At 40.5% G+C, this 120,629-nt stretch overlaps 1 protein-coding gene across 5 annotated transcripts; it reads right to left on the bottom strand.

Moving 5' to 3' along the window:
• Nucleotides 1-22,236: 22,236 nt before the first annotated feature.
• Nucleotides 22,237-102,397, bottom strand: LOC125878820 (insulin-like growth factor 2 mRNA-binding protein 1). Of its 5 annotated transcripts, XM_049560230.1 has the most exons (16): nt 102,063-102,397; nt 100,864-100,924; nt 47,900-47,948; nt 45,215-45,266; nt 42,116-42,179; nt 34,148-34,438; nt 32,149-32,283; nt 31,882-32,004; nt 31,386-31,521; nt 31,173-31,291; nt 30,108-30,231; nt 29,733-29,807; nt 29,457-29,588; nt 29,168-29,281; nt 22,947-23,004; nt 22,237-22,585 (listed from the first exon to the last, which is right to left on the bottom strand). In XM_049560230.1, exons 1-16 carry the CDS (start codon nt 102,235-102,237, stop codon nt 22,551-22,553), a joined length of 1,743 nt encoding a protein of 580 aa, XP_049416187.1. In that variant the 5' UTR covers nt 102,238-102,397; the 3' UTR covers nt 22,237-22,550. The 5 variants fall into 5 exon arrangements, with proteins under 5 accessions (XP_049416187.1, XP_049416185.1, XP_049416184.1 ...); XM_049560228.1 differs by having other exon boundaries at nt 22,237-23,004; nt 30,108-30,215; nt 31,157-31,291; XM_049560227.1 differs by having other exon boundaries at nt 22,237-23,004; nt 30,108-30,224; nt 31,169-31,291.
• Nucleotides 102,398-120,629: the final 18,232 nt, after the last annotated feature.

The following is a 120,629-nucleotide window of genomic DNA, read 5'->3' as shown; positions in this document are numbered from 1 at the left end:
AAGCAGACTGTGAGCTGTAAGGAGATGAACTCCAGAGGCCTGTACTAAGAAGCAGGATTTAAAGTTAGTGAGGTAACTTTGGGGTTAACTCTGGGTTTTCAGTGCTATGAAGTTGGTTCTCTTTTTACCGGGATAAATCACCATTCAGAGTAGTATGATAATCATCCAACTAAACAGCAAAAAATACTCTGTACTAATGTCACATAGGCCCATAGCTCACTGCACATAATTTAAGTCTTGAATGACGATGAATTTTTGGATAGTATTTTCGATTTTTCATTTTTAAGATTGTCGTTTACATCCCACACTTTTGCCTTTTTTCCTGTCTCGTAGTCGGTATCACTGAGCTATGGGCCTATGTAACATTAGTGATGAAGAGGAAACTAGTTTAAATATGTCACATTAAACACTTTAAAGTGATGCCAGACAGTTTCTGCTGGGGGTGAAAAAGTAGCTCATGACTAATGAGGTCAATCTGACTGAAATGTGGCATTTATAATAACGGGAGCCAATTAACAGTTTGTGAATTATTTTACAAATAAAATATTATCTGTTTTATCCTAGTTCTCATCACATAGTAGGTGTCTCATTATTTTGAGCTGCAGTGATGAATCAGAGTGTAAAAGTAGTAGCAGTATCATTGCAGACTGTACATAATTTCAAATAGTGCTGAAATCACGTGTTTAGTGTTTTAACTGATCTCTCCATTTGGGAGAAGCTCTGTTTTAAAGCCAGTGGAAATAGAGCCCTGAAACAATGAAATGATTCTACTGCCTTGTAACAGCATATAGGCTCCTCTTTTTTACTTGTCACTCCGGACTTTCCTTCATGTAAACTTTTTTCTTCAGTGATCTGATTGGTCAGAGGTCAAGATGTTGATAGACTGTGATCCGATACCCTGAAGTTAACCTGCTCCAGAGCAAGTTAGCTGTTCAGCATAAGTTGCCACAGTGATTTATTCCGATAAATAGAAAACCAGCTTCTCAGTACTGAAAACCCAGAGTTTACCTTGCTAACTCCAAATTCTGCTTTGTAGTACAGGCCTTAGGTTATTTCATTATTACAGGGCTCTGTTTCCACAGGTTTTAAAACAGAACTTAACAAGCAGAGGGATCATTTACGACACTTAACACATGATTTTAGCAGTATTTTAACTGATGAGTTTATTTTAGTCTGCAGTGATAGTGTTCTTATTTTACACTCTGAATCCATCATTGCAGCCCAGAATAACATGAGACACCTGTGTGACGAGGACTAGGAAAAAAAGATGAAAAAAAATCCACACACTGTTAACAGCCTCCCGTTATAATAAATGTAACATTTGGGTCAGATAGACCTCATCAGTCAGTAGGCTACTTTTCCACCCTTTATTTGGGTAGCAATAACAGTCTGCCATCAAGTGTTATATGTGACAAGGTCATCATCATCCATCTAAATAGCAAAAAATACTCTATATTAATAGAGTAGTTGTTACGACCCGGCTCAAGTGGCCATAACAAAAGAGAGACACACCATGATGAACGGTTAACGAAAGATATTTTATTGGAAGCAAATCAAACCAAATTAGACCAAATTAGCAAATAACTAAATAAGAATAACATATGGAGTGTGAATGTCAGTGATATCAGTACTATGTGTGAGTAATAAATGATGGGTGTGGGAGAATGTGTATGTGTAAGTGTTGGAGAGTGCGTCAAAGCAAAGAAACTAAAACATTACCAAACCAGACCAGAGTGGTTGCCTGTAGGAAGAAGCAGAGGGTGAGTGAATGAGTGGCCACAGCTTTTATCAGCTTCAGTGCACTGGGCCCAGGTGCACTGAGTTGCAATCAAGGCAGCTTGGAAGAGACAGGCCTGAGACACTCACAGCAGACACACCCCTAGATGACACAGGGATCATCACACCCTCCCCCTTAAGACGGGGGCCCAGAAGGGATCCCCGAACTTCCACAAGACAGTTACCAATGCTAACAGGTGCTAACTGCTAACAGGTACACACAAAAAAACAAAACAGAAAAACACAACAACAAGGCTGCACACTGGCAGTCAAGATGCGGGTCAAAGACAACACTACTCCATCGGAGCACGTGAAAGGGCATCCGCCACAACATTATCCTTGCCCTTAATATGCCTGATGTCCAACCCATACAACTGAAGGAATAAGGTCCACCTCATCAACCACCGGTTCGGACACTTTAGTGAACAAAGAAATGTGAGGGGGTTGTGGTCAGTATAGACCACCACTGGGCTACCTCCAGAACCAACGTACACCTCAAAATGTTGGAGTGCCCAAATTAAGGCCAATGCTTCTTTCTCGATTGTTGAATAGTTCAGCTGGTGCACATTGAACTTCTTTGAAAAGTAGCAAACTGGCCTATCAACCCCCTCCCATTCCTGCAGCAGAACTGCACCCGCCCCAACATGACTGGCGTCAACCTCTAGTTTGAATGGCTTGTCCAGGCGCGGCGCAGCCAGAACCGGAGCAGAGCACAACAGAGTTTTTACATTATCAAACACCATCTGACACAGGGAAGACCACACATACTTAGTATTCCCCTTCAGCAAATCTGTCAAAGGCGTGACCACAGTCGAAAAGTTTTTGCAGAAGGCCCGGTAGTAACCTACCAGACCTAGGAACTGCATGAGTTCCTTTTTAGTGACGGGCACGGGATACTGCATGACAGCCTGAACTTTTGCGTCCACCGGACGAACTTGCCCTTGTCTGACCACCCGGCCGAGGTACGTCACGGTCGCCCTGGCAAACTCACTTAGCCAAGTTGACCGTGAGCTGCGCCTCAGCCAAGCGACCAAACAGAGCACCAATGCACTTGATATGGTCATCCCATGTGTCACTGAACACAACAACGTCATCAAGATAAACAGCACAACCATCAAGACCTGCCACCACCAGGTTCATCAGGCGCTGAAAGGTTGCTGGTGCATTGCGAAGACCAAAGCTCATCACAATATACTCATACAGACCAAAGGGTGTCACAAATGCTGAAATTTCCTGTGCGCGTGCCGTCAAAGGAACCCGCCAGTACCCCTTTAATAAGTCGAACTTACTGACAAATTTAGCTGAGCCCACCAAATCTATGCAATCCTCCATCCGTGGCAACGGACAGGAGTCCGCCTTGGTGACCTTATTAACCTTACGGTAGTCATTGCAAAACCGTGGAGACCCGTCAGATTTACTGACGAGCAGACTAGGCGACGCCCAACTGGAGGATGATGGAACTGCAATGTGATTGTCAAGCATATACTTTACCTCTGACTCCATTACCTTACGCTTGTCTGCTGGACAACGATAAAATCGCTGTTTAATTGGAGGAGTGTCGCCAACATCAACGTCATGTTCAATGATGTTTGTCCGTGATGGTACATCACCAAACAAAACCAAGTACCTCCTTACCAACTCATACAACTCAGCTCTTTGTGAAACAGTTAAATGACCCAACAATCCATCCAAATGACCCAATGACTCAGAATTCTTCAGCCTACCACACATCACAGAGTCATCTGGTGCTTTAGCGTCCCTTTCACCTTCCAACCCTGCCTCCGGGACATCAGGATCTGGAAGCACAGAATCAACCATCAATGTGGGACTAACATTCCCTCCCTGAGCTAAGGGATCACGAGCATAGTAGGGTTTAAGCAAATTGGCATGACATAGTTGGGATGACTTTCTCCGATTGGGAGTAGCAATCAAGTAATTTTGGTCTGACACTTGCCTCTCTACAGTATAGGGGCCAGCAAACTTTGCCTGAAACCTGATCCCCTGGGTTGAACTCACGGTGCTCCGTACGACGGTCATACAATTTCTTCATATTAGCCTGAGCACCCTCCAAATTTTTCCTCGCCACCTCCACAGCCATATACAGGCGGTGACGAAACCCATTGACATAATCAACCAAGTTTTTAGGTGGCTCACTATTCACCAACCCGTCCTGCAGTATGGCTAATGGACCACGAACAGTATGTCCAAATACTAAGTCGTTGGGGCTAAAACCCATGTTCTCCTGCACGACTTCCCTGGCCGCTAACATGAGCCATGGCAGTCCCTCCTCCCAGTCCCTCCCCATCTCCATACCATATGCACGCAACATGGACTTAAGCGTCTGATGGAATCGTTCCAGTGCCCCCTGGCTCTGTGCGTGGTATGCTGATGCCAGATTATGCTTCACCCCCAGCTGCTGCAGGATCTGCTTGAACATATGGGAGGTAAAGTCAAGCCCTGGTCACTTTGAATAACACGTGGAATACCAAAAGTGGAGATGAATTGGGTCAGAGCCCGGACTATGGACTTCACCGAAATAGAGCGCAGGGGAAATGCTGCAGGATATCTTGTAGTCTGGCACATAACAGTTAGCATATACACACAGCCTGACCTAGATGGAGGCAGGTCCCCTACACAGTCTATAATCAAATGCTCAAAAGGTTGGCTAACCGCTGGGATAGGACTGAGGGGCACAGGTTGTTAAACCTGGCTCGGTTTACCAGTGAGCTGGCATATGTGGCATGATTTAACATATTTGGAGACATCACGCTTTAACCGAGGCCGAAAGAAATAGCGCAAGACACGGTCATAAGTTTTCTTTACCCCCAGATGTCCGCAACTATCATGCGCTGTTTGTAACACCAAATCACGAAAGCCACTTGGCACCACCACCTGAAAAATTGCCTTACAAACCAAGTCACCATCACAGGGCACCCACTTACGCACCAGCAGGTCTTCCTGAACGAAGTAACCCTGGGCTACATCCCTAATTTTGCCAGCTGGCAACACCTCATCCCACAAGGCAGACAAAGATGAATCAGACTTCTGACCCTTAACCCAATCCTCCTTTGAAGCAGACAGAGGAAGGTCAGGCAGCAACATCATATCAGGCACCACAACTTTACCACAATCCGGGACAGGCGGGTCAGGAGCAGACAGTTCATGGCTCTGTGCACGCGTCACAGCGCAGGCTGGAAAAACCTCAGGAAATCCAAGACCACCCTCATCCAGCACCCCAGATGATAATGGCTTGGACACAACCACAGGTGGCGGCACATTGGCCCACACGGCACCACCAGCTAGGTTGTTGCCCAAAATCATAACCACACCATCAAGTGGCAACGCGGGGCGCACGCCCACAGGAAAAGTGCCCTGCACCAGCTCGCAATCCAGCACCAATGTATGACGCGGCACTGGAATCAAGCCCATCTCCATCCCCTTCATCAATACAAAGTCCCCTGTCTCTGATTCAGGTGAAAAAGGCAACACCGACTCCAAAATAAATGAGTGCCTAGCACCCGTGTCACGCAGTAGCTTGATTGGAACACGCATATCACTACCAACCAATGACACAACAGCGTCAGCAATAAAGGGCTCAAAACCAGACCCAGTAACTGAATCCATACCAACTGATACCTTATCTGACACTGCAACTGAGCCTACACTCGGTTCCACACACACTGGCTTGTTAACTGAAACTGTAGAATAAAGCATAGCTGGAGCATGGTACTTTAACTTAGACTTCAACAGTGGACACCGATCCTTCCAATGACCCTCCCCCCGGCAGTAGTGACAGACCCTGGCCCCATCAAGTTGCCCTGTCGATGTGGACTTACGTGAGGGACCAGACACTGGAAAATTAGCACGACCATAGGACTTAACACTGCTGTCATCTGCATCTTTCCGACCCCCTACAGGGCGCCCGTCTGTAAAACTGCCTTTATGTGTTAGTACAAAATCGTCAGCCAACTCAGCAGCCTTCAGTGCGGTGGATGGCCTCTGTTCATTTACATAAGCAGCAACACGCTGGGGGATAGCATTCTTGAATTGCTCCATCACCATCAGCTCACACAAACCATCAAAATCATCAACCTTTGCAGCTGAGCACCAACGGTGAAAATGGGACGCCAAATCACGGACAAACTCAACATTCATTTGTTTATCGTCTTTCACCCAATTTCGAAACTTCTGGCGATAGGCTTCTGGGACCAGCTCATATGCTTTTAACACAGCAGACTTCACGATTTCATAATCCAAATCATCCTGTGCACAAATGGCTGAATAAGCTTCCTGAGCTCTCCCAGTAAGGACACACTGAAGCATCAGCACCCTGTCTGAATCCGGCCAATTCTTTGTATCCGCAACACGTTCAAAGAGAGTAAAAAAAGTATCAGGATCTTGCTCATTAAACTTCGGCACCAAACGCATGTTAGCCATGACATCAGTACCATTCGGCGCAGAAGCCAAGGATCCAGATCCCTCTAATCCAGACACCCCTGAAGAAAGCTTGCCCTCCCTGATAAGCTGCAACCTGGTCTGCTCCAACTCTATCTTCATTCTCTCAGTACCTTGCCGCAACCTCTCCAACTCAAGCTGCTTCTCTAACTCAAACTTCCTCTCCTTCTCCCTATTCTCCAACCTCAACTGCTCCTGCTGAAGTTGCATGGCCAATAACTCTCTGTTGCTCAAAAGACAAACCTGCCTGCACACCTGCCGGTACAGACCCCTGTGCAGCTACTGACTCCGCCTCAGCTGCACCAAGCTCACTCTTCTGCAATATGCCCTGATCAAACAGATATGACAACACTGTCTCTTTAATGTCATCCTTCCTTTTTGACCCTGCAACCACCACTCCATAATGTTCAGCTATGTTCAGTAACTGCTCCTTCGTACAGCCCTGCAAAAATATTTCCGTAGGCACATCAAAAAAGCCAGCTAAGGAAGCCATAATTCACAACCCACCAATCAGAAAGTAAAGAGTTAACTGACGGACACACAGTGGGGCAAACTTCATCACCTGCCAGAGAATTTTCCCCCTAACTGCCTAACCTAAAACTCATCTATACTCACCCCTAGTCTTCATGCGGATTGTGGTGGGTACTTAGGCACTGAAGCCCAACGGACCTGTAGAGTGACCTGCATGCAGGCAACCCCCCAAAGTCACGCGGATGTGCCCCCGAGACAGCTGTCGCTGACACTAACCACGACACCACAACACTATGAAAAAAATAAACAGACGAAACCCAAAGGGGAACGCCACTAAACCTACCAGGGAAACCTCTGCACTGTGTATCAAGACAGCAACACTCACTTACTGAATGGCAGTCAACACTCCGACACCAGGACGGACACCAATGCTTCCTGCAAAACAAAACACATGATGCATCTCCCAAAACCAGAGCAAACAAAAGCCAAAACAGCTCTGGAGACAAACATGCAGCTCAAAACCAACATACAGCTGCATCAAATCAGCTAATTAGCTGCACCAACACACCATGAGCCCACCTCTGCCTAGGCACAAAAAAACAAACGTTTAACAAACTAAACTCAATAGACGAGCCCCCATTAGTTACGACCCGGCTCAAGTGGCCATAACAAAAGAGAGACACACCATGATGAACGGTAATGAAAGATATTTTATTGGAAGCAAATCAAACCAAATTAGACCAAATTAGCAAATAACTAAATAAGAATAACATATGGAGTGTGAATGTCAGTGATATCAGTACTATGTGTGAGTAATAAATGATTGGTGTGGGAGAGTGTGTATGTGTAAGTGTTGGAGAGTGCGTCAAAGCAAAGAAACTAAAACATTACCAAACCAGACCAGAGTGGTTGCCTGTAGGAAGAAGCAGAGGGTGAGTGAATGAGTGGCCACAGCTTTTATCAGCTTCAGTGCACCGGGCCCAGGTGCACTGAGTTGCAATCAAGGCAGCTTGGAAGAGACAGGCCTGAGACACTCACAGCAGACACACCCCTAGATGACACAGGGATCATCACAGTAGTTTTCACATATAGCCTAGTGATACCTACACGTAATGTAAGACTCGGCCAACGGTGACTGTTTGGATAGTATTTTCAATATTTCTACACTTCCATTATGAGATTACAGAGTATTGTTTATATCCCACGCCACTGACATTTTACTGTCTTGTAGTTGCAGACACTTTCGGCACCATTTCATATCATATGAAGAAGTCTCCTTCATTCATGGTTCTGATGATGTTGCTCATAATTAACACCCCTGTCTCATGCACATGAACGCACTCATAGCTGGATAGGAAAACCCAGGGTTGACTGTTGATAACCAGCTCTGTAGTTACGCTTATCTAGATGGCCAATTTTATGGTTAGTCAAACCAGAGAACAAAAGATATCCTGGGTAAGTTGAACTGGCTTTGTAGTATAGGCCACAGTTGTTACGTGTTATCTCTTAGGCTTTGACATTCATTGACATATCTTGCTGCATCTACGGCACAGTCTTATAAATAGAAGTGCTAAGTCGAACTATATAAGGTTCTTCGGCTTGTCCTCATAGGAGAACCCTTTTTTGGTGCCTGGTAACACCTTTTGTAAAGGTTCCACCTGGAACCCATTCGGAGGGTTCCATCTAGAACCCAACATAAAGGGTTATACCTAGAACCATCTATGAAAGGTTCCACCCAAAACCCCCCATGAGAGGTTCCACAAAGAACCCTTATTGGGGATTCCATCCAGAACCTTTTCACCTTCTAAGGGTTTTATGTGAAACCCACCTAGGGTGTTCCAAGGAGAACCTTTTTATATTTCAAGGGTTTCATTTTGAACCCACACAGGGGGTTCCACCAAGAACCTTTTTATATTTCAAGGGTTTCATCTACACAATCCAGGCACATCAGGCCGTCCTCAGCAGGTGAATTCATGGTGACATGGTAGAGGGGGAAGAGAAAAGAATACAGTTAGTACCATCAATCAAAGGTATACTTACCACAGTTTATGAAGCAGTAAGCCATCTACAAACAGTAAAGTGATGCATGGTCCAATGAGAGCAATCAGTGTATGGACACATAATGATAACAGTGGAACAGACTGAATAAGCCTGTCCTCCAACTCCAATACTAAGAGCCACCAGTGGCACACAATTAGCTTCAGTTTGATGATACAATTCAAAGTGTTTCAGGTATCTCTTTTGTGTTCTGGTTTTAACAGGACAATGCCGACATTGATAATTCATTCCAATCTCTCACCAGAAAATGTGTTTGAATAATCGCCCAAACCCTCTTGTTAAAGCCAGTGACAAACTTCATTCTTTGTCCAAGCCATGTAACTCATTTTTACAAGAAAAAAAAATAACAAGAAACAAAGGATTGCATTTAAATAGTCCACCTTTTACCATAAAAGCCTTTAGCTAGAGTCAAGATGTTGAAATAAGATATTAGATTCAGCGTACCTTGATTCTCTGAAGTTGCTGTTCTTCTGTCACATCCACCTTCTGGTTGCACACAATAATGTGTGAACAGCAATCACTATTGATATGTCACACCTGATTTTTAGGTAGGGGCAGATCATGTGGTGCAATCTGTAGGGAAACCAGTGTCAGATGCAGTATGCCAGAAGTACCAGGATGTTCTACTACATCTGGTTATATTTCGCAGTATGCATGTCAGCATGCTTCTTTGGCCATTCTGACCCACAATACTTTGCGCAGTGGAAGTTACGTCGCACTGACTGAGCTGCGTGTACAACCAACGCCCACACTTCCTTTCATACATGGTTTATTTAATTTGAGATACTAAGACACTACATATTAGGACTGCAATGATCTGATTATATACTGTCACATATCATACAGTTTTTAAAAGTCAAATACATATTAAGTAATGTAGTAAGAATGCGCAAGTATATTACACTACAAATAAAAGTAATGTGAATGTAAGGCTGCTTCACGTGCAGACAGAATATAGTGCCAGCTGCTGCATAGCTGTAAATATATTTAACAACAAATATCTGCCAGCAACAGAGAGCTGTGTGTGAAGGGGGTTAATATGCCTACTGGTGACTAGTTCAATAGACAGGTCACTAATAATAGGCTTGGAACTGTTTACGTGAACACGTCAGTTTATTAGAAGCAACAACATACATTACGGCATAACAGAGCTCTCCGGCACCTCCGACGGTATGCATGACTCTGGCGAGCTTGACGAGAGGAGATTTGCTGCATCTCCGAAGTACAACAAAACAAAATATTCAAATGTGGCGCTACGGACGGCGGCGAAAGTGAGCAAGAGGGTCGGAGTTCAGGGAGCGATGTGATGGCGGATGTAGTGTGTCCCAATAGTATGCATAATGCATGCATACTGCATACTACACTACATACTTTTCAAGGGCAGCTGCAGTACATACTAAAAGTATATAGTAGAAGTATGCGATTTGGAATGCAGGCCAGCTCTGAGCTCCCACATACTAACCCAGCAGTGCAGCCAGCTCCCAGGCACCACACACCAAATCCCAGCCTTTCCCCTGGGAGACCAGGGTTCAATTCCTGGCATCAACACCCCTCCACACTGTAGCCTTCTGTTCCCCCGGCCCTCACACCATCCATAATAAAGGAATAGTTGATAAGGAGGGTCAACTGCCCACTCTCCAAAAAGAAAATACATTTAGGGCATTTTTTGGGCTCATGAGCTCCTCACTCCAGATGTTGAAGTTACAATGGTTAAATCAGGGCGACCCGGTAGTCGAATGGTTAGGTCGCATACCACATAGACACAAGTACTCTGAGCACTGAGTCCCCAGTTCCCCCAGACTACTTGCTGCATGTCATTCCCCTACTCTCTCTTCCCTACATTTCCCATCTCTCTTCACTTTCCCTGTGCAATAAAGGCATAAAATAATAATAATTAAAAAAAAAAAACAGTGGTCGAACAAAACTAACATTGTGACTCAGTAGTTAAGAGCACAGCAGTGCTATTTTGAAGATTGAGGGTTCAAGACATGATCTTCCCACCAGAGGGCACATCATTTAGCTACATTTCATATATGCAGTGTATTCTTAGCCACTCTTTATAAAAGCAACAGTTAAGTATTGTCTTCAACAGACAGATCCCTGTCAACTCAACCCTTGTCACTATGGTCTCTGCAGCCTACAACAGCTATGCACAGTGTATCTGACATTAGAGGGACTAACCAATTAACATATTGTCACGAAGCTGGGGTTTGTTATGACAAGAACTCAAGCAGAGAAATAATCTTGGTTTTTATGTCAAACCCTGTGCCCCATACATCACACATGTACAAGAGAGTTGCTGTTGATCAGCAACAGAACACATCATCTCTAAGGTACAGACTGAATGGAGTTTGTAACTGTGCACATAACTGGCAGTAAGCTACTAGAACATCGTAGTTAGTGTGAAGAACAGTAACACTAATAACTGTGTACCAGATAATATCTATGTTGATTTAGAACACAATTTACTTGAACTTATGTCTATAACACAGTCTCAAAGCATGCTGGGAAAACTCCACCCACCTACCCCCAACACACTACAATAGTGTTTGTTCAATAACAGTACGCAATTAAAGGGAAATTTCGGTTTATTTCAACCTGTCTCCTATCGTCCTAAATTTGTTTCAAGTAACTAGTGACATAAAAATAATAGTTAGCATGTTAGCCGTTAGCCTAGATACAGCCAGGGCGCATAGTAGCGTCAGACCTGTTAAAACGTAAGTGAACGGGCATCCTTTCAAGTGCAAAGTTAGTCCACTAAACAAGCTTTTTCTCCACAAAGACCGCCTCATATCGTTAGGATAAATGTCAGAGAACATATAGAAAACGACATGTAAACGTGTTGTCTTACCTTACCGGTGTGGTGCCATGTTTGTTTACCATTTAGCTCTGCTTTCCAAAAAGCAGAGGTAAATGGTTTTCTTTTTTTATATATATATAATTTGGTTGGGTTGGATTGTGTGAGGTTTTGCAGAGGCCTTGTGTTGTTAGAGGAGTTGAGCCTCAGGACCAGAGGGCTGAGAGGACTCCTTTCTATGTTCCCCTCTTGGCAAGGGAGAGCTTTGCATGGAAGGAGTTGGGTGGCTAGGGGGGGGGGCATCCCCTTCACATGCTCTGTGTGTGTGTGTGTGTGTGTGTGTGTGTGTGTGTGTGTGTGTGTGTGTGCGTGTGTGTCAACTGTGACACACAGAGACCTCATGTCTGGAGTGACTTTTTATGTTACTAACTTCCTGTAAGCGGTGAACTATAAAGGCAGACTATTTAAGGACACAACATCTAGTGGATTTTTTTTTTAACATAACATACCTACACCAAATGGTAGAGGTAGTTCAATCAGGTTTTAGTAAGTAAGTTCAACACACTTTTCATTAAGATATAGTGACTAAAAATATGCTCAACTAAATGGCTGAGCAGAATGTGAAGGGATCAAAGCGCCAATAGTTTGTGAATTTTCTATAAAGCACACACAGAGACCACAAGGAGGCAAATGGGTCCATTTTCTCATCTTTTAATAACACATTCATATCTATGCTCTGTTTTGTTTACAAGGAGTTTAAAACAAGTGTTGATAAGGACTAAAGGAATCAGGCAGGCAGAGGGTGAAAGTCCATATACTGTAAAGACCAATGGCGCCAACTGGTGGATGGAGGAAGACCTCACACTTCTCACGCTGCATATCCACGGGTCATGGCTGCACTATCAGAGTACTGATTTTCTGTTTGGAGGCTGAGCCCAGATCAGATTAGGCTTGTTGAATCAAACTTGGTGCAGCATGAGAAGGACAGAAATACAGATACAGGGCCTACCTCCTTCCACCTGCAGCTACACAGTCAGCTAAAACAACAGGTCCTTTAGTTTTTTCAAATGACTCATTAGAAGTGAAAATAGATCATCAGTCAGTGAAGAAGGTCCTTGCAGGGTGCTCTAACTTATGTAGGCTTTTCACAGAGAGAAAGGAAATGCTAAATGCACCCAAACACAAGAGATACAATCTGCTGTCAAAAAAAAAAAAAAACAAGAAAAATTAGAAGTCAACTAAGATGAGACAGAAAGAATATTTTGAAGTTAAAAGAGTGTAAGTTTGACCAAATGAACAAAAGAAAATGCAAATTGGATAATGAAACAAAACAAAACAAAACAAAACAAAACAAAAAACATTACGTTGGGGTTTTAAAGGGAAATTTCGGTTTATTTCAACCTGTCTCCTATTGTCCTAAATTTGTTTCAAGTCACTAGTGACATAAAAATAATAGTTAGCATGTTAGCCGTTAGCCTAGATACAGCCAGGGCGCAAAGTAGCATCAGACCTGTTAAAACGTAAGTGAACGGGCATACTTCAAGTGCAAAGTTAGTCCACTAAACAAGCTTTTTTTCCACCAAAACCGCCTCATATCGTTAGGATAAATGTCAGAGAACATATAGAAAATGACATGTAAACATGTTGTCTTACCTTATCGGTGTGGTGCCATGTTTGTTTACCATCTAGCTCTGCTTTCCAAAGCACGGCAGAAATATCGCGAGAACAAGCAGCGATCTCATACCGTGTCTGAAATCTCGCGAGAACAAGCAGCAACAGCTGGAAGGCAGAACCAGACAGTAGCCTGAAAAGTTCATTCATTTATTTTATGAAAGATTTATAGAATAATGGCTGACTTTTTGCCAGACTTTGATTTTGTGGAGGAGGAATTTGATTTTGCAGAGTTTGATGGCCGCCCTTATTTATTTGAGCCAGAATACACTGACAAAGAGCTTCATGAAACTGAAGAACGAAGGAGGAGAGAGAGAGATGCACAACAGGTAGAGGACGAGAGAGGAGGAATGGCTGCTGCAAGGCTGCATAGCTCTGGAGATTGGTGGTGTACCTGTGAATGCTGTGCCCCAGTGCCCACAGAAGAGGAATGCCTCTGTTGCAAGGAATGGGACCGGTTGCAGCCTTATTTTCAAGGTCTGGATGAGACACCTCCACCTGGAGTAGTATCCAGCTGGGCTTTATCTAGAGCTCGCAAGATATATTCCGACTGCGCATTGGAAAGCAGAGCTAGACGGTAAACAAACATGGCACCACACCGGTAAGGCAAGACAACACGTTTACATGTCATTTTCTATATGTTCTCTGACATTTATCCTAACGATATGAGGCGGTCTTTGTGGAAAAAAAGCTTGTTTAGTGGACTAACTTTGCACTTGAAAGGATGCCCGTTCACTTATGTTTTAACAGGTCTGATGCTACTATGCGCCCTGGCTGTATCTAGGCTAACGGCTAACGTGCTAACTATTATTTCTATGTCACTAGTGACTTGAAACAAATTTAGGACGATAGGAGACGGGTTGAAATAAACCGAAATTTCCCTTTAAATAAGAGAATTAAAACCAGGCGACAAGTTTTTGTCTCCTCAGAATATTCCATGTTATTATCTTTTGGAAAACAACTAAGGATTAAGAAAAAAAGAAAGAAAAGAATCTTTGGAAGAAGTAAAAGTTTTTTCCTTAATAGACTATCCACTACAGTATATGGAGATGCCGCTACCCAGTTATTTATTTACCTATACTTCTTTCAAGCAACTTTTTTTTTGTCCTTTCTCAAAACCAAAAAAATCACCATTTACCTATTTTTTTTTTCCCAAGAGGTAGATCAACGAAACAATTACATGGTTACAGGTGTCGTGCACCTTGATTCAGGAGGTGAAATCACATATAAGGGAAGTGGAGCAGCGGAGCTGAAGAAGAATCGTGGGTGATTTTAATAGTTGGTTGAAGATTAAAAAGAAACTGTGGCATTAAGTTCTGAGTCAAAGTGAGGTGACTGAATGAACAATTAAGTTGTAAATTAAACTTAACACCTCATTATGAGTGGGCCATTATGGACCATTCAAGTCACCTAATGGTCTACCAGAGATGTGAAGATAACCCCTGTCCCGACTGCCCACGCTACCCAACACCACAATGTGTCTGTATTGGGGTTTTTCTTTTTTTTTTCTTTTTCTTTTTTTTTTCTTTGTTTTTTTTTTTTTTTACATTTTTCCTTTTTGACTCATTTACTTTTACAGTCCCATCTCTAAGCTGGAGAAGTACAATTTCAAAAAACCAAAAAAATAAATTAAAGTTGAACAGTGAAAAGAATTTTTTGACTGTTACAAAGGCTGTCCGTCCTTTCTGTCTGCATGTCTGTCTGACTGACTGTTTACTCTTGTCTGTTTGACATAAAAGAAAAAAAAGAAACAATCTTCTAGCTGAGTTTGCTTATGTTTTGAGGTAGCGTTCCTAGTTATGTGTCAAGAGGTTTGTTTGTTTTGTCTTGGTAGCGTGTACCTCTGCTGGGTCTTGGTTTTGTTACAAATTTCTTGAGACTCCATGCCCGTCTCTGCTGAGGGAAGAGGTATATAACAAGAAGGAGTTTGCACTGCTTTATTGCAAACTCGCAAGAGCTCTGTCTGTCTGTTGTTTACCTTCCGTATGGGCTGAGCTAGCTACATGTTGTCAGGTCTACAAAGCAAAGCTGTACTTTGTTGCCACAAACAAGGAGCTGGCCGCATAGTTAACTCACAACTCTGAATCTTCAAGCTTCCAAACTTTATATAAAAGGACAACACCACTGAGATTTTCGGCCATTTACTGCATATGCTTTACAATAGTGGTGACCATTTTCTCAAGCAAGGCAAGGTTTTTCCACTTATTTCTTTTGTATTTCAGCCTGTAGGTGTTTAAATCTGCTCTTGTCTATATTTCTGTATGAACAATTGAACAAATGTGAAAAGGGTCACCCTTGGCGAGCCACCAGAGAGTTATTCCCCTTGGCTGTATGAAGCATTTTAGTGTCTTTCAGGTCATTGTTTTGGTATCATGGCCCACAGCTCATAGCATCACTTTCAGCCACAGGAGGCAGCAGTAAAACCCACTGTACACCACCTAAACATAACAGAGAAATTAGCAGCCAAGAGTCACATATTTTTCCAAAGCCCACTTTCCACCGCACAAAAAACGCAGCAAATCTGTTTTTTTTTTTTATGTAAAAGGTTACGATCGGCATTGATGGAAACACAACACCCAGGTGAATGCACTAATTTTAGCCTCTTAACCGGCCAGATGCAATAATGCACCACCACAATATATTGTTTATCTCCGCCCAAGTAGCACTCAAACATTGATCCAAAAAAGTCTGAACTAAGTTTGAAAGAGAGACTGAATAAGAGATTTATAAAAATATGTAACCACCATAAAGTTTTTGTTGACCTTCATGCTGCTTTCTACTGTTTACTGATCTGTTTATCAGCCTCTCAGTGACGTCAAAAGTGACACACCAAAAAACAAATAAACCTGCCAAAAAAAACCAACAATAACCCACACAGAAAGGCACACTCGTCTCCTGCAGAGCTGTGTACACAACTCTTCTCTACTGGCAATAAGAAAGGAGTCTATTGCCTATTTTTAGCAGGTTTTCCCATGTTTAAAAAACACATACACACTCTAATTATGGTTAGTAAAGGGTATAAGGAGTTTAGTGAAGATCAGAAATAAAACTAAAAGGCAGGTGGACAGACACATGACTCCAAATGAATGCTAATGCTGCTCTGTTGTGCTAGATGTGTAAAAAGGCAGCTGTTTTCTAATAAGTTTGCCACATCTTTTTGAAAGCTGATATTATGTCAGTGTCGTGTTTCCAGCTTGTGTTTCTTGCCTCAGAGTTACCCAAACAATCAGCTGTTGCAAGTTGCTTGAATTAGGAACACTTGCATTAGACTTTACAGATACTAATGATGTTTTTTGGTGAGAAACACTAAATGGAAACATAACAGCTCTACATGGTACCTTTAATTGTAAATTAGTTTGGTGATCTACACACAAGTGTTATATCAGCTAAGGCATGTTTTTGGAGAGGTGGCGATCCATCCATGTTCATTGTGAAGTAAGATCAAACTCAAGCTTTCCCTGTCAAAGTTGATTTCATATTATAGGGAAATGAAAGGAAACACATTGAGATTCACAAATCTAAATAATATGGTATGCTTGGACATATATTGCATCTTTTAGAATATGGTCAACGGTATTCCATAGCAATTTATAGTTACTGTAATAAAACTTGCACTGATGTGGTCCTTTACACAGTCTTGGATTAAGCTTGAATTTTAGTTTGTGGCAGCTGTAATGTGTGTTTGGCAGTGTTGCATCCCACACCACCAAATTCTGTTCCAGCTGAAACAATTTATTGTTCAACGTGCATAAAAAGGACAGAGGGTTCACTTTTGGGCCCAGAAATGATCCAGATGGTAAAAGCAGATGAAACGTAAATGAAACGAAATATTTCTGTCCCAGTCAGAATGCAGGCTTCATTTTGCATAAGCCATTCTTACTGCCACAGAGCACGAGTGGTAGGTAGCATGGTCTGTGTCTTACTTTCTTTTCATTTGTACAGACACAACAACAGTAACACGTATTGTCTCTACTGTCTCTACCGTACGTACAAAACAAGATTAGAGGAGTTCACTTCCAAGATGAGAAGTCACCTTTTGCATGTAGCCATCTCTACTCTGAAATAGTGTTGTCAGAAATATCCATTTAATGATTTCCTATCGTCATTCTGCTGTTCTCTGCTGTTAACTGATAAAAGAAATGTCCTTGTCATGTTATAGCCTTGTTATATTTGTCTTTTAATTCAAATATTAAATTGTAAGCTCTCAATGTCAGTTTTTCCCTGTGATATCACAAATGATATCACATAGTAATGTTTTTCAAGGTATCAAAGTTATTGTGACAACACTACTTTGAAATAGTACTTTAGTTAACTTAGACCTTTTCTCTGAGTCCAGTCATTCAAAATGGCTCTTTACTGTATTTTGGACTGAGCCCCTTTCCGTGTGTTTGGCACACTTACTGTCATGTACTGCGCTGCATATAAGTAGTTTGTCATATTTAGTAGCTGTTTTGTTAGAACTGTGCATTCAAATAAAAAAAGAACAAAACTTGATCAAATTCAACAACTTTCATTTTTCCAAAAAGAGAGTCAGTACATTAAAAGTAAAAAATATGTGGTTAAAGTAACAAAAAAATAATAATTGAAAGGTCTTGAACAGAAGTGAGCAAAACGAACATGATGCAGACCAGCGCAAAAGAGGGTGAGGGACCCTGACGTTCCCACCTGCTCCAAAAATGAAATGATTTTTTTTTAAATTTTTATGAAATGAAATAAAAACATCTCACTCTTCTCTTCAGAGGATGAAGAGAGTACTCAGTTGTTTTGTGAAAGGACAGAGGGGAAACAATAATAAAGGAAATGGCAAAATTGAGTTGGTGATGGGATTGGACACCTCATCCCAGACATTTTGACCACCTCCTACCTCCCTCCTCCCATTATTCCTTTTCCTCCTCCCTTTACTCTCCACCTTGACCTCTCAAGAATTGCATCAGGTGTTACAGGTGGTTCCCAGTTATCGTATTAATTGTTGACGTATTTTTATCGATTAGTGCAACAGTATGTCCCCAGATGTCACGTCCAAATAAAGCTTGCTGCTTAGTCAAAACTAAATTAAACAAAGAAAATCAAAGAAAAAAGAAATGATTCCTAACCTATTTGAAGAGCTGCAGGCTGAATAAAGAATCCCAAATTGCATGTCTTAGTGGTTGTGAACAGAGCTCTATGGTTTGGAAAGAGGTGGAAACTCCACAAAGACAACCATGTTGAACAGAGAAGTTACCACCTCTGGACAAAAATGGAAGCACAGACACGACAGAATAGACTTTTCCCTGTTCGATGGTGGTGGTGGTGGTGGTGGTGGTAATGGTGGGGTAGCCGCTGAAGATTGGCGGTGTATGTCGCCAAGGTCAGGTAAGACATTAAAAAGATTATAGTTATCTGGCAGTGTCCTTCAGTGACTTGGATCAAGATTTCCTCTCTCAACGGCTTTTCCCATTCTGATTTTTTATGCTTTTACTCCAAAAATACAAAAGTATCATGATCACCTTTTTATAACATCTTATGTACAGGTTTGAATCTATAACTGAGCTGTGTTAATATTGTTTTGAAACTCTCTTGCTTTTCTTTTTTTGCTCCCATTTTTTCAAAGGTTCTTGAATCTCTCTCCTCAGTCAGTTGGAACACAGACAGAGGGCCATAGGTTCTTGTCCTACCTTTTTCTGCTTTTTTTTTAAAGTTTCACCCAATCACATCCCCTGACAGAAATGAACATTTAAAACCAGTACACACACACACACACACACACACACACACACACACACACACACACACACACACACTTGCATTCGCTTCCACTTCCACATACACATGCACACAGACACACCAAGCACATATGTAGCCAACAGGGAGCATCTGAGGTGTCATGGTCAGTGCACAGGTAATATATATTCACATTCAGAAAAGTTAGAGCTAGTTCAGGTGTGTGTCTATGGCTAGTATATCTTCTTCTGCCTCTGTACTGTAGATGGACCACAACTGATCTGATCTGACAAGTTCCAAACCAGGTGCCTTAAAGGAATACTTCACCTACAAAATGACCATGTGTATATAATAACTCACTGTGTGTCACCTTGAATTTGTCAAGAAAACGTAATTCTTCCCACATGCCTCCACAGCGGACGAAGAATCAAAAGCACACGGTTCTGATTAACTGAAGTAAATGGGGCCACACAACAAAACTATATCAGAAAATCAGTTTAAAACCTCACACAACTTGTCTAGCATAATACAAGACTCATTCGTCCATGATCAGTACTACGCAAACCAGGCTGTTCTCCTACAAAATTAATGTATCCAAATTCATACATACATTCATATCCAAAATCATACATACATCCCACGCCTTTTGAAAGGCTGCGATCATGTGACCAATGTGCTGACTGGAGTAAATAGGTAAGTACCTCAGTCCTGAGTGGTCTTGTAAGGTGGTAGGTTGGGTTGGTGGATGGGTGAAGGTGGGCTTTCCCCTGGAGTCGTGTGTCCGGAACTGTGTTAACTTTGATTCATTCTAAGGTATGTCCTTGTCATGTTTCATTTTAAAAGTAACCACAGTAACTTTACTTGCGTAAACTTAACCTCATTAACTTTACTTTAATTACATAACTACATGTGAAGGATGCAACACCATTTATGGGGCGCTAATTTGTAGGATATTATACGAATTGTTGTGCATGCATTTTTTGTAGGATATCATATGAACCATTTTACTAGAATACGTTGCACAAACATGATTTTTCACTAAAATATTACAATTTAAAATCAGTACAAACAGTCTCATGCATGGCTGAGTAACATGCTCAAGCCGGTCAGGGCGTGCTACTCATAGGTGGAAGTGTTTTAAAATGTAACATTTTTAGTGAAAATGCATGTGTTTGTGAAGTACTGAGCATATGACTAGATAAATGACACATGGATTATATTGCACAAGTTGTGTGAGAGTTTGTAAACTGATGTTTGATAAAGTTTTGCTGTTGTTAATTGTGATCCCCAATGACTTCAAGTCATGAAGAATGTTTGCCTTTCTTGGATTCTTTGTAACTGTGGAGGGATGTGAGAAAACCTTTTTTTTTTTTTTTTCACGATTTCAACCTAACACACAGTGAGTTATCATTATGCAAATGGTCATTTTGCAGGTGTAGTTTTCTTTTCAAAGCTCACTCTCATGTGTCTTCTTTGTGGCTGAGAAACTTAATTTCCTCAGCACTTAAAGCCCTCCCACAATTTTTGATACTTCGTGATTATGTCATCACAATAAGGCAGGAGAGGGAGATCCTTCAGGACACAGGGCTGGCCAGTAGCAGTGATATTGGCCAGTCACAGCGACATTATGTGACCTGCAGAAGAATGATTAGTATCACCCCGTCTGATGACATTAGGTCAGTAAATCCAGCATCCAGTGGCTTGCCTGCTCACCGTGTGCACTGTAGGACCCCCTCACGAGTTAACACCTTTCCCCATTGGCCAATATTTTAGACAACAGCTGCTCCAATCACACTTCAGGACGACAGACAGCATGTTTCTCACCTAAAAAAGGCAAAATGGCACTTGACCCATTCCCCTCTAGAGCAGCAGTTTATCTCTCTCTGCCGTGAAAAAACACACTGTCATCCTGAGCTCATTCAACCATCATCAAAAACAAACAAAAAAAAAAACAGAAAAAAACAAGCAACAAGACAATACCTAATAAAAAAAAACCCAAAATACTTTTTTTCTTTAAAAAAATAAAAAATATTGAGGACTATCAGCTCTTTCATTTTCTTCTTATATAAAACACCAGCAAGCAAAAAAAAAGAGTTAGGAATACTGAGGTAACTTTACCCTGAGGTAGGTTTTTTCTTTTTCATCTCTTCTCTAATCTGTTCTAATCTTGGTGAGAGTGTCCAGGCATAGACCCCGCCCCTCATTATCATATGCAGGCAGGGTCTGGAGGCTCCACCCACAGGCCTTTGGCAGATTGGGAGAGAGAACAAGGAAGCTGCCCCACTTCAGTCAGATTTTACCTTCTCTAAGCTCAAGGCAAGGAGCTTTGGAAGACTTGGCGCTGGGACAAGGCCTGTCTTTCACATCCTTATATTGATACAAGCATTAAAGCATTCATTTGTTGTCCAAATGAATAAAGATGACTTCAATGCATGGATGGCCTTAAGGACCCCAGCTCCTCTGAGGAGAAAGCCATCCTGTCCAAGTCTGGTCTCAAGTATTCAGCGCTGAAAGAAGGCGATGAGCAGAAAGTCTCAGACACACTTTGTCTGTCTGTCATTACCAAACTTACTCATACAGGTGTAGCAAAACCTCACACCTGACTCACTGCCCTTAATACATTCCCCAGAGGGGCCGGGCTAACTCACATATCATATATATATAATATATATAAAATATGCCGTTTAAGGTGCGGGCCGCTAGCCAGCTAGCATAGCTGCTGGTTGCTTCTATCAAGTTGTTTCATAACGCATTCTCATGTGTGAGCTAAGCCGCTGCAATAGAACTGCAGGACCAGCTGCGGCCTCCGCTCCTCTTACTGTCTCTTGCTGTGCCTTCCGCCACACAGCTAAGTGGAAGAGCCTCAGTGCCTCCGCAGCCCCCAGCCTTGTTGTAGGCTACGTTATGCTACATATCATAGACAAGGGACTGGGAAATATACAGAAGACCCCTTTTAAAAAAGGCAAGGTGGCCAGACACAGCATTTCTTAACATTTACATGAAGATTATATATTTACAACCTCATCATTTCTCCTTTTTTCCTTTTTTTCTTCTAAATTCTCCCCTTTTCGGAGAGGTCTTTAAAGAGCAGTGTTAACATCTGCGGCCCCTCTTGTAGACTTTCATTGGCTCGGAGGTTAGGGGTGGGTGGGTTTAATGCAAGGTCTATCACCCAACCCTCCCTCCGCCACTGCAGCAGTTTCCCTGCTCCCTCTCCCAGCTCTGCCTCACTGCATTCTATCAATAATAGCTCTGAATAAAACATTTCTATACATATATCTCTATGTTTTTAAAAAACACCCTTAAAATATAGGACTGAGTGCTGATGGTGAGAGAGGTCTGTAGGGGGCGACAGAGGAACAAACGGGCCCCTGCTAGTGTGTCTCACGGAACAAAGACTTGTCTCTGCAGCACATGTGAACCCATGTGGACATGTGTAAACAACAGCGGTAAGGCTTCAACCTTACAAGGAGAGTAATGTCTTTGTGTTGTTTGAACCTGTCTGATGCAGGATGTGTTGAAGCTGCAGCAGATGAGGAGCTGGCTGCAGCCCTACCAAGGCACACTAGGAGGACACCGCCCCTCCCTCTTTCCATCCCTCCTTTCCTTCATCCCTCCATCCTCAGTCAGTCTTTCTTCTGGCCTGGCATCTGGTTTCTATTCTCAAGTTTTGTTTTATCTTTATCTTCTTTTTGTATTCATTTCATCTTTTGATTTATTCATCTTCTCTCTTTCTCCTTAAAGAATGATCTGGCTATTGGGCATACTCCCTCCCTCTTTACATCTCTCCCTGTTTATCGCTGGGTCCGTGTGTAGCTCTCCTGTATCCGTCTGTCCGTCTGTCTATCTGTCCATGCATGTGTCTGTCTGTCTGTCTGTCAGGTAGAGGCCCCACGGCATGTGAGGAGGGTGTGGGACCCTCACTTCCTGCGTGGCTGGTGGTCCTGAGTCAGACTCTGCGTAGGGCTGCCCATCTCTGTGAAGCCCTGGGGATTCGGGCCGGGGCCCATGCATATACCACCTTTCTGAGGCTGTCTGACCTGGGTCAGTATGTCCCGGATCTTCCTCTGAGCCAGCTGGAGAGCAGATGACAGATAAGAATGACAAATGACAAACTGGAAGCTGCACGAGTCAGGATCTTTGAGTAAAAATATGTTTTTTATCTACAGTGTTGATACCAAAGAAGTTAAGTTAAATGTAACTAAAAACAGAATGTAATAATTTGCAAATCGTTTTTGACCTATATTCAATTGAATACAGTACAAAGACAAGATATTTATTGTTCAAACTGATAAACTTTGTTGTTGTTTTTTTTTTCTAAATTCGATACCTGCAACATGTTTCAAAATAATTGGGACAGTGGTAACAATAGACTGGGAAAACTGTGGAATGTTCAAAAACACTTGGAACATTTCATAGGTAAACAGGTTAATTGGTAACAGCTGAGAGTATCATCATTAGGTATGCAAGGGGCATTCTCAAAAGGCTGTTGTTTACAAGCAAGGATGGTGTAAGTCATCACTTTGTGAGAAACTGCATGGACAAATAGTCTAAGTCCAGTTTAAGAACAACATTTCTTAACGTTTTTTCTCTTGCAAAGAACTTATGGATTTCACCATCTACAATTCATAATACCATCAAAAGATTCAGAGAATCCAGAGAAATGCACATAAAGGGCAAAACTGAAAACCAACACAGAATGCCTGTGACCTGTGACCCCTTAGGCTGCAGTACCTTAAAAATCAACATGACTGTGTAAAGGATATTACTACATGGGCTCTAGAACAATTTGGCAAAATATTATCAGTAAACACATTAATGTTCATTGCTGCATCTAAAAATGCAAGGTAAGACTCTAATATGCAAAGTGAAAGCCATATATCAACAACATCCAGAAACACTGCTGACTTCTCTTGGCCCAAGCTCATCTGAGACACAAAGTGGAAAGTGAGCTGTGGTCTGATGAGTCCACATGTTGAATTGTTTTTGAAAATCACGCATGTCCTGTCCTTTGGGCTAAAGACGTAAAGGACCATCCACATTGTACCAGCTCAAAGCCAGCATCTGTGATGGTATGGAGGTGTGTTAGTGCCCATGGCATCATGGGTAACTTGCACATCTGTGAAGGCACCATGAATGCTGAAAGGTAATACAGGTTTTGAAGCAACATATGCTACCATCCAGATGACATATTATTCAGGGACGTCCTGCTTAGAGTTAAAAAGAGTACACCAGTCTCCTTGCTTGACCCACCAACACCACAAATTGGCGACAAGGGTGAGTACTGCCTTTTGAAACATGGCGGAAAATCTTTCAACACTACATGCTAGTGATACCTGCTAGGGGAGGCGCATGGGCAGATGAAAGGTGACATGCTGTCTAATTACATTGCCTGGGGACAGTTGCTTTTCTATACTCCACTGGATCGAGGTCTGACATTTGATCATGCTATGGCAGGACTGGAGAAGCATTTTGTCCCTAAGACAAATGTGTTAGCATTCAGACGCACATTTAGACAGCGTCTTCAAAGGACTGGTGAAATTGTAACACAGTATGTGGCAGCTTTAAGAGCCTTAGCTATGCCATGTGGGTTTGGACAGATGGAAAGTGAGATGATAACAGATCAGCTAATTGCCACTGCTAATCTCTGCGTTGTGAGGAAAAAGTTAGTCCTAGAGGAAGACCTCACACTGGACAAGGCCCTTGCAATCGCATGTCAGGTGGGGCAACGGTCAAGAATGCTACACTGCTTTCTTCTACCAGCGTGGCCCCGACCACACCAGTACAGGCTGTTGGTGCTCCAAACAACCATGTTGGGGGAGAAAAAAGTGCTTATTTACTACACTATTTGATTTAGTATTATATTTTGGTTAGAGTGGGACCTCCCTAGTGCAGTGGTTAGAGCACTCGTCTTCAATGCGAAAGACTGCTGGGGTCTGTGTCAGCAAAGGCATGCGGTCGGAAGATGGGAGGTTCCAGACATAAAAGTCGATTCATTATGTTTTGGTAAGTAATTATTTACACGTAATGCACTGCCTGAGGAAACCAACATTATGATGTTTGAAAACAGCAGGAGGCATTTTACATTTTTCTGATCATTGTGCATTATTCTGCATCAAAGAGTACTAAATATAGCACTACCTATATGCCTTTAATTAAGAACTGTCACTTTATAAATATTGTGCTTTAAAGGGTATTATGGTTTTGATTACACTGTTATTGTTAGTACTGTTGCAATAAGATACCAACAGATGGTGAAGATAAGAGCCTTGAGACATAAGTTACCTGGTAATGTTATGTTAATGTAGGCAATGTTTACTCATGCTTGTGCTTGGTTTAGTTCTATTGAATCAGAGGAATTCAATTAGGTAACAGAGGAGATGTTGTGTTTGCAGGTCCATGTATTATAGTTGTTGTTATGCTACCTAACCACTAAGTGTCACTGTGAGACTGTGTATACTAGAGAGATACAGGCGCTGACAAGAGGGGTGGCTGAGGAATATGCAGGAAGAAAGGAAGAAGTACCGATATATGCCAGGAGTGTTCAGTGGTGCTAAAAATAAAGAGTTAAAAAGAATACGCCAGTCTCCTTACTTGACCCACTGACACCACAAAGTTGACCATCAACCTTTTGGATATAAATTACAAATGATCTTCTGATTGCTTCAGACAAAGGACTTGTCTCTGTACTTGTTTTATTAGATCTTAGTGTGGCGTTTGACACAATTAACCATCAAATTCTGCTACAGAGACTGGAACACTTAATGGGCCTAAAAGGTTCTGCACTAAGCTGGTTTAAATCTTATTTATCTGATCGTTTTCAGTTTGTTCACGTTCATAATGAATCATCCTTACGTACTAAAGTTTGTTTTGGAGTTCTGCAAGGTTCTGTGCTCAGACCAATCCTATTTACTCTATATATGCTTCCTTTCCATCATTAAAAATCTCTCTGTAAATTTCCATTGTTATGCGGAAGATACACAGTTGTATTTATTGATGAAGCCAGAAGAAAGTAATCAGTTAACTAAACTCCATAATTGCCTTAAAGACATAAAAACCTGGATGAGCTCCAATTTCCTGATGTTAAATTCAGACAAAACTGAAGTTATTGTTCTTGGCCCCAAACAACTCAGAGACTCTTTATCTGATGACATAGTTTCTCTAGATGGCATTGCTCTGGCCTCTAGCACTACCGTAATAAACTTTTGTTACCTCTAGGCTGGATTACTGTAACTCCCTATTATCAGGTAGCTCTAGTAAGTCTTTAAAAGCTCTCCAGCTAATTCAGAATGCAGCGGCACGTGTACTAACAGGAACTAAGAAACAAGATCATATTTCTCCTGTTTTAGCTTCTCTGCACTGGCTCCCTGTAAAATCCAGAATTGAATTTAAAATCCTACTGTTAACTTATAAAGCTCTAAATGGTCAGACTCCGTCATACCTTGGAGAGCTCATAGTGCCATATTAATCCACCAGAACACTGCGCTCTGAGAACGCAGGGTTACTCGTGATCCCTAAAGTCTCCAAAAGTAGATCAGGAGCCAGAGTCTTCAGCTATCAGGCGCCTCTCCTGTGGAATCATCTTCCTGTTGCGGTCCGGGAGGCAGACACCGTCTCCACATTTAAGACTAGACTTAAGACTTTCCTCTTTGATAAAGTTCATAGTTAGGGCTGGCTCAGGCTTGCCTTGTACCAGCCCCTAGTTAGGCTGACCTAGACCTAGTCTGGACCTCCTATAATACACTGGGCACCTTCTCTCCTTCTCTCTCTCTCTCTCTCTCTCTCTCTCTCTCTCTCTCTCTCTCTCTCTCTCTCTCTCTCTCTCTCTCTCTCTCTCTCTCTCTCTCTCTTTCATGTCCTGTTAGTGCATCTTGTTAACACGGCCGTACTGCATGTCACTAACTCGGCTTCTTCTCCGGAGCCTTTGTGCTCCACTGTCTCGCAGGTTAACTTATATCACAGCGGTGCCTGGACAGCGTGACGTGTGTGGTTGTGCTGCTGCCGTGGTCCTGCCTGATGCCTCCTGCTGCTGCTGCCATCATTAGTCATACATATACTGTTATTTTACACATATGATTATTGTCACATATGTATACTATCAGATATTAATATATACTTTCAACATATTGTACCACAGTAGCCAGAATTATAATTATAATATTATTACTTTAATTAATTGTAAGCTACTGTCATTACCGTCTGTCCTGCACCTCTCTCTCTCTCTCTCTCTGTCTCATTGTGTCATACGGATTACTGTTATTATTATGCTGATCTGTTCTGTACGACATCTATTGCATGTCTGTCTGTCCTGGAAGAGGGATCCCTCCTCAGTTGCTCTTCCTGAGGTTTCTACCGGTTTTTCCTCCATTAAAGGGTTTTTTTGGGGAGTTTTTCCTTATCCACTGTGAGGGTCCTAAAGACAGAGGGATGTCGTATGCTGTAAAGCCCTGTGAGGCAAATTGTGATTTGTGATATTGGGCTTTATAAATAAAATTGAATTGAATTGAATTGAATTGAATTGAATTGAATTGAACTGAAAATGCCATCACTTCATACTTTTATCCTATTAGACATTTTTGTGAAACTTTGTCATAATTAGTCTATGAATTCTTGAGTTTTGGCCAAAAACATATTTTGTGAGGTCACAGCAACCTTAACCTTTTGACAACCAAATTCAAATCAGTTTGTGCCAGATTTGAAGATATTCCCTGAAGGTGTTCCTTAGATATCGCATTCACAAGAATGAGACAGACACAAGGTCACCACCAAAATCAAATCAATGTATTGTTCAGTCCCAGCGGTTGTGCCAAGTTTGAAATAGTTCCCTCAAGATGTACTTATTTTACGTGTGTCTGATATCGCATTCATGAGAATGAGAACAACAGACAACCCAAAAAACATAATGCTTCTGGTCATTGCTGTTGCCAGCATGGAGGCATAAAAAGGAAATGAAGTGTTTGATGCTCTAAATTTCCTGAGGGTGCAACCCGAGACCTCCCTTTTCATAACATGTCATCCTCGGTGTTGTCTCAACTTTTTGGAACGTGTTGCAGGCATCACATTCAGAATGAGTCTATATTCACAACAAATAAATAAATAAATAAAGTTCATCAGTATGAACAATAAATATCTTGTCTTTGTAATGTATTCAATATTGATATTCATATGATATTCATATCAGTCAAAAAAGATTAACAAATAATTACATTCTGTTTTTATTCATATTTAACACAGCATTCCAACTTTTGGGGAATTGGGATTGCATACCAGCACCAAACTGTAGACAAAGATGGCAACTAGCTGGTGAACACACAACAACCCTCAAGAGGAGCTTAAGACAAAACCAGAACTAAAAGAAGAGTGATAACTGTATTTCTGTTTTTTCAGATGGCCATGAACAGGACTCCAGATGAATGCTAAAGTTGTTCTTTGTCTGTTGGATGTATAAATAAACTGCCATATGCCATATCAACATTACAAGGTGATAATATGCCAGTATTGTGTTTACAGCTAGTTACAAGAGACCAAAGAAAATCAATCAGTGCAAGTTTAAGTTTGAGGAAAGTCTGAGGAAGGTTGACAGAAAGATTATAAGTGAGGATCACTGAGCTACATAAAAATGCAATGATGCTCTATGCCTAATACTTGTGTGAAGAAGGATAAGCACCTTTACTAAGAATGGGGCCCACATTCAAGGTACAACATAAGTCAGTTTTGTAGACAAGGAAGTTAAGCCAACAAGTACTATAAAGTTGACAACCAAGCAAAGAAAAATAAATACAAGCTATCAGTGCTAGGAATTATTACAGATGAGCTTCATGCAGCTGGTGTAGTGAGCATATCCTGTTGGACAGTGAATTAATGAATAAAATGTCAGATTGTTCAGTTGTATTTTGTGTGAATTACTTTTACAGTGTTGTATTGGTGTGATATGTTCCAGTAACTGGCTGTTGTTTTAAATGTGCAACACGCCACTGATTAACCATTAACACTAATTAGATGGACACTGCCATTATGTCAAATGTCCACATATTTCTTTATGTTAATGCTAGCAGGAAGTGGTGAATAATGAATAATTTAACAATAACATGAATTCATAGGTTTGTTACTAATATATAGTTGTAACTTTTCAGAGGACATGAATGGTTTTCACCAAAAGTGTTACGAAAATTTAGTTCCACTTCTTTAATTGACTAAGTAATATGTAAAGCCTAATTAGGCAACAGAGTAATAGAGTACCTGGCTGGCATAAAAGTGTCCATTGATCTTAACGATGACCTGGTCATTTTCATCAGGGGTCTGTTCCCGGGGGACCACCACCTCTGCCGCTGTCAGGTTCTGCAGCTCATTCACCTGCACACACAAATGTTGCTTACTTTCTGCAGAACACTGTATGCTTGAGGGCAAAAGGTGGTGGTGTGTGGTGAGAGTCAAGTGTTAAACACACCCCAGTGGGCAGAATCGTTGCTGTGACAACCAGTGCATGCTATGCAAGAAGGGACTGAAGCATATCTTTCAGGTGGCTTACCGTCTTGCCTCCTTTGCCAATGACTCTTCCTGCAGCAGCAGCGGCCATCTTAATGTGAGTTTCCAGTTTGACTTCCTCTTTTGGCCCAAAGAAATTCTCCTCCTTCAGTTTGCCATAGATTCTTCCCTGAGCCTGGGGAAACCAAGAGGGCAATAATGTATTTGAACTATTTGAATATTGTTACTTTATAACTGCACTTTGCTATGTCCACAAAGATACTATGCAAAGTGAGTGGAATGAATTTCAGTCCACTGGCAATATCTTGTTAGTGTTTACCTTAAACTGAGCTTCAGGGGGTCCTGTTACAATCACCATCCTCATTTTTGAGTCTGGAGTTTCAGCTGGGGCAATCTGGAGGAGAGCAGAAATCAGGTTCAGTTTGACACAAAGTCATATGCTCTTTAAAAAAAAGTGTCATCTAGTGTCGCCTTCATGTCATCAGAAGAAGACAGAAGCTCAGGGCATAAAAATCCCAAAGCACTTCCTGCTGCTGCTGCTGCTGCTGCTGCTGTGAGCACAAAGTAATAATTTCGGGTGGCGTCAGATTTTAGCAGTTGGACAATAAGAGGATACTTAAATGAGAGTCCTTGTAAAAATGACTGTGATGTGTTTCCATGTTCAAAATGTAGCATGTCAGCTCATTTTACAGACCTTAATGGAGGCTCCAGCGAAGCGGCTCAGCTGTTTGATGTGCTGTCCTTTCTTTCCAATGATGGCTCCCACTGCCTGTGCTGGGATATACACATGGACTGTCTCTTGCTCTGGAGCCTGAACACACACAAAGCAAACATTTCATTACAACTTCTGATCTATTATGGAACTAATCTCTTGCTATTGGGACTTTAGTCAGTGTCCCCCTCCAGTCAAAAAAGTGTTTCACTATACTGACTGAGCTTCACTGTGCTGAATGATGACTGTGCAGAGTTTGTTTTACATTCATCTGAAGAGGGTACATTTCTCTGAGCTCACCTTAAATCTCAGTTTAACACACAGGATGTAGAACATCACAACTAGTCTGAAGCCAGTTACGGTCCGGTATGCAACTTAAGCAAGTGCCACATTGAAACCTGGAACCTACAGGTCACATACACTGAAAGTGGACTTTTCAGTGAATTAAGGCACATTTTGCTTCCAGCAGTTACACTTTTGAAATAAACAATATTTGCATATTAATGCATTCTGGATTTTCAATGAGGGGAAGAGGAGTAAATGTAATTTTAAGAATTTTTAATGAGGTAATTGAACTTTTTTGTGGAAACTAGAATGACTGCCACATGGTTGTATGTCTCCACGCAGCAGTCAAGTTGCATTTACAGTTTAGATCCATGTCTATGTAAACATGGATGCTTCACACACATCTCATAATTAGCATGGATGAATTTTTGAGTTGTGTTGTGCATACAGAAGTACATACAGACATATGTATGGATGGACAACCCGAAAACAAAAAGCCTCCAGCCACAGCTATCACCGCCGTGGAGGCATAAAAACATATCAGACACGTCTTAAAACATGTCTGGATGGGATCTTGAACAAAATGCAAAATTATTGGTCTCTAATCAAGAACTGAAAAGATTTCTTTTGCCCACTTTAGGATTTTCTTAGCCCACTACATCTTCAAATGAAGCAGACACACACAAAAGATCAGCAAGCATAAAGTCATGGAGTTTCAAAAGACAAAAGAAATGCATCAAAGAAGCAGGCATTCTCACCCCGAAGCAACCATAGGGGGCACCAGTGGACGCGTTTCCAGGTGGGGGTGGGGGCATGTTGGAGGAGGAGGGGAAGAGGCCCAGAGCCCCCAGGTTGAGCCCAGGGATCAGATGGGTCTGTTGCTGAAGCAAAGACTGCAGGTTAGAATCCACTCATGAGGGTGTGTGTGTGTGTATGTGGATGTGCGTGCGCACACGTGAATGCGTGCAGACTCACATTCATAGCAGCAATATCGTTCTCGTAGGCCTCTCTGAGCTTCTTGGTGACCTCCACCTCGGCCCGACAGCAGGCTTCGATTGAGCCTTTGACTGTGATAGTTCTCTCAGGATTGTACAGTGTCAAGTCCTGAAGACTGCACAGATTACAAGGGGAGATAATCAGTTGGTCAGTAAGTGATTGGCTGCTGTCAAGTGTCTTAAAGTATCTTAAAAGTGTGTTATGTTTGTATTGTATCATACCCTATACATATTTTTCCATATAGATGTATGCACAGCATATGTATATATATTCATATATTACCTGTATATATTTAAAATGACCTTCTTATCCACCAAAATGAGGTTGAATTATGTCTCTGAAACATTAAAAGTCAGCGTGTGTGTGTGTGTGTGTGTGTGTGTGTGTGTGTGTGTGTGTGTGTATGTGAGAGAGAGAGAGAGAGAGAGAGAGAGAGAGAGAGAGAGCGAGAGCGAGCGAGAGAGAGAAGTCTTACGGGGAGATGGTGATCTTGGTGTCTGTGTCCTGTTCGACTTTTTTCAGGTTGCGTCCTTCCTTCCCGATCAGGCGTCCAACAAAGTTGTTGTGAGCCAGAATCTTTAGAGGAACTTCATCAGCACTGCAACACAAACCACTGGTCACTCATCATTTTAATCTACAAACTAAATATCTTGCCTCTGCCATCACAGTAGATAGAGCCTTCCTCAGGGAAACTGCCCAGGATGATGTTGATAGACATGTTAGATTGTTGATCAACACATACGTCTTGGTGTCTTTTGCCTCCTGGTGCATTATGTCTAGGATCATGCGGCAGGCGGCTGAGCAGCCTTCAGGGGTTGAGTGGATGCTGATTGGCTTCTCAGCAGCACCTGCATTCTCCTTGCGGTGTACGTCAATCCTGTAGAGTCAGAGAGAGATTAGATTCACTTTATAACATAAGTCTCCATGTTGAGTACTCCATTAGTTCAGAACAGGAGTTTTTTTTTTTTTTTGTGAAATTACATGACAACAAACAGAGTGATACGGGACAAATAAAGTGCATAAACAAACAAGTGTGTGTGTGTGTGTGTGTGTGTGTGTGTGTGTGTGTCTGTCTGTCTGTCTGTCTGTCTGTGTGAGTGTTTGGATGAGAGACAGAGGGTATGATATTAATATTATAATGTAATATAAAATGATATAATAACGCTATCGTTAGGTCCACTATGGTATACTATTATACACAACATAACTTAATACGATATGCTATAATACTGTGTAGAGTAATATGATAATATGATATAATATAGCATAATAACACAATAACATATCACATTCTGATATAATATAACATGAGATAGAAGACAACAAAATAGAATACAGTATAATAATAATAATAATAATAAAGATATGGCAAAGAGGGGGTATGGCCAGACTGCGGTATTGGAGAGGTGAGTGAGAGGCCCCCCCATAAGGTCCAAAGCGGGACAGCCAGAATCCCCAGCAGGAGACAGGTGAAGCGGGAAGCGAGACAGGCGAAGCGGGGACAGGAGTTATCAGGTCAACAGAGTCTAACACTTCACTGTAATATACACGCTCATCTGCAAATCAAATGACTATAATCATTAGTTATAAAAGCAACAATGTTGCTTTAATTTGAGAAATGGATGTATGAGGACATTTTCACATAAATGCACCACATTCTTATTATTGTGTTTTTATTTACTACGTTGAACATTGTTTGTAAAAGAACTGGCCATGTGGTACATATTTGGGAATAATATTGAAGCAGTAATCCTCTTCTATATATATTGTTGCAGAGCAAGGCTTTTTGATATTGCTATAGATTCATTTTGCACATGCTTCTTCTGTGTAGCGCAGTGGATCAATGCAAGATGCAATCATTTTTGCTTACATTATTGAGCCTTCAGGGAGCTGCTGATAAATAATTTACTTGATGAAGGCAAAATGGCCAAATTAAATTTAATTAGCATTGTGAAAAATGGGTAACTGTTATGGGCTGAGCCATGAACAATCATGGATGCCAGGGTTGTTTTTGTGAAAAGCTGTGTGCTTCAGTAGTCTACTGTTAAAGTTATAAGCTCTTCTTTTTGTTTGCATGTATTTCTGCTGTTATTTGTTTCTTCCACAGAACAGAGTAAACTGAGACAAGGGCAGAAAGTAATATAATTTTTTGGTTGCAGATGGTGTGACCTTAAAGTCCATGTAGGAAAGAAGGTGTTCGGTGAGACCCAGGGCCCTGTATTCATCAAACTGCAGGGTGCAGCAGACAACATGCTCTCCTTACAATGTCATGCTTTTTTTGTAACAGTGAACATGCAGTTTTGCAACATTAATGTTTCTGTCAGAACTTATATCTGCAGTAATCAATACATCTTTGTAAAGTTCATGAGGCTCCACAGTGAGAGTGGATTAAACATTTTTTTTCTACTGAATGCATGCCACTATGTCAACTCAGTTATAAACAGGTAAAGCTCTTATATCTCATCAATTTATTATTTATTTACTCAAAATTATAGCCAAGCTGTAATATTTGACACATATGTTCATGTTGTTACTGTGTATTTCCTCCAAAGGACATAGACAGATCAAAAAGGTCATAGAACACAAGAGACATAAAGATCAGTGACCACAGGAAACAGAGGGTTTTCAACAGGATTCCAAGCAGCTGAGTCAAAAGACGCATTATTTATCTATAACACTCGACAGATTCTACTACAAGACTGAGTTGAACACATGTACACAGAGATAAAGTGAGCACTTACTTGCTCTGCGTCTGCTTGGTGATGTTGCGAATAGTGGCTCCTTCCTTGCCGATGATGGCTCCAACGTACTGTGTGGGTACCAGCAGTCTCAGAGGGATGTCAGGGTGCACAGGTTTGGAGGGTATTCCAGAGCTTGGGGACCCACTTCGAGGCCCACTCCTGGGCCCAAAACCACGCCGGCCATTATCAGGACCCCGCTGACCTCCCTCTAACTCGCAGGTCTCATCAGGGATGTAGGAGACACGCAGGGCATTGTTCTCAAACTGGTATCCATTCAGCTTCTGGATGGCTCTGAGAGGGACACAGCACATGAACACAGGGTCATGTACAGCACTTGATATATATTTTATTTAAACCACTGGAATAGTTTTGTGCTGCACTGTTATTGGATTTCAGCCCCAAAAGGGCAGATCCCTTATGAGTTTGTGTCAATTTGTTATTATTACTATTAGGACTCAAGTCCCAGAAGGATAGAACCCTACTGAGTTTGTGCAGCTTTATTATCATAATTAGGGTTCAAGCCAAGGAGCAGGATCATACTGAGCTTATGGCAGTTTCTTAGGGTTTAAGCCCCGAAGGGACAAAACCCTTTTGAGTTTATTACAGTTTATTTTTGTTATGATTATTAGGGTTCAGGCCCTGAGGTGGCAGAACCATGTTGACTTTGTGCCAGTTTATTAGGGGTGCCTGCTGTAGAACACAGGCACAACCTATGACTTCTCCTTATACCCCTTCCATACCAAAATTTTGCAGAGAAACTCGTCTTGCAGCGTTGCCAGCATATACACAAAAAATACATCAAAACATTTGTAAAATTCAGGAATGGTGTGCTATGACTTTTCTCAGAGATTCGTCCAGCAGTTTTTACAAAATTCGTAAAAAAAAAAAACTGCATAAAATTTCCCATTCACAGTGTTTGGAGATCGTCTAGAAATTGACGTAAAATCACTCCTCTTTGAGGCCACACCAAATTGCCATAACTTTATGTAGAAAAATGATTCGAACTTTAAACTCCTCATGAGACTCTCAACTTTATTGGAGCAAATCAGCATTTTGATATCTAGTATGGTTTTTAAGAAATCACAGTTTACATTTTCTGTTTTTTTCCCAGAGATTTTACAATGGGTGTCTATGGGAGAGACCTAGAGTCATGGCATCATCATTAGAGTGTGGAGGAGCTGGGAGATCTTCTTAAAAAATTCTGAACAAATTGCTCTCTGTGCCACAATTTTCTTTCTACATACACAATTTTACCTTGTAGGAAAATTTGTGCTGGTCACTCACACTTTCACCGGCTGCACAATTAATGGAAATGTGCAGATAAATGTGTATAATGTGTATATGTGTATATAAGACTAAGTGCCTGGCACACCATATCTGCGTTACATAGCAATGGTGACAGCGGAGTCCTGAGGGAACTATTTTTGTTGGCGGAAGACAAATAAAATGCTTAAATTATCTATTTTGTCCTCATTTTTCAACATTTCTTATTCAGCCTTGCTTATTTAACTGTTGAACTGTTGTATAAAAGCAATATCACACTCGAGCTCGTGATGTTATACTGTACTTGTATATCATCACAGCTGTGATTGTCTCGTGATTTCCTGCGGCCTTGTGCCTATGACCAAATCACAGCCATGACAATATACGAATATAACATCACGAGCTCGAGTGTGATATTGCTTAAATATGTTTTGTTCTATGCTGGTTTTGTTGCATGGGAACACCAGAAAGAGTAGCAACTACCTTAGTGGCAGCTAATGAGGATCCAAATAAAGAATAAAGGAAACTTTTAAAGGTCTTCTTCACAGCTTTTTATCAGTCAGTACTGGCTTGTACCCTAGAGTTGTCACTTGTAGCTTTATTCAGGGGTTCAAGCCCACAGGGCTGAAACTGTTTGAAAAATGTTTTTCTTCAGAAATGTTTTTGCAAATTCTTGTGGTTGATGGTGTGGTCCATGTGGTCCTGTGGTCTATGATGGTACATCATAGACACATGGAATTTTCACCAGTGATTGGAAGTTGTGTGCAAATGCTGCTTAACAAATGTGATGTCGACGGAGAGGGGCGCTATATTTAATGACCAAAAATTTAATTTGGAAAGGCTGCAGCCCTTACATTGTAAAATCAGATTGACTTGAAATATGACAGACAGGTGCAGCTCTATAAAAAAAAAGCCTCACGCACCAATAAGGTCCACCTGAGTGGATTTTCCACCATGTTAAACTTTTTAAAAATACCCTATGTCAGATTTGTACAAAATTTTCTGTGGATCATTATTAGATGAAGCTCAGCAAAAGTTAGAAAAAGCTTGTTGATATATTAATGTGTTTCGAAGACAATGAGCAATGAACTTTAGAAGGAGTGTGTCTCAGCATATAAATAACCCTGACTCCATATCTGTTGCATCACTCATTAGAGGACTTGTTGAGATGTCAACATAAGTAGCCTACTAGCAACTAGGGCTGGGCATTGCCACTGATTTCCTGAATCGATTCGATTTCGATTCACACGGTTCCGATTCGATTTCCGATTTGATTCGTTCTGATATCATTTGACTGGGGATATTTCAGTTACAATTCAAATTTTTGCTAGTATGTTAACGAGATTCTCAGAAAGGTAGCACTGTAAATCTTACAAGGAATTATTTTTTACAAAGAATAAATTCAAAACAGGAATAAAACTGAATATTTTATGACTAAATTTCTAAATTTTTCTAGAGCAGCAACAGTACTATCAAAACAGCAAAGTCACAATATAAACTCAGTATCTCACTGGAAACAAATCTAAAATGTCAATAAAATAAATCATATTCCTGACATCAAAGTACTGAGTGAAGTTTAGTAAGAATGAAGAATACAGACATCAGTCAGTATCAGTCCTCCTGTCCTCTCTGCTCCTCCCTCTGCTGCAAGGGAGAGTCACTGCCTGCGGGTCACATTACCATTTATAAGTTTTAAGATTTGTGACAAACTAAGCTTAACCTTTAACAGTTGCTGGTGTTTCAGCTCGTTAGTAACAATTTGCTATCAGCTGGAAAGCTCTCTGTGCTTGTTTATAACATAATATTAGTGGCAGTGGATGAGATACTACGGTCCGATATTGGGTCTCTCAAATTAAGATTGATTTGAATCGGATGGATCAATTATTTTAACCCAGCTTTACCAGCAACATACCCTTAAGGTTTTAATCAAATCAACCAATAGGGGGCACCACAAATGCAAAAAAAGAAAGAAATGAATCATCATCATGAAACTTGTAGAATGTCTCCAGATAAGTATCTGGAACATACCCTGAAAGTTTAATTCAAAATGCCTAATAGGGAACACAACAAATGCAAAAATGGGTGTGACATAACACAAACCATGAATCAATGACAGTTTGTCCAGTATCACCAAACTTCGATTATTTTTATTATTTGTTTTAAATTAAGCTACTGAAGCATGCCCCCAGAATGTTTCTGCAACTGATCAGGTAAACAGAGTTGCCAAACAGAGTGTGGCCCAGCACAGTTTTGGACATAAATAAATGAGCATCTGTCTGATGTTCATAAAACCTGTTAGTTATGTTTATACAGATTATGTGAACCGTCAAAGGTCATGATCCTTCATAGTTTTCAACCCCAAATGGTTTATGCTGGCTTGAACTCAAGAATCACTACAAGCGGCTATATTTATTATTATTTGTTGTCTTATGCCATGGCTCAAATTGATTTGAGCTGGAATGAGCTAGAAAAAATGAAACCTGGTCCAGTAACTGATGTTACCAGGCCAGGATGTGCAAATGCTTCCTAAAAAATATGACACTATTTGAAATCTGGCACATATATGCAGCTCAATATACTCTACAAAAAAGATTTTTTTTTCTTGCTAATTTGCATAATGTGAATAAAATAAAAAAAGAAGACTTTTTTACTCTATCAACACCGAATTTGGAATACAGCCTTGTTGGACTGAAAGACATGATTCCATTATAGATGAGCAAGACCAGATAAAAAACATGGCTGGGGGTGGGGCTTATGATTCAATTTGATGATTTGAGATCATCACTTCATCATTTTATTCTATTAGACATTTGTGTGGAATTTTGTCATAATTAGTGTAAGAATTCCTGAATTATGGCCAAAAACACGTGTTGTGAGGTCACAGTGACTTTGACCTTTGACCACCAAAACGTAATCAGTTCATTATTGAGTCAAAGTGGACATTTGTGCCAAATTTGAGAAAATTCCCTCAAGGTATTCCGGAGATATTGTATTCGCAAGAATGGGACAGACCAGGTCACATTGACCTTGACCATGACAGAGAGACAACCTGAAAACGTTATGCTATTGGCTATGGCCATCGGCGGAGTGGAGGCATAATAACCCACTACAGTCTCTTGTCTCTTGTGCGCATGCGTCCGCGCGTGCAGCCTGTTGCAGTCGCTCCTGCTCTTTTTTCTCAGTTTTCTTACTTTTTTGCTTTATTAAGTTTGGTATTTGTGCTTGCTTTTTGTGATTGTAATTTCCCTCTCAAAACATGCTGATTGAGAGAGTTGTAGTCGTTTTCCTCACCCTAGAATTACTTATTTCATTCGGACCCGGCACCATTGCGCAACAACTTCATGGCCGCATTGTTTACTCCAGAGATCAGCTGATCGCGCTGAGGCCGGCCGGCTTGGCGGCCGGAACATCGGAGATACCAGCTGAACTGTGGAGGAAAACACACAGAGGATGCAGGAGAGGAAGTAAACAGCGGCGGAAAAAAGCAGGGTTGAGACATATGGATAGGCTCTCTCTCTCTAGGCTCTCTCTTCTCCATAGGCTTATGGAGAAGAGAAGATATAAGCCGTGTCTCCCCTCTCTCATCATGACATTGCCGACAACAACGTCTCCATCAGCGGCTTCCAGACTGTTCGGGCCGACCGGGACCGCACTGAGAGTGGTAAGCGCAAAGGAGGGGGGCTTGCTGTTCTAGTAAATAACCGCTGGTGCAGTCCTGACCATATTTCCATTAAGGATCGTATCTGTTGCCCGGACATTGAACTGTTTGCTGTTGGACTCAGGCCGTATTATTTGCCCAGGGAGTTTTCACATGCAATTATTGTAACTGTTTACACCCCCTCCCCTCTGACGTCGGCATGTGACGTCATTCACTCCGCCATAGCCCGCCTGCAGACTAAACACCTGAGTGCCTTCATAGCTATCTCGGGTGACTTCAACCATGTCACCATGGCAACAACATTGCCCACATTCACACAGTATGTGAGCTGCCCTACCAGAGAGGAGAGGAGAGGACACTGGACTTGCTGTATGCAAACGCCAAAGATGCATACAGCTGCTCCCCCCTCCCCCCTCTGGGTAGGTCAGACCACAACCTGGTGCACCTCAACCCCTGCTATGTACCACTAGTCAAGAGCCAGCCTGCGACCATGAGGACAGTGAGGAGATGGTCGGAGGAGACTTATGAGACACTGCAGGGCTGTTTTGGTGTGACAGACTGGCAGGCACTCTGTGAGCCACATGGGGAGGACATCGACGGGCTCACAGAATGCATCACGGACTACATCAGTTTCTGTGTGGACTCCACTGTCCCAGCCAGGACTGTCCATTGTTACCCAAATAACAAACCGTGGGTAACAAACGACATCAAAGCCATCCTCAATGCAAAGAAGAGGGCCTTCAGAGCTGGTAACAGGGAGAAGGTGAGAACAATACAGGGGGAGCTGAAGATGAAGATCAGGGAGGCTAAGGAGAGGTACATGAGAGAGGTCTGGAGTGGAATGAGGACCATCACTGGCTTCAGGACCAACAACCACAGAGGAGCTGAAGGCAGCATGGACAGAGCCAATGAACTTAATCTGTTTTTTAACAGATTTGACACTGCTGGCCCTGCCCATCCCCCCCCGACTCTTCTGCTGTCTGTCTTGGTCAAACATCACCCACTCCACCCTCCTCCCCCACTCCTCCCTCTCAAACCTCAACACCCTCCTGCTTGACCCCCCCTCCTCCTCACACCTCCTCCTCCTGTGGTCACACTGACTGCTCTCTCCATCATGAGGACTACACCCCTCCCCCAGGTGTCGTCACCTCCACAGTGTGCTTCACTGCTGACCATGTGAGAAGACAGCTGATGAGACTCCACTCAAATAAGGCTGCAGGCCCTGATGGTGTCAGCCCCAGGGTGCTCAAAGCCTGTGCCCCCCAGCTATGTGGAGTACTTCAGCATGTCTTCAACATGAGCCTGAGTCTCCAGAGGGTCCCCTTGCTGTGGAAGACATCCTGCCTCGTTCCTGTGCCTAAGACGTCGCGTCCCAGTGGCTCCAAGGACTACAGACCCGTGGCATTGACCTCCCACATCATGAAGACCCTGGCGAGACTCGTCTTGGAGCAGCTCCGGCCCATGGTCAAGCCACTTTTGGACCCCCTCCAGTTCGCCTATCAGCCCCGACTTGGAGTTGAGGACGCCATCATCTACCTGCTCAACCGTGTCTACACCCATCTGGATAAGCCGGCGAGCACTGTGAGGGTCATGTTTTTTGACTTCTCTAATGCGTTCAACACCATACGTCTAGCTCTACTGGGTGACAAGCTGACAGCAATGCAGGTGGATGCCCCCCTGGTGTCCTGGATTGTAGACTACTTGACTGGCAGACCACAGTATGTGCGCTTGCAACGCTGTGTGTCAGACAGAGTGGTCAGCAATACTGGGGCCCCGCAGGGGACTGTCCTCTCTCCCTTCCTCTTCACCCTCTACACCACGGACTTCAGCTATCGCACTGAGACCTGCCATCTTCAGAAGTTTTCTGATGACTCTGCTATAGTTGGATGTATCACCAAGGGTGATGAGGATGAGTACAGGGCTGTTTTGGATAACTTTGTCACATGGTGTGAGCAGAACCATCTGCAGCTCAACGTGGCAAAGACAAAGGAACTGGCGGTGGATCTGAGGAGGACCAAGACACCGGTGACCCCTGTTTCCATCCAGGGGGTCAGTGTGGACATTGTAGAGGACTATAAGTACCTGGGGTACACATTGACAATAAACTGGACTGGGCTAAGAACACTAACGCTCTCTACAGGAAGGGCCAGAGCCGTCTCTATTTTCTGAGGCGACTGAGGTCCTTCAACATCTGCCGGACTATGCTCAGGATTTTCTATGAGTCTGTGGTGGCCAGTGCTATCCTCTATGCTGTTGTGTGCTGGGGCAGCAGGTTGAGGGTGGCGGATGCCAACAGACTCAACAAACTGATCCGCAAGGCCAGTGACGTCGTGGGAACGGAGTGTGACTCTCTGATGGTGGTGTCAGAGAGGAGGATGCTGTCTAAGCTACGAACTATCTTGGACAATGTCTCACACCCACTCCACCATGTGCTGGTCAGGCACAGGAGTACTTTCAGTGGGAGACTCATACCACCAAGATGTACCACTGAGCGCCACAGGAAATCATTCCTGCCTGTGGCCATCAAACTGTACAACTCCTCCCTCTGAGTGGCCCTGTGACTAATTCACCCACTGCAATAATTTAATCTAACTTGTGCAATAACCCCATTCACCCTGACTGTATATATTTTGTCTATGTAAATAATCTTGTTCAGTTTACAATATATATATGTATATATATATATTTATTTAAGTTTATGTTTGTTAATAATTCCTGTTTATTTAACTCTATATTTGTTAATACTATTGTTTAAATTTCTTATATTTTCACGTATCTTTCCTCTCTTGCAAGGAGCACCTGTAACATAAACAATTTCCCCTCGGGGATCAATAAAGTAGCCTATTTCTGATTCTGATTCTGATTCTGATACAGGAAGTTATTATTTAACAGTCTTGATACATAAATGACACTATAGTATTCTGTCAAATATTATGGAAGGACACAATTTTTAAATGGCACAAAGTGTATGCAAAAAAAAAAAAAGACTGAAAAAAATGGTAAAAAGAAAGAGGAGACAACAGGAGATTAAAAAGGGAGACACTTACTGCCTGGCATGTTCCCGGGATGCATATGTGACATTAACCACTGCTGTTTCACTGTCCGTGTTCACTGAAAGACAGAGGAAAAAAGGGACTCTTAAATACAGAATGTGTTGCTTGATTACTGGTACTTTGTCTACTTTTTCTTGCTCAACCAAAAGGCTTTTTCTTTTACTGCCCTTTTAAACATCTGAAACTTTTAACTGATTCGTAACTTAACAGAACTATTTTTTCTTGATCAGTAAACAGTTAACTTTGCCTCATTTCAGCTTCTATATTATGATCATCAGCTGCTGTTTTTTGTCAGTATTGATAGTAAACGGAATATTATTTGTTTATGTCGCCTTGGGCTTTAGAATATGAAAGGTATATATTCCACTATATTCTGGCATTTGATAGACCAAATTGATTAATTGAGAAAATAATCAGCAGATAAAGTGAAAATAAAAATAATTTTTAGTAGCTGTCCTAATCTTTTTTTTTGGTTTCCTTTCAAGTACATTTTGGCTCATAGAGAAAAACTGAGGTTAACGTACAGTGGGGGAAATAACTATTTAAGACGTCAACATTTCTTTCATTAAACATATTTCCAATGCAGCTATTCACATGAAATTTACACCAGAAATTGATATTAATTCAATACAACTATACAGACAAAGTGTGTGATATTGATCAGTCATGTGAAGTAATAATACTTTGTTAAAGTGTTTGAGTATTTTTTAGGAGTATCTGTACTGCACTGGAGTCACTTTTCCTCCACTACATGGGACAAATGATAAACAGATATTACATTGCATATCATTTATATGCAGATGATGATATCCAGCTCCATTTCTCATTCAAACCTACTGAGCCTTTCAGGTTATCTAGGCTCCTTGACTGCGTTAATACTATTTGGGACAGCTTAATTTTTTTTACAGCTCAATGCAGATAAGACTCATGTTCTGGTCTCCCTCATGCAAAGGCCTCTTTCCTCTGCTGCTCAGTCAAACCTGTGCACTTTAAAGGTAATATTTATAATAACATTATTGTATTGTAAAATGTACATTTGTGTATATATATATATATATATATATATATATATACATATATATATATATATTTGAGAAATAATAATGCACTGAGACCTGTTGTTTCACCTGCTGAACTGGAAATGAATATTCATGCCTTTATCGCATCTCGCACTGACTATTGTAATGAAGTTTTCTCCTCACTGACTATGTCTGCTCCTGATCATCTGCGAGCAATCCCGAATGCTGCTGCAAGGCTACTTACGAGGTCAAATAGACACTCTCATATTACCCCTATACTAAAATCTTTTCACTGGCTCCCTGTCTATAGGATCCAGCCCAAAATCCTCATTCTTACTGACAGAGCAGTACATGGTAAGGCTCCCTCTTATGCGGCCAAACTACTTCTTCCATATTCTTCAGCCCGCTCTCTTCGATCAAATATGCTAAATCTGTCGCTTGTCCCTTACACTCGCCATAAGACCCGGCCATAGCATCTAAATTTTTGAATGCTCTGCCCTCCCTTATGCTGACTCTGTGGTTTCTTTAAAAAGCCAGCTTAAGACGCACCTGTTTAGACAGTCATGTGGGTAACATGTATGCACCAGGTCTGTATTTTATTCCAATTTTGTGTATTATTGTTGTGTATTGTGAATTCTCTTTTTGTGAAAATAGTTTTGCTAGTTGTGCACTTTTAACTACATGCCTCACAAAGTCACTTTGTCTTATGTTTTTTTTCTTGTTGTATAATGCCCTTGTGAAGCACTTTGTGACCTATGTCAGTTAAATTTTACTTTACTTACTTACTTACTTACTTACTTAGGCTACTTACTTACTTACTTACTTAAGTGAAATTTTAATGAGTGACTTTAACTTCTACCAAACTCTTTCAGGTACTTACATCTACCACTGGTGTTGATTAATCATGGAGAGGGGTCAATTAATATTTGACTATTCTAGATAGCTAAGGGTTAATTCACTGCACAAGTTCAACCATGGCACAGGAGGAGCTGTAATAAGTCTCATCAGTTGATGTCTGAATGGGGATGACTAACGCTGAGTTGAAAACAGTCCACTAGTGAAAGTGTCTAGTTATGTCAAGTCACTAGGTAGTTTTACTTTATGTCACCTTGCCTCAATTGTAGAATCTTGCGTCTCATTGATTGCATTCACAACTGCCTGCTGGATTTACCTGACATATCGCTCATACCACCCTACCCAAGAACCCCCCCCCCGCATCTCCCAAGAATTGCATATTGAACCTAGGTAAGGCCATGCCCCCAATTATTAAATGCATTTTCATACAAATACTTTGTTCCTCTGTCATTCCACTTTATTGCACATAACAATGATGAGAGCAAAATGTTCCAAAACAATTTACACACACACACACACACACACACACACACACACACACACACACACACAGAAGGTTAGGTATGTTGTCTATCTAAGGAGGAGTATAAGAATGTTTGGTGAACTGTTCTGTGTTCTGCGCTGCTGTCTCATTGTTGCGGAATGTGAAGTTGTAATTTGTGTCTTTAATAAACCCGCCAAGGCTGTGAGATCAACCTCGAGTTATATGAGTCGTTTCTTCAACATCCCCTAGTGAATATGTCCTAAAAAGCTACAAAAGCTGCACAATCACATCCACTCTATTCTGTCTCTTATCAACTCATATCCTCAGAACAGTAGCCATCAGGTCTTTAAACTGTGACATTACTGCCAGGGTGAGTCCCTCTTAACGTCAGGGAATGCCACTGTAATTGCCACTGTAAACTCAACTCATCTCATCTCATCTCATCTCATCTCATCTCATCTCATCTCATCTCATCTCACCTCACCTCATCTCATCTCATCTCATCTCATCTCATCTCATCACCCTACTACCAGTTAAGGGCAGCAAAGTACCACATAAAATCGCAATACTACATGAATAGGAACACTTTAAGGTCTTGCTTGTGCTGTTCCTGCGCTTGAGTTAGGAGTTTCTATGTAAAACCGGCTATATAAGGCAGATGTCAGTAGCGTTCACAAATCGGAGCAAAGATCAAATATGCTTTAAGTTAATGACAGTACAGCTCAGAGGTCTTACCTTGTTCACAGTTCTCTACGGTTCCACACTGGGCCAACAGACCATCCAGCACCTGACACACACACACGCACGCACGCACGCACACACACGTGCACACACACACACACACACACACACACACACACACACACACACACACACACACACACAGAGGCAAAGAACCCAGTTAGTTCACATGGTCAGAATACACCTTAGCCTAATAAGACAGAGTTGGCATCGTAGTATAGTTCACTGTGTCCTAATTGAATCCATCTGGATACATACAAAACAAGGACCTACAAGACATGATCTAATTTAATCATGTAGATTTTTCATCATCATGACAGAGAGCAAAGATGAAACAAAAATAGTGAGCACTTTCTTACATGCAAAAACACTAAATTAAATGCATTAGGAAACTATAACTAACAGACCACTCAGGATTTCAAAGGCTGCTTATAGGTGCTGCTGTATGGACAGAGGGCATCACAGTGACAGTCAGTCCATCAGTTTATTCATTTGCCAAATGAAATTGTATGGGTACAATTTCAGTGAAATGTAATCCTGTCAGTATTAGTAAATATTTAATCCCAGCCCATGCACATTCGCTTAGTTAGTGATGTCGGCATCAGACACAGACGCCAAAAACTGATGCGATGCGATGTTGTGATATGCCGCCAGTCGGCTGTACGAACCTGTCATAGTGGTATGATAGGCCACATGATGGCATCAGTTTGAAACACTGCCAGTAATGATGAAATATAAGGAGCTGAAAAGATCTTATATGGCAGGTGGGAGGGGTGGTGGATGGCTGGGTGGATGCTGTTTGCTTCCATATGAATGTAGAGCTAAACCATGATATTTTTTTTTCTAAAACTAACCATGTGCTTTGTTGATGTCCTGGTCATTGTGGTATCCTGGAACGTCATCAGCAGACGCAGTAGGATACCTAGCGCGTAATATGTAGATGTCAAAGTCCAGTGAGAAAGTGGTGATATGTGATCTGCATGTGAATGCCGATATTAACTTTTCCCATTAAATATAAAACCCAGATGTAGTGGGTGTTAGGTTTTTATAATGCAGTGAGAAAGGGGCTTTGGAAACACATTGCACAGCCTGGCTGGAGATCGGCTGTTTCAACGGTGGAGATAACAGCACTACATTTGCAACATATCCTTATTCAGCTGTTCGTATGATATCCAGGGCTGCCAACTTTTCAAAAGGCCTTGGAGTGAGATTCAGCGGGGCTGACAATTTTGTCGTTTAGGCCTACACAATAATACCTGTTAATATCACAGACAATTGTGTTTTAATACTTCAATTTTCTTTTCTTTTCCAAATACGACAGGTAACCACAAAACCTTCATTAAACATAATGTGGCCTATTACACAGACATAAATTTATATTAAAAAATAAATGCTGTGTCGATATTAATGTAAATTTGTCTCTTGCATTTGTCATGAATCGTGTTTCTAATTTGCCTTGTTTTACATCATTTTAGTGTGGTGACTACCAAATGAACTCATAAGTGCAATTCCAATCACATAATTTCAATCACATAAACAAACAATTGCTCAGTTCTGCTAAATATGTCTATCAATGAGCATACGTTCAGTTAGCACCCAAAATTTATGACAGCGGAATTTTTCGCCTATCTACTGCTTGCTCTGCCCAGCTGCTTGAAAGGATGGCTGCTGCAGCAATAGGCTACTATTTCAATTTAGCTGCTAACATAAAGTACTAATTTAAAGTAGTAATTTAGCATTTTTGACATTTACAAAGCTCTCCAAATGCCTTGACATGCTCTCATAACACATATAAGAAACTAAACGTAAGGTTTAAGATTATTCTTTGGGGCTTTTTCACCTTTAATGGATAGGACAGAGTGAGGGAATGACGTGCAATAAATGGTTGCAAGTCAGAGTTGAACCCATGACCACGGCAGAGGGGCATCACTTTTTTTTTTTTCAAATATTTATTCTGACCAAAGAATATACAAACAAGACAGGGAGTAAAACAAGCGAGGCATCACCTCTGAAGGCTATATGGAGTGCCAACACTATCCACTACGCTACCATCACCCCTAAATGTAAAGATTAAAAGCCTAACTACTTCACAACACACATGCCAACATACCTGGAGGTGAGAAATGCAAGAGTTGAACCATTTCTTATTCCTCTTCTTACTACCAGAAGGGCATCATTTGAGGTAGTAGTAGCCTAGTTATGTAAGGTGGCGCCACACCGTAAAGGAGTGGAACGACAACCAGCATTTTTTTTTTTTTTTTTTTTTTTTTTTTTTGGCGTGAGAAATTGGAGGTGTGGGGTGAGACCATGTGAAACCAACCAATTGTGTGACTCTCACGAGAGTTGACAGCTATGTGATATCCAAAGAATAAGAGCTAAAGCAGAAATCTGCCTTGCTATGTTTTTGACTGGCGAGGGGTTCAAATGTCCTTGTCAAGGTTTAGCTAGTTTTGCTGAGCTTTGCTGACTGGCCAATAATAAGACACACATGCCAGCCTGAGGACTTGATTTTGAATCCTATACCCAAACAGCAAAAAACACTAATTTCACCAAATGTAAAGAGGAGATGTTGTGGTGGTGGGAATGTGATGTGGTGCCAGGCAGTGTGAAGTCCCAGTTACAGACTATTAATGATCCCAGCAAGAAAAATATTACAGGAAACATGAAATACAAACTAACCTCCCACTGCAGGTGAGGTGGAATATTTCTTATCTGCAGTTTCCTGGTCCTGTTGAGAGAACAAGAAAGAGACCATATTAGTGAGTTAAAGCATCGGCAAATAGAAAGAGAAGTATCTCCAACTTTAGATCTCTGAGATAAAAATAAGGCTTGTGATGTAAGGAATCAAGAAAAACAGCATATCAGCTCAGTGCACAAGAGAAGTACTGAGCTTGCATGGTCGGGGATGAGAGTAAGTGAGAGGAAAAATAGGCGAGAGACAGGAGGTGTCTTGAGAGGACAGTTTGTTTGATAAGAACACTTAATCAAAATGGTGTAGTAACACTCCGTCCATAAGCTGTGACTGGTTCAGCTGGAGAGCTTTCTAAACACAGGGAATTGAATAGAAGTCCAATCACATTTGACATGGTCATCTTCAACTGTTGCATCATACACATCCAGGTTGTGTGTCAAACTTGATTTTTTTTTTGTTGACATCATTAAAGGGGGGAACTGAAATGTTTATTTTTGGTGTAACTTTTCTCTGTCAGTCAGGAAATTCACATTCAGACAAAACTGAAGTTATTGTTCTTCGGCCCAAACACCTCAGAAACTCTATCTGAAGATATACAGTAGTTTCTCTAGATGGCGTTGCTCTGGCCTCTAGCACAACTGTAAGACACCTTGGAGTAACATTTGCCCAAAATTTGTCTTTTAACTCCCATATAAAACAAACTTCACAGACTGTGTTCTTTCATCTGTGTAATATTACAAAAATTAGGCCTATCCTGTCTCAAAAAGATGCAGAAAAATTGGTCCATGCATTTGTTACCTCAAGGCTGGAATACTGTTATTCCCTATTTTCAGGTTGTTCTAACAACTTTTTAAAAACTCTATAGCTGATCCATAATGTTGTGACACATGTACTAACAGGAACTAAGAAACGAGATCATATCTCTCCTGTTTTAGCTTCTCTGCACTGGCTCCCTGTAAAATCCAGAATTGAATTTAAAATCCTCCTGTTAACTTAAAAAGCTCTAAATGGTCAAGCTCCGTCATATCTTAGAGAGCTCATAGTGCCATATTATCCCACCAGAACACTGCGCTCTGAGAATGCAGGGTTACTCGTGATCCCTAAAGTCTCCAAAAGTAGATCAGGAGCCAGAGCCTTCAGCTATCAGGCTCCTCTCCTGTGGAATCATCTTCCTGTTTCAGTCCAGGAGGCAGGCACAGTCTCCACATTTAAAAATAGACTTAAGACTTTCCTCTTTCATAAAGATTACAGTATAGTAAGAACTGACTCAGGCTAGACTTGGTCTGGCCCCTAGTTAGGCTGATATAGGCCTAGTCTGCCAGGGTCCTCCTATGGCACACTGAGCCTCTTCTCTCCTTCCCCCAGTCAGATTCGGAAAAGTTGGTTCGTCTTCACTTGCTAACATTCACGTCCTATGCATGTCACTTACTCGGCTTCTTCTCCGGTGTCTTTGTGCTCCACTGTCTCGCGGGTTCCCTCCATTTGCAGCTACACATGGATAATATATATATATGTGTATATATATATATATATATATATATATATATGTGCTACCAAAATATTATTTATACTCTCTGTCTCTGTCTGTCTTAGTCTCTCTCTAACTCTCCCTCTCTTTTTGTATAATTTTGTCATATGGATTATTGTAAATTTATTATGTTGATCTGTTCTGTACACATGATATCTATTGCACGTCTATCCGTCCTGGAAGAGGGATCCCTCCTCAGTTGCTCTTCCTGAGGTTTCTACCATTTTTTCCCCGTTAAAGGTTTTTTTGGGGAGTTTTTCCTTATCCGCTGTGAGGGTCCAAAGGACGGAGGGATGTTGAATGCTGTAAAATCCTCTGAGGCAAAGTGTGATTTCTGATATTGAGCTTTATAAATAAAAAAAAATTAAATTGAACTGAAAATGATGCAAATGATGCATTCATCATTAATGCTCCAGAAAAGCAGCAATTAAAAGACACTTTCTTCCCAGAGTGGCACATCATACTTCCTCTATCTGTACAGTGTGTCCTGTGTGAGCTGCGGGTGTCAGTTGAAAGTGGGCACTTCAGCCTTTTTTTATTCATGTGAAAGCAGATGCTCCTTTCTAGTTTGTCTAAGGACAAAGGGACTGCAATAAAAACAGTTTTTATTGAGAGTAGACATTGTGGGCAAAAACAGGACACTTTACACATTGCACCTATCCTGGCATCTAGATTGACTTGAAATGAGTGCAACCCTTCAGTGATCAGGATTTCCAGCCAACACATATTTCATCACAAGGCATAAATGTCATAGCTAACCAGGTTTGGGGTTCTGCTTGCTTGCTGTAACCACTGTAATCATGTATGTGTGTATGTTTTCTTGGCTATATCTTGTCCTTCATCGCTTCACAGTTGCTTATGGGCGTCCTCAATATTGACCCTCCTTCCATTTAGCATTCAGTACTTTAGGAACACAAAGCAGGCCTTTGTCATTCTGTTACCTCCTTGGGGTTTGATTCTTGTAATCTTGAGAACTCCCATGTACGTATTGTTCAGTGGCAGGAGGATTTAATCAGTTGTGGTATATCTTTATTGGTCCCCTTCTGATAAGTTGTTGTGGAGGGATAAAACATTCTGAACTGCTCTATCTCTGAAGTACAAAACTAAGTTGTCTTACTGAAAATAGTGCATGTAAAGGAAACAATATTTTAATTTGTAACATGGCTCAGTCCCACAAAAGATCAGACCTAGGAATATGTGTCTCGGTGATTGGAACAGAGTTGAAACTAAATGATGCTCAGGATTCAGACTGTTACAAATCCTGAGCCCATCCCTACACAGGACAATTTTCTATCTGTTGCATTAGAGCTGCACCTTTGACCCTAGTCCTTCTTACTGAAGCTGCTATATTGAAATGTGAAAGAGTGCAGTCTTCCATCTTTACCACTCTTAATCCAATCCCACACCCCACCCAACTGAGCATCAATAGCCCTAATTCCCAACAACAACCAACCCCCATCTCCATCTCCCATACCAAACCCCACCCAAACCCCCAGGAGGCTCCAGCACAGATGAATAGTCTTTTGTGCATCTGAAATACCTGACATCCCCCACCAAAAAAAAAATAAAATAAAAATTAAAAATTGAAAAGTCCTTTGATCCTTGTTCAAAGCTTAGCTATAATCGCTTACTCCATCCCCCTGCCTGCCTAAAACACACCTGTTCTCCACATACTTCTACTCTGTACATCAAAACTTGCGGACACACACATGCTAAGTCCCACCTTCTCAACCGCATCAACTCCCCATTATCCTCTCCAGTGTCCCAGCATCCCTCCATCACACCCACACATACATCCCAACCCCCATCAAGCCCCCAACAGTGAACTTGTTTGACCCCTACCGCTGCCGCCTGCCAACTCACTGCCTATCCCATTGGCTGAAACCATGGCAACAGGTTAGGAATGGGTGGGCAAAGAAGCTGGATGGGTGGAAATATGGACAACAGAACAACATGCTTCACATTTTCTTACATGGTCATTCACTCATGTGTTTTCATTTGAAACATCTTTGACTTTTATCTACATGGTAGTGGCCTGTCCACCCTGTGTCAACCTGAGCAGGTTGTGCTCTAATGGACTCCATGTTCTAATGGTACATATACCTGAAAATGACAAACAGTGGAGCAGAAGTGAGTCATTATCAAAATTGCACCACTCAACAAGAAAGAAATGCAACATCCTCCTCCATGGCTTACTGTTGATATGCAAAGATCGAAACACTTTGCCAATAAAGCTTGAAAATGTCCAATGTAAAAACTGGAGCTGTTGAGGTTCCCTCAGCTGTGAAGGTATTAAATCCATGCTCAGCTCAAGCCTCCAGCAGAACAAAGGATTGAAGAGAAAGACGGGAAGAAGGAAAAGAGGCCAAGAAAATGAAAAGAGTGGTCCTCAATAAGCAAAGAAAGGCTTTGCCTCTAGGAGGGATCAAAGGCCAAGGGTTAGAGCACTTTAGATCAGACAGATGGGGCTGTGGGACTACAGCGAGGCATGCTTCTGTGTAGGGAGTTATCTTACGCTTTCATATACAAACAAAACTTCCAGTTAATGGCAAACAGTTTATATGTGTTCATAACATCTACCCCTACCCTACATGTAATCTTGTGCACTGTCAGGCAACACTAACTCCTCTACCTTATCATCTGCAGAATGATCCACACTTACAACCACAGCAACAGAGACATGGCGCTAACTGATAATTACACCTCTACTGCAAGACTAATTGCAGTTGCAGCAGCAACTGTAATACCCATTTCCACCAAAATGAAAGCATATATGTGTTGTTTTTTTTAAATCCCAGAAAACCCGCTAAAAATATGTGATAGATCCCTTTCACGAGCCAGTAGAGCAGAGCTGAGTACAGGGCTCTGCAGCAGATGAATATGCCTTTCTGTGTTTTTTGCTGGTGTGTCATGTTTGATGCACAGACAGGTTGGAAAACAGGTAAGTAAACAGTAGAAGGCAGCATGGAGGCCTGGGAAAGCATTACAGTGATTACAGTGTTTGAGCGGTGCTTAGGCTGAGGCAGGTGTTTTTTTTATGTGGTGTATCATTGCATCTTACAGGTAAAAGGACTAAAATTATCACATTCACCAAGATGTTGTGTTTCCATCCAGCCAATAAATACCTGTGACTACTACAGAGTAATTTGACTCGGATGTGAATGTCGACTGTAACCTTTCCCATTACATTAAAAAGCCAGATATTAGCATGTGTTAGGTTTTTTGTGCAACGGGCTGTGGTAAAGGAGTGAGCTTACCAATGCTGAGGGAGGGAAATAAATGGATTCCAAACAATATGATGTTTTTTTTGTGTTGTGTTGTATACCTAATCTTTCCAAGTTGCAAGCAACTCATTAAATCTCTCATTTAGTGTATAAGACAAAGTGGTACATACAGTGGAGTGGTTGAGGCAGTAGTAGGACTGCACAATTACGACCAAAATGATAATTATGATTATTTTGATAAATATTGAGATCACAACTATGTATACAATTAACTTTTTTTCACTTTTAAATAAGCAGCACTGCTTTTACTTCCATATTGTGCTACATTTCTGCTAATTGATAAATACATCAAAATGATACTTAAAATAAGGGGAGGAGAGTGGGATACCATGACCCACCCCCTCTTCCTAGGCAACTGTGCACATTTGTTGTCATGTGACGATAAATTCAGGAAGCACCCATCATTTCTATATGGCTGTGATGAAGAGAAGCAGATGGTATTGGTATAAGTACATATTTACACATACAATCAGTTTTTTGCTTTCAGCATGTCATGTTATGTCAAAGCTAATTCATCCAAGTCTATAAATGTGTATTATACGTGTTGGTGATCTGTCATTGTATATAACCATGTGAATCATTTAGCCAAAGATTAGCCAAGAATTGCTAAACTGGCCTTTTTTTTTTTTTTGCCAAAATGGCAGCTATGGGGAAAATTGAGCCAAATGCTGTAGGGTAAATTTAGCCAGTTCTCCAACTTAACCTACCACATGGCACTGAAGTTAAATACAGCCTCCAAGGTATAAAATGGTATTTCAATATTATATCACAAAATCACTTTGATTTATCATATGTTAAGAAAATAGAAAAGCTATCATACCAAGAACCTACACAAGAACCAATCTGGACTACAACTGTCCTTGTCCCAGTGTTGAGTGTCTGATCATTATGTGCATGTGAATGTGTGTGTGTAAATATAATATATATATATATATGTGTGTATATATATATATATATATATATATATATATATATATACATACATGTGTGTGTATGTATATATGCATGTGTATGTGTGTACATGTATATCATATCCTATCAAACTGAGTTAAAAGGTAGTCAAGAGCACCAACATCTAGGCATAATTACTGTGTGTTGAGTTGTATTAGCAATATATTATCAATGTATAATCAATATATTACCACTGTGTCATCAATGTGTCATCATCATATTATTACTGTGTGAATATAAAAGAAAAAGCCAAGCAAGATGCAAATATAATAGTAGAATGAAGCCCCTATAGTAAAAGCAAGCCAGGAGAAGGAGGGGCAGCTTCAAGCATAGAGAGACTAGGGCCCACTGGCAGGCTAAAAGACACCGTAGTACATATACGGCCTGGAAAACACACCTCACCCCGAGGACAGTCCAAGCACCAGCAACATACACACCAACTCAGACCTGGAGATACATGAAGGGAAGGGTTAAGATAAGGGCGATAAAGACAGAGAAAAACAACCCGCCCAACCAGTTTTAACTGGTTTGAGGGGGGTTTCCAGGGGCCTTTCAGGGGTCAAGTGACGTAGAAGTGATGTTGTGACTAATATGAATTAGAAAAAATAAGAGTAGTTCTACACATATGATTGGTTAAAAACTTGAGAAACTGAGAAAGAGAGAGAGAGAGAGAGAGAGAGACAGAGTATTAAGGTCAGTGCCCAGGCCTTTTGAGTTCAGTTCTTGGTCTGGACCAACAACTCAGATACGATGTCATCTCTGAATAAATAAACCTTCTTGCATTGGGCTTCTGATCAGCCTTCTGGTTTTTCATCAGAGTGCTCTGAACTTTCTTTGGTTTTATTGGAAGCAAGTTTTACTGAATTTTGACCAACATCACAGACCATTTTTTGGTTTGAGGGCAGCAAATTAATCCACAAGCCCAGTATACAAGCACAGGAGGGGAATCGATTTACTGAGTATGTCTGACTCCACTACAATAGGTGGCGATATGCCACCCTTTAATCGTGTTGGTTCTAGAACTTCTTCTGGTTGACCTGTTACATCACAGACCACATCTAAAACGCTGCCTTGTTTCTTTGCTTTACTCCAAAGACATGCTATCAGCTCCCATTAGAAATGTAAAGAAACAACATTCCTGCTCCCAACAACTGGAAAAAGGTTTTATCAGGGAGGGTGTGCAGGAAATTATAGGAGTTAGTAGGTCTGCAAAGGCTAACTTATTTCGTCTAGCTAAATATAGTAGAATGAGTTATATTATTTTAGGTAGAGATTTGTTCAAGAATTTTAAAGCATACTGCCATCCCTCCTTATTTTTTTTCCCTGCCAAACACTTGTTTTATTATATGTGACAAGATGCCTCATTTTTTTCAAATACATGGGCCAGACGTGGCCATCAAAGAGGCCTCGGGGGTCTGGCACCGTGTAGTTCCTCGGGATCTTGTTCATGAGTGAGGGTAGGATGGAGCAGGAGATTGACAGGCAGAATGGGGAGGCAGATTGGGGCGGCGGATTGGGGCGGCGGATTGGGGCGGCGTCAGCAGCGATGCAGGCGCTTAACTGGTCTGTTGTGGTGAATAGGGAGCTTAGCCAAAAAATGAAGCTCTCGATTTACCGGTCTCGATCTACGTTCCAACCCTCACCTATGGTCACGAGCTCTGGGTAGTGACCGAAAGAACGAGATCGCGAGTACAAGCAGCCGAGATGAGTTTCCTCCGCAGGGTGGCTGTGCTCAGCCTTAGGGATAGGTTGAGGAGCTCGGACATCTGGGAGGGACTCAGAGTAGAGCCGCTGCTCCTCCACATCAAGAGGAGCCAGTTGAGGTGGTTCGGGCATCTGATAAGGATGCCTTCCGGACGCCTCTCTTGGGAGCGGTTTCGGGCATGTCCAAACGGGAGGAAACCTCGGGGATGCCCCAGGACACACTGGAGGGACTACATCACCCGGCTGGCCTGGGAACGCCTCGGGGTTCCCGCGGAAGAGCTGATGGAAGTGGCTGGGGGAGGACTGTCTGGGCTTCTTTGCTGAGGCTGCTGCCCCCGCGACCCGGACCTGGATAAGCGGAGGACGACGACTACGAGTATTGTTTTTTTGCTACTCAAAACTAGATTGGCTGTCCACTTAATTCGCATGACTATCCTCATTTAACAGAAATTTTTACAGTCATTTCACCAAAGGTAATTGTTAAAAGATTCATAGTATTAAACATTATTTGGTTGGTTTGATGTTGTTTGAGTTCACTGTAAAGAAAGAAATAAGACTAAACAACAACAGCTGTTTGGGTGGCGAACCCTGCGCAGAGGTGGTTTCGAGCAGCTCAACCCGAGGCGCACTCAGTTTGGTAGTTTGGCAGACCGAGGTGCGCTGAGATGGGTGTGGTGAGCAGGGGGAGGTGTCGACAGATCCAGCTTGGAGCAGTGACAGTTTCGTGCCAAAAGGCTTCACCGAAGGTGCGCTAAAAGCTCGCCATCTGAAACCAGGTCTACTGTCAGTGCAGGGGGAGCACAGCAGGTGTAAACCGAAGTTTGGCTGACCGGCGGACAGTACGCACATGTCACCAAAACCTCACAGGCAGGTTTCCAGAATATCAGGCACATTAACAATGCCATAAATAGCCAAAAAAACACTATTCAATGCAACTATCTGCAATCAGCACATAAATGTATCTCTATATCGACTGTCCCGTCACATCTGATGTCAGATCAAAGGGGATTGGCACCGTTTGGCATGTTTGGCACGCGTAATGGAAACCCAACCTGATTTGATTAACACAGCTGCAAACTAATGAGTTCACATCCCTCTCAGCCAGCCACAAACAGCCACAGCATCAGATAGGGAGTATATATTCAGCATCTGTCATCTTAGAAAAGTCAAAAGAAAAGAAACAGAGTGAGACTGCGAGAGAGAAAGAGAGAGCGCGCGCATGCGCACAAGAGAAACGCAACATTGATTTACAGTTGTGGTGACCTCCTCCCAGGCTACCTTTGCATCATCAGCCCATGGAGGTCTGCTCGCTGTTCCGTATATTCGGACACTGCGAGCTTGGACCTCCCGGACCAAAACATCAGTTTCCTCCTGGGAGAAGTTTGGCCGTCTGACGCTGCTGCTCTCTTTTGCAATGGCGAATTGAGTAAACTCTCATTACGCCTTCGCGTGGCGCATTTAAGGGCGAGGAGAGGGGCTCATTTGATTGGTGTGATGTGTGTAAAACCCACTCCACGCCTTCTCTCCTCCCTCTTTCCGACTTGCGCCGGTAGGAGGGACGGAGGTGGGAAAGAGGAGATCCGCCTGGCCACACCCAGTTGGCGAAGCGCAGGTGCGCTGCGCCCCCGCCATGCCCGGTCTGCGAAACTGGAGCCCTTTATGTCTAACTGTTTAGATTAGTTTCCCAAAATTAGCAGCAGTACCTGCACACAGTGATTCAATCAGCAGCAAAGGGAGGTGGACAGAGGACAGGAGACAGTGGCTGATCTCTGTTTTCATTCTTACTAAACTTCACTCAATAGCCTGTATTGATTTATTTTATTAACATTTTAGAGTTGTTTCCACTGAGATATTATTAAGTTTATATAGTGACTTTGTTGTTGTAAACATTGGTGTTGCTGCTTTTATAAGCACAACACTAGTTTGAACGTCTCTAGAAAACCATGTGTGTATCACAGTATGGTTAGCAATGCTGGTCTTAAGATGATTACATGTGAGACAACAGAAACAAAGTATAAGATGAAAAGTCAGTGGGAAGTGTTCCCAGCAGTCTAGTGGGACAATGCACATAAACACAACACATATAATAACATACACAGTAACGTGGGCATAAAATGATTCAGCACCACATAGTTTAATATCATCCAAAGTCTTAGATCAAATAATATTATGATTTGTTTGAGGAACAATGTGTGTTGGCACTATCTTAGCACTCCTAGTGGGAATTTCCAATGCAAAAGGCATGTTTGATGGGTTTGACTGACACTGCTGTGGATTTATTTGCTGCCCTTGAACTAAAAATCGTGGTGTTGGTCAAAATTCAGTAAAACTTGCTTCCAATAAAATCAAAGAAAGCACTGACCTTAATACTCGGTCTCTCTCTCTCTCGCTCACTTTCTTAAGTTTTTTAACCAATCATATGTGTAGAATTACCCTCATTTTCAAGTCATATACGTCACAACATCACTTCTATGTCACTTGACCCCTGACAGACCCCTAAAACCAGTTAAAACCGGTTGGGGGGCCTTCCTTCTAAAAAGTGTCAGCCTCAGCAGTTTACATCTTCCATATCTTATCTCATCTCCCCTTTGATGTATCCCAATCATCCAAGTCTGAGTTGGTGTGTATGTTGCAGGTGCTTGGACTGGCCTCAGGGTGCGTGTATGTCCCAGGTGTTGCATGGTGTCTATTAGCCTGCAGTGGACCCTGGTGTCTGTTATCCAAGCTGCCCCTCCTTCTCCTGGCTAGCTTTTACTATAGGGGCTTCATTCTACTATTATATTTGGATCTTGCTTAGCTTTTTCTTTTAAAGTCACACAGTGATAACATATTGATGATACAGCAGTAATGTATTAATAACACAGTGTTACTATATTGATTATATATTGAAAATTTGACTCAACATACAGTGATTATGCATAGATTTTGGTGATCTTGACTATCTTTTAACTCAGTTTGATAGGATAAGATATACATGTATATATATGTATAGATAGATAGATAGATAGATAGATAGATAGATAGATAGATATTTATATTTATATTTATATTTATATTTATATTCAGTCTAACAGACATGAAGAAAAAAATCTGTCAGTGGACCAAGTTTTTTTTGCTTGTAATAAGAAAAAAAACCTTGCTCCACTGACAGATTTTTCTACTTATTTCAAGTGAAAATTTACTTGAAACAAGTGAAAATTGCCTAAAAACAAGTAACTTTTTAGGTGATGAGTCTTATTTTAAGTGTAATGAGATTTTTTTTTTACTAGAAATGAGACATTTTGACTAGAAATAAGACAAATATTCTTGGTAAGATTTTGAGTTTTTGCAGTGTACACAAGTATTCAGATCCACAGTTTCATGGCACCAAGCATTAGCTGCACAAAGGTCTCAAGCAACCTCACCAACAAACCACAGTGCCTTCCAGCCACACAGAACATCAGCATTACAGACACAATAAAACAAAGTGAAAGCACACTACAATGTTTAAGGTTGAAGGCAAACTTCCTCTGTGAATCACAGCACTTTCCCTGTCAGTCACAGTATAAAGGCTAAAAATCAAAGTGTAAAATTACCAATTTGTCTGGACTGTTTCTTGATACACTTTTTTTAAAATATAAAACAAGCAAGATAAAACACATCCATAAGTGAGCTTTCGAAATGTTACCTTTGAACAGAGCCAGGCTAGGTGTTTTCCCTGTTTCCAGTTTTAATGCTAAGCTAACCAGCTGCTGCCTGTAACCTTAGGCCGTGACACAGCAAGCCATCAGCAATGGTTGGCCATCAGTCAATGTTGGGTTGTTGGTGAGCATCTGTCGCCCTCGTTGGTGCGGTGTGTCCCGCACTGCTGGCCCTCATTTGCTTCTTTTTTGGCCAATTCAGCATGTTGGATTGGTGTCAGCAGAGGACAGCCCATCGGTGAATGAAAATCACTCTGATTGGCAGTTCAGCTCAGCCCACTGGCACTGGCACACAATAAATATGTCCTTATCTTTCAGCACTGGGTTGTGTTGTTGATATGCTAACTGGCTAAATTGTCTTGGTCATTATTTTGGTCTTACAATTTCCCTTTCGTTTGCTGGTGTAGAAAAGTTTTTCCTCTCATGTAGGCACAGAATGTATATGCTGGCTGGCTGTCAGCTGTGTCATCTGTCATCTTGCAATATGTGCTTGTGCAACTTTTTGGCTGAGACACAGCGACGTCAGACGATGCAACAGGGGGCCTTCATCACTGCTAGTTCTCTGAAGTTGATTTGGTGCGTCTGGGCCTTTAGACATTTTACCTTTGGACAGTGCTGGGCTAGCTGTTTCCCTGTTTCCAGTCTTAATACTAAGCTGCTGTCTGTAACCTCATATCAAATGGCTAGACATGAGAGCTGGATCAATCTTCTTTTCTAACTCTCCACAAGAAGGCAAATGTTTCCCAAAATATCCAACTGTTACTTTAAAACTGCCCTTTCAAGAAGCAGCAAAAGGATAATTATGTGACTGTAGGTTTTTTTTACTGCTCTGGCCTCATCTTCTACTGACAAGGTACATGAAACAAATATACAGACCCTGGTGTACAGTATAGCCATTACCTGCTACCATCACAAACCCCTCAAGATACAGCTTACTCTCAAATATCACCTAGTACAAAGCAATGATGGCTATGAGCTCAAAGAGCACAGAAGTGCAGGGGGTTAATATTCTATACGTGCTATCTAGCCAGCATAAAATCACAGATGAATTTTTTACTGCTAAAAGTTAGGAACAAGTGGGTTGAGGCAACCAAACACCATCATACCCTTGTTACCAGCCAAATTCCTATCATATAATCCAATTTACCTGTCATCCATGCCATCAGCTAAATACCATCATAGCTCTACCCACTGACCCTTCCAACAATCCTCACCATCATCACTGTGGTTTCTGGACTGCTGAGTTGGCCACTTCAGCAGGTACATTAGATACTGCATGAATGAATATTGGTGTAGTGAGGAGGGAGTCAGGTAAAAAAAAAAAAGAAAAACCTGTAGGATGCAAAGTCCTCCGTTTGATTCTACTATTATATCCACATACAGCAGTTTGTGTGTTATACACAATTTATTGGCTCATGATAATGTAGGATATGTACGTATTATGGTGCATTAGTTTTCGTAAGAAATTGTACAAACGATAAATAAGAGAATCCTACAGGTGATACATGTGCAAAGCATCAATCAAAAAGTCTGGTTCATTAAAAAGTCACATCCATCTGTTAAGAAGATGCATTACAGAAATGATACACCACAATACACCACCAAGAGGCACAGGGGGCTGATTGTACTCTTTTTATTAGGTGATTCTGCGCCCCCTCCAAATAGTCATAGCAGTTCAGGAAACATTTCCTCTTTGGGACGTTATGTAATATTTATGTGTAAACATGAAACCAAAGTGTCCAAAGTGTCATATTTGCTCAAGGATGCCAACTGTGTCCAACTGCATCTCATCTCTGTAGTTTTGATTCTTTTTTCTCTTTTGCCTCCTTCCTACACCTGTATGCATCTCTCCATTTTCCTTTTTCCATTCCTTCTTCCCCTCCTGTCCCTCTCCTAGAGTTTTTCCTCAAAGCCTTACCCTGGTGCTGAAGGCTAGAGAGAAAATTCCAATGGATGCAACGCTGTTTGAGAGCTTTAAATAGACAGCAATGACAGGAGAAGGAAGTATGGGGTGGAAGGAAGAGGAAAACAAGAGGAGGTGGTGGGATCAGGGATGAGGGAGAAGAGGAGGAGGAGACACTGCTTCCATGCTGGCTATACCGTGCAGAGCGCGTCACTCAGTGGAAGAGAGTGTGTACTGCCAGCTGTAAACATGTGGAAATGCAGGAGTGTGAAAAAGAATGATGAGGGAAAACAGCAAATGTATTTTTAAAGGGCAAGTTCACACTGAGTATGTCACTTATTGATGTCTGACAGCTGATGCCACAGTCAGTAGATGTCAAGAGTAGTGGTGACAGCACTTGCCACACAACCCCTCTCTTTCTTCTTCCATTTCCAGTCTGCCTCTTCTCTATCAACTATCCAATGTAACTGAAATGTGATAATGTAACAGAACTGACAATGGGCTCTCATTTTTCACCTCTGTGCAGCCCTTACAAACGGTACCATTCACTGCCACCTGGGCAAATCCCCAAACCACTTCTTTATTATTTTGTTGCTGTCCCCTCGTATAAAAGAAACATGTCTTGACTCTGCAGACTGTATCAAGTCGTGGATTGAGTGGACTGTGTGGACTGTGTGGAGTTTAGTCAGGCAGTCACTTAGTTTTGGTATTTGTTAGTTTGCCGAATGGGTTGGCACTGTTGTTTTCCCAACTACAAACACGCCTGCAGACTGCACAGCTTTATAGGGAACCTAGAAGTTAGGCTCCAGTGGTTACGTGCATCAGGCCTACTGGACCATGATCTCCCGCCTACACCTGGAGTTTGCCTTTTTCCCAGGATTGTTTCTGCAGTCTCATAGATGGATATGGGTTCCACTAAAGTGCCCTTGCAGAAAAGCAAAGGAATGCCAAACCTTGCTCTACCAGTGCTGACAACAGGACCACAGTCACAACAGTTGTGCCTACTGCCAGCAACTCTGCAGCATCTTGAGCTGAGTGTACAGATAGTATGTTTGTAGTTCCAGCAGCGTTGGCTTATATTGCTGAAGTTAGGTTACCTTGACAGCTAAACTAGGGTGCTGTTGTGTCATGTTATTGCAGAGTTTAAATCCATGTGTATGTCCAATGCCCAACCTTATCTAGCTGCCTTATCAGGTCAGTCGTTAGGCTGGTAATGTGATGTATATTGTATGATCTGCAACTGTGTAACTTTACCCAGTTTGGCAGATGAAAGAAGGAGTGATTTGCATGTTGCAGTGCAGCCTCTTGTCCTAACTGTTCAAAACTGTTTAATTTTGTTAGCTCTTATTTTTTTGATCAAGTTTAAAGGACAAGTGCACTTACACTGACCACTACATAAAATAAAATGAGAAATTGGAAAAGAGGAAAAGAATTTGGAAATTTGTTGAAATTAAATTAGGGACTGATCACAAGTGTATTGTTTCTGTGTGTTTTTACATCTACTGTTGTGTTAATTTGCAGCTATGCTTTTAATGAAACTGACATGTCATGACAGTCAAGCCCCCATCCCAAATTACACCCACTTTCATCTGGTCACCCTACCTGTCAAAGCTCTCCCTAACTGGCCCAGATTTAAGGAGGGTCCACTCATTCACTTGCTGCTATCTCATTGGTCCATTCAGTCCTATCTAAGGCGGAATCTAATAATGATGCCATCATTAGCATGAAGAAGAAGGATGTCATGAATATCCCTCCCTCAAGTTTTCTTCCACTATCCTATTATTAGCTACTGCAATATTAAGATGGATTAATAGAAACAAGCTGTAAATTGTTTAGTGCTTATACTAATTATTTATATTTATATTAAACAATAACAATGATTATCATTACAGTGAATTATAATAAAAAATCTAAAACAATGATAATGGTATTATTGATGTCCCCACTGCAGTCACATCAGGGGAATACACAGTGTTTCTTGCAGGAAAAATATTATGAAATATATAGGCTAATTTCTCTCTCTCTCTCTCTCTCTCTCTCTCTCTCTCTCTCTACACACACACACACACACACACACACACATATATATATATATATGTATTTCTCTGTCTCTCCCTGGAGAAAGAGGGAGAGAGAGAGAGAGAGAGAGATTTGGGACATAGGGTGGGCGACATGTTAATGAGAGAGGCCTCGGTCTGGAATTCATTTCTGGTGAAAGAGAGGAGGGGGTGCAGCAATACGGGTCAAAGTTTAGGCTCTGTTCTCCACTGTGACCCCGCCTCGACTCGTGCGGCAGGCCGCCCTCCATTTTGGGGCTGCCAGATCTCCATTTTGAGGAGGGGGAAGTGACTCAGCCTCGACCGTTATGTAATGGGAGTGACTTAAAAAAAAACATGGAAACATACCAGCTTCGAACTCACTGATCATTTTGTGACGTTATTACCGCGGGAAAAGCCGCAGGCTCTTGTAGGCTACGTCAAGAGAAACAGATCTGTCCGTTCATGTTAGTCTATCTGTCTGTCTGTCTGTCTAAATGTGGCACCGGACCCTCGCTGATAGGAAGCGGACTGTGACAATGAAAAGAACCTATGAATTGATGGGTTGTATATTTCCTGAATATGAAAGACTCCTGGCGAGGAGGTACTCAGCATCTTCACCAGCACCCCCATTCCTCTCCGCTGCTCGCCATTTTGTGATGCCTATAGCCATTTCATGTCCGGGGACATGAAACACAGGGGCTGAGCGGGGAACAGAAGGTCTACAGTGGGACGTGCAGGGACTCTATATGGTCACTTACGAGCAGAGCCCTCAAATGTCATGTCCGCGTAACAGCCTACAGCCACCAGGCCCAACATTCACCCACACAATAAAGTTTGATATCATCACTGCGTTAAAACACATACGTCTGAGGATATAGCCTAAGGTGTGACGTAGCCTACCCTGGATGACAGAACGATCTCAGAGCCTGTTGTAACATTGTTGCCATACAGACTTAAACAAAGAACGAGTGATGAAAGAGGTCAGTGAGTGAGGCTGATCATTAGGCTACACGTGTAATTCGCCTTTAATGTGTTGGACGTTGTCATGATTCAGATTGTCTTAAAACAGACTGATAAAACGGATTAATCAGAGGTCTTAGGACGATTAACACCTGTGGGCTGTGTACACGCGCGTGAACAAAGCCACATTTTCTGCTTCAATAAAACACCTCTCTCTCTCTTACACACGCGCACACACACACGCGCGCGCGAGAGAGAGACATTAGGCGGCCATCTTGACCAACGCCCATTTACTACAATGAGTGTGCAGTCACATGACAGCGGAGTATTCACCAGAACAGAGCACATCGAGCACATCCAGCACATAGCCTAAGAGGAGGAGGGCGAGCAGACAACATGCGCCATTACGTGAACATGGGCTCCTGCAGGCTGTGTGTGTGTGTGTGTGTGTGTGTGTGTGTGTAGACATTACAACAGCAGGCTACGCTTCACGTGAGCCCTCTGTGTGATCCCACAGCTGTTTGGCTGGGGCATACGGGGATATAGGCTATAGATGTGTCGATAGACAGGTAGGATGGCTTTTGCGGGCTTTACACTTATTCGATATAGGCTAATATTTAGGTCTCCTGTGCCAACACATGACGCTAAAATATGACCCACTTCCCTCAGTGTGCGCGCACAGAGGCACATGCGTCACTTAGATAGCCTACTCCAAAAGTAGACACAATTCAAATGGCTAAATGGATGAAAACACAGAAGGGATCACAGTTAGTATTTAGGACGATTCTCTGTCATTATCTATCTAACACCTTCTGCTTTTCTCTCTCCCCGTACATGTGTAGAATGGAGCGCGTCCCTCCATTCACAAAGTGTGTTAAATCTACTCGGGAGTTACTACAGCGGCGAGAGGGGCGCAGGGGGAGGGGCTGTTCGTAATGCAAAGCCCTGCGCGAGTGAGAGGGAAGGAGGAGGAGGATTCTACTATAAAATGTGTGCCATTAAATAAAGCATGGTATGTATGGTGTTGTAGGTATGGCAGCGAGAGGGAAGAGGAACATACAGAAGATTTAGACTGATTAGCTTTTCTGGTTTTTGAGGAATGTGTCGCACTGTTCTCGTGCTTTTGGTAACCGGTTAAATCCCCGCGCCGCTTTCGGTGTAGGCAGGCAGGGGGTGTGGAGTACAGACAAAATAGGTTTCTACGTGAACACTTGGGCATTAACATAAAACATGATGGGCTTTTTAATGAAAGCCGAAGCAGTTGGAGTACCCTACATCTGATTCCACTTTACAGGCTGTGATGTGGAAACGGGTGACGGTTAATAAAGGCTAAAAAAAATATGGTACCACGTTCTCAAATCAAATGAGATGGTTAATAGCCTAATTATGATGTGTTTTGGTAGTTTTAAAATGTTCCCAAAGACACTGCTGAAGCTCAGCTGGGACAGAGAGAACAGCAGAAAACGAATGCAGCACGGCGGTATGGAAGTTAAATCTCTAATGACAGCTGATCACTTGTCCATACTGAGAGAAAGCATTTAGGAAGAAATTATGTGAAGAGAGGTGAACTGTGACAGGCCTAATGAAACATTGTGAATTAACCCAAACTGTTTTCAAGAAAGCTAAAAGGTGAGAAGTAATTCGGACAACGAAAATATTAAATTAGCGTACTTAATCATCACGGAAAATGTGAACACTAAAATTCTAAATGAGAATAATAATTTAGAAAGAGGAAATAGTAACAGTATTTTGCAAATAACATGCCAATTTTTTCCCATCCTATTTTTTAGTCACGATCGGCCTTTCATTTTGTGATATGGAGAAAAGAACATTTTTAAATCAAATTTGTTGCAAGACAGCTGGTACAGAAATAGCAAAACTAAAGCTCAGCCTTTGAAAACGATATTTTTCTCACAGAAAAGGTAGAACCTGATAATAAAAACAGAAATACTAAATAAGACCAACAAAAAAAAACAACAATCAAAAGACGTGTCGTTCAAGGGCCAAAACTTTTCAATGGAATCAGTTAAAACACCAACACATTATTTCAAATTCGATTCAACACCATTTTTGTTCAATATATATATATATATATATATATATATATATATATACATATATAAATCAAATGTTTTCAAGACTGAGACAAAGTAAACATTATTACAGGAATTAGTTATAAGTTTGTCACAATTGTTAGACTTTTGTTCACTCACAAGTAACAAAGTCATTTTAGTAAAACGCATGTAAAGCTGAAAATGGGATAAATATTCCCAAAATGAAATTAATATTTATGAAAATGTAAAGTGATTTTCACTTAAGCAAAGAGTTTCTGACATATGCTCAGGCTAATTTGTTGGAGTAACAAAACAAAAAGACCATAAGAGAACATTAATAACAATGTAATCATGCACATTTGATATTCATGTAACTTAACAATTTAAATGATGAAATGTGATTTTTCTCTGTCTCTATGTGTTAAAAAAGTCAGAAATTCAAAGCCAGCCATCTTTGTGCTGTTTAAACTAAGACAGAATGTATGCAGACCTCGTTTGACGGGCTCAGAGCTCAGGCAGTTTGCTTTGTTCTCTACACAAAAAATAGTTTCCAGTGAGAAGCAGAAGTGGCATCGTCTAAACAGCCAGTAGCCTGTACAGTGAACGGATTACTAACTGGCCTATTTGCAATATAACGGCCCTAACTTGGTCAAATAGTGGACTGATAATGTTTCTGCCATCAAGAAAATTACATTTGAATTAAGTCAGAACAACAGAAGTGTAATAATTCTCTCCACAATACTGAGGCAGATTCTGCACAGTGAAAACTGTATAAATCTTGACAAATAACTGATCTTTATTAATGTAACAAAATTCATTCTAATTCACATTTTATATAGATTTCCTGACAGTCAGAAATTAATATTAAAAAGGGGAAAATTCTGTTGGATTTCTTAATTAGGCTACGCAAAATCAGAGACACACAAACTCCTTAACAGCAGCACAGGCGCTGTCATTTCCTGACAGACAAGCTGCTCATATGAAAACAATTAAACAGGTTTGCATTGTTCTCCTTTCTTTCTTCCCAACTAAGTAGAATTCCTGGGACCGGCCTCCGAGCTCCTTAAAAAACAAAATGGGGGAGAAGGAAGACGACGGGAGAGAGGGAGGGAGTTCCTGCTTTGTCTAAATGAGAGCCAGTGTGTGACGTCACCTCCACTTTGTTTTGAATCGCCAAAGAAAAGGGCGGGACCAGCAACATCCAATAGAAAAGCAGTAAGGAAAGGGGCCCGTCTCTTGTACCCCCCCCCCCCCCCCCACACACACACACACACACACACACACTGAGCTCCCTCCTTGCATTTCATTCTTGTTTGCTGCTTTGAACAGCAGAGGGCCAACCGAGTCATTCTGTCCTCTCTGCTCCAGCCTGCTGCTTTAACTTCAGCACAACACACACTGACACACTTCATTCACATCAGCAAGCCAGTGACTAAATAACTAGTCCTATCAGTTTAAGGATGACAATAACAACACAATAAAACATATTAATAATTGAGTGTTTCTGACATCAACCGCAGCAGCTCACTTCAAACATTTATGAGGGTTCTTTGGAAGATTTCAGTGTCACTGTAAATAAGTCCTATAATCATTTATACAGCCATAACAAGACCAATCTACAAACAAAAAGTAACAGTGTTAACACAAGAAATATAGGCCTAGCCTACGTCATATCTGCTTACTAGTTTTTTCCACAGCTTTTAACCAGTTTTCTTCAGTGAGTAGAGTCAGCTTGCCTGTACCGAAAAGAAAGTCGAAGCTAATTTTTGGGTGATACATAGGCTAGGAAAAAACTAGAACAGTACTTCCCCTATTCATTTTCTGGTGACACTCAGATTCTCCCATTCATTCCAATGGACAGATATTTTGTAAAAAAAAATCCTGAATAAAAGCTGTATACATCTTTCAAATGATGTTTTGACATGCATGAGTAATATAACATCTCATGTTTACTTTAAACAGTTTATATAAAAAATATGTATTTCAAGAATATGATTAATAGACCTAAACGTGCTTTGGCTTCCTCCTTGCCTCATGGTCGGCCATGCTTGTTTAAGAAGGGGGCATGCTCTACTGCACTCCATTTTAGATGATGTGGAACACTGTGACTGGCTTATGAACATCCCATCAAATAAGTCTGTGCACTTGGAATGAGACAGATAACAGCAATGATAGGTCTAGACATCCTGGAAATGTTATATCCATTGACATGGAAGGGGGATCTGAACAGGTTAAGACATATAATAATATTTTTTTTCTGGTGTTTTGTTTCACAAACATTTCTCATAATAGTTAAAAAAAAATGAAATGCATCTACTTCTTCACTCCTCATTAAGAAACCCAGACTCTATATGTAAATAATTTGTATTTTAGTCTCAGACACAGGAATGAACAGTTCATTCTCAGTGTGTGTGACCTGGAGATTCATTTGTGTGTAAGAAGCATACTGAACCATGATTAGTTATTATAAATCCTGCAGGTATTAATCTGAGAAGGTGAACTCAGAGAAACTTTGCCTCTAAGCAGATGAAATAAACTCTGCACAGACATCACTCAGCACAGTGGAGCTCAAACATCCAAATAACAATAAGAAGGTCTAAAACACATTTTGGACTAATGGGAGACTTTAAATAAAAATCATATTCTATTTAAAATAATTTTCTTTGGATTAAATTTTATGCACAAACCTGATTAGCATTCAATTGACAGATAATTGCTGCCACAGATAATTCTATCTGCTTTGCAAATGTTCAACCCGTTGACTCAAATTGCATGAGATGGGGTGTCTTCACTTCTTTAGACATTCTGTGAATAATGAGTACTTTTATAAGTTTTAAGCTGCATCTTCTAAGCCTACAGCGGTTGTAACTTCAAAGGTGTACTTTAAAAAGTAACATTAGAAAGCAAACAAGTTGTTCAAAAGTTCCAATTAACTATTTCAAAATCAATCTTGAAATGAGCAAATATGTCAAAAAACTACAATTAAAATAACTAAAAGAAATGGAAAATAAATTAACTTTGTGTTGTGCAACATCTGTTCAGTAGAAACTCCTTTTTCAGAAATGAAACCATTCATTAAATAAATGAAAAGTATGCTTCACATTACGATAAAAGTCTCCTATTACTCAATTCAAACAAGAACAAAGAAACACAAATGAGAAAAGTTTTTCATCATCAATGACATTTAGAACCTATGACAGTAAAGCTATTTTCAGCAGCAAGTGGGTCTGAGGTGCTGAGAGGAGCTCCAGCTCACTACTGGCACACTAAAGCTTTACCTTCACTGCTATAAAATTCCAACATTTCTTCAGCGTTATCATTTAGGATTTCATCAGTAAATTGCTGTCATTTTGTCAGTCAGGGACTTGAGCTTCTTAGTGGCCTAAAAATACATTTATGGTAGCTGTCGGTCATCTTGTAAGAGTAGGTGGTGTTTGTTTCTTTCCCTACTGTTAGAACAAGTCTTTCATTTTCATCTGGCCTGAGAGCCCATCAACCCGTCACACACTCACATACACTCACACACAAAGCTCCAGACCACGTGAGCGAGTGCAGTGGATGTAATATGGCACACCCCCTGCTTACACACACCCACTTTGGAGAGAGGGGAGGAGAGGCAGTGTGCGAGGGGGAGGTCCTGGGGGAGGCGACTCTCTCTCTATGCAGCTACATGTCTGCTGTGTGTGTGAGTGCATCTGTATGCAGGGGGCTGCAGCACATGCCTGTGTGTCAGACATGTGACTGGCAGGCATCGCCTCCATTTTAACTCTTTGAGAATAGGACGAGGAAGAGAGAGCAAAGGATCATGGGAAAAACAATAAGCTGCTGTGATTTACTGTCATGGAGGTACAGGGATTCACCATTAAAGCAAGTACTGAGATTGTTGCTCAAGTCTACCACCAACTACGACCAATTTCACTAAGGGCCTCAGTGAGTGGCCCCTACACATCCACAAGGTCCACATAAGGCTCTGTTCACATCTAGTATTAATATGTGTCCTGGGTGACTGGATCACAAGTAGACAGCTCTAGTGCAGGTGTGAATGCACCAAATGCATCCTCAGTGTGTCTGTGACTACACAGACCATATTTAAAAGAAGTCTGGGCTGCATATAGCCACATTCTTTAAACAGTGTGAATATTCATGTGTCCTGGGCCTCACTGAAGGATCCGCCTTGGTCCATGCTCATGTGACGCCCCACCTGGTAAGCAAACTTCCTGTTGCTGCCATTAAACAGACACAGTGCTGAAGGACTGTCTCAAGAGTTGTACTCCTCCTGAATGGTCAGTTTGACGTCTGCCCAGTTAGCATGAGCTACCACAGCAGCAGCTGTTCAACAGTCCCAACAAACTCATACCGACACCAAAATGGCCCAACTCATAATCTTTTAAGGGGCATTCAAATAACACATGCCTTAACTGGCAGTGTGGCATTAATGAGTCACAAACAAATCACTCATTCAATTTTCTGTCAAAAGAAACATAATATGTAAATGAGAATGTCTATATTGTGAAATCAGATGTATTTAATATACTGTATTTTTAATTTATAAAAGAGAGCAGGAGGGAGCTGTTTATTCTACTCCAGACAAGATGCTGGCTGACCAGAGGAGGAAGATGAGATTTAGATTTTGTTCTGTTGTTGGACATTTTAGAGTCCACAGAGATCTTTACAAAATAACCTCAAAGCCCTGCTGTAGATTCACTGCATTTCACAATAAAACAATCAGAATCACAACATCAGCTTCATTCAGTTTTCCTTGTCCACTCCCAATGTAGCATCTCTCAGTAAATACATGGACCATACACTGTGGTGTAGTGGAGGGTATACCCGCCAAAAAGCCACTGGAATATATAGGAGGATAAAACCATTTCCACCGACTGAACCTATGGTACCCTACCCATCTATCTAGTGATACATCCATCTCATCAACTACCTCTACAGCACTGAGCGTACATATGTTGCTGCAGTGCTCTCTGCTTTCTGCACCTGCAGATGTACTGTCGAACTGATCTCTTTCCTCTTTGGCTGCTGTATGTCATTTCCAAATGGAAACTGACACCATGAAATGTCAAATGTGTTTTCTGTCAGTGGATAACACACATTCTGTTCTCCTCTTCCGTCTTGTAAATCTGAAGGTGATGAAGCTCATGCTCCTGCAGACTCTCAGCAGTGGAAACATGCTGGAGACAAGGCACACACAAAGCCAGCCAGCCAGCCAGCCAGCCAGACAGACAGACAGACAGACAGACAGACAGTCAGTCATGGTGAAACCATTTTGGAGCAGACAGATGTGATCGGTCAGTCATCTGAAAACACAGGCCTCCAAAACACTACACATTATTTTTGGAGTAAAACACATTATTCTGTGTCTAAATATAGAGCATCCAGTCTGTCAAATCAAGGACACAACTTACCTACCACTACATTATGTTTCTTTTGTCCAAAGAGAAACGTTCTATTTCCTTCTTCTACATGCACATACTGGGAGTTCAATGACTTGCTCAACAGCAATTCAACCAGTGGACAGGAAGCACCGGAGCTCCCACTACCAACCAGCTTCACCTAACTGCTGCAAGAAAAGACCAGTTTTCACTGTTTGTAACTGACCTGGCAGAGTCACAAAAAATAGGAAGTGCACTGTTAGCAACAGTCTCTGCTCAAAATGTGTTCATCATATGGAGATCACACTATGGATGCAGAGTTTTGCTTTAAAAAAACAATAAAAGCAAATAATTTGGGTTCATTTTTGAGGTTATTTATTGGTAGATGATTTTCTTTGCATTTAAAAAAGCAATAAACCACTTGTACTGTTAAACACACAATCCCACAGTGTTATCTGAACAAAGCACTCATTTAGGATCCTTCGAGCTATCAGGCAGGAGATCGCTGCAACATGTGATCCAGAAAAAAATGCAGAAGAACATGACAAACTGCATATCTTTATGTCTTTATGTCCTGCAGGACCTGTGTAAACAGTTATCATTCTAATAACCATTTCTGCCTTCAAAGCAACAAAATACACTGACAGAATGACAAAAGACTTCTCATCAACTTTCTTTGTGGATTTGGAAGATTAAATGACTTTTCACAGAGGATGGTGGTAGTTTTCAGTGATCAACTTTTGGCCTGGGTTTGGCCTCAAGTTAAACAGAGGCTGATGTGACCTGATTGGTGGAGCTTGTTTAGGGCTGTCCTGGAATGATAATGTTTTGGTTTTGTTTGCACTTCTTTTTTTTCTTTAAAATTTTATTCAATTGATTTCAACAACATAACCACTGTAAAATATCCAGAGTGGAATACTAAAATACAAACATTTGTATGTTGTCCATTTTTTTTATACCCCCATCCCCCCACCTCCACTGGCAATGGAAAAAAAAGGTTGTATAAGACTAAAATGAAAACTAAAGCAGCAGTATACATACATGTATACATGGGAGGATATAAATTTCAGACATACATAAGCAGACAGCCACCACACAATCATACAAATATATTTATACATCAGTCACAGTTGTCTAAGTAAGAATCAATTATGAAACATCACACAGTGCATAGGTGTTTCTAGCCCATTTTTGGGGGTGCTGAAGCACCCCTAAATTGAATCCCAGCACCTCTAAAATTTGAGAGTTTTTTTTTTTAATTTTTTGTTTTACTGTATGTCCTTTTTTAACAAGCTAGAAAAAAAATCAAAATCGGGTGAAGCTTCTACACTGGACAGGAAAAAACAGAAAATCAATGCAATTCTACATACTGTAGCCCCTCTGTAGTACCTGGTTTAAACCAGGATATGTGGCACATTTATTAACTTCTACCACTCAATACCAACACATTATTATCATTACCAGTCCTCATTTTTGCTGCATTTAATAGTAGGTCACTGTTTATGTTGTTAGGTAGGAGTTAGCTGACGTTTTTTCTAGCTAGGAAACGTTACAGGTGGTCAGTACCACTGTCCTCTGTTTGAATTGGAATGAGAGAAGCTAGCTGTTGTGTCATGTGCATGTTTTAATATTAAAGCTGCTACTAATATTAAAGGTGCTACTGACTAGCTAACTGACTGGATGCCCATTAACATTATAACTCATATTGTGTGTATTTATTATTATTATTTTGTAGTTTTCAAGCACTTTTTTTGAAGTGTATTTTTATTCATGTATTTGTATTATATAATACAGACAAGAAGGAAAAAGGCAGAAACTGACATTGAATAAGTCAATTACTGTTAATGTGTTAATGTTACATGTTGTGCATTGCATTTCAAATGAAAGTCCAAAAAATAAGTCCAAGGTCCATTTTTGGTATTTTTGGTACTCACTATAAGGGGCTGGTTTACTCCAGAAACATACGTACTGTTTATGTGTATGTTGAGGAGCTGCTGTATCAAAATGAGTTATCTTCCCCCAGAAATTAGGGTTACGATATGTTTCTTTCATGATTCCAATCCATTCCTCTTTTGCTGTGGCTCAGCATTTAAATAACCTTTATCAGATTTGATGGTTTAGTCACAGGCTTTCCCAAAAAGTGTTGTGCTTTTCTTTAACAAATGTGGGAATGAAATTGAGTTAAAATGTACAAAACAGTAAAATTTATCTTGCCTGGCCGGGCAGCTCTCTGGGTGCCCAGCACCCCTAAACCTCTGATCCAGAATCGCCCCTGACACAGTGTTTTCATATGTTAGAAATGGTTGCCATGTCCCTGTAAAATTCACCTGTAGAGCCACCCAGCGTACACCTTATTTTCTCCAAGTGCAGAAAACTCATAAGATCACCAGCCCACTGGGCTTATGTGGCAGATGCCTTCTGCTTCCACTTAGAAAGTATAAGGCATCTAGCAGTTAAGGAGGCAAAGGCAATAACATTTGTGTAGTGTCTAGGAAGAGGTATGTTCTCTGGAACTAATCTGAAAAATGCAACTAGTGGGGAGGGGGTAAATCTGACTCCATAAATCACAGAAAATGTATTAAGTATCAATGTCCAATAATTATTAAGATTTGGACAAGTCCAGAAAGCATGAATGAGGGATCCTGTTATTGTTCTACACCTGTTGAATAACGGATCTGGATAAATCTTGGCTAACTTTTCTTTGGAAAGATGAAAGTGGTGCAAGATCTTGAACTGTAGGAGGCCATGTCTGGCGCAAATTGAGGAAGAGTGAACTCTTTGAAGAATGGACTGCTAATTGTGATCTGTGATTTTGGAAGCCAAATCATCCTCCCACTGGGATCTAATAGTAGAGAGAGAGGGAGAATGTAGAGTTGATAATATAATATCACTTTAATTACTCCCCTGTTTGCACATTAATGTCGAGAATTTTATCTAAAGTCGTTTCATCTGGTAAATTGGGGAACTGGGGATACCTGCTTCACATGAAATTTCTAATTTGTAAGTAACAGAAGAAATGGGTTCTCTGTGGGATATTACACGTTTGAGTCAATTGAGTAAATGAGGCAAATACCTTATCTACATACATGTCCTTAAAATTATGTATACCATTACTGTTCCAAATCTTAAAGGCAGACTCTTTTAAAGAGGGTGGAAACATAATGATTGGAGTAAACTAGTGCCAGGATTGACATTGAATGTAATCCAAACCTTTTCCTACACTCCACCCAGATTCTGAGAGAATGATATACCAAAGGGTTGCACTCCTAAGTGTTCAATTCTAATGGAAAAGCTGACCCAAGCAAAGCAGTTGGTTTTACCATAGTATGATGATTCAATATGGAGCGATGTTGATACCTCTAAAGATTAAACACCCACCCAGTAAAGCATATTTTGTACATTCACTGCCCAATAGTAGAACTGAAAATTGGGTAAAGCTAGCCACCCTGATTGTCTTGTTCTTTAGGCTGGAGCCTATCCCAGCTGACACTGGGCGAGAGGCAGGGTACACCCTGGACAGGTCGCCAGACTATCACAGGGCTAACAAATAAATACCACACACATAAACATAGCTCCTACATCCACACACCTCTCATGTATTTTAAAACTACTTTGGCACCATGTCATTAACACAGCCGATGGAGGATGCCAGAGGATGCCAAACATTTCCAATAACACTGTAAAGTCTAAAAGTGAAAATGAATTGAAAAAAAACATAATGTAATCATTTCCAAAATTCATAACATGATTTTATCGAATTAAATATTCTGCTTCCGTCCATATTTGATGGTGACACCTGCACTGACAAACAGCACCATTAATTATATTCAGTAAAGACAGCTGATTTGTGAGTTTTTCTATAGTTTTTAGCCCATATGCATGAACACATATAAAGCAAGTACAACATTGCCATGGAAATGGCAGATTACTATTTTTGGTGATGAGTAAGGTGTGTTGTTGTGTTGATTTGAGCGCATTCTAAATGTCTTGTTGACCAGTCAGATTGCTTAGTCAGAACTACTTGTTGTATAACTGGCCATTATTCAATGACACAGAGGTGCTCTTGAGGCAAGAACTAATTTTTTTCCTTTTTTTCTTACTTCAGTCTTTAAGTTTTTGCATACTTTATTTATTTGTTTTTGATTTGATGATACGTGGTGAGACAACATACACGTCTCTGACATGAAATCCATAGACCACATTTCTAACTAAATATAACAGACCTATGGAAGGCATTAAGACTGGTGTCATTATAATGTGTTATTTGGTAGGACAAAGTAAATTTATATAAATTTGCAAATTTATTAAACTAAAAGTTTTTATTGCATTCTATTTGTTAATGTTGATCCTTGATCTGAACATATTTAAAATGAGAAATCATGTACAAAATGCAAATATTATATAAACATCTAACTATACATTTCAATAATACTACTCCAATTTCTTTGACAAAACCGCATGAAAACACACAAACCCTTTTCATCTTCAGCTCTTGTTAAACACAACTGTGACTGATGAAATGAGAGTAAACATGTCACTGGCTGGGTTGAGGTCTGTTGGTCTATAATGTGTGATTAGGTGGAAAAATCTTCTGCCCTCATATTGTTTTTACTACTATTTATACAGCCATGAGTTAAAAAGGCAGTATGTTCAAAGTAGGGTAAATGCTTTCAAAAACAGAATCAGAAATACTTTATTGCTCCCTGCAGTTGCCCTTATATAAAAGCAGAGAATTATAAAATGAAAATAAGTATATAAATAGAGAGTGTGTCATGCTATAACATATAACTAATCTATCTATCTATCTATCTATCTATCTATCTATCTATCTATCTATCTATCTATCTATCTATCTATCACAAATATGTGCATCTTATTACAACTTGTGTTAAATCATTGTGAGAATACTCTAAGTAAGAATAAATTAGAATAGTAGTTGAAAAGAACATTGCACAGTTGAATAACTGCACAAATTATTATACAATTAAGACAGCGTTATACAGAATTATTGTACCTTTAAGTCGGTATTGCACTGGGGGTCCTTGTGGGTTGTGAGACCTTTTTGATTTTAAGGGGTGTAAGAAAACTTTTTTTTAAAAGTATACAGTATGTTTATATCTTAACATTTCATTCATTTCCTTCCTGAAATTGTCATTGCTCATTTTATACAAACTTCCTGCATTTATTGTATTCACTATTTGTGTTAATAATATAGTTTATCAGTTGTTATGTGCTGTTATTGTTATGCAATGAATGTAATATATAACATCCATAAAATATGCCATCAACATCAGGGGTTGCCAGTTTACTCAGTGATAGAAAAGGGGTCCCCAAAGGAAAGAAGGTTGGGAACCACTGCTGTATTGCACCGTTGGAAATATAATAAATAAATAAATAAATAAATGATGAGGTAATGGCTGCTGGCAGGTGAAATAAGACCAGGGGCAGTCTAAATTAAGACAAAAAAAAAAGATAACAATAATTTAAAAAAAGCAAGAAACAAGCAGAAGTGACAGCAACAGACTGCATGCACAGTTGGCACGTGTGCACAAAAAAAAGACACAAGATTTATTCAGATTCATTATTGTATGTTTCTGTTGGAGGTACAACATATTTTTTTAGAGTAAAGGAAGGCATTTTTCTCTTTGGTTGATGTCATCAGTAAGGTGAAACAACATCCTCAAGAATCATGAGAGCAAACAAACAAAAAAACAAACATCCAAACTCACTCACCGCCTAAACATATTCATCAGTGTCACCCACATATCCACACTCCTACACAAAGACATACACACATGCACACACACACACACACACACACGCACACACACACCTGTTCATACAGCTTTGCAACGTACTTGTTATGTACTAATGTACTTGTCTACTGCTTGTTCCTTTTATATTGTTTTATTTTGTTCTGATGCATTTAGTTGCTCTTTATTTTTATTGTAGGTCTCTCTCACTTTATGTAATCTTCTTTCTTACAGTAACTTGTCATATGTCTCTACACCTGTTTTCGCGTACTCTGTTATCACTGCATTACACAAAAAAAAAAGAATCATGAGAGCAAAAATAAACAAAAAGACCGTCAAACAGACAAACTGCTGGAAGGCTGACACACAAACAGAAACCAAGAAGACAACGGGCCAGGACAATTGATATGTGAAAGAGTGACTATAGAACTCCTCACAGCCAATCAGAGCTCAGCGCAGTACACCAGCACAAACTCTCTATAGGCTCCTTAATCTCCATTTTCTTTCTCATTACTGCTGAAAAATGTCAAGAATTTAGGTCCAAGATGCAATGCCTCTCTCTCTCTCTCTCTCTCACTCTCTCTCTCACTCACACACACACACACACACACACACACACACACACACCTTGCTGGTAGTTCAGCTACTTTCATATTTACAGTGATCCAAGTGGTTAAATTCTTTTTTTCCTTTTTCTTTTTTTGTGTAGTTAACAAGTGAAACTACCATAATTTAAGGCCATAAAAGGAAAGGTAAGGTTTAGGGTTGATGGACTTGCAAATGTTTAACACCTGTCTAGTCTTCCAGCTGCACTACGAGTCACATTCATACACTTCACAGTTTTTCCCAATCATTTTGACATGTTTCCTGAAACTAAGCTCAGTTTCTCAAATGTCTTGACACAAAACTGAAAGAGTTAACCATTTTGTCAAAACTTCACAAATCTCTTGCAAATAAAATACTGCACTCTTAAACATGTTCTCTCCTCTCACAACTGATTCTTATATAATTATTATTATTATATAAACAGTAAAACTGGTGAGATCAATTTAAAGTACTACCAAAAAAATACAGTTTATGTTTTGGCTTCATAAGGCCATGTTACATATTCAAATGTATAAAACTGTGTAGAAATTGTTAAATTTCTCTTTTTTAAAAAAGTTTTTTTTCGTCCCAAAATATGCGACCTTTTTGGCACATACAGTATAAAGAATGATGCCTTATTGTAATACAATACTGTGAAAAAAATATAAAAAATATTACATTGACAAAATCATTATATCAGCATTTTTGTGTGTGTGTACAATGGAAAATAACAGAAACACACTGGTTGCTGAGGCTAACGTAAAAGGTGCCACCTGCTACTCAGTTTAAAAAATATCACACACACACACACCAACAACACAGCCATCAGGAGCAACTTGAGGTTTAGTAACTTCAGTAAAAGGATACCTCTTTATGCAGACTGGAGGAGCCAGGGATTGAACCACTCTACATCCCAAGCCATAGCTGCAATAAAGGAATTCATTCTATTTTATTTTACTTTTGATTTTCTACAGTCATTGAACCCCCTTTGACCACAACTTGTCCTAAATATTGATAATTGCTATTTATTAATAAATGTTCAGAGAACATGTTGCATGCTGTATTGGAGGTTACCTGAGTCATCCTGCTTGGTCCACCCTCCCAGTGACTAATAGACACTGGATACGAAACCAAAGCTGACACTGTCCCATTAACAGGGGCGCAGCACCAAATTCTGGGCCCTATGCGTAAGCAGTTCCTAGTGCAGGGGTGGACTAAACCATTTTGCTCCTTTAAGCGTTGAGAGGGGCTTCACAGACCTTCCACTAATTTTTGTTGTACAAAGTTCAGTCTTTCAACCAATTTATTCAGTCAATTTTTAATTTAGTTATATCAATTAATATTTTTTTAACTAACAATTGCAAACAAAAACAAAATCCAGGCTTATCGAGGGCCTTATTCTCATTAAGGCCCAGGTTAATCAGTCCCACTTTTCCCTCCACTACGTTGCCCCTGCCCATGAAGAATGGGCTATTTTAATTTTTTGGTTTATGACCTGTGAACAAGTGGACACTTTCTGCAATCAGCTTAATTAGGTAGCATGTTTTGCTGGCATTACTTTTAGTATAATATTCTGTTATTTCGTGATCATTTTCTACCAAGTAGTCTGAACTCCTTTTTCTAAGAAGCTTTAGTAAACTAGATTTCACTGTGGGGTAGCTTTGCTGTAGTTCAACTTCTTCTAATGTGAAGTAACTGGTAGCTTGCAAAGTTTGACTTTCAAAGTGGCAACAGCCGAAATGCCGAACTCAAGCTTCAGAACGAGAATCAACAAACCAGTGGGTGATGTCACTAAATCTATGTCCATTATTCATACAGTCTGGTCCAGTGTCATTCAGAGTGTTTCAGTGTGACACATTTGACTTCCATCAACAGAAATACTGCCCAAACATGATTGTGAGTTGTAAATAAATAGCAAAAAGTTGTAAGTGAGGACCAGTCCAGGGTGGAGCCACCTCTCAGGGATCTGTTGAATGAGTCACATGAAAAGAACTGTAGGGAATTCATGATTCATTCTTCAAACGTGCTCCTCTAATACGTCTGCTGTCTCTCTTCACATTCATTAAAGCTAAAAGGCTTTCATCTTCTTGATTTCATATTTCCACTCATTTCAATGATATATGTAGTTGCTGAGGTGAAGGTGTGTGACTCAGGACACCAGGACACACCAGGGGAATAGTTCTCAATCTCGTTCCTTCATCTGCTTGATATCAATGACTTTACAACCCATAACATCAAATCAAACCGTTTTCTCTTCTTGACTGATATCCTATTGGTTCATAATTCTGACTGGTTCCTCCATGCTTGTTTCTCACCCTGTCTCCTGGATTACAGTGGTGCACAGGAACATGACTTCATTACAATTTTAAACATGTAAAAGTTACAACATGTTCATAGTTGTCACTGAGTGAGGGATCATATCCTTGTTTCCTCCCCCAACTCACTACACTACAATAAAGAACTGTTAACATTTTCTGAATGCATTTAGAGCAGCATTACACCAATGCATGCATGTGTTGCCTTGCATAGTAGTGCAGTGTGAATGTAAAGACGAGGGGTTGGTATACTGCTTCTGCTACATGCAGAAATGACTTTCTGTGTACAACACAAGCAAACTTTGATGATAAAACTGTTGTGAGACAGTCCTTTTTTGTTCACTCCTATCAGGCTAAATCATATTTTTGTACAGTTAAGTGGAAATGTAATGAGAGATCAGACTGCCACTTTATAGCTATGTTTGTGGCATAACTGTTAAAACATAAATGATGACACCAGTCATTCTGACAATATCAGCTTAATATAGTAAACATTCACACTCACATCATTGATGGAGTCTTTCCAGGAAAAAAGCTTCTATTCATTCAGATCAGTGCACAAGACCTCAGTTATCCACTTCAACAATAAGAACATAAATGAAAGATATTATAATCCTTTCAGAATGATTGTTGGTATAAAAGGAAACAGAAGAAAAAAGTATATTTCATTTGTTTAATTCAAGATCTCATTAACAAAATGGTACAGTGTCACGTAGTGCAGATGTGGTGCCATAAAGTTTTACTTTAAATCACCAAATTCTTATTTTGAAAGAAAAATCTTACCTCCAAGTATTTCAAGTATTTTCACTCTAAGTTTGCAATAACAACAGAAACACTTTGATAGTTCATGTAAAAAAAAGTGATGAGTCCAAAGTCTAGAAGCTGATGCTGATTTACTAAGGATATACTAAGAAAGATACGACTTAGAAATTTAACACACATAGACACACAGACACACACTTTACAATGTAACGTCTCTCATGTGCACACACATTCTGTCTTCACATACCCAATTGCACAAGGAGCCCCAACCACCCAACCACACACCCACCCACCGCCCCCCACCCGTGTCTCTTTTTTGCTGTCTTTCTTCAATTCTCGGTCCTTCCTTTTACCCCTCACTGGTCAGATTTTTCATGAATTCAGCAGTGTGGCATGCATGTACCCAGATGTGCCTGTGTGTGTACGTGTATGTGTGTGCGTGCAATTTATTTTTAGTGAGCCATGAGAGACGGCCAGAATGAAGGAGGAAAAAAAGCAAGAGACACAGAGGAAGAGTAAGAGATGGAAAAAGAGAGGACAGATGGTCTGAACCAGAGAGAAGAAACAATCAGAAAGATGGGGCGGAGGAGGGAGAGGAGGGGTTTGGAGGGGTCTTTTAAAGAGACAGCACTCACTTACCCCTTCACCTACATAAGATTATTGGGGAGGGTGTCATTCTCTGTCCATTTATCTCCTTTTACCCTTGATGTTGTAATTTGCCTATGGCTCTAGCATAACGGGCCTTTGTCATCACATCCTTCCTTCATATTTGTCTTAGATTACGTTGAATTGTCTGTCATTTTTCTTTGTGGCCACCACTGCTTACGCTGACTGCCACTTCTTAATTTTAGGTCATTATTATTATTATTATTATTATTATTATTATTAGCATTATTAGCATTATTATCATCATTATTTAAGAAAAGTAACTTGAACTATTTATTGGATTTAATGATTAAAGGCAAACTTCAGCAACTAAGTATTACTCTTAAGGTTGGGAAACTTATTGAGACACAAATCAACAAAAGAATTTTTAAAAATGGAAGCAGCAGGGATATCCTTTTAGTCCCTGATATTTGCCAAGCTTGGAAGCCTACTAAATGAATTCAAATAAAAATAAACCTTAGCTCTTAGTTTTTAATGCAGACTTCCTGTTATAGTGATAATACTAATAATTCACAGTGGCGTCATTAGGCCTGAGTGTCCAAGGCTTCATTATTAATAGCCCTGGATCTAAATACGTAAGCTATGTATATATTTCATAAAGAAGAATAGGCCTAGTGATAATAAGAAAAAGCCCTTGATCTGATAATCTGTCATTCAGTTCAAGCTCTCAAAAATAGTATGAAACTGTTGGACAAGTCATTCAAGCAGCACTTTTTGTGTGCCCGCACATGCAGCCGGTAAAGATGGAGCTCATTTTGTCATGCTATATATTGCTGCTGGGTAGTTTAATCTATAATTATATATCACAATTTCTTGGTTGATTATATTTTGGATTTTTAATCTGAATCTTATAGGCAAATAAAGCAGAGACAAATAAGCGCAATCCCACAGGGGTCCATTCTGTGACATCTTCTATTCCTTATTTACATCAACAACCTGGCTGCAGCATCACTCTACATGTTACAGGTACTTTTTGACAACACTACCAATTTATTTCTCTTACAATCTAATTTTTCTGTACTTATGGCCAAAGTTAACTCAGATTTAGCAAAAATTTGGTTCAAATTAAACAAATTATCTCTAAATGTTACAAAATCCAATGTTATCATGTAAACAAACAAGAAATAATACTGTTAATCTTGCTCTGATCGTTCCATTGGGAATGACCTAATTACCCAGGTCTCACCTACAAGTTTCCTCAGAATACTAACTGATGAAACTCTAAGCTGGAAGAGTCTCATTCAGTTTGTTTGCAATGAAATGTCTAAATGTAATGTAGCTACTTTTCCCACTCACCTTTCTAAACTTTCTATTCTACAAAAAAGACTTGTATAAAACTGTCACATTTAGCAGTAGGGCAGAACACTCAGCTCGTCTCTTGAATCACCTGAATCTTCTATCAGTTTTTAACATAAATAAATATCAGCTTGTATTTTCATTTATAAAATTTTCATCAGCCTTCTACACTTCTCATGCCTTGTTAAGTAGCATATTTTTCTAGCCTGATTGTGATGTACAGAACTATAACACCAGATATGCCACATGGTTACACCCCATTGTTCCATATTGGCCTCTATCATTTCTTTAAAAGACATAAACATGCTTTATTCAGACCTGTTATTATAACCAACAAAACTAAACATACAGACATAGAATATACTCAAATTGCATTGCTGTCCCCCTCAAATGATTAAATATAGGCTTAGGTCCTGTCTGATGAGCCAAACTATAGAGGCGATCATATCTGACTATAAATAACTCTCTACCATGCACACACACACACACCCCCACACACACACACACACACACGCACACACACACACATCTATGCAAATGCACACACTGACTCACAATATAATTTTAATTATTTCATGTTTTTGCCCAACTTATGTTGCTTAATGTAATGTTTGCTCTTTGATTCTATGTCTGTTTGCTAGTTCACTTTTGGTGATATCATCGTTGTTGAAATTACTCACAGTTGTTATTGAGGTGAGACTCCTTCTATAAGCCATGAGAGGTTTTTAAATCTCCTCTGCACAACTTGCTTCTTCTTTTGTTGTTGTATTTTAATGTTTTACTTCATTATGCAAAGAAACAAATCAACAAAACAAATCCTTTATTATTATTATTATTATTATTATTATTATTATTATTATTATCATTATTATTATTAATAACAACTTTATTTACAGAGCACTTTTCAAAAACAAGTTGAGTTAATTAGCAGAGGTTGTATTGAGTGAAACAGGATGATTTATTCATTGTAACACATCTACCTTGCAGACAAGCTTCTTTGTAAATTGTACATTTTTGTCAGTGTTGCATTGCTGCTTAGTTTTGAAACTTTGGTAAACTATGCAATCCTTGTTTTAATCTTTTTTTCTGTTGTAAGTGTGACTATAATTTATAGGGACATAAGATTATAACCTCTCCAGCATAATGTCCTGCAGATTTTTTTATATATATATGTGTATATGCAAATAAACTAAACCAAAATATCTAAATATCTAATTCTGCCTAAAACACAAGTCATACAAACTGCCCTTACAGAAAATCACTGCCATTACAGAAAATCCTAAGATAAATCATAAAATCATAGTGTAATAAATATGACAAAATCCACAGTCCCTGTGTTCTGTGCAAAAATATACCGTAAAGTCAAAAAAAGTGGTGGAAGCAGTACAATAAATAAATGTAGCAATACCATAAACCAAAAAACACTAGCTAACTATTATTACTCCTACTACTAGTATAATTCATTCCATAAAGTACAATACGCTTTAAAAAAGATGTGATGGAGTAGAAAGTAGAATACCAATAGGCTATACAATATAAAAATACTTACAATTTTTACTAAAAGGCCAATTGAGTCAACTTTTGACACTGGCAAAAGCCAATACCGTAAGGACTGCAGCTAATAATTACTTTTGCTATTAATAATCAATTGATTATTTTCTCAATGCCCACTACAGTTAGTCACAGCCCAAGGTGATGGATTCAACCAACTGTCTCATAACTTTTACACTGGCATTATAAGGACCCTACGCACGTACCCTTCGCATGTCGTCTACGCCGCTGGAAGCATTAATACTTGTGTGGACATGTGTCTGTGTCACTCTACAGTTACACCTCCAAAACGCTAGTCATCAGCGGAGGTTTCTGTGAAGTGCTGTAAAGTTTAGTTGATTCAAAACACACCCATAACACACATTAAACACACATTAAATATGGTTTAATAGAGACAATTTCAAACACAAGTACACAAACTGGCTTCACTATAACTCGAAGCATTCACAAAAAAACACCTGTCTTTATCTGGACACATTTTCCTCATAAATATAACATACTAACGTTATTAGCACAAGTCTATGGCATTTTACATTGTATAAATTAGCCTAGCAGCTGGCGATCTTTTCCTCTTCTCTTATAATACCAGGAACAACAGCAGCATTTAACAAAGGTAACGGTACATGCTAAGGTTATTAGCACAAGTCTTTGGCATTTTACACTGTATAAATTAGCCTGGCGACGAGCAGAGATTTCCTCTGTTCATATGAAGCCAGGATAAATCCCGAAGTATACATCCCTGAAGGATAAATCACACACAAGACTTAAAATGCTATTTTTGTTGAGGCTTTATTGTCTCCGCAAATTATTGTTTGTTATATGTGAAATAAAAGTAAATAAAAGCCTTGTTTTCACTGAGGGAAATTATTTCAGCTTGCAAAAATAGACAATAGGTCTGCGTCGCTGCGACCTGTAGTTACATTTCTGGGGAGGTGCACGTCAGGTTACGACGTAGGCTCTATGTCATTGTGGAGCCTATGACGTAGCTATTGCATCCATTCAGTGCAGAAGTATAAATTCCCTATAACCCGTAGCTTTACAGTAATGTAGTTAGACTGACTTCAAAATCAGTTGATGACACCGCCGCTCAGTACACATGCTGCAAAAGAGAGATCCTCTACAACAGCTGAAACAGTCCACCATGTCCTTTTCACTGAATCTCACAACTGCAACCACTTGTGTCTCTGTGTTCTGAAACAAATGTTGCTTTCATGCAAACCAAAGCACTGAATATATTCACTGGCCCCAGACCTGCATGAGACAAACATGGAGAGCAGCAGCAGGCTGTATAATCTGGATAAAAACAGTTTGTGCAAGACACTCAGCTGACATTAAATTTCAAACACATGCATCCATGTTTCTCTTCTTATTCCTCCCTTCTCTCACTGTCTCTCATTCAGTGTATTGCCATGTTCTGTGGAGAATGACTGATAGAAGTAAAGGCAGAATAGAGGTATCCAGTGGGAGTGACTGAAAGGGAGAAAGAGACATTAACATACTGTAACAGAGGGAGGGAGAGAAGAGGCGAGAGAAAGAGAGACAAATAGAGAGAGAGAGAGAGAGAGAGGTGGGATAAAGTAAGAGCATGCGTTTGGGCAGGAAGGGAGAACCTATCGGCTGCTCTGTGTGTGCGCAGAGCGACCGCCTCCCTCACAGCTTGCAGGTGCTGCCACCAGACGATTGGTCGCACCCCCCTTGCTCCCTCCGCCCACCGTCACCTCCCTCCCCCCTCCTGCCAGCAAGGAGAGGAGTGGAAGACCCACCATGGTGTGCTGCTTCTTCTGTGAGCCTAACTCTCTGCTGCTGCTGCTGCTGCTGCTGCTGCTGCTGCGAGAAAATCACAGCTCCACTCTCATGCATCATACAGTTTGAATGCATCTAAAGTCACAGCACACTTCATCATAGAATTGAATAAAATAGAAGAGGCTTAGTTACAAAACGCTACAAATACAAAGTAAAACTGGAGAGAATAGAGAAATCTAACAAATGCACAGTAAAAGATTTGCGGTTTGATCCCCGGCTCCTCCAGTCTGCATGTTGAAGTATCCTTGAGCAAGATACTAAACCCCAAATTGCTCCTGATGATTCTACCATCGTTGTGTGAGTATGCTAAAAACTGAGTATCAGGTGGCACCTTGAATTGTAGCCTTGGCTACCACTGTATGAACGTGTGGATGAATGGGTGAATGCCGCTCGTAGTGTAAAAAGTGCTTTGAGTGGTCACCAGACGTCACGTCACCTGTGTCTCAGCCAGAAAGTTGTGCTTGAACACATTGCAAAAACTACAGCCAACAACCAACCAGTAGGAGGTGGTACATTGTATTAGTTGTTCTAGAAGAAAATCAGGAAAACCAACAGGACAGATTCAAGCTACTAGTTCACCAGTTAGCACAACCTGATATTGAAAAAATAAGTGATATTTACAATCTGCTAGCAAACACTGACTGTCAGCCTGGTGTGTCAGAGCCTTAAGGCTGAGTGTGAGTAAGGCCGCTAGTTAGAGATCCTATGGAAGGTAACAAAACTCCTTTTACAAAGAAATTTGGTGAGAGGGCCATAAGAGGACTCTTTGTTGCCAAACAATGGCAGCATCATGCTGCTCCAGTGTGTGATTTTAGACAGCACGCTGGCATTCCAGAAGCAAAGGAAGTGTGATAGGCATGACATGTAACACAGCAGGGTCGGTCTCTAGTGTGACATACAACATACACATCAGCAGCATAAACAACAACAATGGCATTAACATGACAATAACAATCATTTATTGTCCCTGTTATATGGTGGCTGATCTCGTCCTCTGCTTGGAGGGTAAAGAGCTTGCGGACCTCACTGTTTTTTCGTGTTTGCAGATATCTACAGCTACTGTTCTTTTTTGAGTTAGTCACTAACTGCTAACAGCTACTTTTTAAATCTCCAGCAGTGGGTTGCATGCATATCATGTTGTCAAAACATCATGCCCATGCTGCTCATCATCCCATCCTGCCACCAGGCACCATTTCAGTGCTGTAACTATCTCCCGTGGTGAATTAAAGGCGAGACCCCTCAGCCCCCCATTTCTTGGTTCATTCCCGCCTTGCAGGGGCACCTCCAGAAATTTTTCATAGGGGTGGCCAGATGGGGCCACTTAAAATCTTGGGGTGGCACACCAAAACTGAAAGCCATAATTTCAGGATTTTATTATATTGTTGTCGTATATAGGCTAGTAAAAAACTATCAGAAAGACTTAAGGAAACACCTACTGATATACTTTCGTTTATTGTGTTACATTTAATGTTACTATGAGGACAGTTGCGTTTATCTCATCGACGGGAAATCACATCATCTGCTATATGTGACCTACATGCCCTTATTTGGATAACACATCCTGGTATTCCCCACCAGAGTTGGGTGTAACGCATTACAAAGTAACGAGTTAGAGTACTTTGATTACTTTTTGCAGTAATGAGTAACCTAACGCGTTAGTTTGCTGTTTGAGTAATCAGATACTTAAGTACATTTTCAAACAAGACATCAGTTACTTCCGTTACTTTTAGAACGCTGGTCCTTCAGCTCCAAAACAGGAACGACTGTCATTTGGTTCTAATAACGGAAAAAACGTTAAACCTATCCATCTGAAAGAAGCCACGGAGCTTGTGGCTCACTACGTGGAGAAGAAATGCTGCCATTGTCTACTGTGGAGTCTAAATAGGTGGAGTAGGACTCACTGACAGACATATTTCAGACTCAGGACTTACATTATGCCTGCTACACACCACACGCTGGTACTCACCAATTATCCCCGGTCATCCTTCACGGCGTGTGTGATGTCATCGGGTTATTCTTGTTCTATTTTTATTACTTTTACTATTATTTGAGTCACTGTGTCTGTTCATGTGCCAGCCAAAATGTTGTTGTAGTCACCTAAAAGCATCAGCAGATGGCAGGAGCTACATTTGAAGCGCCATACGTAAATTCTCAAGCTACTGTATCTTTCACAGGAAGTTCTGACAAATGTTTCAGAATGAAAGCCTATTTAGAAAATAGAGGGATTCTCTCAGCTGAGGTTATAAGGGGCTTTTAATTTGAAACAAGTGTTTAGTTTGAAATGATGGTGCGATATGTTAACTTTACAAAGACAACGGAGTGGATAAAAAGTAAATATATAAACACACAGAGGGATTAATAAATAACGGACCGTCTATAATGTAGTTTGTTTCAAATGAAGCTGGGAGCCTCTGCAGTTGTGGTGAGTAAATGCCCCGCCGCTATTTGTTAATGTTATTACTTTATGTCCAACCGTGAGGATGTACCATTGTTTGCTAGCTTGATGCTAATGACAGTAACGTTAACTCAGCGGGTTGACAAAGTGCCTCTGCTGTTTCACATCATCATTTCCCCCTTTTACTCTGTGTGGTAACATCCCTAGAGGAAATATTAAAAACGCTTGGGTGTTGTTGTCATACAGTTGTCTATGGCAGCAGATCGTTCTGTGTTTCTTCTGGTCAAAGTGACGGCTGTGATGGGAGAACTGGATCTCAGTGAAGGGCAAGTGGTCCATAACTTTAATTTTGGAGACAAAAAATGTAGGCTTAGCGCCCTGTGGTCCATTGCCCAGTAGGAAATGTAGAATACTCAAAAGTACTTTAAAAGTGAAGAAAGGCACTCTTGCGCTTCAGCCAAAAATAAAACTGGATCAGTGCTCACAGCACAGGACAAAATAGTAGACACTACATCAAGTGGGCCACTTCAAAAAATGACTGAACCCAAATGAAAGGAGGCTGGAGCACTCGATAAAATTGCAGAGCTTTTAATAAGGTGCAAACAGACTGACGTTTTGACGCTACTGCGTCTTCTTCAGAGTCAAAACCACTCTCTGGTTACTGTGTTACTTTTTTAAAAAGTAACCAGTTACTTTACTGCGTTACTCCCTGAGCAAAGTAACTCAATTACTTTAAAAGTACTTCCAACATTACTCCCTGAGAAAAGTAACTCAAGCACTTTTAAAGTACTTTAAAGTACTGACCAGAAGAAACACAGAACGATCTGCTGCCGTAGACAACTGTATGACAACAACACCCAAGCGTTTTTAATATTTCCTCTAGGGATGTTACCACACGGAGTAAAAGGGGGAAATGATGGTGTGAAACAGCAGAGGCACTTTGTCAACCCGCTGAGTTAACGTTACTGTCATTAGCATCAAGCTAGCAAACAATGGTACATCCCCACGGTCGGACATGAAGTTATAACATTGAAGGTAGGATCTGGAGGATTTTCAAACAAAGCAAAATATAGACATATACAAATGAAATCCTGCTTAATCATCACCTATGGGCTTCTATTCATGTGTGGTGGTGACTCTGTTTGCAGAGCTCCTGCCCTTTAACTGTATTTTGATGTTTTTGTGAGCTCGGACTGCTTCTGGGTGGAGATTTCCCCAGCCAATGAGAGAGCGCAGGTGCCGTGCCCGAGCGTGTCCGAGCGTGCACCAGCACAAGCCTTGCCTGAACCTCTTCTGTGAAGCCTTCTTCCATACCTCCGGGCTCCCTACACCCGGGAGAGTTGAGCCTGACAGGAGGGGCCAAATTTGAATGCGTGTTTACAAACAGCAACTGGAAAATCCTCCAGACCCTACCTTTAACAAATAGCGGCGGGGCTTTTACTCACCACAACTGCAGAGGCTTCCAGCTTCATTAGAAACAAACTACATTATAGCAGTCCATTATTCATTAATCCCTCTGTGTGTTTATATATTTACTTTTTATCCGCTCCGTTGTCTTTATAATGTTAACATATCGCACCATCATTTCAAACTCAACACTTGTTTCAAATTAAAAGCCCCTTATAACCTCGGCTGAGAGAATCCCTCTATTTTCTAAATAGGCTTTCATTCTGAAACATTTGTCAGAACTTCCTGTGGAAGATACAGTAGCTTGAGAGTTTATGTATGGCGCTTCAAATGTAGCTCCTGCCATCTGCTGATGCTTTTAGGTGACTACAACAACATTTTGGCTGGCACGTGAACAGACACAGTGACTCAAATAATAGTAAAAGTAATAAAAATAGGACAAGAATAACCCGATGACATCACACACGCCATGAAAGACGACCGGGGATAATTGGTGAGTACCAGTGTATAGCGTGTAGCAGGCATAATGCAAGTCCTGAGTCTGAAATATGTCTGTCAGCGAGTCCTACTCCACCTATTTAGACTCCACCATAGACAACTGCAGCATTTCTCCGACCATGTAGTGAGCCACAAGCTCCGTGGCTTCTTTCAGACTGATAGGTTTAACGTTATCTCCGTTATTAGAACCAAACCATACCCATTATACCCAACTCTGGTTGGCACACAATAAGCTTCAGGGCAGGCTAAAAAGAGTGACTTTGCTTGCACTGAACATAAGGGTTAAGGGCTCTGAGCAGACATGACTTTGTATTAGAAGCCAGAGGTTAGAAGCCACTCGTGTGTTGGCTTGTCTTATCATCAAATAAACAGCTTTGCAGTATGATGTAGTAGTAGTGATGTATAGTCTACGCTTTGGGCAGAGCTATCAAGCTATATACTGTCTGATACTGTTTGACATGTGGATTTGTAGGTGCAACACTGGTACCAGAGTTGATAGTTGGTCCGTGTGTCATTCGTTCATTCCATTTTCAATTTAAAATGAAAAAAACAACAAAAAAAACGGTTTGTTTTTTCATTATTCGTTTAATAATCAAATTCTAAAATACAAAAAACGGTTTGTTTTTCTTATTTTTGATTTTATGCTCACATCAAAAAAAGCAAATCAAAAAATAGGCCATGATTGAAATTTGATTTTGATTTTTCATTTGATCCAACTTGCGTGATCCAGAACTATTTTCTATGGAAGCGCATTGCATTCACTGAATAAAAAGAAAATTAGACACCTTTTCTCGGAATTACGAGATAAAGATCTTTTAATTACGAGAACAGATCTCATAATTATGAGAAAAGATCTTGTAAATTTTGAGATCAGGAAAGGTGCCACATTGGCCACTGCTTTGCTCAGAACCACATACTGCACATCCACGAAGGGAGGAGGTCGGAACTATTGTAACCACCTGCCACTCAGGTGGTGCCATCTTGACTATATCCCATATCTTTATTATAATGTGTATATATTGTAAATTACGACGGAGTATTACACTAAGCAAGGAGATGTTACAACAGTGCACACCATATATATTTTGATCTATTTCATACTTTAGATTTATATTGTTTAGCAATAATTGGTGACAGAAAAGAACAAATTTCATTCTGCAGGGAAACACATGTCCGTACTGTACATATTGAATCTTTAATCTATGTTTTATGAAGACCCTATGTGTGGTCAGAGCTGTGGCACAAGTTACGCACCAAAATTTGGCAGAAGAAAAATAATAATAAGACGAAAAATAAGTATGTGTGTGACTTATGTGCTGATTAAGTGGTGGGTGATCAATTTGCCTGACACTGATTGATTTAGTTTCAGCACCACAGTAGTGGCCAGCTCCTGTTAAGATATAAACAGAATGAAAGCGGACAAGGTAATTACAGAACTTGTCTTGAGAAATAGCTTTCAAATTGAATCAGAGATTAAATGCATTTTCAATAGAGGCAACTTTTTAAATTAGGCTATTGCTTTCTTTTCACTTTCTGCATCCATTTAAGATTTTACCTGAGATTGCTCTTTAAGAAACTCTTAACAGGAGCTGGCCACTATCGCGACACTGAAACTAAATCAACCGATGTCAGGCACATCGACCACCCACCACTTCATGAGTGCATAAGTCACACACAGCCTACTTATTTGTTGTCTTATTATTATTTTTCTTCCACCAGATTTCGGTGTGTAACTTGTGCCACAGCTTGGAGTGCACACAGGTCTTCATAAAGCATAGATTCAAGATTCAATATGCACAGTAAGGACATGTGTTTCCCTGCAGAATGAAATTCATTCTTTTCTGTCACCAATTAACGCCAAACAACATAAATCTGAAGTATAAAATAGATCAAAATATATACGACGCGCACTGTTTTAACATCTCCTTGCTTAGTGTAATATTAATGTGCCTGCTGCGGCTGGATATGTGAGCGTTTGGTCGCTAAGAAGAGTGTTAAGAGTGGGTCAGCTCAATCTTACAACTCCTTCTTAGTGAAAAATCTTCTTAAGCTAAGAGCAATCTGGGAAACACGGCCATTATCATGTCAACATAGAGGGAAAATGTGTCCAGAGTTTATTACATTTACCGGGAGAGCTAGAGCCATTTGACTAAAGCTGACGTTATTACTGCTGTAGCATGATGTTATTAGACTAAATACTACATTTCTAACAGTGTCTGAGCTGATTTATTGACACAGTATGCTTGTAGGCTGCTGTAATGTTAGGTTTACAGAGGAAATTATGGGATGTGACTTAATCGGGTGAAAATATCGTTAGTGAAACAGAAACAAATGTTAGTTAGGGGACAAGAGCCAAGAGTCACAAAGACTCATGTATGTTAAAAGTTACTTACCACTGGTGTATTTAGGCTACTGTATGTGTCCGGGGTCCTTCGCCTGTGGAACGAGTAACGTGACCACTAACTTGTCCCCAAACAAACGCATGTTTCTGTTAGGCCTGTGTGTTTCACTAACGTTCTTTATGTATTATGAAGGATGTCAGACTGGCCAATCAGTGGAAGAGTTGGGCCCAGAGTCACAAACAGCGCATTTTGACTGACACGGAACCGGCACGGTGCCAGTTTCTGAACCTAATTAAAGCTCCAGTAGGCAACATTGTTTTGGTATAATTGAGTAAAAATTTTATAATATCCTCTAAGCATAATGTAAATCAAGTGGTCTGAGACAAACAATAGGTTTCTGCACCTCACCATGGCTTTGTGTTCAGCCTCTAAAGAATCAGTATCGTGCCGATGTGCATCAACCAATCTGCTCAGGGCAGAGACAAATGAATCCTAACTCAGATGAGACTCAAAAATCAACCGTTTTCAGGCTTTCTACCTACTGCAGCTTTAAGTAGGCCACTTACAACGGCATGCAGTACGTGGTTCTGAGAGAAGCAGTGGCAAATGTGGCACCTTTCCTGATCTTATAATTACGAGATCTTTTCTCATAATTACAAGATCTTTTCTCGTAATTACAAGATCCTTATCTTGTAATTACGAGATAAGGAGTCTAATTTTTTTTATCCAATGAATTCAATGCGCTTCCATAGAAAATAGTTCTGGGTCACGCAAGTTGGATCAAATGAAAAATCAGAATCAAATTTTAATCATGGCCCATTTTTCAAGTTGCTATTTTTGATGTCAGCATAAAATCAAAAATAAGAAAAACAAACCGTTTTTTGTATTTTTGAATTTTATTATTAAACGAACAATGAAAAACAAACCGTTTCTTCATTTTTTAATTTTTGATTTTAATTTGAAAATGGAATGAACGGATGATACATGGACCATAGTTGCCTCCTTGTGATAAAAAAAAAGTTTTCTAGTTGACTTGGAGAAAACCAGTGGCAACTCTGAAGCATTTCAGATGAGAAGGCCAGGGTGGGGAAGGTTTGATATTGCTAGTATTCAAACTGAAGCTCAACAAAAAAAATCTATCAAAATGTCTTAATTTGATTTCAAGAGTTACATGTAACAGGAATAAGAAGCAGAAATAAGTAAGATGATGGGAAACTGTTGTCAACATGAATGTGTCAGGATCTATCAAACTAATGGGCTGGAAATGATGGAGGACAGAGGGAATGACTCACTAAACTAAGTAGAGATGCTTCAGTTTGTGATGAACTTTGATAAATGGATGACTGGGAGGTGGGAGGCCTGTTTCAACCTTTCAGTCTGTTCCCATCTGGCAGTGGAATGTTTCTCCACATGCGTCTGGAATGACCTCGAGTGAGGTTTGTCGTGCTATAGACACTCTTACAGTCATAACTATTTAAAATAAGTAAAACCTTTTTTATTGTCAGGTTGTGCAGTGTACTGATTAGCAGCTCTCTCTCTGTTTATCATGAGACAAGCACCGTTAAGAGACTACTGCTGTGTCGAACTACTGTGAGTCTGCCTAAACACACACACTGACAGGGCTAACTGTAAGCATCACACAACTAGCATAGCCTTAACAGGTTTAACAAAAGTGTTGAGCCATTTTGATGTCTGAGTTTGTTGAGACCATTTACCAGCTGCAGCTGTGTTAGGTCATGCGTATTGGGCAGTCATTGAACTGACCGTTCGCTGAGAGGAGAGTGGCTCCTGAGACGGTCCTTCAGTCCTCAGCTGTGTAACTGCACCAACCAACCGTGGTCTGAGTGATCAGATCTCAAGACACACTTGGAACGCATTTTGTGTGTTCACACCTGTACCAAAGGCTGTCCACATGTGATGCAACCACCCAAGACACATGGCAATACCAGATGTGAACAGAACCTATGAAGGTATGTAGGGAACAAGTGAGATATAAGAGGGAGAGGTTTGGATGAATTCTGTCTTTTGAATACACATACAGAGAGTCATGGGAAGCTGTTAGTGACATTCAGCGGGCTGCGGGGTTGCTTGGCAATGCATACTCAAGCACCTTGAATTTACTTGGGATTTTTTTAAATAGAATGTGTTTTTGTCTGAGTGTACTGAAAGTGATAACTATAACAGATGATGTAGTTATCACAAGACAACTGTTGCATGAGGCAGCTACATAAGAGAAAATATTCAGTCCAAAAGCAAATTTTTTTTTAAAGCAAGATTTTCCATGGTTATTTCTTATCAAGCTCTGAAGCAATAAAACTACATTTAACTGTTTTTAAATTTTTGTCATTTTTGAATTTGATCTGTGGTAGAATAAGTATTAGCTCCTTTTTGGCTCCAAATGCTACAGTCAGTGGCAACTGACTGTGGCAGAGGTCTGTCCATCACTGTCCTACACAAGAAGTTGGAATTAAGGAATTGATGTTGCAAATAATCCAAACTGAAGACAGGATGAGCTCTGTCTGTGCTATTAGTTGCAGCTAATGAATCAGGGGGAGGAGAATGCTAATGAAACCTGGGAAAACAAGAGAAAGGAAGATGGTGTCTTTCCTCTATGAACCAAACACAGAGATGACTAGTCTCTGCAGTATGGATGAGGTGGTATGATTGATAGTTAAAAAGATGCTCCCACTGATCATGTTCAAAAATAAATTATAATAATAATCAACTCTGTGTCAGTCATATCATTACACAAGAAATGTATTTCAAATGCTATGTTGTGATGTATCTTGTGTACAAAACACACTTTGTGTACACACAAAACTTCTTTCAGTCCTTTTTCCCTTACCCTTGTGCTTTATTAAGATTGGCCTTACTTCCTCTTTGTCCCATTGACCCCACTGTTGCATATCTCAAAATAATAGCAATAACTAGAAAATTTCCCCATATTTCAAGAAATTTTGGGTGTCTGAAAAGCATCATTAAATGTAAACTGCGTTTCTGTCAAAACCATACAAGTTATCATAATGCCCAGCAGGCCTACAGTCCCAAGTCTCATGAGCCGTTTAAGCTTTTAATCATTTTCTATGTCAAAGTATGGTGATCTCTTATGCCCCCAAAGTGGAGTGGTTTTGAGCTCTGTTCACATCCATTTCTCATTATTTTCTATGGGAAAACTGACACCAGTGTTTTGCAGTTTTCCTGCAAATGGCTTGTCGAATCTTTGAGGAAAGTCACAGCACACTATTCCCAGTCATACTGCATGTTTTGATTTTTTTTTTTTTTTTAACGACTGTTTACAAGTAACTTAAGTAGCATGCCAAAGAATTACCATTAAGGACTAAAAAATATTAAGAAATAATCCAGACAAATTTTGCACATCAGGCATCTTAAATATTATTGTCTTTATTACTATTATTATTATTAGTAGTAGTAGTAGTAGTAGTAGTGTTATTATTATTATTATTATTATTATTATTATTATTAATAACAATAGCAAAAACAATGAAAAGTTTTACTTCAAATATTTTTGTTGGGGGGATGTATTTAGTTTTATTCTAAGAAATAGAGAAATTAATCACCATATTGATTTTGTTAGAGTGATGTTACCTGTATTTGGGGTCAGTTACCCCTAACCAGTCAGACCCCGTTTTAGACCTCTGGATGAACAAACTGTCCTTAAACTCCAATCCAACAGAAGACAAGGAGATATTTCTTTGAGATTAGGGAGGTTATTGCTGTAAACACTGATTCCAGATATTGACAGCATATATAGCATGTCTCAGCTGGTGCAAAAGTACAGGTATGAAGAAGATCTTAAGTTTAGTATGTAGGAAAAAACTGTCATTACTACTTGTAAAGCAGTGTTGGTGAAAATGAAGCTGTACAAGGTGTCCGACAGTCTTGATAGATCCTTAAGAACCTCAATATACTTCATATAGAGAATGGATGTCTTTTTAAGTGAAATGTCATCGATTTATCTTAAGTCCCTTTTACACTGCCAGATTTTCGACGAATATGGGCCGTTTTGCAGGCAAGCTGCAAGTGTTTATACACACAGAGCCGGATAGGTGAGTTAATCCGAGGTGCCCAGTTTTCCACCGCGTAGGGGTAAACATACTGGCGGTGGACTAACAGGAAACAGCTGATAGCAGGAATGAGCAGCTAGTAGCAAGAGGGAAACGCAAACCTGACAGACACTGTAAAGATGAGCAACTGGGGAGACAAGGAATTGTGCGCCCTCCTTGCCCTTGCAAACAAAGAGGCCATTAACTGTCAAATGACGGGAAGGGTGAAGGACGGGCCAACTTATGAGAGAATCGCCGAATGACTGACCAGCCGCGGCTTCCCTCAGAGTAGGCGTACAACACTGTTTACGTCACATGCTGAGCTACACGTTTTGTTAACTACTCACGTCCCCTATTGCCCCGAAAAAGGCACATTCTGTGTGAACAAAAGTAGGTAGGCGGCATTTCGCTGCACTCCCCGATTTTGTTTTTATACTGCCAGTGCTGAAAGAAGACTTATTGGGCTTTCCTGCAAATTTGCACAATTCCTATTTAAAAAGGGCTTTAGTAGTGTTTCTCAATCCGACCATCTATCCAACATTGGGTAAACTAGGAACAAGAACAACAAAACAACATATGATATAATTAACAGAATTATTACATTTCTGGAGTCCTTTGTGGGCATTTGAACAAAAAATCTGACTTATTACTGGAGCCAATGTGCCGTTTTTTATTTTTCAGAGCATACTGCCAGCTAAACATACGAAGTAGGCTATAGATGTCAAAGATGAAACCTTGCCACAATCGCTCAAAGCACTGGTAGTAATCCCTGTTCACAAAGCAGCTCCTCTGAACAGTACACACACTATACACACCGAAAGCACAGAGTGAGTGCGTGTTGGCAAGCAAAACTCTGGAAATATCCAATAAGTCTGGAGAAGGAAATTTGAAAGCAAAAATACCGGTTAAGCAGTCAGAATTCTAATTGCATCAAATCAGATGTAAAATAGGTGGAAAAAATATAAAAATAATTTCATTAAAAATAATTCTAATTATTATTTTCTGTGAGTGTTGGTTGACTTGCATTTACAGGGAAAAGGTGCTATTATTTTGGGACACCAACCCTTACTTGAATTAGAATACAAGATACTTATATATGCCTTGTTACTGTAACAAAATATGCTTTTGCAGACTGAATAGGATTTCAGTTTTCTTTTAAATTAAAATACTTTAAACAAACTTCACACGGACAGTTTTCAGCGTCACACATTTAAGAAGTTATCAAGGATTTTAGTGGGTGTTACTGTTTGTGGTAGGTTTACTTTACCCTCACACTCAAACTCACTACAAGCATTCTATACATTTTTTCTCTCCGGAGAGGATAGCTTGCTCCCTTTGAATACCCACTCCCTGTCCCACAACACAAACAAAATTCAGCTCCCCACTGCTAAACCCCTCCCGACTATTGCATCTACTCCTCTACCACTCCTGCTGACCTCCAACTGACACAAATTTCAGTCAGCTTCATGGTGAATATTATGGCTGCCTCTGAAATTTAAAACCCCTCCATCTCACAGCAGTCATATCTGTCACATACAGACGCACATACATAGTGCATGTCAACAACATAAGGGACAGCCACGGGCGGCGCCCCCTGCAGCCTATAAGGGGTTCTGCAAAAACACTTAAAGAACAGAAAGAAGGGACTGAAGCCTGGTGGAAGTTCAGGCCCCTTCCCCCTCATTCACAGGGTCCCCAATACCCCCCCTCCCCCCCCCCCCCACACACACACAACAGAAAATACTTTCAGGGTGTGATGAAAGGGAAAAGATTCAAATTACATGAAACAGGAGCCGCTGATGGGGAAAAGTCATCAAAAACAAGAAAGCTGTTTGCGCTATGTGTTAAACAAAAGGGATGTGAAGCATTGACTGAATGATTTTGTGAATTTGTGGTAACTCAAACATCACACGGAGGAGCGGAGATGTTAGGCGTGAAAATTGGAACACGTTTGTGGCATAATTAGCTTATTGCTGGCTGTGTAGGCTATATGAACAGCCATTTTAACAATGAATATGAATCCACTCCTGCTGCATCCGCTCCTATACTGAACTACTAGAAGGAATGAAAAAGACCAGTTGTGCTCGTACAGGGCGAGCCGATTACACACGGTGGAGAAAGCTGCAGCCTGCACAGTTGTGCTCCTTTCAGAGCTTCGCCATTTTGCCCCCACTGCCTGACGTTACTCCTCTCTGCGTGGACGCACCACGTGTTGTGGAGCCACCGAAGGCCCTGGCTCGCCCATGGTGGCCCCTTTTTCACAAATCACCTTTATCATTATGGTTCTTCAAGGTTGTCACGGGGAAGGTGTGGGACACAAACACAGCGCCATCAGAATTATTTTAGCGACCTGCAGGGAGATTATAAGAAACTACAGTCTGCCTCCATGTTGCTTTCCTTAACATGGCGAGTGACCTGCCTCTGCAGAGAAAAAAACTGATATTCAGCCTCACAGTACCAAACGTCAAGCATCTACAGAAAAAAACTCACTGCTGGGATTTTTGTGGCACAGCCATGTTGCAACATTTCTTCATGGTTTGCTCTAGTGGCGCAAGGCGCGCGCTCCAAAAAAGCTTGGGTTGAAACATTTGGCCACATTCATACAAAACCACATGAAGCTCGATTAAACAAATTGTTCCGATTTATTTAAAGCCAAAACTGATGCAGCAGAATGAAATCTGTAGCTGGCCCTTTTGATCATGAGATCCACACATGTACACGCGTGTGGCCAAATGGTGAAACATGAAGAACTGCGCTCACTGTTCACCTCGTATCTGTGCCAAAGGTTACAGGCATGAATGATGGCCTATAGGCGAATACGATAATACTGTTTAAAGCAGGTCAAGTCTGGCTCTTAGCACAGAGCAGCTGACCTACAATGGACCCCAGTTTATTCTTTGGACCGAGGAAATTCTGAGCTACAGCTTAATTTTTATATTCAAATGCTTGGGAATCAGGATCAAACTAAGCTTTTATATATGACTACATGTACACCACTATCCTATTTTATTTTCACAGCTAGCAACAACACCAACAAAAACAAACAACAAAAGAGCTCAAAATAGTAATAAAAATATCAGATTTGTTATCAATAAAAAAAATCAATAGAAGTGTTTATACATGATATTCATAAGACCCCATGGAAATAAGAAATTTAATTCCACAGTATTTAAACAATTAGAAATCACCGTCAACATTTACATTTTGCATTCTGGGCCTAGAAAAAATAAATCAAGACCATACTTATCAGGCTGCATTTTCACGTGAAGTCGTCATAACGAATTTTATCGGATTTGAAAATCATTTGCAGCCAGAAATGAATATAATCAAAATATTTACGCGCACGGGAAACCAATTTTGTCGAAATCTATGCGAGTAAATAACATGTCTGCTTTACACAATTAATGCATGAGTTCCAAACTCAAGCGTTTTAAAAAGTTGCTGGACACAGAAAAATCTGCAAGACACTCACGTCCTAATTATTTATTTCCGTGTGTATTCCAAAATCCTAGGCTATAGTGTAAAAAGGGGAGCTAAATGAAGGGCTGGGCCTGCAGCCTGCTCGGCTAAAGTTCCTGCTTCAGCCTTTGGAATGTATATTATCTGTACATGCTCACTGGCATCACCCACCACTCAACCAACATCATCTTAAAGTGAAGAGAAAAACACAAGCTGAGTCCATAGCACAGCCGGCAGCTGACTGAAGCTGTCACACACTTCACTTTCACAGCAATGGCCGACAAGTTGAGGCTCCACAGACAACACCAGAAAACACAACCGCAAAGCTACTACTGCACCGAATACGAGCTCCACGCGGCTATGGAGTCAAAAAGACACAGAGGAGCATTTCAAATTATCACTTCATGCAAAATGAGCAGTGAAACCGTTGTCCTCAGTTGTGACTCCATGAAATAAAGGCCTGGACACGGTGATGCAACACATGGAAGGAGTCTTGGAGAGGGTGTGTGTGTGTGTGTGTTTTTTTTTGGGGGGGGGGGGGGGTACAGTGCTCAGTATTGTTTAGTACCTTTGCTTCTTGGGAACGGAGTGCTCCACCTCAATACATTTCCCATGAAGTTCCACTTTACCTGAAATAAAAATAAAAATAAATAAATACACACTGTAGCTACTTGCTGAGTTTACATGCTGCTGTAGTTTTATAGGGGGTTATTCCCAGGGAACTTTGCTTGGGTGGAGAGCTAACTTTTTTTAAACTTAACATTTTCAGAGAACTCAGAGGGGAAAAACAAGCTGATGAGAGGCCGAGAGACGGACTCACTGGTCCCAAGGCCCAAACATCACTCATAAGTGAACTGTGGAGGTAGCCTACGTCACTTGTGTCCCATAATGAGCTACTTGGAGCTTCAGCGTTGCAGAATGACAACCACACGAATATTATTGTTACTGTGTGTGATTCAGAGTCCACATGCTGTATCAAAGGGCTAGGGCTATCCTGGGAATTTTGGTGTGTCATGTAGGCTAGAAGAAGCAAAGGGAGCTGACATGGCGATCTCGCCTCCTCATGTTAACCTTACATAGGCCTATGTAAATCATGAGAAACAGGCCAGGGCTAAATCGAGCTTAAACATAAATGTTGCCGCTCATCGATTATTGTGGATTGATGTTGGTGTAGAGCATATTTTAATAAATACACAGTGGATGAGATTTTCCTATCTTTGTCATAGTGGACTGCCGGCTTAAAGGGGGAGGGGAGGCAGCAATGCTTCGTACTATATCACAGGAGAGTAGCTACTCACATCAATGCTAGGCGTGCAAAAAATAAAGATACCATTCACACGCACACATTTGGTTGAATCGCACACGCCACAGTCATCACAGGAATGTAAGTCATAGCATTGGTTATATAGCAATATTGTCAGGTAATGCTTTACGTTCTCTACTGGTCGGGCTTTACGATACAGCTTTACGTTTAGGCTATACTACGTGTGTTCCTCCCCCCGCAAAAGTTGAATGGCTCCCCGGGCGTATAGCTCTCCGCGCGCCATTAAACTAGTATCAGTAAAATAATTGTGTGAATTTAATTCTATCTGGTATGTTCACGTAGAAGCCTCGGAAGTGGACGGAGAGTGAAACTGGGGAACACCGTTGAAGGTGGGCATGCAGCCGGTGCTGTACACCGGCATCAAGCGATACCATTCCCTTTTAGAATGAATGAAACTAAAGGTGGAAGGGCGGTTTGGCGGTCAGTAGTCCACCTTAACTTACCAGAAAACGTCTCGATAGCCTTCATAGCCCACTGATCGTCCGGACAATCCACAAACGCATAGCCGGTTTTCATTAGAAACTGTCCGGAGTAGGGGATCTTGTGGTCGTCAAAGGTTTTTCCCAAGTCCTCGGCAGTCACGCTGTCGCCTAGATTCCCAATGTATAGCTTGTGCATGGTGGAAACTGTTTTTCTCAAGTCCAAAAACAACAATAACAAAACAAAGCCCTAAATAACTAAAATTGAAGCCAGCGCAAAAGTTTCACTCCTGAATTTGCTAATAGCGCAACAAGATATTGTCACACTGGCCAACCTGAAAGTGGGAATCGCGCTAGAGGGCAAGAATATCTAAAAAGAAAAAAGATCTTAAAGGAAAACTAATCAAAACACGTGTCAATTCTTAGCAGCAAACTAAAATAAAAAGAAAAGTGAAAAGTGTAAGAAACAGTCGCCAAGGTTGAATTTCGCTGTAAATCCAGCTGAATAAGTGGAGCAGAGGAAGACTTGCAGTCGGCCCCAGCAGGAGAATAAAGCAGCAGCCTACAGCCTCTCTTTCGCTCTGTGGAGGAGGTGGGTTGGACTGGGTGGATTTGGTGATGGGTCTATGGTGGAAGAGTAGGAAAAACTATGGCGGGATCTGGTCGGGAAAATTGTTTCTCTCTCTCTCTCTCTCTCTCTCTCTCTCTCTCTCTCTAGTCTCTATCCATCCCTCTTTCGGCGATCCGCTTGCTGCCGGCAGAGGGGTGACGCCGCCCCTCCACCGACTCAAATTCATGTTTTTTTCATTTTTCTTTTTTTTTGTTTGCAAAGAGGAAACACGTGGTCTATTTGGAGTAGGTTAGGGAGAGTAGGAGGGGGCACCCCCTTCTCATCCTAGGGTATTCACCATATGAGCGCGTGTGTAGGCGACATGTATGCGCGTATGGGCACATAAGCAGAGATCCCCGATTCCGTACCGTGCTCGCTCTATTCTGTACTGTACGTGGTCACGGTGCAAGGCAGGTTGTGTGCTGTACTGGAGCTTTTATGCAACACGACGTGGCTTTACATGCGCTTAATGCGCTTCTGTGGGCAATTATGAGGCTCTACAGAAGACAGGACACCGTGATGTCAGCCAGGCTAAGGCCGGACAACCTGTTTTATTGCCTTCTCTAAGCTCGCCCTAACCCCCGGTCTTGATTTGCTGAATGCCTAGGTGGAAAACCCTTCACATTTAAGTAACAAGGCACCGCCTGCTAATTCTGTAGCATAGCACCCCCACCTCTCTGCTGCCCCCACCCTGATGCGTGGTGAAGAAGTTAGTCGTCATGATGTTACATAAATGACCTATGGTGAACCTTGGGTTGTTGGAGCGGGGAACAAAAGGCCCATGGCCCCATTTTGCCTCAGGGGCCGCAAGGGTTCTGCTGCTGGAACCCTGGGAAACCCTCTTCACGTTGATACATTGTTACGAGAGCCCCGTTAACTGAAACAATGTATTTGATATAGAGGCGTCCAGTGTCAGAGAACAGTCCGGTCTGTTGTAAACTGCACAGCCACTCTGCTCTCAAGACACTTTAATAAAAATGGTTGCAGCTACTTGCTCAGAGGGCGTCCACTGCCCACAGCTGCAGCCGCATGCGCCAATCACAATGGCTCATTAGCTTCTATTTCTTCAGGTTTCTCCTGTTTGTCTTTGTGGGGCGCAGAGGAAATGACAGTATGGCGCAGTTGCTGAGCTATAGCGCCACTCACTCACACACGCCTCTCTCCGTGGACAGAGCTCAAAATGGAGGCAGTCGCCGATGCACAGGCCTGCCTCTCCCGTGTACACATACACAGTTTGCGCATGGTGTGTGACTAAGTGACACTTTACTATTTTAGGATGCATTTGGACAAATAGCCTATGGTATTGCGTGTTACAGGTTCCTTCCTCTGTGTGAGAGACCATTTAGGCTTTGTAGCCACGCTCGCGCCCGTGTAACGTGCCACTCTCCTTGGTTAAGAGAATGGCTTCTGTGTAGACAATGCTTCCTGTCCCTCAGACTTGTTGTACAGTAACCTTTGCCTCATCATGAATGATATTTACAAACGAGGAAACAACATTTCTGTGCACACAGGAGGATTTTCACTGTTGTGTCCATATTTAGTGCAGTAGATAAACTACTGTCAATAAATATCTTATTCTCAACCGATTTGGTGTCATGATAAAGAAGGCTGCCTTTGGTGTAAGTTATGTTTTTGTTTCATAATAATTTATCTGATTAGCCTGGAAGCACATGAATATATGTTTGGGACATGTAGTTAAATGAACATTTTACCATACCATATGTTCATCTTTGATTAATCTGTATTCAACATTTAAACCAAAAGCATGACACATTTTATCCACAGCAATAGATGAAAGAAATTGGAGTGCAGGATAAATAATAGGAACACAGGGTAATGCTGTAATTATATAGGCCTAGTAGTCATAACTTCAGGATGCTTCAATAGAGATTCTTTTCATGGTAAAGCTTTAATATATTTTCGTTAAATAATCAACCAAAAAGTCTCATTCAGGGCATCAGGAGTTTTGATTCTTGCTCTAAAGTTGCTACAGATTCATTATCCACCTCCAGCCTCCTGTACCTCAGAAAACATATGCCTCATTTTCCCCTTTTGCTGAAATGGCTTGAAGTCACCTTCCCAACCTCCCTTTCTCTTTTTCTTTCTCTGAACACACACACACACACACACACACACACACACACACACACACACACACACACACACTTATTGGTTCTTAGTCACTGATGAGACTGTAACTATATAGGAGTCAAACAAAACTCATAGGATACAACATATTTTAAATGACTGCGAGTGACCCTTTTGAAGTTACGTATGTAGAAAAAAAGATGTTCTTTTTCATAAATGTGAGGTGGCATTAAGTTTAAGATTTGAAACTTAAACCAGAACTGCTATGTCTGGCTATTAAAGGTTTTAACATATTGTCAGAGTTTTTTTATATTCCACAAAAACTATACATTTCTCATAACTTAAAATGTGTAATGACAGAGGTTTTTTTTTCCCAAACTGTTTGTATAAATGCTATAATAACCACATGACAATTCGCTATAAAAAGCTACAATATACAGATATCTGTCGATCATAACATTGATTCCATGTGTTTTTCAGATTTACATAACAATGTTTCGCCAGTAAATATTCAAAGACCACTTATTGAACCAGTTACCTGAGGTAAATTATCCAATAAATACCGTAGTCAGTCACTCCTGTTTACATTCAGTGTATTAATTGGCAATTTCTGTACACCTGTCTAACACAAATTTAAATTTATATTTTTATTTTATATTTCATATATGTTATATTCTTCCTTTTGTTGTAATTTTGTCTTTTACTATTTTCTTTCTTTGATACTTTTTTACTTGTGTTTTGTTTTCGTTATATATATTTAATAGAAGGAGTCTGAGATTCAACATTGTCACTTAAAACAACTGTTTCTCTGTAACTGTTGTGCATATGACAACAAGTAACTTGAACTTGAAGCCATAGTCCTGAAACACACCTGTAAGAAGTTTGAATGTTTTCTTGAAGTCAGGGACTGAGGAACAAATTCAGCTGCTCTAAGACACCAGTGGACATTATTTATGAAAGCCTGAAAGATTTGAGAAAGCCTTATAGCAGATGTTATATAGGTGAAACTTATGGCACTCTTGTTTGTTCATCCTGATATCTGGAAAATATGTTTCCCATAATGGTAAGTGGAAAATGAAAATTATTATTATTATTATTATTATTATTATTATTATTATTACTAAAGAAATGTGGAGGTTTCTGACCACAGATGGATTCTCAGAGTCACCATCCATTTCCTGTCGTGAAAGTTTTCATAGTGTCTAGTTTGTCACAGGATCAACTCCATATATCAAATCTATGGTGCAGTAGGTTTTACAGTTTCATGGTTTGATGGCTAAAATAATTACAACTGATGTGAAGTTTTTCCTTTGTTCATGGCACTCAGCTTGTGGTGCTCAAAGTGCCAAAAACACATTGAAAAACTCCACAGCAATGTCTCTTTCCAGAAATCATGATGCGGTTACTCAAGCTTATCCACAACCTTGTTGAAAGCAGTTTCAGGAACTACTTTCTTTCCACTGAACTATGCCCGCTAACCGTACAACTGCACAGAAGGGAGAGTATGTCTACTCATGGTTGACACTCGTGCTCGTGACAGGTGAGATGTAAACATTAGTGGTGTCCTTCTCAGCTGAACTGTAATGTAAGCTAGCTCAGTGGTGCTGGGTGAGCTAGCAGTAGATGCATGCTTTCTTGTGCCGTAATATGATTTATCTGTTAAGTAATTAAAGTTATCACATGCATGTATTGCAGTAGAAAGTAAAATGTTTCCCTCTGAGATGTAGTGGAGTAGACGGAGAAAAAAAGCATAAAATACACCAGTAAAATACAAATAGATCAAACTTATTCTTAAGCACAGTGTTTGGGTAAATTTACTTTGTTACATTCTTCCTCTAAACACCTTGGAGGAAAATGATCATGTTTTGCCCTCATGCACTTCCTAAACATTGCCGTCAGTGTGTGTGTGTGTGTGTGTGTGTGTGTGTGCGTGTGTGTGTGTGTGTGTGTGTGTGTGTGTGTGTGTGTGTGTGTGTGTGTGTGTGTGTGTGTGTGTGTTGGCAAAAATATCAATTAATTGAAACAGATTGATCCTTATTTCCTCAGTATGGATACACCAATACATGCTGTACTTTCTTGCTCTCCTGTACTGTTACTGTTTTCTACAGTCATTCTGCTGTTCTCTGCTACTAACAAAAAATCCTCGAGACCATGTTATAGCCCTTTAATATTTATCTTTTAAAATAAATTTAATGACCAATACTTTTTTTCTTGTGATATTGAAATGATATCAAATATCAATAGTTTTCAGGATATTGTGTTTAAGTTAGAAATTTCACTATCATAACAATACTACTGTGTGTGTGTGTGTGTGTGTGTGTGTTGGGCGAGGGGTGTGTAGGTAAAAAGGTGGATTGTATATGTATGTGGATGTGTAGAAACAGGGTGAATTGGGCAGAAATGCAAAACAAGGAGACAGGGTCCTTCTCCTGACGTCACTATGGGATAATAATAAGGCCCTGTTTAGACCTTGATTAACATGAGTTTGGGTGATCCAATGACAAGTGTACAGCACTAAATACAAGTGTAAACAACCACCAAGATTGTGATCTGATCACTCCAACCACTTAACTAGTGGGGGTCTGGGACACGTCTGACCACATATCCTTTATAGTAAACACTAATGTGTCCCTGTGCGTCCCCAACAAGGACGACATCATCAGCGCAGGATGTGGTGATTGTTTCGTTGACAGCACGCTTATGCTCTATAACTTACACATTTCATGTTGAGTTGGATGTGTTACATGACCAGCCATCGTTTTTAATATTATATTTATTATTATTATTGTTATCATCTTTATTTAACCAGGGAGTCCACTGAGATTGACTGAGATCTGTTTTACAAGAGAGATCTGGCCAAGGTAGCAGCCAATCAAAATACATTAAAATGCAACAAATATAACACATAATACAAAAATCCACAATAAAACAACTATTAAAACATAGTTGCCTTTCAAGTAAAACAAGCACATGTCTCTCTCACCACATTCTTTAATGTGTAATCAGATTCATCAATGGATATAAGTGTATCTAATTTTAGATTTTAGATTGGTAAAGATTTTACTCTGCACCCATGGTGCAAGGAGTAGGAAAATGCAGTTTTTGTCAGATCTGTACATTAAAAAGCAGCCACTTGGAGGAGCATAGCTGGTTATTACCTGAGCTGACACACTGAAGGGTGCAGAGGTAGGCTGGAAGTTTGCCCAGTTTTGCTTCATAGATAAAAAAAAAAACAAAAAAAAAAACGGTGCTGTTGTCTGTGAGTGGTCAGTGACGTCCAACCCGCCAAATTTATTAAGAATGCAGAGATGAGTAATCACTGTAATTGAATCTGCTGACAGCGATATCTCCAGCTGTACTGACACAATCGCTAACGTGACTAGTTAGCATGCTTCAGAGCAGCTAGCAAAAGTGTGGACGTAACAACTGTGTAATGTAATCTGAACATAAGTGGTCAGCTGAAGAAGCATTATAGACATAGGTGTGAATGGCAGTGTGTCTCAGCTGTCCACTTATCAGATCACCCAAAGCACAAGTTAATGCGAGGTCTAAATAGGGCCTTAGAAGTAATAAGGCTTTGCATGGCTGTTAGAGAAATATACTCACCCTCACTTTAACTTTCCACTAATCTGCAGAACTGCTTCAACACAAAAAAGTAGCTTACATTGTCCCCTCACAGTTCACACAGCATACTACTTTTTTTTTTTTTTTTTTTTTTTTTTTTTTGAATGCAGAGAAGAGTTTTTAGCTTGTGCCTGTCTCGGTGCACAGCTTCCTTGTGAAAGAAACAATAAACTCTGTTTTGTCATCCAGGCTTATGTTGAAGATAATGGCTATACTTACCTGCCAGAGAGGCCAGGAGAGCAGACACAGAAACAGTATGGATATTTACTGCCAGTTTAGCAACATCGTCATATCATATGTTAATTTGTCACAGAGCTGAGGCAGCAGGGAAATGTAATGTAAGCTCAAGACAACCAAAGTGTCCCCATTATGTGAAACTTCAAAAGAAAGATGAGAAGAATCAGTTCCAACAGTCATTTGAACCATTTACAGATTGACTAAACTAATCCCATGTTCAGTCTCAGCAGTGAATGTATCCACTAACAGGTGTTCATATCTTCTTCCTTCCTCATATCTTATGTCGTTGTTAAAAACCCATCAGTGAGCCACACCATGTCACTGGGTCACATGTTTCCTCATTACCATGAACACATACACTTCCACACGCACCGTCCTGCTGACACAAATACTCACCAGAGCACCAAATGTGGATTCATCCATCACTGAAAATAATCAATTTACTATTTCCTTTTATTTGATAAAAACTTCAATGAGCAGCTGTTTAAGGGAATGACTGAAGAAACAGCCTGTTCTCATTATGAGGCTGTCAAATAGCATTGCTTGGTCGTTGATGTCAGCATCAGATACTGACAAAAACAGACAACTTTTGGCGGCAGTACAATATGCTGCTGGGAGGTGTCAGTTCATAACACTGCAGGACAGTGTCAGTTCGAAACGCTGCCGCACAACAACGTAGCTAATGTAAGTTGCTGGAAAATCCCCATAGGGCAGGTGGGAATGGTGGTGGATGGGTCCAACATCACCAGACTTTCACCCGGGAGCCCAGTGTTTACCTCTCGTATGAATGTAGAGCCAAACCATAATGTTTTTTTTCTAAACCTAACCACATGTGTTTGTTGCACAAGGAAATAAATAGCAATACAGGGTGTTTTACCAACGTCGTAAGCATACTTTGAAAAAGACTATATGCATCTAAGGAGCAGAAACTGTATGTTTCCTTTAGGGCCCACAGGATGGGGAGGGGCACAGAGAAAGTAGACCCTCCAACTGTGTGTCAGCCAGAGAATAGGCTCTTGTAACTTATTCAGATTGCCACCTCAGAAATGCACCTATGTTCAATGACAAACTCATGTAAAAATAAAAAAAAAAAGTGAGGCCAACTGCTATGTATGCCATAAAGGTAAACCCATCTCCATCAGTGCTTATTATTTCCTTTTTTTTTGCATTGATGATTGCTGGGTAATATGTATGTTGATGTTGTCCAGTGTCAGGTTGTAGCAAGTTTAGATGCAAAATCATGCACTAGGGTCCATCTTGCACTGTGGCCTATCCTAACTACCACATGCCACTGCAAAAAGATAGTTGTCTTTAATAGGAACCAGTGGGCTTGATGCTGACAGCAACAGACGGGAAGTTAGACAGTGTTTAGAGAGGGACCAGCACGCTGTTGGTTTTGGTCTTTTGTTTATCAAAAGAAAAACCCTGTGTAACGCTAACCTTATCCTTTATTTTTAAGATCACTGACAAGAGGAGCAGTAAGTGGAAGAAATGCAGGGGTTGGAGGTCACAGCAGTCTGTCAATAGATGGGGAAATAGTTTTAGTGCATGTCAAGTCATTTTTATTCATATAATGCCAAATCATAACAAAAATAATCTCTCTCATTTTTCATAGAGCAGGTTATGGACTATACTATATTAATTTGCAGAGGCACCTGTTCAAATGAATTCCACCAAGAGCAAACTCACTGTGCAGCAACTTCCCTTTCAAGGAACACTTCACCCACAAAATGACCATTATTGATTATTCACTCTGTGTTAGCTTGAATTTGTGAAGAAAATTTTGGTTCTCTCTCATGCCTCCCATGACCAAAGAGTACAAAAGCAGCAAACATTACTTGAAGTCACTGTAAACTACTTTTAACAACAACAAAGCTATATCAAACTCACACAACTCGTGCAGTGAAATCCAAGTCTCATATATCCAGTGCTCAGTGCTTCCCAGACACACTGCAGTACTTTGCCTCAACCCTTTGTGACTGGAACTCAAAGTGAAATGTATCCATGCTTTCACTTTCAGGCTGTCAGAGAGAACAACCATCTGCCTCTACCGGCCAGCTGGGCTGAGAGACAGAGAAAGGGAGTTGCGCTGCGCCAACAATAATAACATTAATAACTGTAATATTAATAGAGATATGACTATAGCAGTGAATATGATAGAATAATATTAAGAGTACCAACAAGAGTAGTAATAAAGATAGAAGTATGACAAATATTATGACTGAAATTAAGATAGTGTCCAAAAGTGTTAGCTGAGGGAAGGGAGCAAAGGAAAAATGCAGGAATTTTAAAAAATATTGTTTATAGTGCTGTTGAGACACAAGAAGTGTCAATACTGAGACTGAAGTCCCTTGATACTTTAACTACACGACAAATCTCAATTCATATTTTCCCTCTGTGACATACTGAAGCATGATGTTTCCCCTCCATAAGCTGCAGGTAGAAAACATCTGGTGTAACATCTCTGCCTTCCTGCAAAAAAAGAAAAAAAGAGCCTGCAAGGAACAGTTGTCACTGGAAGGCCTGCAATGAAGGGGCGGGAAAAAGTCACCTTATAATCCAGAAGAAAAGCCCTTGTTCTAAACCATGTCATTAGTTACAGGCATAGTTTTTACATAACCAAATGAGAACATTTACAGTTTTTCTCCATTGTTCACATACAAAAATTAAACTGTGCACACAGTTCTGAAAACTTGAAATTCCAGTATTATCAACAGGAGTGCTCAACTCTGAGCACTATTTCATTGTTTTCACAATGTTTTTTGTAAAACTCTTAGCACAAATAATATCATTGAGCACAATTTGGTCACCTGGAAAACGCTGGCCTTCAAAGTGCTACACCCTAATTATCTTTTGGTTTGACATCTAAACTCAATAAGTAAAACACTCTCGTCATATGTCACAGCATATAAAGGCTTCAAGTGACTTCTGCTGTGTTGGGGAAAAAATTTACTGAATTACACTTGGTATGAATATTTTCTCTGTTACATTTTTTTATACAGTACAGGCCAAAAGTTTGGACACACCTTCTCATTCAATGCGTTTTCTTTATTTTCATGGCTATTTACATTGTAGATTCTCACTGAAGGCATCAAAACTATGAATGAACATATGTGGAGAATGCCAAGAGTGTGCAAAGCAGTAATCAGAGCAAAGGGTGGCTATTTTGAAGAAACTAGAATATAAAACATGTTTTCAGTTATTTCACCTTTTTTTGTTAAGTACATAACTCCACATGTGTTCATTCGTAGTTTTGATGCCTTCAGTGAGAATCTACAATGTAAATAGTCATGAAAATAAAGAAAACGCATTGAATGAGAAGGTGTGTCCAAACTTTTGGCCTGTACTGTATATTTGTGCCCTGATTTCATCATTACATCCCCAGAACGTTTTGCCGAAATAGAAAATGGGTGTATTCTCACAACTCTGATAATGCTGCATCATCAACTCATACAGTATGACTCTGTGAAGGTGGGTTGTGGGTTTAGCCCAGTGGGAGTGTATTGGCTAGACAAATGTGCACTGTACACAGTGCTGATACAATGTTTTTGTCAATGCAATATTTATTTAATATTTTCACAGTATTGTATTACAATATAGCAACAGTCTTCACATTGTATGTACCAAAAAATTGCAGCCTATTTTGGGAACCAATAAAACTACAAGTTGTTGTAAAAAGGAAGAAAAAAAAAATCTACATTTATACACAATTGTAAGCCCGAACACACAAATATTATTTTGTTGTTGTTTTTTTTTCCAATAAAAAAAAAAAAAGTACCACACCAGTAAACCAGCCATTGGGGCGGGGGTACTTTCTGTGTACTCCTGATGCCGGTCAAGCCCAGAAAAATGGTGAGGGTTGCATCAATAAAAATAAAACTTAGCAGTATAACTTAAACACAAGACACTCCTGAAGATACTATAAACCTATGCACAATCAAGGTGATCAAGGTGCATGTTAGAGTAGCCTATGAGATGTACGTAATGTACATGGAGTGCAAATGACCAACAGCAGCAGATATGATATAGAGTAGTGCAAATGGTAAAGGTAAAGTAAAGTGCACAGTGTTAAAACAGACAGTCAGCAGTAGTAGGGACTCTGAATGAAGGAACGATGACTGGTAAAGGCAGAGAGCTGGCAGACATGATGGAGAGAAGGAAGGTAGATAAGCTGGATGAAGTGGTAGAAGGTGTCCCCAGAGAGGACAGAGTAGTGATTGGAGCGGACTTCAGTGGTCATGTTGGTGAAGGGAACAGAGGAGATGAAGAGGTGCTGGGTAGGTATGGTGTGAAAGATAGGAATGCAGAAGGACAGATGGTTGTAGATTTTGCGAAGAGAATGTAAATGGCCGTGGTGAACACATATTTCCAGAAGAGTGAGGAACACAGGGTGACGTACAAGAGTGGAGGAAGGTGCACCCAGGTGGATTATATCCTTAGCAGAAGATGCCACCTGAAAGAGATTGGAGACTGTAAAGTGGTGCCAGTGCAGAGTGTAGCAAGGCTAAGGCGAGAGGTTCAGATCAGTGAGCAGCAGTTTGGTTTCATGCCCAGAAAGAGTACCTCAGATGCAGTTATTGCTTTGAGAGTGCTGGTAGAGAAGTACAGAGAAGGTCAGAAGGAGCTGCACTGTATCTTTGTGGACCTAGAGAAAGCATATGGTAGGGTGCCAAGAGAGGACTTGTGGTACTGTATGAGGAAGTCAGGAGTGGCAGAAAAGTATGTGAGGGTGGTGCAGGACATGTGTGAGGACAGTGATGAGGTGTGCAGTTGACAAATGGTTTCAGGGTAGGGGTGGGGTTACATCAGGGATCAGCTCTGAGTCCCTTCTTGTTTGCAATGGTGATGGACAGGTTGACAGATGAGTTCAGGCAGGAGGCTCTGTGGACCATGATGTTTGCAGATGACATTGTAATCTGTGGTGAGAGTAGAGAACAGGTGGAAATGAACCTGGAGAGATGGAGGTCTGCACTGGAGAGAAGAGAAATGAAGGTCAGAAGAGGCAAGACAGAATACATGTGTGTAAATGAGAGGGAGGCAGGTGGGAAGGTGAAGATGCAAGGAATAGAGGTAGTGAAGGTGGATGAGTACAAGTACCTGGGGTCAACCATCCAGAGCAATTGACAGTGCACAAAAGAGGTGAAGAAGAGAGTGCAGGCAGTATGGAGTGAGTGGAGACGAACATCAGGGCTGATGTGACAGAAGGATAGCAGCAAGAGTGAAAGGGAAGGTTTACAAGACAGTAGTGATACCTGCTATGATGTATGGTTTGGAGACAGTGGCATTGTCTAAAAGACAGGAGGCTGAGCTGGAGTTGGCAGAGATGAAGATGCTGAGATTTTCACTGGGAGTGACCAGAATAGACAGGATTAAAAATGAGCAGATCAGAGGAACAGCTATAAGGTTGAGCAGTTTAGAGATAAAGCCAGAGAAGCCAGGTTGAGATGGTTTGGAATGTGCTGAGGAGAGACAGTGGATATATTGGACAAAGGATGTTGGAGATGGAGCTGCTAGGCAGGAGGAAAAGGGGAAGACCCCAGAGAAGATACATGGATGTAGTGAAGGAGGACACGCAGATGGTTGGTGTAACAGTAGAGGAGGCAGGGGATATGGAGGCAGATGATCTGCTGTGGCGACCCCTGAATAGAGCAGCCGAAAGACGAACAAGTATCACACCAGTGTTTAATTTATGCTATGTAGCAAATATTCATTTGATAGCTGTGTGTATCATTTGGTGAATCAGTTGTAAGAGGAGAGAAAATGTTTTAGAGTGCAGTGTTTTATTTTGCAAGCGATTTGAGTTTTGACAAAATGGTTAACTTGTTTAGGATTTTGAGAAACTGAGTCATAGTTTCTGGCAATGTGTTTAAATATGGGGAAAACTGTTGCTACAGATTTCCAGTTTTTATAAAGAATACAAATCATAACATGTATTTTGTAGTGTCAAGGCCCACAGTCCAACGACACAGATTTGCTTCTATACTGGCATTTTATGTTGCTTGAAACTCCAGTGTCAACAACAGGTTGGTTGTTATTTTAAAAAGCTGATTTCAGACATGTGTGTAAACCCTATATTCGTGGACATTTTCATCATCACCTAAATATCATCTTCCCATTATATCATTTTACAAGGAACAGTTCCATTTATACTAAAACAAATTTACTCCCTCTCTTAATGAACCACCTCTCTTCTCATGCTGTGTCAAATGTGGAAGGAAAACAAGATCTGTTTAGGAGCCGTTCTATCTCTTACGCTCATATCACATAATCTTCAAGACGGACGTCCATTAAGTACTCAGAAAAAAATGGTAATAGAAAATGGAATTTCAAACATCTACATTTTTATTTTTGATGGGCCATCAAAACCAGGGATGAGGAAATGTGGAGGATTACCCACCCAGCTAGAGGAAAGTGGACATGGATAGGTCACACCCTTAGAAAGGACGCAAGTAACACAACAAGACATGCCCTGGACTACAACCCACAGGGACAGGAGGAAACAGGGTAGGTGATGGATTTGGATTTGGAGAAAATCAAAGTAAGGCCAGGCCCAGATAAAGTGGGATGGCCAGCTCTGGTGGACGTCCTATGCCCCTAAATGGTTTAAAGAGGTTTAAGTCATCAAGTCAAGTCACATTTAATGACAACTGGGCTTCTGCTGATGGACATCATGTAATATGATGGAGAGCTCCAGAGCAGCCTCTGAATAGATTTTATGGTTTCCAAGGTCAACCTCAGTTTCTAATTACCTATTGTTTTTCCCCCAGAGCTTTAAAAGCACTTGTCAGTTATTTGTTTACCAACGTGATCATGAGAAAGCTAGGGAGTGGACCTACACTGTACACTTTTTTACTCCACTACATTTATTTGTCTACTTAAGTTATTTTGAGGACTTAGCTTGTTAATACAAAATATAATCAACTTATTAATGATGCATAGTTATAGATGAAACAACCCATCAGTATATAAAGTATTTAAAATAAACTGCACCTTTATCAGCTGCAACATTAAAGCGATTACCAGTGTACTCTCTCTCTCTCTCTCTCTCTCTCTCTCTCTCTCTCTCTCTCTCTCACTCTTTCACGAGACACAAAGAGTCTACTTAGATTCAGGGCTATACATCAAATAGTGGCTGAAGCTTCGGACACTCAGGCCTAACAATGCCACTGTGCTTATGTGATGACATATTTCTGTGATGATTAATCAAGCTCCAACAAGGCCTCACAGCCTGTTCTTCATTTTGTTATAAAGGGAATCATAACATCCATTCAATATGCTAACAAAACTAAATGTGATCACACAAAGCATTCGATAACAATAATTAGATGATAATAATAATAATAATAATAATAATAATAATAATAATAATAAAGTGCAGTACCAGATCAACACTGGATGAAAAAGGGATTAAAAATGTGTTATCTTTCCCAAAGGTGTGAAGATAAAACAGAAAAGTGAATGTTTAAGCATGTATGGAGCAGCATGGGCTGTACTTGTATTTTGTCACCTTTGGACTTTGTTTCTGTACACAAGTATTTATTTATTTATTTTACCTTTGCTACCCACACCTAATATTACTGTATTATAGTTTCCTGACACTAAGCTCAGTTTCTAAAATCTAAACAGAAAACTGAAAGACTTGGCCATTTTGTCAAAACTTCTTTCTTTTAGTCAGGAGCTGAGCAGACTGCAAGCTCTTCCTCACTGGAGACCCAGACTGAAGCAGTAGAGAGTTGTTTATTTTTCTATTTCACTGTAATTTCCAAAATTTAATGAGTATGATTTGTTTCTGCAATTATTCAGGTGGTGACAAGCACAGAATGGACAGTTAATGAAATGGTGGTCAAAACAGTTTGAAATGTTTTACAGCCTTAACATGTATTCATATGCACAAGCGAAGACAGAGGGGTGTAATAATCGAAACAAACTTAATCAAACCAAAAAAAAAACTGACTTAAAACAACCACAACAACATGAATGTCATGAATGTGAAATGACCCTTGCTCAGTAGGAGTTCTTCACTCCACAGGCCCTACTTCCCTCTGAGTCTCAAAACCATCATTCTTTATTTGATCACAAAACTGCTGCTACAAATGCAGGATCTAAGGCCTAAATTTATGTCAAACAATTCAGTTTCAGTTCCAGTCTCACACCTCTGAGAATATGAAATATGTCTGGCAAAACTGTGGAGGAATGTGTACAAAAATGATTGAAAAGTCATGTAGAATATTTGAGACAAACTGTTCAGTGTGCAATACAAAAAAATGTTTTCAAATTCTGCTTTTTTGAAGAATGCTGGAAACATTTAAGTTCAAGCTGTTAAAAAAAAATTACAAAATGAAATACCTTATTGCATGTAGGCTACACTTCCTGTGCTGACATCATGGAAATAGGATGTGCTCCAGAAGCAGCCTCACTCGTCGGATAGTAGATATGAAACAGTCGATGTTAGTGAATGACTATATTTTCTTACAGACAGGGATGTTGTCATGGAAGGAGAAGTGGGACTGATTACCTCAATGGGAAGGGGCCCTTGAAAAGTCTGGAATGAAAAGTTCAGTTTTGTTTGCATTTTTTTAAAAATTCTAATTAATTACTTCCATATCTAAAATTGGCTGAATAAATAGGTGGAAATGGTTTAGTCCGCCCTTACACTAGGGTTCATCTCTAAATACAGTGAGAACTGATTGAGTGACTGCCTCTGCTGCTGAAGCATCAACATACTGTCATGTCTTTCACAGAGGAGGGGAAATCAGGGTTCCAAAAAAGAAAGGAATAAAAGAAAGGAAAGAAAGCAAACTAACTTTGTTAAAAAAAACATTAAAATGGGTGAGAGATAGACATGTTTCAAGAGAGGAAGGGCAGCAGCCTGCAAGAAATGCTAATAAGTGCATAGGGTCCACAGTTTGGTTCTACACCCCTGCCAACAGATTCTGTTTTCGTTTCATCATATATGCTCATGAATCTGCTGTTAATAAAAGGCCACAAACCACCATGGAGGGTAGAAATGTGTATAGGTATAGCTGAGGAGCTGAGGAGCTCTGATGTGGAGTTTAAGGCCCTTTTCACTTATGTCCAAAAAACAAGTGAAAAGCACAGAAGGAAAAAATGAGTAACAATTCTACCATCAAACCAAATAAGTTTTCTGAGACAATAGCCCAACATTAAAACTCATTTAAAAGCCAATTAAATCCAGGGGGCAAGTTAAATGTGTATAGGTCTATGAGACCTTTTTTTTTTTAAAAAAAAAATTAATTACATTTAAGTCTTTTCCACAAAGATCAAGTACAAATACATCACAGCATAAAATGTTAAAATTTCGGTAAGAATCTTTTTTTTTTGTTTGTTTGTTTTTTTATTGCATGAACTAGTATCAAATAAGACCTATTGTAAATATGTAAGAAAGAACATGTGAAATATAATTATTAAACCAACTAACTGGACGGAAAACGTAGGCACAAGCTTCCATTTAACAGTGAATGAACCACTGGCTGACACTGGTTCGGTTCACTTCAGTACAAATTGAGCTCTCTAACGAGTGAAGTGTTTGTTTTGTTTAGTTTTGTTTAGTTTTGTTTTGCCTTCTAATGTTGGTTTGTACATTTGGAGGAGCTGATCTCCTCGTGCAGCCTGGATATCAGTCACACTGTATGTTTTCATAACGGTCGCGCAGGGTTGAATGTTTTTCAATTTAAAACACACACACACACACACACACACACACACACACACACACACACACTATCGCGTGGAGTTAAAACATTTGTGAATCGGACTCATCGACCACGAGCTCACTCGATCAGCGACACGAACCTCACTAAAGCAGAAGATTTTGTCCACTTGGTCAGAAGGTCAGACAAAGAATAGCATCAAGTAGCCTAAGACAAAAGATGTCAGTCGACTTCGTCCACGGATGGTAGGCTACTTGTAAATACTTTGGAGAAATTGATTTGATTAAAAAAAAAAAAAAAATCTTATTTCACAACGTTTCACTTTGCATAGACAGGCTACTTTATTATTTTTATTAGTTCACTAATTATCGAAATCTCACTTTTTAAACAGCTATTGACTTTTGTTAGTGATGTCTTAAATGGCATTAGCTGCTTATTCTGGTTGCGGCTGGAGGCTGTGAAGTTAAAATAGCCTGCAGTTAATTCAGCTGGTGCCTCAGTCTCTACCGGTCCGGGTAACTACCGCCACCAACCGGCCGAGACGGGCCACTACTCCCGGGCCTGTGTTCCGGTATGGGAGGGACGCCTGGGCCTTAAACTGGGAGGCCTGCTGAGACGCAACAAGTGCTAATTGTAATAAAATAGTCTCGTTTACATTCAAGTAAATGTCTTCAAAATACATTTTTATTTATGCGTTCACTGGTAGCCTAATATGCTTGTGACATAACTTAATTTTGAAACGATCATCGTCAGCTTTCATTTCTTTCCTCCGTAAAACGCCAAGGCCAGCATTATATTATCGAAATTAATATGACCCAAAAACCTTCGTTTGTCCATAGCTTATATAAAATTAAATCAAATCAGAATTACATGGATTAAATTGGTGATCAACAAAGTGTGATCCTTTTGGGACTAAAATAACGGTTGGCCTGCTCCCATGCACGGACACAGCTGTTACTACTTAACGCACTGAGAGTGGACGTTATTACCGTCACACATAACTGACTGCGTGTTGGCCGCCGCTGTGTACAGAAACAAGCTGCCGGTTTGGAGGCACGGGGGCTGGACTCGTAGAGGCCCTGACAAGCCCGGCCATCGAAGAGGCAAATTATTTTCTGTGAATAACTACCGTCGGCACCGAACAGACGCTTCGAGCACTGACGAGCGGATATTAATTCGCTGATATCCGCATCCGAGTCTCGCGTGGTGGATTACTTCAGAGCCGTTAATCGGTCCGAAAAAGGCGCGTGGGTCGGCCCGTTCATTTCTTAAAGAGTTAAATTATAGTACGCGTTCCCGCCGCGAACACGCAGTTGACGAAATGTGTTAAAATTGTAGTATTAAATGGACTACAACTGTTGACTTAAGGGTGACACAGGATAAAAACCTTTGTCATGTGATTTAATGATAATGTAATGTCGTAGTAATATTAATAATAATTAATGGCATTTAACATTTTGATCCAGTCCCATAGTATCTTTTTTAAACTTAAGAAAAAAGCTAGAAAGAAGTGAAACATTGTGAGGCTGATTATGGAAGTAGGATCACATGAAATCATATCATGAGGGCTCAGTTCACCTCATAAACACAAGACCAGTTCCACTATCCCATCAGATCATGTAATGTAGCCTAACCCAGGGAAAATTCCTTTCAACCAGATGTGGATCACAATTATAGCAGTCAATGTGAAACATTGTTGGAAACGTTTGTCGATCAGATGAGGATACCATCAAGACGCATGACAGGCGTCTAACATCATCAGACCGGCAGCGCCTTCACTGGATGCGCAAAAATAGCCTACGCGTTTTAATGTTCATAACTACAGTTTAAAGTTGTAATGTATCTGTAATGGTTAGTACATTGGATAAAAGAAATACATTAGTCTGTCCTCTGTTATCAAAAACTCACCATGGGACTCAATAGTGCTCGAATCTGAAGTAAAGTTAAAAAAAAAAAAAAAAAATCTAATGACATCTTAGTAGGTTTATCAGAAGGCCTGTGGGATTCTGAAAGCTCCAAAAAAATCATGTTAAGTCATGTTTCAATCTGAACCCAGAAGTGAAATATTCAGGAGAGTAAGAGGAAAATGCTTCTCATGAGAAAAATAGTCTGTTGACATATGGTATAAAGCAAAACTATGAAATTTTTGTCTCATAAAAAATAGCCACAGTGTGGAACATTACATGAAGTATAGACAAAAGGAAAAGATCTCTGTGCACAGTGGCACTCAGGAACGTTACCATTAGAGACTGTAAGGTTTAACACTAACCCAGAAGAGGACACATTTTGTTCGTTGTGTAATTTTGGTGAAGTTGAGAATGAAGTTAATTTCTTGTTTTACTGTCTTGTGGCCTATATGAA

This window comes from Epinephelus fuscoguttatus, linkage group LG19 (assembly GCF_011397635.1).
Source record: "Epinephelus fuscoguttatus linkage group LG19, E.fuscoguttatus.final_Chr_v1".
Classification (NCBI taxonomy): Eukaryota; Metazoa; Chordata; class Actinopteri; order Perciformes; family Serranidae; genus Epinephelus; species Epinephelus fuscoguttatus.
This window is presented reverse-complemented; position numbering and strand designations above follow the sequence as displayed.

Bases quoted from the DNA above. Each gene is read 5' to 3' on its own strand.
- LOC125878820 (XM_049560228.1), bottom strand. From the start codon at position 102,237: ATGCACAAGCTATACATTGGGAATCTAGGCGACAGCGTGACTGCCGAG. The intron at 47,949-100,863 runs GTACTAAACAAT...TTCTCTCAACAG, and splicing joins TCCGTTCCCAAGAAGCAAAG to GACCAGGAAACTGCAGATAA. The intron at 29,808-30,107 runs GTCTGTAAAATG...GCTCTCCTCCAG, and splicing joins TCGCTGGAGCCTCCATTAAG to ATTGCCCCAGCTGAAACTCC.